The sequence below is a fragment of the Acartia tonsa genome, chromosome 12 (assembly GCF_053477335.1).
Source record: "Acartia tonsa isolate MP-2025a chromosome 12, ASM5347733v1, whole genome shotgun sequence".
In the NCBI taxonomy this organism is placed as follows: domain Eukaryota; kingdom Metazoa; phylum Arthropoda; class Copepoda; order Calanoida; family Acartiidae; genus Acartia; species Acartia tonsa.
This window is the reverse complement of record NC_137271.1, coordinates 6,471,430-6,615,608: the sequence shown is the minus strand read 5'-3', so window position 1 is coordinate 6,615,608 and position 144,179 is coordinate 6,471,430. Positions and strand designations below refer to the sequence as shown.

At 33.7% G+C, this 144,179-nt stretch overlaps 8 protein-coding genes across 43 annotated transcripts; 3 read left to right on the top strand and 5 right to left on the bottom strand.

The window, feature by feature from the left end:
• Window positions 1-19,840: 19,840 nt before the first annotated feature.
• LOC145334008 (uncharacterized) lies at window positions 19,841-21,867 on the bottom strand. Its single transcript, XM_080179284.1, has 3 exons — window positions 21,735-21,867; window positions 20,758-20,978; window positions 19,841-20,551 (listed from the first exon to the last, which is right to left on the bottom strand). The coding sequence occupies exons 1-3, from the start codon at window positions 21,741-21,743 to the stop codon at window positions 20,038-20,040; spliced, it is 744 nt and encodes a 247-aa protein (XP_080035410.1). The 5' UTR covers window positions 21,744-21,867; the 3' UTR covers window positions 19,841-20,037.
• A 5,598-nt stretch (window positions 21,868-27,465) lies between these two features.
• LOC145334007 (uncharacterized) lies at window positions 27,466-29,534 on the top strand. The gene is made up of 3 exons (XM_080179283.1): window positions 27,466-27,598; window positions 28,482-28,678; window positions 28,978-29,534. The coding sequence occupies exons 1-3, from the start codon at window positions 27,590-27,592 to the stop codon at window positions 29,483-29,485; spliced, it is 714 nt and encodes a 237-aa protein (XP_080035409.1). The 5' UTR covers window positions 27,466-27,589; the 3' UTR covers window positions 29,486-29,534.
• A 4,854-nt stretch (window positions 29,535-34,388) lies between these two features.
• On the bottom strand, window positions 34,389-76,461 carry dos (daughter of sevenless). Its single transcript, XM_080178874.1, has 18 exons — window positions 76,321-76,461; window positions 56,984-57,109; window positions 54,434-54,538; window positions 53,656-53,702; window positions 52,846-52,920; window positions 50,511-50,620; window positions 44,407-44,443; window positions 43,267-43,364; window positions 42,844-42,887; window positions 41,552-41,629; window positions 40,087-40,154; window positions 39,458-39,630; window positions 38,081-38,174; window positions 37,776-37,832; window positions 36,767-36,830; window positions 36,399-36,476; window positions 35,043-35,125; window positions 34,389-34,568 (listed from the first exon to the last, which is right to left on the bottom strand). The coding sequence occupies exons 1-18, from the start codon at window positions 76,459-76,461 to the stop codon at window positions 34,454-34,456; spliced, it is 1,593 nt and encodes a 530-aa protein (XP_080035000.1). The 3' UTR covers window positions 34,389-34,453.
• Window positions 76,462-80,243: 3,782 nt separating this feature from the next.
• On the bottom strand, window positions 80,244-94,170 carry Samtor (S-adenosylmethionine sensor upstream of TORC1). Its single transcript, XM_080178875.1, has 13 exons — window positions 94,088-94,170; window positions 93,394-93,484; window positions 92,855-92,937; window positions 92,267-92,368; window positions 91,400-91,585; window positions 90,792-90,884; window positions 90,284-90,382; window positions 89,994-90,061; window positions 88,355-88,420; window positions 83,810-83,872; window positions 83,431-83,590; window positions 82,878-82,921; window positions 80,244-80,459 (listed from the first exon to the last, which is right to left on the bottom strand). The coding sequence occupies exons 1-13, from the start codon at window positions 94,168-94,170 to the stop codon at window positions 80,404-80,406; spliced, it is 1,194 nt and encodes a 397-aa protein (XP_080035001.1). The 3' UTR covers window positions 80,244-80,403.
• Window positions 94,140-99,446, bottom strand: Gas41 (YEATS domain-containing protein 4 Gas41). Its single transcript, XM_080178877.1, has 9 exons — window positions 99,327-99,446; window positions 98,725-98,846; window positions 98,177-98,228; window positions 97,837-97,881; window positions 97,387-97,507; window positions 95,987-96,060; window positions 95,664-95,794; window positions 95,436-95,491; window positions 94,140-94,668 (listed from the first exon to the last, which is right to left on the bottom strand). Exons 1-9 carry the CDS (start codon window positions 99,345-99,347, stop codon window positions 94,607-94,609), a joined length of 684 nt encoding a protein of 227 aa, XP_080035003.1. The 5' UTR covers window positions 99,348-99,446; the 3' UTR covers window positions 94,140-94,606.
• mRpS26 (mitochondrial ribosomal protein S26) lies at window positions 99,368-103,129 on the bottom strand. The gene is made up of 8 exons (XM_080178876.1): window positions 102,992-103,129; window positions 102,673-102,778; window positions 102,002-102,067; window positions 101,592-101,687; window positions 101,068-101,178; window positions 100,647-100,751; window positions 99,922-100,005; window positions 99,368-99,613 (listed from the first exon to the last, which is right to left on the bottom strand). The coding sequence occupies exons 1-8, from the start codon at window positions 103,054-103,056 to the stop codon at window positions 99,530-99,532; spliced, it is 717 nt and encodes a 238-aa protein (XP_080035002.1). The 5' UTR covers window positions 103,057-103,129; the 3' UTR covers window positions 99,368-99,529.
• Window positions 103,130-104,396: 1,267 nt separating this feature from the next.
• Window positions 104,397-118,234, top strand: LOC145333664 (MYG1 exonuclease). Its single transcript, XM_080178873.1, has 13 exons — window positions 104,397-104,544; window positions 105,336-105,405; window positions 105,786-105,852; window positions 106,143-106,186; window positions 106,387-106,478; window positions 114,136-114,206; window positions 114,452-114,521; window positions 114,797-114,879; window positions 115,084-115,138; window positions 115,620-115,704; window positions 115,938-116,034; window positions 117,375-117,466; window positions 118,008-118,234. Exons 1-13 carry the CDS (start codon window positions 104,407-104,409, stop codon window positions 118,085-118,087), a joined length of 1,044 nt encoding a protein of 347 aa, XP_080034999.1. The 5' UTR covers window positions 104,397-104,406; the 3' UTR covers window positions 118,088-118,234.
• Window positions 118,228-140,338, top strand: msk (importin-7 msk). Of its 36 annotated transcripts, none has more exons than XM_080178869.1 (36): window positions 118,228-118,335; window positions 118,727-118,831; window positions 119,422-119,555; window positions 120,451-120,560; window positions 120,912-121,042; window positions 121,753-121,856; window positions 122,313-122,385; window positions 122,974-123,056; window positions 123,391-123,528; window positions 124,038-124,131; window positions 124,413-124,511; window positions 125,121-125,228; window positions 125,565-125,722; window positions 126,031-126,154; window positions 127,163-127,275; window positions 127,715-127,835; window positions 128,775-128,957; window positions 129,382-129,471; window positions 129,710-129,838; window positions 130,603-130,689; window positions 131,092-131,175; window positions 131,368-131,505; window positions 132,163-132,290; window positions 132,798-132,921; window positions 133,269-133,376; window positions 134,022-134,102; window positions 134,441-134,513; window positions 135,647-135,724; window positions 136,110-136,196; window positions 136,461-136,546; window positions 136,917-138,042; window positions 138,313-138,442; window positions 138,712-138,836; window positions 139,241-139,550; window positions 139,776-140,068; window positions 140,268-140,338. In XM_080178869.1, the coding sequence occupies exons 1-29, from the start codon at window positions 118,252-118,254 to the stop codon at window positions 136,184-136,186; spliced, it is 3,159 nt and encodes a 1,052-aa protein (XP_080034995.1). In that variant the 5' UTR covers window positions 118,228-118,251; the 3' UTR covers window positions 136,187-136,196; window positions 136,461-136,546; window positions 136,917-138,042; window positions 138,313-138,442; window positions 138,712-138,836; window positions 139,241-139,550; window positions 139,776-140,068; window positions 140,268-140,338. The 36 variants fall into 36 exon arrangements, with proteins under 36 accessions (XP_080034995.1, XP_080034996.1, XP_080034994.1 ...); XM_080178870.1 differs by having other exon boundaries at window positions 139,217-139,550; window positions 140,236-140,338; XM_080178868.1 differs by adding an exon at window positions 126,816-126,861 and having other exon boundaries at window positions 126,031-126,108; window positions 138,712-139,550; window positions 139,776-140,338.
• The last annotated feature ends 3,841 nt before the right edge of the window (window positions 140,339-144,179 follow it).

The following is a 144,179-nucleotide window of genomic DNA, read 5'->3' as shown; positions in this document are numbered from 1 at the left end:
TTCCTTACCGTACCCGAACCGCCTAAGGCAGGTATTTTTACCAAAATCGAATAATTGTAGTTATGGCAAAATCGGATTTACCAAAACCTGTGAAACTATTTGAGAGCAAGGTTAGGACTATGAGGCGTTTGAAGAGATAGGGACTGAAAGGCACAACACAAATGCAATTGAGAGCCTCGTGTACGAGCAGTTGCACTAGCTGACACTCTAGAGGCCCTAGAGAATGCTAGCATATTTGTGGCCATTGGTCGCCGCCCTATAAGGACACTCGCACTGGTTGACACTCTAGAGGCCCTAGAGAATACCAGCACACCGGCACCTCCATGTCCGCCTCTCTTTAGTAAAACACTTGGGTTGGAATAATCTATGATTGAGCTATGTGCAAAATTTTGATTTTTTGGACTTAGTCAGAATTTTGAAATTTAGGAGTTGTGCTAGGTGGCGGAGTATATATAAATCTTCGGACTTAGTATGATTTTTACTTATTCGGAAATTCTCTAAGTGTTGAAATACTTGAATCTTTGATACTTAAACCAGAACTTATTAAGAATCAAGCATGGAGTAACTTTTCATTTATAAGCTATCAAAATACTATTTGTAAAGGACCATTTTGAACTGTCTTATTAAATGAAAACTTAGGAGCAAATCCTATAGAACACGGGAAACGCTGTTAGTTGGGATACATATTGTCTTTGGAGCCATGTTTCTGAAACAATATGCCGAAAGCAGTTAGTACTCTTGAGTCGTAGTAAAGGGCCAAAAGATTATTACAAACTTGTAGCATTTATACTCAAGTTAAACTGTACTAATACTTTGGTACCGTTAGAACCGATTTTCTGAGATTTGCACTTACTTATACATGCCTAGGACTTATATTCCTAATGTAATTCTGATTTATATGCGGATGTATCAAAATAACTATTGCCTCTAAAATTTTGAGTTAAACAAAATATTTCAAAGTCTCAAAGATATTCTCAACATCGATCGGTTGGAATGATATAAGTATAAACAAATTACTGTATGCAATCAGCAATAATTCCAGAGATTTCCTGATGCTCTGAGCAAAATACTCCACTTTTGGACTTAGCACCGTTCTATTTCTTTTGTTACAGAGAGAATTTTGAATCTCTGGACTTATAGTAATTTTTATGAAATTGGAAACTTGGTTGGAAATTTACCAAAATTCGGACTTGTAATAATTGCAATTTTTCCAACTAGATTAACAAATTTCATTTTCCACACTTAAGAGAAAATTTTGTTTTGGAGTGTTTCTGTCTTAGCCAAAATATTCCAATTATGGACTTAGAGAGATTCTATTTCTTTTGGTGAAGGATAATTCTAACACTCTAATACTTTATGACTTTAAATTCCTTAACTTAGCGAGATTTGCACTTAGTCAAAATACTCCAATAGTGGACTTAGAGTGATTCTATTTCTTTTGACTTAAGGGCAATCTCTAAAGTAGCTTTGTGAATGGACTGTTAGGAAATTTCATCTCGGACAAAATATTCCACGTCTGGACTTAGAGTGATTCTATTTCTTTTGTCTCAGGATAATTTCATTAATTTTGTACTTAGTATAATTTCATTGAAAGGAAATTTTTTTTTGGACTTAGTCAAAATTCACTAATTTTGTACTTAGCATAATTTCATTGAAAAGTAGTGGACTTAGTCAAAATTCAATAATTTTGTACTTAGTATAATTTCATTGAAAGGAAATTTTTTTTGGACTTAGTCAAAATTCACTAACTTTGTACTTAGGATAATTTCAATAAGAAATTTTTTTTGACTTAGTCGAAATTTATTAATTTGGCACTTAAGATATTTTCATAATTTTTTTTTCCTAAGCCAAAATTTATTGATTTTGTACTTAGAATAATTTCATTAGAAACTTTTTGGACTTAGTCAAAATTTTCCAACTTTGGACTTAGAGTGATTCTATTTTATTTTGACTTAGAAAGTTTTAATTCAATCTTAACTTAGAAAATTTTTTTTGTTTGTATGTTCCTTACAAACACATACATAAATACAATAAACAGTTCACTCAACAATAAGTAGGACATGAAAACTAAATTTTTACTTGCTTTGCTAATGCTAAAATTTCTATTTCATGTGCCGCCAGAATTCAACAGACAACTTGAGAAGAGTTATAAACCATCAATCATTAGTGATAGTGAATATTAGTGATTTAAAAGTATAGTCAACAACCTAAGCCCTATATGTAATTAAAAAGCACACTTATAAGAGACAAAGTTCTAGTAACCAAACGCAGCAAAAGGTTGCAGCAGCCTATATTGGGAATCTTGGGACGTCTCTAAAAGAAGTAGCAAGTAATATTGGAAGTACTCTACTGTCTTTATAAAAATCCGGATTAAAACAAAGAAAGAACATTTTCTTTTTATACCATTGAGAAAATTTAATTTTACTTAGGATTATTAGCATAAAGACTATAACCAAGTAAAATAAAGTGTGTACATATAGTTCATAATCTTTATAATCTAAAATTGTTACCATTTAGAAAAAAAAGTGCACTAATTCAGCTAATTTGATTTTCAATAATATTTGACCAAATAATAACACCAACCTTGTAGTCTACTTTAAAGAGTTTGATTGACAACTTCCAGCGTATAGATTGATCACCTTGCGTAGGATATCACACTTCAGTAAGACACATAGAATATTGTGTTCTCACTAATTAAGTAGAGCACATCCGGTCCATAATAACCTTGAAAACAAACTGATTATATTCATATATATAGGACAATCTAAATTGAGTCTCAATAATATAGTTATAAGGATTGAAATCACAAGTGAAGCCCCATAATAATTCGCGAATAATACTTAGTAGGATTGGTAGGCATACCCTAATACAACTATAAGTATTGGGTGCGAGATCTTTGATATTCAGGCAAAACTGTTGCAATACTATTAGAATATAGACGATCCTTTGAGAGTGAACCTTAGTAAGTTATATTCATAAAGCCTTACAGGAATAAGCAGATTGTAAGCTACATATCCTTAGAGTGGAGTAAGAATTCAACAAGGATTATAAATTGCTGTTTTTCTCAACAATAAACATTTGCTAGGAAAAGTCGACGCCTAAGCAAATAACAGTTAATTTGTGATAGTATATTAGCATACCCAAATTAACTTCGCTGCAAACCTTAACATTCTATTTAACTTTATAGCTAATTTGTACAGCTAAACAACCCACATTAGCTTTATAGGTAAATATAGAATAAATCTAAGTAGAAGTGTTTCTACAGTTGAGCTTAATTAAGGATAAGAGTGCATTAGCGCACACTCCAGAATAAGATTCAAAGCTCACACGCAAGCATTCACGACGTAGAAACAACTGTAGGTGAAGTAGACAATACCTACTCATCTATATTTAACAATTTTAAAAGAAAAATTTGTTATTGTAAACAATTTTTGATTATTTTAACTTTAGGCGCATTATTTAGTTTCTTCTTGTACCTTTGCTATTTAAATCCTAAAATAGTACAACATCTCATAAGCTTCTTTAAAGAACTCATAGAAAGTTTAAAAGCTTTAAGCTAGCTGTAATGCCATTATTTAATAAAAGTAAGAAAGATGACAACGCTGAAAAGGCGAACACTCCACGTCGAGGACGCTCGACGACGCCTGGAAGAAGAACTCCATCAGCTGATGCAGCTTCTGCAGGAGATGATACACGAAGGGAGGAACCGATGCCCAACCAGGAGGAACCAGAACAGAATGGTGAGAGAACCAAGACGCCAGAACCAGACACGGAATCTGTAAGATCCATACCTATGCGTGAAGACTCACCAGATGCATTGATCAGAGACCGATATGTTAGAGCAACGTTATCAGATCCTCTGGGAAATTTCCTGTTCCCACAATTCCTGGATACAATAAGACTCTGTAACCCCAACATACGTGTGGACTCAGAAATGATGAGGAACTTCTGTACCAACTACACACAGAGTATGAGGGAATACAAAGAGGAACAAAGACGTGAAGTTGAGTTAGAAGCCCAGCGTATTGTACACGAGGAGAATGACAAACGCACTCAACGACACTTCAGTAACTTCACCAACCAAACTGGAATTAAACCACCAAGCAGCTATGCAAGCAAGAGCACCCTATGCAACGATCAAAAGCTTAAGTTAGCCAATGGAACCTTCCCTCTCAAGCATTGCTTCAAAGGAGACGGCAAGCCACCTTACATTACTGATTATCTGTCAGAGATGAACACTGCTCAGGAATTATGTAATCTCTCAAGATCGGAATTCGAAACCTTTATGCTTAGAACCACAACTGGCGAAGCATATACTACTATCCAGCAGAGTTTCAACCTTGGACTATCTATTGAAAGTGTCTACAATAGCTTACTGCTACAGTACGATATACTCATCAGCCCACAGGAAGCTCAAGCTAAGCTGATAGCTTTTAAGGGAACCAAAGCCATGTCATTCCCTAAGCTTGTCAGTACCATTCAGAATCTTGCCAGCAGAGCCGCTGTTCATTATACAGACAAGAAGGAACGACAGAATGTATTCAACATAACTGCAGTGGAGGCACTCAAACGTAGCTTACCAACAAATAGCCGCAATATAGCATCTGAAAACCATCACAATCTCAGACATGATCTTGGAAGATCCCCCACATATCATGAGTTGACCGCTTCCATGTATCCTAGAACTGAAGACCTAGATCTGGACCTACAGCAGAATGGTGTATCAGCCAGTTACAATGGAGATTTGTCGCTTCATAAAAAGACAAACAACACCAACTACTCACATGACAGGGATACAAGAATGAATAGAGACAAACAGCCTGCTAAAGTTGCCGCTACGTCAAGCTATTATAAAAGGCCAACAGTTAGAGAAGTTACTGCTAAACCAGCCTATCCTAAAACCTACAACAGAGAAAACAGGGATAACAGAGATAGACAACCACAAAAGAACACCAAACAAGATTATCATATCTCCTATGGTACATCCAATAAGCGCTATTGCGGTGCATGTGGTCAAAATACCCACAAAATATCAGATGGATGCAGACTACTGTGCGATGACCAAGGACGACAATATCAAACAGCACTAACATCCGGATACTGCCCAAGCTGTCACAAGAAGTATGGCAAAGACCTATACCACGCTCAACACCTATGCCCTGGACGACCAGCGATGATGGAACTATACCATAGTGGTAAAGTAAGACCTGGTGGTGTGTTTAAACAGGCATATGAAGAATGGGTTGAGGCCAAAGCCAATGGACAATCCAAAGAGCGTGGCAGAACAAGTAGGGTTAACGCTATCACCGTTCGAATGGATCCTAATGACCCCAAGATTTTAGCGGTAGATAGTTCTGCAGCTATCATGGATGGAAACAGGAAAATGTACCTGAACTGCTCAGGATGTATGTCAAATGGAAACTACGATGTATACATGACAGCTTTGTTTGACTCAGCAGCAGACAGAAATATCATGTCAACCAGCTATTTTGGAATGTTATTTGGAGTACAACAAAATGAGGTTAAGAACCATCTGGAAAAGAGTGACATGGTTCTTGTCAGCTATTCGGGACACAAAATCCCAGTAGCTGGAGAAATAACTCTCATGATTCGCCTCACACAGTTCTCAGGCATCTATAGACCAGTACCATTTATGATTGTACCTGAGGAACACAAGAATGTCACACCTATGATCATCGGAATGAATGGCATTAGAGATCTCCAATTAGGGTTGACTTTCGTTGCGGACAACCACCCGCCAGCACCATATCTATACTCTATGTTCCATCCTGGGAGAGTACTAGATAGCCTGTTCTGTTCTGATTATGAGTTACAACTCTGCACAGGGACAATTGACAAAATTGACTCTAATGAAACTCAGACTATAGAAATGAACATCAACCATTTCTTCAACTTGGCTCCTGGAACAAAAGTCATTCTCAGCGATGACCACATTGCCAACGATAGAAATGGAGGAATTAAAATTCAGCCTGGACAAACGCAACTGACTGTCAACAACCGAGGACAACTCAGTGGAAGAGCAATGATAACAAATGTCACTGAACATGCAATCACTAACACTGTTATCACCGGATACTTGGAACCAAGCAACCAATTTGTAGTCAAGGAGATCACCACAGACTTTGATTTTACGCAATCATTCCTACACAATGTATCTGTGACAACTGAGCTAGACGAGATTGTACAAGCCCTGGAGCAACACGCAGAGAAAGCTAATACTCCAGCTGTCAATCAGATCTCACTAGACACCAGAAACAACTCAGTTCAACTCTTATAGCTACCAAAATACAGCGCCATCAATCTGGTAGAACGATCTTTTCCTTTAGCTGATGGATATATACCGAATCCTACAGCCATAAACAATGACACTCCAGTACCAGGAGTAGCCTTATCTGACTACCGTTCTAATATTGATGAAATTCTAACTACACCAGATCCTGAAAAGAATAAACTCTTTGAAAATAGTGATGACGTTATTGAACTTGGCTTAAAACATATAGCTGAATCTGATAACCTCATGGACTATGTAACAGAACCTACTGGCTATAGTGTGCCTAAGGACCAGTTTGTTAAACCAGAGGATCTTGTGGTGCTGTCAGACTATCCACCAGAGGTAAGACATTATATAGAAGACATATTCCTAAAATCTTACCCCGATATCATCTCTACACATTCTACTGATAGAGGTAACATGAGTAAATATCTGGGCAATTATACAATTAGACTAAAACCTGGTCAAACTTTACCCCAGCATAAGAAATTATATTATTTATCACCCGTAGAGAAAATGCAAATGCAATCTATCTTAGAGTTTTTGTTAAAGAACGGCACCATTGAAAGAGCTAATTTGGATGGGGATTCCTATAACAACTATGCAAGCCCAGCTTATCTGATTCCAAAGTCGGATCAGGGGAGCTGTCCTCGTTTAATTGTAAATTTTCAACAATTGAATCCTTGTCTGCAGTCTGAACCTGCACTGCTACCCACGGCAGAAAATTTGATTCAGTCACTAAGGGATAAATTTGTGCATAGTAGTAGTGACATGGCTAACGCTTTTCATAGTATAACGTTAGAACCTTCTTGCAGAGACCTAACATTGTTTGCAACCCCATTAGGAGCTTTTAGACACGCATCCTTACCAACTGGCATTAAGACTTCACCTGAAAGTCTATCACGTTTTATGGAAAAGATATTACACTGGGAATTGGTTTATGATGATAATGGTAATGTTGTAATGGACGGTGATTTAGCCAAAATGGTATACTCACCTATCCCAGAAGTCCAACACATTTATGATGATTTCATTGTCTCAACTGAACTAGCTAAAACTAGATCAGAATCATTGAATATACATTTTAAGATTTTGAAGAAAGTTATGGGGAGAATACACACGCATAAAGGAAAGATTAGTTTAAAGAAATCACAACTTTTTAAAAGTAGGGTAAATTTCTTTGGATTCTTCATTTCGCATAACTATTGCTGTGTAGATCAAAGGCGAGTACAAAAACTTCTAAATATTCCCATGCCTACTGATATTACTATAATGAGATCTTTTATGGGAGTACTACAAAGTATGCATAAACATTTAAGATTTGATATTATGGCTCCTACACATATTCTAACTTCACTTACATCTACTAGATTAGGTAAAACTTTTGTCCCAACTCCAGAACAAAGACAAGCATTCGAAGACATTAAGAAAGCTTTAGCTTCAGGACCAATTTTTAGCAAATTAGTTAACTTATCGGCACCTAAGATTATTTTGTCAGATGCAGCCGGCACCTCAACTGGCTCATATTCAGCAGTCTTAGCGCAAATAGTGACACCAGAATTACAGGCTAAAACCCTACCCCCTGGGCTAAACTTCGATGATCCTGTACACCATGTTATTTATGATAACAGATTACCAATTTTACCCCTACCTTTGCAGATTGAAGGTGAAAACATTAAGGATTATGCTAAGCGTATGTCTGAAGATGGACCGCCCGAATTTGAATATTTGGCTAGTAAAACTTTGGGCTATCCTGAAGACGCTGTACACAATAGTCTTGGGATATCTTTACAATTGCTTTTGGAACTAAATAAAGTTCAAACACCTTTGACCACCATCCTGCAAAGAGCATCAAAAATTATACGTTCTACGATGTTGAGACAAAAGTATATTCAATTTGTATTTAATAATGATAGGGATAAATTCTTAGAATTTATTCGCAAACTAGAGCATGGATATGTATATCTAGATCCGCAACAACTCATATTTGAAGCTCTTAGTGTAGCTATGTACCGTCCTGTGATAGTTATCACAAATATAGAGGGTACCAAACCTGTCACTCAACACTGTTCAGACAAAACAAAACCCCCTTTTGTATTTTTACTATATGGACACAAGGAGCAACACATAGTAAGACCCGCAATGGTTTCATCAACCAATAGCTTTAATTTAAAATCTTTAGCGTCTATGTTTGAAATTATCGCATACACCTCAAAGAAAATTACCGTTGCTGAGTCAAGATTACATATCATAGACATTGAAATCCTAGGAATTATTTATGCAGCAAACTCGTTTAGAACTCTAATAGGTCCAAGCTGTGAATGTACTTTGTTAACAGACGCAAAGTGTGCTTATTATCTCTTCAATCCTAAAGCATTAACAGCCGTTAATAAATTGAAGAGGTGGAATACCACTCTGTTAACTCTAATACCGAAGCTAACAATGTCTTTCTTAAGAGGAGAAGACAATTTGGCAGATTTCTTAACAAGGGCATATAAAGCTACTTTACCAAGCATCAAAAAGGTAGCCCTACCTAAATTTGTTAAATCTGGGTTCGAAGATAACTTGCCACAATATAAAGTTTGGACTATTGAAGAATGGACACAGTTCATTATGTCTATTTGGGTTATGATGAACAACCCCCACAACCAAAGCAACAAAAACCCAAAATCACCATAAATTCACTTGCCGCAGAACATAGAGTTATAGGCAAAGTACTAAGACCTTTGGAAATCCTAAAAGAAAGAATTAGCATAGAAAATATAATTGCAAACCAAAAAGAGGAATACTCTGATATTTACACACGTTGTCTAACCTCTAAATCAAACACCTACACTTATAAAAGACAGAACTACGAACTTAAAGACACGATTCTGTTTACAAAAATAAAAGGAGATTTAAAGGTTTATCTCCCAACCAAACTATTACCAGTATTAGTATGCTATACTCATCTTTTGTTAGTACATAGTGGAGAAATTAAAATGCTTTTGAATATGCAAAATTTCTTCCACCCTAACCTTAAGAAATATGTTAGAAATTACACTAGATCTTGTTTAAATTGTCAACTTCAAAATTCATCTACAAAACTAGAACAAGTAGGAACTTATAGTACAATTTCAAGACCTTTTGAATGTGTAAGTATTGACTATATACAATCCTTACCCCCCTATCGTAGTTATAATCATATCCTCACTATAGTCTGCCAACTAACAGGAATGATTCTTGCATATCCCATGAAATCACTCACATCCCGTGAATTTATAGACAAATTCATGTTTTATTTCTATCCTAATTTCTCCCCCAGACAAATATTGTGTGACAATGCAAAATCATTTTTAGAAAAGCAAAATTTGATATTCTTTGCTTCTATTGGCATCTGAGTTTTGTATTCTACTGCGTACTTTTCACCCTCTAAAGGATTGGTGGAAGCTAGCAACAAAGTAATAAAATGGCCAATCATTAAAATTTTAGCGCAAGACTCAACAACCTCATGGTTATATCTACTACCGTTAATAGTCCGACAATATAATTGCACTAAAATACCAAAAACTGGATTTTCACCCATGGAATTATTATTCGGGACACGTAGCTCCCTGTCTAAATTGTTCTTTGGAGCAATAAAACCGGATGAATATCACCCTGAAATAGCACGCACAGAAGCTTATGTGCAAGACCTCTCAGACGGTATACAAGAAAACTTGGACATTTCAGCAAAAGCTATTGAAAAGGGAAGGGAGGCAAGACTAAAGTATATTAACAAAACCCGCATACACAAACAATTTGATATAGGAGATCTTGTCTTGGTTAGAAATAACACTATTACACCTGGTGTTAACCCAAATCTTACTCCTATCTATCATATTTCACCCTATAGAGTTTTGGATGTAAGCCCTAACAGTTGCAAGCTTGAAAGAATTTCTGACAAGAGAACTGAAATATTTAAATACTCTTTCAACGAAATCAAAAAGTTCAAGCCAATTGACGAACATTTTGACACCCTCCCAGAGGAAATAAAGGGAATTATTACAAAGCCTTATAATAAACTCACAAATCAAGAGATAGCCACATTAGTTAAAAATGACACACTTCCGCTTATATTCCCGGTTAATTCAAAGGAACCGCAACCAGGAATACGCGCACACTCACCCTTGGAAACACGAAAACAAGCGTCACAAAATAAGAAACCATTAGACTCTGATTCGGACATAGAGGACTCAAGTGCCGATGAGGACATGACACTAGATTCCGTATTTATTACCGGAGGTCGACGACTTAGGAAAATAAATGATAGACATGTCAGATTTCGGAATGGCACAAGTTCACAACCATAATTTACATTTCCATTTACCCTGTAAACTTGTGAACAATATGATAATATGTTATTCTAATCTGATAACTAAGTTATCATATTCATGTAAATTTTCCCACTCAAGGTCATATATCCAGTGGTAAAATATACATCTTTTCTCTTCAGCAGGGGAGACCAACTATATGCAATATACGTCGACTAAAAAGTCGATCCCTTCAAAAACACTTACATAAAAATTGCATATAGAAAGTTTTGATTCTGTATAGGCAAACAGAGTCAAACGATTGATACAGATTGTACAAATATACGAATGTTACGAATGTTAAATACGCACCCTGATATATACACAAAAACTATTTAAAAACATTTAATACAAATTGTATAAAGTATACAAACATAGCAGTACTATTAGGCAACCTATATATATACGCCTTGAATTGTGATGAGTTGATTAGTTATTAGAAACTATAACCACTCTACATACAAAAAAAATATGTCAAAAACTTTAATTATAACTTCGGACAGGAAACGCCCACTCAGAATTTTAGTAGTAGTGAACAATAACGATAACTTAAATTTTATCCTGAAATTGAGTCAGTTTACTATAACATATCCACAAGTGAGGAAATCACCAACCTTGTGAAGTACTACAGTTATCACATAACACGTAAGTCTTAACAGAATATTTTACAAAAGCTATAAAATGCAAACTAGATTCCGAAAGCCTATGCCTAGATCACAACGAATTCTACATGAGACCTTCGTGAACCTAGTAGAATATTGTTATAACTTGCTTACGATGATTAAAGAAATGTTATCGTTTAAAATTAGTTGTGGAATCAGCCAACCTAGTCGTATTGTACGATACTTGCATTGTCGTATACTTAGAAACACTTATAGAGACGCATACAACCGTTTGGTTATACGGTATAGACAGCAAGAGTATAGAAGCCGACAGACTATAACAGACGAATTACGGGCAGTAGCACGCCAAATAGAGAATCTGAGAGACACAGTCCTCCTCATTTCTGGACATTGTACTCTCCCCACTATCCACGAAGAGTAAACTAGATTAAAACTGATTCTTATAATCTGATTTCTAACAATGACGTACGGACGTATCCTAACGATATAAAAGTTTTGCATATGATAAAACCTCTTGTACATATGTGTATTGATGTAAAATACTTATATTCTCATATATCTCTATGTAATTATTGAAAACGATAGGAAATTAATCGCATAAATCATAGTTGAGATATCAAAAAGAACATAGCAAGAAACTTTGTTAATTATAAAAGTTATCATAAACCAAGTGAATGTAAGCTAGTCTAAGCACCTTGTAAAAAAATAAACTTTAATCATGTATCTAACTAAATTAAGGAACAGACAGTAATACTTATAGAGTAGCTACGTAAACGGGAGTTGTACACAACAAATACTAAATCAGTAAATAACAGTGTATATGCTACTTAAAATCTCTATATTTATTTTAACAAAAGTAAATAATCTTTAGAAAAGGTATAAAATTTTTGACAAATATTTTTCTTTGGTGAAAATATAAAATTAAATCAATTTTGAAAACAGAACATAAATTTTTATTTTTACAGTATTTGAAAAACATTATGATAGTAAGAAGTTTTCTGACAATTTAACATCTTAGTTAATATAATTTGGACATAAGCTGTATATTGGCACATAATAAAACTTCGAGATTGCTAATACTATTAATTGAACGCTAAATGTTGAATTTGTACATATATAAAAGGCACATAGCCTAACAACAAGCCAACGTGAGCCAAAAATTTAACTCTACTTGTTGGAAATAAGACTTAGGTTTAAATTTAAAGGGACATAAGAACATTTTACCTTGAAACTTTAAGCTTTATGACTATTGTATTGAAATTTAAAAGGGAAACGCTATTTATTCTAAGCCTTACTAATTAAATAAAGCTTCCTTAATGAGATCATCCAATCAATGATATTACTTTAATTACTTGAATCACAAACAGTCTTTACATGAGTTTTCTTAAAAATACTTGAATAAGCGTATGTAAATAACTTTGTCTAACGTCAGTCTTTCAGTCTACTTAGATATTGGTCACAACAAAAAAAATATATATGCTATTTACAAGTCCTCTCTATATCACAGCACAATTAAAATTCACGATTAATGCACAGGGATGGATATAAATGAAATTTAGAGAAAAGTTACTGAAGTGCGAGTTCGATTAAATATCTATATATACATAACCCTTAAAAGCTAACAAGAATGAATAAACTGTGACATAAGGCTGTAATTACAGTTGTTAATATACTATTGAGAAAAGAAAAAGATTAGTTCGCTTACGAAGAAAGTAATTAAGATTGAATGAAGTTTTAAATTATGGGCATAAAGAAAATACAACCTTATAATCATTTCCTTACATACTAAATATCCTTACAGACTAAACATGTATATACATAACATAATGGCAGAAGTGTAAATTAATATTTGGTTTTGTACAGTATAAAAAGTCATAATGTCTAATAACAAAAGTCTTTACTTCATAGTGATTACTATTTTGACTAGTTACATAAGAATTAGAAAATCTGTAAATTTAGTCACATGTTGTCTAAAACTGGTCATTGTCTTAAAATTTGTATGTCATATTCAACCAAGCTAACAGCGCCACTTTACGGCGTACGTTTAGGGAACGTGGGACCCCGACGTCGAGGGACTCCCTCAACGCCGGAATCCTCTGTCCTGTTATTATCTGAGGAATGTGTAGCCGAATTGAAGCTACTCTCCGCTGATGTTATCTCTTCCAAAATGGCAGGAGTTGGAGTACGCATGGAGCGGCGCAGACGTTCCAAACTGAGAACTCTCAGTGGAGTGGGGTACTCGATCTCATCACTCACCGCATTAAATCTAATGGGCGGGAGATCGGCGTCCTCGATATCGTCAACCAGTGGGACTAAACTGGCCGCATCCTAAAATTAAGAAAAGGGACATTATTAGACAATCATTTTAATAAATGTTCACAAGAAAATGTATCAACGCTTATCCATACATGTTTGCGAGTCAATTTTTTTATATACATCACTAATACTTTATCCAGAATCTTAATATTAACTATTAGGAAGGAACTACACCATAGTTAAAGTAAAATTATTGTCCAAAAGCATAGCTATCTGAGCTAAACAGCCTAGTCTAAGTTACGTAATTTTTGCAACAAAGAAATATTATAAGAGCTTATCAAACTTACCTCAGACAAATCAGCTGCAGATGGAGACTCAATGCGACTAAGGCACATAATAGAGCTCAAGGAAGAGCTGTCGCTGGATCCCTCAGCTGTCCTCTCAGAACTGACCCGATTACACCTCCCCATAGTGGTGTAGAACTGCGTCAGGGGGATTGAGTTGGTCGCCTAAAATATAATAGATTTTATTAGTTTAATCGCAACGCCAACAAAGAATCTAGGAATATCAGGAAATCAGAATGCCTAAAATCCTGCAAAGTTATATGATTAGGTAGCGAGTCGACCCACTTTATAATAGAGTTCAAATCTTAAAACGGTTCAAAAATAAAAAAAAAAAAAAGGCCTATGCAACCATATATTTTAAGATTAATATTCTACCAATAAAAGAATTTTAGTTGCAAATACCTCTAGATACATGTACAAATATACAGCCTCTTTCTGAAAATTAATATAGAAAAATTAAAGCATGGATACTTACATGAAGACGCTCTGTTTGATCAAAGATCAACGGACGGAAGCCAGGACTTCCCGACGGGGTGTCCAATCCCGCAGGCACATTACTTCCAGTAACTCGATCCTCAGTGGCAGACAGGCGGTGTACAGCAAACAGCCCAACTCTGGATCTCACTTCGGCTGGAGTCGATGGACTAGCAGAGGGAGCCTAAAACAAAAAGAAAACATTAAAGTCTTGATCTAACATTTAAAAGCCCAATGAGAAACGTGCGGCACGAGCAAACTCTCAACCTTCCCAGAGGGAAATAATATTAGGTTGCTAATTAAGATTTTAGTAAATGTTAACTGGTATCTCAATTTAATTGCGGTAACCGAGCGGATTTCTCTGGCGACATAAAACGACGACAAACGGTGAGCGATATATATGGAAGAGCCGAAAGTCAATGTTGAGGAAGTGAGAATAGGACAGAACAACCCTGCAACATCATGATGCTTTATTAGACAAAACGGGTGGCTAGAAAAAAAATATACAAAACAGAAAAGAAATATACAACAGAAGAAAACTCACCTGTGTATCTGACAGAATATCATCCATCACAGAGGACGCGGCTTCATACATGCCTGTATCCGACGGCTCCACAGTTGGCGACGTAACTCCAGATCTAGTCCTGTTGGTCCTGTTACCGCAGTGAAGAAGCTCAATGGTCCTGACGCCTATATTACGGAGGCGCGTACATACATCTCTTATCCAGCGAGCCAGCGACCTGTCTGAGGTGTTGTCTAAACGTGTTAGAGTCTCAAGCCCTACAGCACCGAAGAAGACCACTATGAGAGCACAAGAAAACAAGCCTAAACCCAACAACATGTTAATTAAGCCATCCATGTTGAGTGCGTCCAGACTCGTCTTCTGGTCTCTCCTCGACTCGGCAGACCCAGAATCGCCTCCGGCAACATCGTCACCAATGTCACCGCAGGAGTTCTGCATCACCGAATTGAGGAGAGACCAGATGATTTGTATCGTTCTACTAAGCATCAGTGAGAGATGCTCGTTGCCAAACATCTCCCCTTGATCCCTTTCGGACTCTACAGTATCAAAAGTACTTGTACTCCCATAGTCATCAACGTCAGCAAGGCTTGGCATCCCAGACGCGTCGCTGTACACTGAACTCGAGTCGTCTAAGGAGGTTTCGAGAAGCGAGGAATTGGCAAGAGTGGCCGCAGCCGCTCTCATCGATTCCTCGAATCTTTCCTTAATATTCTGATGCGCGTCCAGGCTGTCAGGAATATACATTATAAGCGGATGTAAATTTAAAATAGAGGACTAGTGATTCTGAAAGGCAATATAGTAAAGTTAATTTTATGAAAAAGACTGTACACACGAATATTTCTTTTAGTATTTTAAGCAACTATGGTTGAGCTTCCTAACCATTAAAACTTTGATTTATCATTTAAAAATAAAATACTTTAAGTTAAAGAATATGTAATTAATCTTACATGATTCAACGCTAAAAAAATAGCTATCGTTAAGCTATTCAAACATTAAAACTTTGATTTATTCATTTATAAGTAAAATTTATTCTAGTTAAAGAACATGTAATTAACCTTACATGATTCAACACTTAAAAATAGCTATCGCTAAGCTATCCAAACATTAAAACTTTGTTTTATCAGATTCAATTAAGTTAAAGAATATGTAATTAATTTTACATGATTCAACGCTTAAAAATAGCTATCGCTGAGCTATCAAAAACATCTTCATTATGATGTATCAAGCAATTAAAACTTATGTACTAGCTAAATCTGAATATTTTCAATGACGTTTTAAAAGCACTTTCGATAAAGCTAGCTAAATATAATTTTTGTAAGCGACCATTTTAAAATAAATATGGTTGAGTTACTCGTAACGTAAATAACCTATCAATTAGCGTCATTATAATTGAATTAAGTAAAAAGAAAATCTTATTTTAAAACCTATAGTAAAATTGTTTTAGAAGATTTGAGTCGGGACTCAATAAATTTTGATTATAAAAAGGGACGCTGTAATCAAAAGTTAAAACGAATAAAATGATGGAACATATCTGTATCAATATAAGTTTTGCTTACGATGAACGAATTTAACTTTTGCAGACGGAAAACGTAAACAAAACAAGGTACGTCAATTTACCTGATGATTCAGATATGTCCTATCAAAACTACAAATATTATATAAAACAAAATTGTCATAGATTGAAGATATACCCATATTACTTCTAACCCACTTTCGATCAAAAATATAGTGATAAATGCCTTATCGACGAAGAAAATAAGATTCTTGAGTCTTAAATAGAGGCTAACGAATGCAATAATGGGCATATCAACAATCTATAACATAAAAACATTCATATAAAACAAACGGGTTACTATATTTTATCACTTTTATATAAATTCTCTTGGAATTTAGCGGTAAAATTAAACACTCGAACGCAAGCTCCGCTCGCAAAGACAATTATTAATAAAATGAGCATAATTACTGGGCCGCCAGCTTTTTATAACCTCGCTCAAATCCAACCCCTATCACTTTTGACCGCCCAAACATAAACAAAGGGTTGACAACTTATTGTTACGTAAAAGTTAATTACGGACGTCGAACGATATATTTTGTAGATATTAAGTCTAAAAGGTATACTTGACAAGCGATGTAATGTAAGACATTGGTCTTTAAAATGATTAAAATTTATTCGTGTAAAAAAATAAAATAAATACAGCTAATGCCAACAATGGTATAAACCATATGTACATATACAAAATATACAAACAAGGGTTACCAACTATTGTTAGTAAAATCTTATATTTATACATATATACGAGTAATGTAACCAAAGAAATTAATACGATATGCAAATACTAATTGTACTTATAAATTTTTATATAAAATATTGTTTAAATTCAGGAAACAGTTATATTTAACAGAAATAGAGATAACTAATCAATCCATTATAGGTCTATCTGTAACGAAAAGAATTTCTAGAATATCCCAGGGATAAAATGATTAATAAAAGATTATTAAAACTTCTTTTGTTTAGATTACCATAGCCAGGATACCCCAAGGAACCGGTTGGAGCACGCGCACTAACTCTTTTTAGGATCTACCATGGACCAGCCTGGAGATAACCTAGATGATCATGGAGTATTAGAGCCCTACCACCACCCTACCTTGGACGGATTGCGGTTGTGTTCCTGTCAACACCTCGACACTATAGACGAGAACAACAACATTATCACCACACCAGAGTACGATGGATTCTCAGAGAACCTGTCCATCACCATCAGGAATTTCTTGTTAAATACAGCCCTGAATACCAGAGAAGATAGTAGAGTGGAGACCGATAGTGACACTAGCTCCAGCAGCACACTATCCCTCTCTACCAATGACCTCAACCAACTCTACTATGACCTGGAAAATCACTCAATCACCTTGGACGAGAATGGCAACGAGGTAGCACAAGTGGAGGCCCTTGGCTACATATCTACCTCACCCCCAACCTCAACCTACACTTTGAAAGAGAGCATTTCACCACCTAGTTCATCATCAGAAGAAGCTGAACTATCCAGAACAACCAACGCAAAAACATTTATTGATGTGACAATGTTAGATAAAACTAAACCCCTCAAGAAAAGAATGTATTCTATTTGGGAGGTTTATCATCTTGTATACCCAGCTATGAAAATACGCAAAGCTTACTTTCTTAATGGAAAGCGTATTTAGCTTAGCTTGGAATACATTTATAGTTTATTATATATGCCTATATACTGGGACTACTAAACTTTTTCTTTTTCTCTTTTTTCTTTTTTAACAACTTACCCCCATTGGAGATGCGATCCTCAATTTTCAAATTCTTTGAACGTACATATGAGACTTTTACAGAAATGCTTCGCATCCACAACTATCTATCTATGCTTGATATAAAGTCAACACTTTATGGAGCATATTATGAATATTTGATTGACGCGTGCCCCGCAATTATCTAGTAGCACTCAGGGGCAAGACACAATTACTTTAGCTAGGCCCAAGGCATTATTTGTATCAATTTATGCATTCATAGGCCTATCTTTACCTATATGACACCATATATGGGTAACGCTAGCCTATTCATGGTAATCTGTATGTGATTTGCTAATAGTATATGTTTATTAAAGATATTATGTTTATAGTTAATGTAATCATATAAACAACCAGTACACATATGTATGCCTACAACCATGCCTGATTTACGTCACATATTAACACACAGATATTTAATTGCACAGACAAACACTAAAATCCTGGTCCAGAGCTAATGTTATAGCATGTACCTCTTGAATTTATTCAGTTATTTATTAACTCTCCTACCATCAACTTCTCTTTCTGGCTTTAAAAGGTAATGACTTAGTTGTTTGGCATGCATTGTAGTTTAAATTTAGGCCCCTTAGTACTTAGCATGAATTGAGCTCAGGCCTTATGTTAGAATCCTAACACTTAGCACAATTCACTGCTTGGGACTTAGGGCACATTTCTGTCCTACTCTACTTATAATTTTAACACTTATCCTGTAAATATTTTCATACTTAACTTATGCACTTGTAATATAAATACACTTTATAAAAACATTTTCCTTCCTTAATATTTAATACGCTTATATAATTCTGATCGAATATCAAAACCAACCATTTATTCTTAGGTTAAAGCAACATAATACCTCGCGTGGGTCTTTTGTTGAGCTTCCACCAGCTCAACCAAATTCGTATTATACTTGTGGGAATAGAGGGTTAAGCATTCTAAACAAACGAACCGACGATGAGAATGTCTATGTGTATTGCATTAAAATTAGGTTTTAGTAGTACTCATAGAAGAGCGGTCTCCATACCTAAATATGGACAAACGCCCCATTCGCACACACAATACCCAGATTTTTAGCACTGATAATTAGCAAACTCGTAGATAAAGGGTCTGGTTACTAATTATAGTAGTAGCGCAGCTACTTTCTATTGTGGTATGTCTGTACGTTATCTATAATTCAAAGTAGAAAAATGTTCGCATAAGCTCTTTTAACTTATTTTTCTTATGTGTCAGAAATTTAGATGTGCTTCTTACCACGCAAAAAACTGTTAAGAAACTGGTTAAAAGTCAACATAATTGCTCGTATTAAATGCCATAAAATAGGTTTTACAGTACATAACAGGATTCTTAAGGGATAAGACAATAGAACATCAATTGATGTAAATCCCGAATGATTGTTAACTCAATTTTGTGTATCAAAAATATTTTTTTTTTAAGTTTATTCACAGCTTGTTTGAAACAACCAATGAAAATTAAGTAGAAGGGGGGGGGGGTAATTTTTTCTCTGGTCGATTTCTCTTGGAACGGGGATGGTACCCTTCCCTTCCCAAAAAAAAGTTATAACCCTTCCCGGAACCTATGAAAAGCTACCATGTCAAGGAGAATCCGATCGGTTCAGCGGTTAGCGAGATACTTTATTACAAACAGACAAACAAAGATCATTGAGCGCTACAATTAAAAATCACAAATCTTTAGTAAGAATTTATTTTTTTATTTACATAAAATTTCTCATTGGTACAAAAATAAAACATATAGCTATTAAATCAGAATTAAAACAAATGATTTTGTATTAATTTTGATTGTGTAGATCTATCTATCTATTTATACAGGTACATCAACAATTATACAGGAATCATTATTTTGTTGACAGGGTAGGTTTTGTTGATTAGCATGGGACCTGTTCTCCACGGAAGTTGGTGCAGAAACCAACATTGGCGGAGTGGGTCATGGAGCCGTAGGTGTTGAAGGCAACGCTGTGGTCATAACCTCTGGCAATGGTAGGGTAGCTGGGGTAGTTCATGGGTAAGTTGGTGGAGTAGGTAGTCATGGGGTAGGTGGGGTATGTGGAGGGGAAACGGCTGGAGTATGAAGTCATGGGGTAGGCGGCGGTGGGGTTGTAGAAAGAATTATGGTTGGCAACTGTGTTGTAGAAGAAAGCATCGCTGTCAGCCTCGGCCTCGCGCTTGGCAACCACGTGCTCAACGTTGTAGTTCTTGGCAATATACTTGGGGGGCACCACGCCGTTGGACACAGCAGTGTACTGCAGGGGGCTGTTGTAGCTGGTGATGGTGTGGGTGGCGGACATGGGGTGCTCAACAGTGGTCATGGTGTTGTACTGGTGGTGCTGGTTGTGGTTGTTGTTGTACACCATGGAGGGAGTGGGATAGGCCATGTTGTTCCTTAATATCAATTATAAATGGGCTAAATCCTTTAACATTTTTGTATTGCAAGAGCAGAGAGGGGATAGAAAAATAGCTTAAAACCATTCCAAGATTTGAATCTTAAAAAATTAATAGCCTAATACCATTCTGGGACTTATTATAATTAATTATAATTTCTACATTTAATCAATTTTTATGACATATTGTCACTTTGAATTTTTTACCTGTTGTACATGTTGACGTTGTTGTACATGTTGTTGTTGTTGAACATCCTGTACATGGAGTGAGACCTCTGGATACCTGTCCAGGGATAGCCAGCAGTATAGCTAGTAGGATAGCCAGCAGGATAGCTAGTAGGATAGCCAGTAGGGTATCCAGAGTAGAAGAGGGAAGCATCGGCTTCAGGCTCGGCTGCCACGAGGGCACTCAGAGCGAGAACTACGAACTAAAATATGGGGGGAGGATTAATTTATCGCTCATTTTTCAATCTCTTAATATTGATAAATAGATAGATAATATACATATGATGAAAAGGAGATGATACTTTGCTATAGTTAAGACACATACAATATAGATAAACTAGGTGACTGTGCACCTAGCACCTAGGGTTAGGAAACGGTGGTAAAGTAGCCTTAAACCATCCAAGGACTTTCTTAGTAAAAGACAATTTAAGAAATAGATAAATCGATACATATATTTTAAAAGTTCATCAAACAGATAGATGGATATATTATCAGACAAATAGATGGATAGATCGAAAGCTCAAAATAAACAAGGTTAACAATGTCCATAAGAGGCGAAGCACAAAAATCTTGGATAGATTTGCGGACAAATGATTTAAAGAACAATTGTTCAGTAGTCATAAATCAATTAAGCTATGTATCTTGAATAGCCTAACCCGATAGTGTTATCGACGGACAGACAAAGAGAATTAAAGAGTAGCTTCGCTACTAAAGAAAAAATGCTTTTTTTTTGCTTCAAAACTGATTAATATCCGCTGGATTACAACCTGACCATACTGAAAAATCATGTATAGCACAGCATCACAGATAATTTTTCACAAATATTTTTTTAAAAATCATAAAATTAATGCCTGCTTTGTTAGCTCTTGGGGCTAACAAAACTAGTTTGTATTTCATAATCTTTTATCTTAATATCCGCGGAAAGCTGTCTATAAAACGATACTATAAATAACTATTACCATCTTCATGCTGGTGATATTTATTGGTTGCTTGTCCAAAGAGGAATATGAAAATAATCCAACCAACCATCCTTTTTATACAGACAAGCCGGCTAGGTAAATAGTTTATAGTTATGTAACATTATAAAAATCTGCTAAATGGATAGAAAAAGGAAGAGGGGTGAATTGATGAAGAATTAGACTTGTAGGAAAGATAAAAGAATAGTTAAATGACTAGAATAATACTTATAGGTCGCACCGTGTGCCTTAATGCTTTTATCATTTTTCATAACTCTAAAACTTTCAACCAATTTAGGTAGAAAAAATCTTTTGACAAATTTTGAAAATTTTTTTTTTTTATAAATTTATATTAATATGTTTATATTACAAATGGGTATATTAATGATGTCCTAGCTTTTTTAAGAGTGGGTTTAGACTTCCAGTTGATTTTTTAAATTGTAAATGGTTGTTGTCCTTGAGTCTTACAGGCGGATGACGCGCGGTTGCCGAGCCCTGCTAATTACAAGGAGAAAAAGTTAAATATTAATTCTATGCTTTGATTTAACAAATTTCTAGATTTAATGAAGACAAAAACAAGGATTACGACATCCATACTAAGCGAAGCACAACAAAATTATAAATGGACAAAGTAAGTTAAATAGCTGAAGTTAAGTAAGATACAGAATATGCTATCAATCATATAAAATTAATTATTTTGAAGCGTGACAACGGACTAAGTCATTATGTACTGGATGCTCAATAGTACAGGAAATCATCGCCCAAATTCCAGTCGTCAATCTTGTATAGCAGCCGAGAAAATCACATTTACAGTCGAAAGGATGGTCATACAAAGGGAAATATAGAGTGGCTTTGCTACAAAAAAAAACAAGCAAATAAAAAAGTCGAACAAGCATTATTTATTAAAAATATGGAACATATTGGGACGTAGTAATTGTTATATTTATGCTATACTTTTTACATTATTCTTTATCGTCAAATGAATCACCAGTGGTTTGGTTATCAGCAGTTTAAAGATATAAATCCTCGAAAATTTACCAATCGCTAAAACCATAATTAAGTTCTATATAACCTTTAAAATCCATTAGAAAAAATTTTAGGGCATTTTTGTTAAAGTTCACATACTTTAAAAAGTAAATTAACAAGGATATCGACATAAATAAAGTTTATCTCAACTAATCCTATTCCTATTTTTAATTTTAATTTCTTTTCCGCGGAAAAATATTTATGGTATGATGAAATAATTATTATTTCTCGCATTATATCATATTTAGATTAAATTGAAAAATAAAAGATTGAATCAGTTTTGTTAGCCTCGTGTGCCCGATTGCCCTGGCTATCAAAAGTGGTATTGGTTTTATGATTTTTATAGTCGTGGAAAATTTCTGTAATACGATGATAAACATGATTTATGGCTGAGAAACTTTTCTAAACCAGTGGATATTAATCGGTTTGGAGCCCATACTAAATATTATCTTCATTCATAAGCATATTAAACTTGTTAAACTCCAAACTTGAAATTTAATTATCCTTGTGAAATGGCATGACACATGGAACAACTAGGAATGCCAAACAACTTGTAGACCAAAAAAAGTACAAAGGCAAATAGCCACTAAAATATTGCTTCTAAAAGTTTGCTAAACTAGGAGCTGCTCCCCTAACATCTAGAAGCTCTGTATTTAAATTGTATTAAAGGAAAAAATAAACATCAAACCACATAAAAATAGAATTTTAATAGCCAATAATCATCCTGGGACATTTGTAAAGCTTTCATAAAATAAAGATCTCAATCGGTTCAGTAGTCCCCTAAATCTTAAGATACAAATAAAATAAAAATAAAAACTACTACTTTATTATTTACTAGCGGCAGTGCCCATAGCATCTAGGAGCTCTGTATTCATAGGGACAGAAAGGATTTAGAAAAATATCTTATAAACATCAAAAGACTTATAATCTGAAAATAAATTAACTTAAAACCATCACTGGAAATGTGTGAATCTTGCCTTAAAATAAGAACCCAATCGAATATTTATTTTGAGAATTATTGTTTTATACATTTTAGTAAATTAATTTTTGTAAGAATATTTTAAAAACTTTAGAAATCCTAATTTGTACAAAATATACTGTACAAAAACCGACGTTGAATTCACCTAACATCGGAACAAAATTTGTTGTATTATCAAAGCAGCAAATTAACCTTTTAATAGTAGCACAGCTCGTCTATAAATAGGGTATGTAATATGTATCAAGATCTCTTCCTTTACAATCGTCGATGAAATATTTCTACTCAGTCTAGACTCGACAGTTGCCTAACTTCACTCTTTCTCTATCTAATTTTCTTTCTTTCGCTTTCTTTCTTTCTCTCACTCTTTTATCCTTTTCTTCATATTTCTTTCTCTTCCTCTCTTTCTTTTTCAGAACTTTAAAATTAACCCGGTCAATATAATAGTAATTTTCTATACAGAAATAAATTTTATTCTTGAGTATAATTGCAATAACTTTCCACCCCCTAAATGAATGATTTCTTGAGACAGCATTTAAAAAGTCTATGTGCTTCGCTCCCCCTCTCCATCTCTTTTTAAGGTTAGATTATTTCGTATTTGGAGACCCCCCCCCCCCCCAAAGAAAAAAGTAAAGGATTATTTTTGTTATTTTGGCATATTTTCAAAAGCAGCCATTTTGTAAGCACTAAAAAATTTGCAGGACGGGTGGCACAACAAACATTTTTGGGGGATGGTTGGATTAGAATATATGGGTATAGTCCTTTTCACGACATCCCTCCATAAGGAGCGATTCTTCGTATTTTTAAAATGGCTTTTTATAGGTTATTTTAGGTTAGGTTAGGTTATATTGTGTTAGGTGATTGCCCCACAGGGTTAGGTAATTGGCCCCGCAGGGTTAGAGCCCCCCACAGGGGCTAGAAATAGGAGAAAAGCTACTGTGAAAAATACGAAGAATCGCTCCTTATGGAGGGATGTCGTGAAAAGGACTATACCCGAATATATTTATGTAAGTGTACAGGGATCTACAGAGATAAGACAATGGCCGATAAATTCATGTACATTCCCAATGGTGATACACAAAATTACCCCTTCTGTAGATTACAATTAATGATTAAAACGTTTGGACACTCAACTAATGAAAAACCAACTAATAAAAATTCAAGAAAAGTCTCCAAAGACTTTGAGCCTAGTGTAATATACAGCCCAATGTCCCCTCCCTCCCTGGTAAGTCTAGCTGTGTAAAGGTGAAATGAAAAATTTGCCCTGGGGAAAATTTTGACCTTTCTTGTAATCCTCATCTTATATAGACCTTTAACAGTACTTCCCTGTTTAGAGACGTTCAAACAATATCGCTAATTATTAATAATGTTTTGTAAACAAAATAACAAGGTTGTAAAAATTTTTTTTTTTTGGGGGGGGGGATTATGCACAAAAATTTAAATTTTAGGTGTGAAAAGTCCCAGCTGTATTATTTTTGTAAAACACAAGCGAATTTTTTTAAAGGGTTTTCAAGGGGTTTAGGGGTTGTTTTTTTTTAGGCCCTGTGATGGTTTAGGTTTATCTAAAATCAGATTTTATTTTTTGGACCTTTTGCCCCTTCGAATAGTCGCTATTAAATTAAATCATGTTGTTTTGATTAAACACTGTACTGACACACAGTTAGACTACTTTTTCTTGCAGCTTCTTCCAATAAATGTCATGCTTGTTCAAAGCGAAGCTGTTCATTTTTTTGACGTCTGTAAGTCAGTCTGGTCGTTCGTTTCACACAGCATAATGCATGTGTTATATTATAATTTGATTTATAGAAGAATCGTTCAACCATCTAAAACCTTCTATCAAAATTCCTACAATGATAAGGTCTTTCCTAAAGCTTAAGATTTCAAAACCTACTGAACTGATTGAGTTCTCTTATCAATAAAATCTTCACATAGGTCCCGGGATGATTTTAGGCTATTTTTATGCCCCCTTCTAATGTCTTTGAATACAGAGCCACATTCACTGTTATGAATGTTGCCATCCTTGCTAAAATGTTTGTATTGATCCCTAAAAAAGAAGGTTTCTCCTATACTACCTCCTAGATTGAGAAATAAACCAGGGATCTTGTAAGGGATAAGACAATGAATGATAAATTCATATACATCCCCAATGATGATTAATAAAATTATCTCTTTTGTAGATTAAAATTTTGGTTAAAAGGTTTGGACACTACTATTTTTTAACCAACCAATGAAAATTCATTTGAAGTACCCAAAGTTATCAATTTAACAATATCAACATGGTTATAAAACTTTGAGTACCAGTATAATTTAAAGTTCAATATCCACTCCCTCCCTGAAAAAAACCCAGAGAATGTCTTTCTTAAAGGTCAATTCTAAGTCCATATCTTAGTTTTTAGTAGCGATGCTACTTTGCAAGTATACATGTCTGTCTGTCTGTCCATAAGTAAATATCAATCTTTGCACGCAGTATACTTGCTGCTAGAGGGGGGGGGGGGGAGGAGTTGGTAGAGAATCTCACCTTCATTATTTTAGCATCGTATAATATTCAGTTTTCTACGAATATAAAAATTAACTATTCTAGTGTAGATTTTTTGGAGGATGGTGGTACTCTTAGTTATAATACTTTCGAGAAGCAACATTGTAAAGGAAAACCATATTGGTCCAGCGGTTAGCGAGACACATGCATACTTAAATATCTACTGAGCATATACAATAAAACTCATTTAGCCCGTTCAATAAAATGAAATAGCTTCGCAACCTTTGTATGACTATGACTGGTTACGTTTACTAAATATTCATTCCCATATAAACAACCCCTTAAATAGTGGATGTAAATATTCATTTATTTCCCGGGTATGATCATTTATATCCCGGGTATCATTTTTAGAAGATTTTAAATTTTTTTGGAAGATTTTAGAATTTTTATTAATTACTAAAAGAAAGAAAAATTATACCAGGGAAATATATGAAATTTAAAAACAAAAATTAAACCACATTTTACTAGCATAAAAATGAGTTTTTGTTTAAATGAGAATGATATTCCTGTCCAGTTTTTTGTTTTGGAATGAATATTCATTCCTAAACAAAAAACTGGACAGGAATACCCCATTGCTTGGTTCTAACTAGTGTCTAAACTTTAAAAATATTTCTAAAATACAAAAGGGGTAATTATGTTTATCCACATTAGGGATGCACAACAATGTATTATTGTCTTATCTCTTAAGATCTCTGGTATGTACTGTAAAACCTATCATATGGCATTTAATAAGAGCAATTATGTTGACTTTTAACCATACTGGCGTGTGCACAGCTTTTTGCGTGGTGTAAGAAGCGCATACCAATTTCTGACATAAAATAAAGAAAAAAAGAAAAATATATTTTTATGGGATTTTGTTGTGCTACGCTTCTTATGGATGTTGTAATCCTTGTTTTTGTTTTCTTTCAAAGTAGATATGTGTAAAATTAAAGCAAATAATTAATATTTAAGTTCTTTTCCTTATAAACAAACAATGCTCCTAAACAATGCTCCTTTAATATAACACAAAAATATAAATATGTTAGTACCATAAAATTTAAGAATGCATAAATCAGCATAAAAAGATGTCTTATTGATTACATTTAGGCATAGTATAGCCTATAAGTATAATTCTAGTCATTTAACTATTCCTATATCCCTCCTATGTGTCTAATTCTTCATCAAATCACCCCTCTTCCTTTTTCTATCCATTTGCCAGATTTTTATCATCTTACATAACTATAAGCTATGTACCTAGCCGGCTTGTCTGTATAAAAAGGATGGTTGGTTGGATTATTTTCATATTCCTCTTTGGACAAGCAACCAATATACATCAACAGCATGAAGATGGTAATAGTTATTTATAGTATCGTATTATAGACAGCTTTCCGCGGATATTAAAATAAAAAATTATGAAATTCAATTCAAACCAGTTTTGTTAGACCTAAGATTCTTAATGTCCAGGCTAACAAAACAATCATTAATTTTATGATTTTATTTTAATATTTGCAAAAAATTGTCTGTGATACGTTGCTATACATGATATTTCAGTATGGCTGAGAACCGATTGTAATCCAGCGGATAATAATCAGTTTCGAAGCCAAACTGGAAAAATATTAATTCTTTTTTTTTAGTAGCGAAGCTACTCTATAATACATGTTGCCTGTCAGCAACGCTTTTTCGGCTGCTTTTCAAGATTTACGGCTAAATATAACTAATTCATATGAACTTATTCCCTTTGATTTATGACTACTGAACAGTTGCCCTTTAAATAAATCCAGACCAATCCTAAAAATCGGCTCTTATGGAAGTTGTCACCATTGTTTATTTCGATTTTATTTCTAGCTTTCAATTTCTGATAATCTATCAATATATCTGTCTGAAATCAATCTATCTTTCTGTCTATTAATCTATTCATCTAACTGTCTATCTATCTACTTATGTTTTTATTACATATATTTCTATCTCTTTTTTCCAACTTTCTATTTTGGAAAAGGACCATGAACAAAATATCAATCTTCCGCACCACACTTTCTGTGTAAATAATTCTGCCTATGATAATAATTGGAGGGAAGAAAGTATTGTAGATTAACTTAATTAACATTGCCCTCTGTATTTTTCTACTTATCTATTAATATATGTATACATTTATCTATTCTCTTACCAACTTGATATCCATTTCTATTTATCTAAATATAATGAGCGATAAATTAATCCTCCCCCCATATTTTAGTTCGTAGTTCTCGCTCTGAGTGCCCTCGTGGCAGCCGAGCCTGAAGCCGATGCTTCCCTCTTCTACTCTGGATACCCTACTGGCTATCCTACTAGCTATACTGCTGGCTATCCCTGGACAGGTATCCAGAGGTCTCACTCCGTGTACAGGATGTACAACAACAACAACATGTACAACAACGTCAACATGTACAACAGGTAGAACATTAATTTCTTGCAACATCCATGAAACTGAATGAAAAAACTTCATTCAAGGCTTATCAAATCCTAACAAAGTAAGAATTCTGAGAAAAAAATAATGACAATCCGTCGTTAAATGTTAATGATTTAGCCCAGCTTATACCAATAACGAAATTAATTCGGAAAAATTCACGAAACCTATACGTGTTTTTCAGCTGTCGTTGGGGGGCAACACATCGTAAAATTGACGACCTTATTTTGCTTGATGGTTATACCTTATTCCTGAATTTAGCCCATTTTTAATTGGTATTATTAAGGAACAACATGGCCTACCCCACTCCCTCCATGGTGTACAACAACAACCAGCACCACCAGTACAACACCATGACCACTGTTGAGCACCCCCTGTCCGCCACCCACACCATCACCAGCTACAACAGCCCCCTGCAGTACACCGCTGTGTCCAACGGCGTGGTGCCCCCCAAGTACATTGCCAAGAACTACAATGTAGAGCACGTGGTTGCCAAGCGCGAGGCCGAGGCTGACAGCGATGCTTTCTTCTACAACACAGTTGCCAACCATAATTCTTTCTACAACCCCACCGCCGCCTACCCCATGACCTCATACTCCAGCCGTTTCCCCTCCACTTACCCCACCTACCCTATGACTTCCTACTCCACCAACTACCCCATGAACTACCCCAGCTACCCTACCATTGCCAGAGGTTATGACCACAGTATTGCCTTTAACACCTACGGCGCCATGACCCACTCCGCCAATGTTGGTTTCTGCACCAACTTCCGTGGAGAACAGATCCCATGCTAATCAACAAAACCTACCCTGTCAACAAAATAAATATTATATAGTCAATCAAATTAAATAATTCTTACTGAACATTTGTGATTTTTAATTGTAGCGCTCAAATCAGACGATAGGACAAACGAACAATACTACTTCGATTTATAGTTGAAAATTGTATTTAAAGGGGTAGTTTCACAAAATGCATTTGAACTTAATTAAGTGAACCGCATATTTTTTGCTAGTTAATGGGTTAAACTATATTTATATGGCATATATTTGAAAGAATTTTAATTTTCCACCAAATATCAAGACTTGAAAATCGTCTTTTTGTGATAAATGCAATTTAAAAAGACGATTTTTAAGTCTTGATATTTTAAAAACTACGTGGTAGAAAATTGAAATTCTTTCAAATATATGCCATATAAATGTAGTTTACCCAATTAACCAGGAAAAAATATGCAGTTCACTAAATTAAGTTCAAATGCATTTCGTGAAACTACCCCTTTGCTTGTATACAGGATATTAAATAAGGGCATACTTAAAATTTTTAGAACTTGATTATAGACATGCTTCGCTTATTATACGTTATCTTGTTGTCCTAGGAATCGAATGATTATGCAAAAAATCAGATACATGAATTGTATTATAATTAAGAAAGTCGAAAAGTGAAATCAACTTGTTTTAGGACTTTCTGGTAACAAATATATAGTTGATATACGCCTTCTAAATCATAATTACGACTTGCATAAATCACCATCCAAAGTTTCAAATGGATATTACTATTTTAACATACCTACCAAAATTAACGATAAAAGCTATCTGTTACGTGTGGATGGACATACAGACCCCAAAAAAAATCAAGCCTCGCTTCAAAAAAACTATTTAAATTACATCACTTGAATTTAAATTTATTATTTTTTAAAAAATGTAACACAAATGTCATTTTATGTACAATAGAGAGCTCTAGTATGATATATCAAAATACATTTTTTAAAGGTTTTTTAACATGTTTAAAGCGATTTTAATTGATCTGAATCTTAACTGTTTATTATGCTTTATTGGTTTGACTCAAATTTAAAAAAAAATTGTCATAGCACAAACCTGAACAATACCAAAAGTCAAAAGAATATTTTATTAAGAAATTAAACATAAAAGACATCCATCTCTGGAAAATGAAACTACTCTAAAAATGTTTTTGTCCGTCATTCAATCTGTCTGTCGGTAAGGGTTGCCGATCTTAGTTTTTTAAAAGATTACCCTTTCCTTCCTTATGGACATATTTTTAAAAGGGAAATTTGATGCATTTAATTTTTGACTCAAATTTTCAGTCTTTATTTGATAAATACTTTATACAGTTAGAAATGCTGTTATGTCAGTAATGTGACAAAAAAATGGGGAACTGTCGTTTTGTGCTAATACCAAAATTATTTTAAAAAATAGATATACAAAATTTGAAAAAATGCCATTTGGGTATTTGCAAAGTTTTTAAAAAAAATGTTTGAGATATAAAAAATGAATGTTTTTGGTTAATACATAAAAAATATAATATTGAAATTTTGGTTAGAAAAAAATTCTTAAGATATTTTTAACATATATAAGATATTTGGTTTATGAAAATACATTTTAATACTTTAAACTATAATAAAAAATATTTGACATAAGTTTATAACACAGATTCTGGTTAAAATTATACAGAAACAAGGATAACAGTGGTAATATGTAGCGTAGCAGTCATATATTTAGACTAATGCAGGGGTGTATATTCTGCAAATAGAAATATAAGAATAGAAGCATATTCTGCACCCTTTTTTCGTCAAATCTAAGAAGGAACATTTCTAGCAGACAAAAGTATTGTTTACTTTCGACTGAAGCTGATGTGGATTCTTAAAAAATGATAGACTCGTTACTCGATAGTAAGGCAAAATTATTTTTGGGAAAAATCATCCAAAAGCACATTAAAAATCTACAAAAATTAAACAAAATCATATGTTAATAACCCTTTTAAGAAATTATTTAATTTTTGTAAATTTACTTTTGCGATTTTGGAGGATTTTTCACAAAAATAATTTTGCCTCACCAGTGAGTAGCCAGTCTAACTTTTTAAAAAAGAATCCACCTCTTTCTCACTCAGACGAAATTTTTGAGCAAGTTTGATTCAGTAAAGCTTTGTACTAAAAAATGATATTGTTTACAGCTGACTTTTATCTATGTATGAAATGAAAAAAAACATGCGTTCGTAATGAAATGTTTACATAATTTCAACCAATGAAATTTGATGTAGGTTCCGATGCGATCATCCTATTGGCTCAATCAGACATTCCCTCTCTTTCTTAGTACCTTTATTATTCTGCACGGGATATACACCCCTGGACTAATGTTATACAAAATGTGAAAATAACTTTAATGTTTGTTTAGAAAATGTTGAAGTACATATTCTTAGTACCTTAAATAGGTTTAGACTTCGAATTTATGAAATTTCATGGACTTACAAAAAGAATCAAATTACATATAGAACAGCTACGCTATATAAAAATAATATTAGTTCAGATTAGAGTTTTTAATTACATCAAAAATGCAAAATACAAAAGTAACAAAATATACAATTAAAGATCTTTCAAATATTCGGGTAAAATAACTTATTTCGCCTTTTTATTTCACTTATTTTAAAAAAGACCCATTACTTTTTTTCTTAACAAAATTGGGGGGGGGGGGGGGGGGGGAAAGCATAAATCTTATTAAGATTAACACTTTTGTGGGTTAAAATTATTGGTTGAAAATTTTGGACACCAATAAATACCTAGTCTGTAACCAACCAATCAAAAATCAATAGAAATGTCAAAAGTTTTGAAACCAACAAATAAGATACCTAATATAATTATAAATCTTTGGGTACCAGTGTAATTTGTAATACAATGTCCCCTCTCCCCTTCTGAGTATTATCAAATTATTACAAAATTGGATTTCGCTATTTTTAAATACCTATAAAATATTTTTTCACAGTTTGGTATGTTATTTGTTAAATTTCAAATATTTAAAAAAAAAAATCTTTCAATTCTTTTATTGTAAAATCCGTTAATTAACTTTTCAAATACTATCGCGTATTAAAGATACTTCTGCAATGAAAATATAATAATAATACGAAAGCATTTGAAAGCAAAATTGGCCGTTTCCCTCAATGAACCTAGCGCCCGCTAAAACCTTTTCAATAAATTGAAAGTAAGGGGAATCCTGAGCGTAAATGCACATTTTAAATTATTGTTTTTTAAGGTATAATTATATTAAATGTAGGTAATTCATTCGTAATTCTGAAGAAATCTTGTATAATTTACAAAGAGAAAAAATAACATGTTTAAATACGACACTAATCTGTTATTAATCACATTATATTCGATTTACTCCTAGATTTTCTTTTGATTAGGACTAATTAACTTACACCAGGGATCGTAAGGGATGGGACATTGGACGATATACATTATACATTCCCAATGAAGATAAACAAATTACCCCACTTGTAGATTAAAATTATTTGATGAAAAATTGGACAGTAATAGTGTGGAATCAACCAGCCAAAATTCTACAGAATAACCCAAAATTTATGAATTAATGAATATGATTACGTGGTTAAAAACTTTAGGTACCAGTGTAATATACAGTCCAATGTCACCTCCCTTCCTTCCTGACTAACATTAACTCAATTTTCTAAAAACGAGCTCAAAATATTAAGAAAATATGTTTATCTAAACGAAACCATTAAAGAAACCTCATAAGTAAAGTAGAATAACAAACAAATTAGGAAAATAAAAAATAAGTTAATGATTTTTTATTATCTTAATAGGTGTTTTGAAAATTTTCTTTATAAATTCAAAAAGGTAAATGAGTTATTTAAGCAAACAAAATTTAGCATAAATGGATATTTAAATCCCAAGGTATTAAATGATCGAGCGTTAGCTCATCATTTAATACCGAGGGATTTAAATATCCATTTATGCTAAATTTTGTTTGCTTAAATAACATTCTATTGCAACAAAAAGGTGATGTTAGCAAATAATTTCTTGAATAAAATCATAAAACGTTTTTTCATTTAATTTTCATTTTTTTCACTGTTGTGTTTTTATTTGACATTAAAAATAAAAATCATAAAAAATCTTCCAAATCAAAGAGAAAAAATCTTTGAATTATTGGTCAATTTAAGTTCAAAGATTTTTTTACTGTAAAAAGTTAATTTTTTAAAAATATTTTAGAAAAAAAATCTTCTAACAAAAAAAAATTATCAAAATCCAAGATGGCGTCAATGCATGTAAAATAATATTTTCAAAACAAAAAATTTAAACTTGAATATCTTTTTTCACAGATTGAATTTCAAAAATCGGTCTGACAGTTTTTCCAAAGTCAGTATGATCTATCGAATGAAAAAGGTTTGAAACTGATAGAACATTTCTTTATACTAAAACATATTTTTTATCCCATTTTTTCCCACACTTCCAAAAAATGAAATTCAATGAAAATTAAATGGTTCCCACACTAAAAAAAAGTTCCCACGGGTCCTAAAAATGAAATTAAATGAAAAACATATGTATCATTTAAATGAAAATTAAATGGTTCCCACGCTCAAAAAATTTTCACACACATGAAATTCTTGAAAAAACCTAATTAATTGAATATTTAAACAAACTGAATATCGCGTTTTTTGCAATGGAATGGTAATTTCATGAAGGGCTTTTTTCTAGTAATACTACTTTTAATTATACTAGCGGCTGCGCCCCGAGAGGTCTCTAGGGGCACTTGAGGAGAGTAAAGTCGAATTATATAACCCAATTTGCGCGGCTTGTGTTAATAGTAAGAAAATGTTATGCATACCGTTAAAACCGCTATAAGCCGTATTATCATTATTTTTATACAACGCTCTTCATGAAACTACTCCTATTCGGATTATTATTAGTTTTAAATAAATACATGAAGAAAAAGCAGCTCTAATTGGTATGGATGTTGACTCTAATTGGCATGGATGTTGTACTTTTGATCTTGATTCTTCTTAGTCTTGTTGAAGGCTTCAGTTTTGACAAAATCCACAGTTTTATAAACTGTGTTCGGACTCTCCACTTCTTTCCTAAATAGAAATTATGATGAAAATTTTAAAAAGGGGCTTGATGTTTACCCTAAAAGTGTTTAGGCCGTGCAATAAAAGGGTTGGTTGTCTGCAACAGTCGGATGTTAGTGCCTCGGGACCTACTATAAAGGTCTGGCCTTACGTTGTTATCAACCGTCCCAAGAGGCATCAATTTAATAGTGTAGAGAAATAAAAAAATGTTATTTTTTTATTGCATCTTATTTTAGTCAGATTTTCCCGTTTAGTAAAATTAGGACTTATTCAAAGATTGTTAGCCCCAAGAGGCCGAAGGTCGACTAATTATTTTAAAAGCGAAGCCTTTGTATAATTAGGGTCACACACGGATAGCTTTTTTCGTTAATTTTTATTTTATCATTCGTAGAAAACTGTCTATACTACGATACAGTAGATAAAAACCGGTTGTAATCCAGCAGATATTAACCGGTTTCAAAGTTATACTGGAAAGAAACTTACTTTGTTTCCTTAGGCTCCGGTGACTTAGAATCAGCACTGGGAAGATCTAAATCTAAATATTCTATACTCTGCCCAATCATGTCCTACAAATAAAAAAAATAGGTTGGTATTGTCATAAAACCGTATTAAAGGAAGCCTGCAAGAAATACCACGCTTTAACTGCTAAAAGACTGCCACAAGTAGACCCAATACCCCAAATTTGAAGCCTTCAGCTTCTATAACAAAAAAGTTCTAGGCATTTTAAAATGACCTTTTATGTACAATGAAAATTTTGAAAGAATTGCAGTGCTAATGTTAGAAATTTTGAAATTAAACTACGTGGCCTAGAAACAAAATTATAAGCTTATTTTTGTCATAAATTTAGGCAACCAGTAACTAATTATATTTTTACAATAAAAATACCCATTTTTATAGTCAAAATCATTTTAAAAAATTAAGTTTAACTTGCGTTGTACCGATTGTACTGTAGCCAATCAGAAGGCTGAATCAGCTAAGCAACCAATCACAGCTGCGCTTGTCTTAGTTTCCCCCTTTGTTACCGTTTGATTTTCGTTTAAAAATGTAGTTTAAATCGAATTTTTTTCATGGATTTTGACTATGAGATGTGGTGTTTTTATTGTAAAAATGTAATCAGTTACCGGCAATATAAGTTTCTGACAAAGATAAAGTCATAATTTTGTGTCTAGGCGACGTAATTTAATATTGATTTTTCTTTTATAAGCATTGGAAATCTTTCAAAAGTTTCATTGTACATAAAATGCTATTTTGAAATGCCTAGAACTTTTTTGTTATTGAAGCTGAAGGCTTTAAATTTTGGGTATTGGGTCTACTTGTGGCAGTCTTTCAGCAGTTAAAGCGTGGTATTTCTTGCAGGCGTCCTTTAATCAATTTATATCTTAAATATGTACTATATTTTCATTAATCATTCTGAACAAATATATTGCTTTGCTTGTGGCAGGCAGAAACGTTTGAGGCAAAATTTCTATTTAAATACCTACCAAGATATTTTAATATTTTATTCAAAAGTTAAGCGTTTCTATTGAATGATAGGTATTTTTCACAATTCAATGTGGGGAAATGAATTCAAGATAGGCCAGGAGGGAATCAATAGAAAAGGAAAACGTCATATAAAAAATTTTATCATTAAAAGCTGGAGCTTCCCTAAAAAGCATAACTTTATAATTCAGTCATTTGTGATATCTTTAGCTTGCGATATGATCTCACATTCTAATTTAGGCCAAAGTAACCTGATACTTCATAACTTGGAGAAAATAAAAGGTTGGTAAAAGAAAAAGATAAAAATTCAACTTTGTTGGAAAGTATACAACACCCCTGTTAAGCTGGAATACTGTTTACCTGTGCCGGGATCATAATAGGATCCCATTTGCCAGAACCTTGGCCACTGGGCTGCAGAGACGGCATGTAGTAATATATCTAAACATAAAAATGGTTTAAATTAATGAAATGTAAATTGACAAGTAATGAGCAAACTTATATAAATCTTCACAAAATGATGAAAAGCCTCTTTGTACGTTTAACAAATCAGATAAATTTTGGACATTTTAAATTCAATTATGGCTTTTTTATCCTTACCCCCCCCCCAAAAAAAAAAAAAACCATGGACGACATTGGACTGTAAATTATAATGCTACTTAAACATCATGTTATCTGATTTTTTTTTAATGAACACTTAAGCAATTTTCAACACTAAATAAAAGACTAACCGTTTCCTCAGCTGAGTTTCTTCTGGAATCTACGGACTCGAGGCTGGAAGTCAAACCATGTTGTCTACAAAAATCAAAAATATATTAGAGAAGTTAAAGGCGGTTTCCCTGTAGTTCCAAGCAAGCACAGAACCCCCTTTTAAAAAGTTTAAAATAAGGAGGGGGGGGGGGGGGGGGGTTGTAGTTTTTCGTGTTTTACTTTAGTGTTAGGTTGGGTTTGGTTATTTATGGCAAAAAGAAAAATATTTAACCCCACCTCTTTAACTTTAAACTATCAAATTTATTTGAAAAATATTTCACCTTCAATTGGAATTTTAGAAATACCACAAGGAGGTACAAATAGAGGTCCCGTAAAACAAATAGTATTGTACAATCCGAAATTCCAACTGATCCTCATATTGCCTGTTTATAGCTTTAAATGAATTTCTTAACTTTCTAGTATGTTTCTAAATGTACTAAACACCTTGTTTTACGAAAGTAGATCTCCCTCTCTTTCAACCTACTATGTTTGAAAACAATATGATGATTGTCGTGGAATTTGCAATTTTATAGACAAACATGATGAAATCTAACTTATATAAACAAATAAGATTAAACCTTTCGTCTAAAATTATCTAAAAGTTTTAATATTAAAATTTTCAACAAGTGTAAAAAAATATTAATAAATATATTGTTGACATAAGTGAATTATTGCACTTGACACTAACTAGTGTAAACAGATTTATTAGTAATAGTAATTTATAATAAATAGTTAATCGTTTTATAGACAGCTTTCCGAGGATAGTAAAATGAAAAATTATAAAAATAAAACTACTTTTGTTAGGCCCGAGGGTCCTAAGACCCAAGCTGACGACAAAACTGGCATTAATTTTATGATTTTTATTTCATTATTCGTAGAAAATTGTCTGTAAAACGATGCTCTACATGATTTTTCAGTATGGCTGAGAACCGGTTCTAATCCAGCGGATATCAATCGGTTTCGAAGCTATACTGGAAAATTCTGTTATACCTGGCAACTGAGTCCAAAGTTCCAAACTGGTTGTTATTGGCGGATGTATGGGCAGATCTAAAAAATATAATATACCCAAAAAGAAAAACCAATCCTAGAAAAAATCAGCCCCAAAATTTTTATAAAATTTTTTTTCTTAAAACTAAAATATAAAATGAAGGGTCAACTACCCTCCCCCCCCCCCCAAAAAAAAAAAATTAGTCTTTCCACATCAAAAAGGAAATAGGAAAAAAATGAAGTGTCCAGAATACAAGAGCGTAAATGACCAGCGTGGGTGTAGATTCTTTAAATACGACATATCCCACCTGTATGTATCAAACTGGTTTGTTATTGTGCTGGTCGTCGATCTCAGTGTGTCCGTCGACAATTTTCTTTCTCCGTGTCCATTTGTTGGATATCCTGTTAAATAGGAATAGATAAGGTTATACTTGTACCCCAAATTTTCCAAGTTCTTTCATTTGTTTGCCAAAAAAAGCTAATTTTAATCAACAGAAGGAGTAATTTTGTTAATGATCATTGTTAATGTACATCAATATACAGGGTGGGGCAAATAAGACCCGACAAATTCTAACTTCTAAACAAATGAACATAAAATCGTCAATTTTAAAGATTTTATTGAATTTTAAAAACTGGCAAGCAAAATAGGTATATGACTATTAGATTATTCAATAAAATCGCCGCCAGCCTTAATCACCGCCTCTACCCGCCTCCTCAACCACCTGCAGGTCCAGGTCAAAATGTACCTGTCCAAGCTGGCGTAATTCTCCTTTATCGTGGCTATGAGGGAGGTCTTTATGGAATGAGCACGTCTATTGGTGCATGCTTTAAAGTAGCCCCAGGCCCAAAAGTCCATTGAATTAAGATCGGGCTGCTGGACGGCCACATTTCCTTAGGAACGTGAGTAACCGCAGGATCCAAATTCGCCCAACTTTCAAGCTACCAATATACACGGAGGCTCTTATTTTGACCACAGTTGAGCTAGAACGACGTTCTTTACCTTTTTAGAAATGGCATGAAGTTTTAGCTAGGGTTGTCAGCGCAACCCATAGTCTAAAATGAGTTTTAAAGTTCAATATGGGTCCCTGGAGTCGAGAACCGAGAAATTTTCACGAATTTTCACGATTTTTGACTTTTTTTTACATCTAAAAATCTGCCCCGTTTCACTTTGCTGGAGTACTACAGCCAAGCCATTTTAGATAGAGAGCTCTAGTCTTTTCTATTATCTTACTTATGTATCTAACAGTATACCCAGCAAGTTGCATAACTCTACCTCACCTACAGATATGCTGAGGTCAGATTTAGTGGGCCCTAGTCGAGAATCCAGATTAAATCACCGGCGCATTTTGAATCTGCCTTGTTGAACATATGCGCGGCCAGCTCGTTGTACACGTCCATCTTCGTCCAAAGATTTTTTTTGTGCTAAAAGGTCATTACCTAAACTTTTTATAGTGTGGTCAAACGTCCTGATTGGTCAAGTAGTTTTGGCGCTATGGCCGTTTAAAGTTGTCCGGTCTTATTTGCCCCACCCTGTATATACCATTGTCTGATCCCTTAATATTAATGGACAAAAGAATTGATAATAGATATGTGCGATAAGTTTAAAAATAATTTGAATTAATTAAGTTAAAAAGCTGAAACCTACCAAACTTTTCAAACATTAACTTCATCAAAGTAAATTGTACCTGAAGTATCACGGCCTGGCTTCAGCCGACGGTCAATCTGTGGTGGGGGAAACGCGCCTCCCCCACCCAGGCTATCAGGGGCAGGTGGGGGAGGGTGTGTAGGGGGCGGGGGACCAGTGTCGTCGTAAATTTGTGGCGTTGATACACTACTACTCAGGGGGGACTGGACAGTTCTTAAACAAAGAAAAAAATTAGTCTAAAAGATTTTAACAGGTATCTAAAAGTATTGGTCCAAGAGTTTGTAACGGGGTTACTGCCATTTACACAACCAGCAAATTTACAGTGGGTGTGTTTTCGCCAGTGCAATGGATGTATTTATGCCAAACTGAATTTTTACTGAATAAATGACAGTAAAAATATGAGAGAATCATAATTGCAATCAAAACATATGAAAAAAATATAATTTAAAAAATGAATATCAAACTTTGCATGATGATTACTATAACAGATAGGTACGACTTTCAAAATTGAAAAAATCTTAATAGGATAATACCATATACTCTTATGCATTAATATTCTGTTTATTCAGTTCTGACACTCTACAAGTGTTAATGTTCGTTTGTCCTTACATTTTAGAGCTTCGCTTTCATGGATATTATTATCCCCATTTTTACCAAATAATGTGTTACCTTTGGTTAGTTCTATTTGACTGGATGGATTGTGTTGTATGCACGTTTTCATAATTCTCTCCAACACTCTAAATATAAAATATCATAACATAACAAAGACAAATATGATCATAAGATTAAATAATAACCTAACATGTTTGTAAAAAAAATAATCTCTATCTAAAAGTTACAGGATGTCTATCTTTCTAAATGAGTGTGTGTGTTGCGAAGGATCCATATAGGTCCATGTAAGGTTAAAAAAAAAATAGGAAAATGTGCATCTACTCTGCCAAGAGAAATATCTGAAAAAATAACCCTTACATTTTTAAATTTTTTTCTTTAACCCCCGCCCCCACTTGCCTCATACCCTTTCCTCAAATGCCCCTGGATTCCTCAAGCATAAGTACAAATTGATAGATCTCATGGCATAATCAAAATAAGCTTCATATAAATTTACTAAACTCCTAATTTCAGAGAAAAATTAATAACATCATTTAACAGAATTTTATTCATAACGATTTCATCAGAAAAATCGATACTTTTTAATTAAAATATAAATTTCAAACAATAGTTCAGTCTTGCACGAAGCAAAAGCATAGCATAGGAATTTGGAACTTTTTTTTAGAGGCTTTATATGTTTTTATCATCCTCCAAAGGATTGATAACCCTTCTTGCGATGCATTCCCAATGATAAAAATTATTGGTTCAAATGTTTGGCCACTACTAGTTTGAAATGAACCAATATAAAGGGGGGAGGCGAAAGTGACACTTTTTGAAACCAAAACTAAAAGTCAACAAAGGAACTCAACTAAAAAAAGAGTTATAGGTCTGAGATTTTGCATGGCAGTTGCTTTATAGGGGTAAAATATGGAACTGTGAAGAAACGGCAGCGCAACAGCCAAAAACCGCCGTTTCCCGCCGAATTTTTTTTTGCTTTTTCTCGGCGGTTTTCAGCGGTTGCGACGCCGTTTCTTGACAGTTCCATATTGTACCCCTAAAAAGCAACTGCCATGCAAAATGTCAGACCTGTAACTCTTTTTTTAGTTGAGTTCCTTTGACTTTTAGTTTTGGTTTCAAAAAGTGTCATTTTCGCCCCCTCCCTTTTGAACAAGAACCCCTTCTTAACTAAAGAATAAGATAAAGTGGTAAAAAAACTTTAGGTACCAGTGTAGTTTACAGTCCTATATCCCCTCTGTCACTGTACTAACCACTATAATAATTTAATTGGGTATAGTCCCTTTCGTGGCAACGCCTTTTAAGGGGCGATTAATCGTTTTTAACAGTAGTTTTTTTGTATTTCTAACTCCTGTGGGTGGCTCTAACCCTGTGGGAAAATCCCTAACCTAACATAACCTAAAATAACCTCTTAAAAGCTACTGTGAAAATACGACGCATCGCCCCTTTAGAGGCGTTGCCACGAAAGGGACTATACCCATTTAATTAAACCTCTGTCTCTCTATTCCAGTAAGGAGTTACTAACACTGACCTTGCTTTGGTGTCCCGTTGAGTTGGTTCGAAGCCCGGCAGGTTTGGGCGGTCGACTAGGCGGAGTTGGATGAACACCCTGAACAAAAATTACTATGTCAGGTACGTGATATTTGTCCTAACAGGATCTGTGTGTGTACCGAAGATCTCGCTAACCACTGAACCGACATAATTCTTCTTTACAATCTAGCATCATATAGGTCCTGGGAAAGTTTATATTTATTTCATTTTTTTCTTAAAATTAATTGGTGGTCGAGTAACCATAACCCCCAACTCCGTAAGTAGTAATGTAACTGCCTAGATTTGGGTGGGTGGTAAGGAAATCGGATACGACCACATCGAAAAATACTGAGAAATGTCTTAGCAAGTAAACAGGCAGTTTTCATTACCAATCACATATAGGACTTCCAAATTAAGTTCGTGCAAACTAAGAGTTGCTTGTCTGGTAATGTAATGGAAAATACGAAAACCTGTTTCATATTGCTGTATTATAAATTTCTTTGAAGTGAGAGCATACCTATTTCAATCTTATAACCAAGATTCCTAAGGAATAAGTCTTTGAAATATAACTTAATATACATCCCCAATGATGACAAACAAAATCACATCCAGTGTAGATTGAAATTATTGGTTTAAAAATTTATTCGCCGCTTAAGTGAAACCAACTAATTAAAATTCAATAAATTACTCCAAGATTTGGTTATAAAACTTTGGGTACTAAAAAATTTATTCTCATGTACCCTTCCTTCCTGACTATAACCGTATGTTCTATATTTTATATACCCTTATATTTTCTTTACGTCTAGTTTTATGTGTATACTCTAGATACAGAGATAGGAAAATGGACACTAGATTAAGCTTTTCAAATATTTTTTTGGGTTAATTACTGGTTAAAGATTATTTTAACCAACAGGCTTTTGAATAGAATACCTAGAATAATATTTTTTTATCTTTATGGCTCAATACAAAGTGCGGGGCCTAACCTTGTAGAGGCTACCCATACACTACATAACCTAACCTAACCTCGTCCTCAAGTAAAACACAAACACTCGAAAAACTCTCCCCCCTCTTCACTTATTTCCAATTCAATTCAAAATAATGGGAAGGGGTTTCTCTACTCGACTAAAACCTTTCAGGGAACCCACCTATCCATCTCTTTCTTTAATACCTATCTATTTATAAATATAAAATATTAACGAATTTACAATCTATCTAACTTTGTAGTTATATTTGTCTTTCAATCTATCTATCTGTAATCTGTATGTATCTTGATGTCTATATCTATCTACCTACCTGTATAGCAGAATCTTCAAAGGACTGGTTTCTTGGAAGATTTCCTGTCATATAAAGAAAACAAAATTACAATCTACAAATAGTTCTGCACAAATGTAAAATTCTGATAAACCATTTAAAACCATGAAAAAACGAATTCTATGGAAAATCTAACCATGGTGCAGTAAATCTAATACAGATATTAACTTATCCTATAAAGAAGTAAGGTTTTTTTTTGACCGTAGCTTAAGATTTCAACTACTGAACTGACGGAATTATTTATTTCAAGAAATCTGTCCCACGATGGTTTTAGGCTATTTTTGTCCCCTTTCTTATCCCTAAGCTTTGAACATAAAGCCCCTGGATGCTAGAAAACTAAGAATAACGTGTTCTAATAAGAATCACAAATTGGTCTGTCTGTCTGTTTTTGATGGTTATACGTACCTGATGGAGAATTAGGTAGAAAGACACTGTCCTCGCCACATGTAAGAGATATATCAGCAGAGCTTATACCAGAAGAGAAAGGGGTTTTGTGAGAACTTCTAAAAAAATAAACTTTTATTAAAACGAGGGGGAATGTTTTTTTAGGGGCTCTCCCTCAAAGTACCTGGCGTGAACAAAACCCTTAATATGTATTTAAAATAAATTGAAAATATATAGGGGTGGGGTATCATTTTTTATGCTTAACCCCAGCTGGGAGCCTTAAAACTACTGGGTCTAACTTAACAGGTTCATTGCTCGATAGGCACTCCGAGGAGGAGGACCGTCAGCTTTCTTTAAATATTCAAAAATATTGTATGGTAAATAACATATATTTCTTACTAGCGGCTTCGCCCCTAGCCTCTAGGGGCTTTGCCCCATGAGGTAAATTAAAGAAAAAATAAAAATTAAAAAAAAAAATTTAAAAATTAAAAAAATTAAAATTCTGGTGCTACGCCCATAATTTATGGGCAGCACCAGAATTGTTTTTTTCGGGGGGGGGGGAAATTTAAATTTTTTGGGGGGTTGGGGGTGTCCCACCCTCTAAGAAAATAGCTTAAAACCACCACAGGACGAATAGGTATATACCATAAAGAGTAGAATCCGATCGGTTCAGTGGTTACCGAGATCTTAAGGGACAGACGGACGGACGGACAGACAGACAGACATCGTTCTACTTTGTATTATAGATTATAATTTATTTTTTTCAAAGGAAGAAACTTATATAACCAAGTTCAAGAAAAAAAGTACGTACTCAAGTTTATATGCGGGTTCACAACAAATATCTTCAGGGATAAGACAATGGACATTAAATTGGTGTACATCCTCAATCATGATTACAACGAGGTTATAGAACTATGGGTACTAGTCTAATTCACAGCCCAATGTCCTTTCCCTCCCAGGAAGTAGACACACTTTGCAATGAGATCAAATTCAATGGATGATAACTATACTGTAATTTACCATTCGCTTGAAACTTAATACAATTTAGTCTTATTTAGCTTAAAAATATCTAAATATTCTGATAAATCCATACTTTACGCCTATAAGACCTTAACAAAAAAAACTAATATCCTAATCTAAAAAAAGAATGCAACTATTTACCTGAGCGTAGATGGGGGTCCTCCACCAGTGAAACAATCTGAAAAAATGAAAATATTATATTTTAACTTATCTATTTAACAATATTATTACTTTGACCTTCTGTAAGGAAAAGAGATTATTCGCGTAAACAGACATACAAACTCCTGAAAAAAAAATTAAAATCCGATGAAAAATAGCCAAGATTCGCAAAAATTTATTTAGACATACACATACCTCCTACTACATAAATTTATTTACATTCCCAATGATGATATACAAAATTACCCCTTATGTAGATTAAAATAAGTAGTTGAAAGTTGGAACTTTTGAACACTTAACTTAATGAACAAACCAATCAAAATTCACTTAAGTTCCTAAAGTTGTTAAGTCAACGAATAAGAAAACGTTATTATAAAACTTTGGGTACTAGTGTAATAAACAGCCCATAGTCTCCTCTATCTCAAGGTAATATTTAATATTCGCTGTATATAAACGGTAAGTGGGGATGTGGGGGGGGGATTAATTGGAATCAACTATCAAAAATGGTAAATCGCCGACCAATCCATTCATTAAATTGGACCTATTGAATTAGCATATTAATAAACGAACTTTTGCCCATTCATAATATCGGAGTTCAATAGTTTGCTTTATTTCTAGTTAAATGCCAAGTGACGTATCCATTAGTTTAATTTTCTTATTCATTTATAACATGTCTATATTAGCTGCTAAGTCATTAAATGCCTCTAGGGGCACTTGAGGTAGGGGTGGAGGGGGGGTGTTGAATTCTACCCCTACTTTCTCTAAGGGCGATTTATCTTGGGAGGGTAGTGGTAGCCTACCCCAAAATAGTTATAAACTTTCCAAGGACCATGAGAAGCTAGCCTGTAAAGGAGAACCATGTCGTTTAAGCAGTTAGCGAGATCCTTCGGTACAAAGATTTCATAGTATTATATAGCTGTCTTATAGGGTTGACTTTTATATCAAACAAGGATGACAATTTCCATAAAAGCGAAGCTCTGAAACGGTAGGACAAACGAACATTAACACTTGTAGAGTGTAAGAACTGAATAAGCAGAATATAAAAAAAACCTGCTTAAATACATGACACTGTTATAGGACATACTTAAATTTTCGGACTTGATTATAAAGATGCTTCGCTTAAAAAATTGTACTTTGTTGTAACATAGAGAAATATAAAAACAAGGGCGACAAGATCCATAAAAGCGAAGCACTGAAACGGTAGGACAAACGGACATTAACACTTGTATAGTGTCAGAACTGAATAATCATAATATAAATGTATAAGAGTCAAAGTAAAATTGTAAGTAAATTTGTTGAAAAACTGCTTGATTCAGAATAATGTTTATGGACATACTTAATTTTAAGGACTTTATTATAGAGTTGCTTCGTTTATTACATTGTACTTTGTTGTCCCAGGAATCAATATACCAAAAATCAGATCAATCGGATGATTAGATCACATAAAAATTTGTTGTTAAAAAAGTAAAAAAATCAACATGTTTAAGATGGACGTACGGACATTTTGGTGATGATTAAAGAGTTGCTACGCTTTCTAAATCGTACCTAACTATTAAAGGAATCACCATGCAAAATTTGAAATCGATAGGACAATTCTAACATGCCTAAATTAACGAATAAAAGCTATCTATCTCGAACGGACGTACGGACGGACCGACCCTAATTATAGAAAAGCTTCGCTTTTAAAAAGCATAAATAATCCCTACAGGAAAATTAACTAAAAAATTTCATAAATTTTGATTAAAATGAGTCTAAAATAACAATCTATAATACAAAGTAGAACGATGTCTGTCCGTCTGAAGCTTAAGATCTCAGTAACCGCTGAACCGATTGGGCTCTACTTTTCAAGGATTGTACCTACTGTACCTACTGGTCCTGTGATGGTTTTAAGCTATTTTCTTGGAGGATGGGACACCCCAAACCCTCCCAAAATAAAAAACCCCCCCCCCCATTTTTTTTTATTTTATTGCAGAAGATTTCCTTGGTCCTTTTATTTTTTTGCAGAAAATTTCCTTGGTCCTTTTACGAATTTCACCTAAATTTTTTTTGATCACTTCTTGGGGCAAAGTCCCTAGAGGCTAGGGGCGAAGCCGCTAGTTCTATATGAATAAAGAACAACAAATCAGAGAGAAGGGGAACAATGAACTGTTTATAATACTAGTCCCCATAGTTTTATAATAACGTTTTCTTATTCGTTGGCTTAACAACTTTGGGGACCTGATAGAATTTGAATTGGTTAGTTCATTAAGTTAAGCGTTCAACAAACGTTTCAAATTCTTATTTTAATCTACAGAAGGGGTAATTCGTGCATCATCATTTGGGAATGTATATTAATTTATTGTACATTGTCTTATTCCTTTAGATCCCTGGCAACAAATACATAAGGAAGAAAAATAATTTAATAAGTGCTCCCGTGTAATATTACTCCCAAGAGTTTTCATTCATTACAAAACAAATCATAACAAGAATTGTTTTTATGAAAATTAATGCCTTTTTGAACTGAAATAATAAATTTTTGCCTTTTTAAGCATGGTCAAGATACAGACGGATAATAAGAATCTTAACTAAAATTTGCAGATGTCTATATAAAATAGCAGCCGAAAAAATCACTAAATGTAGAAAAGCTTCGCTTTCAAAATACTAAATATATTTTTTGCTGTTTTTATTTACTTTATTGTATTAACGGTTACTATTTTCTATTTATAGAAAAGCAATATCATAGTGATACACATAGCTAAAAATAAAATATAAGCCAACATTATAAACATGAATCATATGAATTATTCTATACAGATAATTCTTGGGAAATTTTGACTCCTGAGAAGATTAGACATAATTTTCTAAGCAAAGCATCTCTATAATACAGTCTTACAATGTAAATGTCCAGATAAAGCATTCTGTATTTAAGTAATTTGGGATAGAGATGTATTGTAAACCAGGAAGGAAAATTTGGCTGTGTATTAAACTAATTCCAAAAGTTTTATAATAACGTTTTCTTATTCGTTGGCTTTCCAACTTTAGGAACTTTTATTAATTTTGATTGGTTGGTTTATTAATTGTAATCTACAGAAGGGGTAATCTTGTGTATGTAAATCAATTTATCAGCCATTGTCTTTTCCCTTAAGATCCCGAATTGTAAACGGATTTTTCGATCAAACATTTAAATAATGCGTTGTTTTTTTATATTTCAAACAAAATCAGAACTGGCCATTATTTTATGTTTTTATTGAACAAAAAATAAAATTCCTATATACTCCGTGTATTTTTACTTGTCTTTGTCCAAATATGCAATATAAGAATCTTTCAGCTGCGCCCCTAGCATTTAGGGGCTCTGTAATGTATTGGAAGTTGCAGGGAAGATAATAAATCTAGCCTAAAACAACCCTAAGACTTAAAATCTAAAATTAAACACAACTGAAAACCATCCTGGGAGATAGGAGAAACTTCTCTGAAATTGAGAACTCGATCGATTTAGTGGTTTTCAAAATCTTAATCTACATCAAAAAAACCTTACTACTTTATATTAGGGTTGGGCCGGATATCCGGTGTGGCCGGATATCCGGCCGGATAGTTTCAATATCCGGTATCCGGATATCCGGTGTGGCCGGACATCCGGCCGGATAGTTTCAATATCCGGTATCCTGCCGGATATCCGGCCCAACCCTACTTTATATTATAGGATTGTAAACTGCAACGTCATGATATTAATACTATTGCAAAAGAATAATGTTTATTTATAAACATGTGTAAGTAGAAGTGTTCAAACAGAGCTACAATTTCTGTAAGTACAGCATATTTATTACAACACAAAGAGAGAGAGAGGACAACTGACTGTTTATTACACTAGTCCCTAAAAGTTTTATAATAACGTTTTCTTATTAGCTGTCTTACAACGTTGGGGACTTTTAGGTGTATTTTTATTGGTTTGTTTATTTAGTTTAGTGTTCAAACATTGCAATCACAAATATTAATCTACAGTAGGGATAATTTTGTGCATCATTATTAGGGATGTGCATAGATTTTTTAGCCATTGTCTCTTATCCATTAGATCCCTGTAGAGAACTCCATTGATTTTAGCATTTTCAATTTGTTTGTAGGGCGTATCAGACAGACGAGGATAAAGATGTAGACACACTAACAAACCATCTCTATAATGAGGCTACGCTGGGAAGGTAGGGTATAAAGATGTAGACACACTAACCAACCATCTCTATAATGAGGCTACGCTGGGAAGGTAGGGTATAAATATGTAGACACACTAACAAACCATCTCTATAATGAGGCTACGCTGGGAAGGTAGGGTATAAAGATGTAGACACACTATCAAACCAACTCTATAATGAGGCTACGCTGGGAAGGTAGGGTATAAAGATGTAGACACACTATCAAACCAACTCTATAATGAGGCTACGCTGGGAAGGTAAGGTGCAGTTAATTGCCAATAGTATTCCTTTAAATAGGGCTAACATTTTTGTAATGGCGGATTTGAACCTTTTACCAACGAAACAGTAAGCAAGTACTTTAATCAATCTAATCACCAAAAGATAAGTAGTTTGTGCTTGTATTGCGTAAAACCCGTGAGTTAGCTTCAGTCGAAAGCGATTATTAAGTCTAAGTGTTATTAAATATGCGTATAATTATACTGTGCGTTTAGTCAATATTAAGAACACTTAAGACTTAATCGCTTTCGACAAAAGCTAACTCACGGATTTTATGCAATACAAGCAAAAATCTTAATTTTTAAAAGCCTAGCTTTTCTATAATTAGGGTCGGTCCGTACGTCCGTCCGTCCGTCACAAACGGATAGCTTTTTAAGTTAATTTAGGCATGTTAGAATTGTCGACTTTGCATGGTGATTCCTTTAGTAGTTAGGTACGATTTAGAAAGCGTAGCAACTCTATAATCATTACAAGAATGTCCGTACGTCCATTTTAAACATGTTGATTTTTTTACTTTTTTAACAACAATTTTTTTGTTACCTAATCATCCGATTGATCTGATTTTTGGTATGTTTATTCCTGGGACAACAAAGTATAATGTTTCAAGCAAAGCAACTCTATAATCAAGTCCTAAAAATGTAAGTATGTCCATAAACATTATCCTGTATCAAGCTGTTTTTCAACAAATTTACACTTACAATTATGCTTCAACTCTTATACATTTATATTCTGATTATTCAGTTCTGACACTATATAAGTGTTAATGTCAGTTTGTCCTACAGTTTCAGTGCTTCGCTTTTATGGATGTTATCATCCTTGTTTTCATGTGTTTTTGCGATGATATAAACTTTGCGAGAAGATAAGAACACCATAATAAACAGAGTTATCATGATAATTGGATATGTTTAGTAAAAATAGATATAAATAAACCGGAGGTGCGATCACATAAAGTGCTGGTTAAGCACTAATCCCCTCCCCCCCCCCCCCCCTTATTTTAAAAATAAATTGAAAATTAAGGTGGGGGTATGTTTTCCTATGACTAACTCCTGCGTGGCTACCCAGTGCCCAATATAACCTAACCTATCCTGACCTAAATTTACAAACTAACAAAAATTTACTCCCCCCCCCCCCCCTTTAGTTTCAGTGCCAATTAACCCGACAAGGCACATTCATTAATTGTGGACAGTCTTAAAATAATATTATTATTAAAATAGAGTTAAAACAAAATATTTAAAGAAAAATTGATAGAAAAATAAAATAAATAGGTATATTACAATCTGGTGCCAAAAAACCTGTGTTGGCCGTACTATTTCACAAGGAAAAATAAAATTATAATGCGTCACTGAATAATTATAATCTAATAAATACACATGTAGGTAGATGTTTACTAAATTTGTTTTTAGTAGCAAGGCTACTCAATATTTGAAATGTATGTCTGTATGTCCACTACACACAAAAAACTGTGCACATGCTATTTATGTGTCTGCTAATCAGGACCTTCGTCTAGAAGTCCTAACTGTTCATGCCAATAAGTTGTGGCTGATTTGGGCCAACCATTTTATATTGTCTTTATTCATTTATCAGGCCGACTTTCAAACTTTCTATACCCGACAACGAGCGGGTGTGCTATAGTCGTTGTTCACATACCTGCTAGATGCATATAGGGACCAGAAATGACTGTATGGTTGGGTCCCCCGCGGGGGGTGCTGGCTAGGCTACTACCCCCTCCATCCTCCTCACTGAAACTGGGCTGCTTCCTGAAAAAAATCGCCGAATTAAACAGGGACACGAAACAGGAGGATAAAATAATAATTTTTTAGGGTGCACTTAATTTCTTACATCTAGTAGCGTGCGGCGGGGGAGAATAGACTTAGATGGCTCCCACTTAAATTTGAAATCCGGAGAGCCTGTCTGAGTCTCCCCCGTTTTTCACTCCCTAACTGTTTCAAACTCCCCTGGTGCATTCTGTGCCCGCCATTGCTTACATTTTTCTTTTTAATTGTTCAGAACATGAATTTGTTTTTTCTATCTTTCAGTGTATTTTTTGTAAATATCTTTTATTAAGACCAAAAAATATTATTTTTTCTATAAAAATAATATCCATTCTGTGAAACATTCTTATTGGTAAAATATAATATTTTCCTACCATTTATACAATATACAACCATTAACCTCCAACATTTATATTTAAAAACTTTTATTTAATTCTATTCTAAACTTTATATAAAAATAGTTTTTCTCTATAATAAGCCTATAAAATAGGGTTGGGCCGGATATCCGGTCGGATATCCGGCCATTTTCAATATCCGGCCGGATACCGGATATTAGAACTATCCGGTTACAGGATATCCGGCTGATTTTTGATGCCGGATATCCGGTTATCCGGCCGGATATCCGGTAATTTACCGGATTTCGAACTTTGGCCAGATATCCGGCAGGAACCGGATATCCGGCATTATAAATCAGCCGGATACCGGTATCCGGCCAAAAAAGTATCCGGCCCAACCCTACTATTATATAAAAGCATAGGTAAGAACAATACTAAGATCAATAATTCTCATCCAAATGCATTACGTGGAGCTTCCTCTTGAGATAAAACAAGAATAGAGGGGGCATGAGCTATTTGTAATTCTACCCACAGGGTGGTGGATGACCCTGTCCCGATTTAGCATTGAGTCTTTGAAATCAGCTAATTGCGTAGGAAATATAAAAACAGCCAAGTCGATAAAGGAGAATAGAAAGTAATTTTCTGGCAGACGAAAAGGGTCTTCACTATAACTACATGGGCCAGGTAGTTGTCTAGATTATACATCTATACATTTATTTTGTGTGGTATGATCAACTTGCACAGTAAAGGATTCAACCTTCTTATTTGTCCCACAGAAAATAACAGGTTAAAAGATTCTTCCATAATGCATCTTATTACAACCATAAAAGCTAAGATTGTTATAAAAATAGTTTTAACTTTTCTACCTTTCTAACTCTAAACGGGGTGGGAGTTTAAGTAGAACCTCCATTTGCCGTTTTAGTCTTGAAAACAAGTAGTATTTTTTTTCGTTGCGGAGGGTGGTTATATCCTTCCCTAAAATAGTTCTAAATCTTCCCTGAACCTTAATAAAGACGATTCAAAAGCAGCGGTTAGTGAGATCTTATTCTTAAGAAACATACCCTGATACCCTCGTTCGTGGCAGTATCTCAGCCTTATACATAAATTCTATAGAATACTAACTGCACCCTACCTTCCCAGCGTAGCCTCATTATAGACATGGTTTGTTAGTGTGTCTACATATTTAACCCTACCTTCCCAGCGTAGCCTCATTATAGAGATGGTTGGTTAGTGTGTCTACATCTTTATACCCTACCTTCCTAGCGTAGCCTCATTATAGAGATGGTTGGTTAGTGTGTCTACATATTTATACCCTACCTTCCCAGCGTAGCCTCATTATAGAGATGGTAGGTTAGTGTGTCTACATCTTTATACCCTACCTTCCCAGCGTAGCCTCATTATAGAGATGGTTGATTAGTGTGTCTACATATTTATACCCTACCTTCCCAGCGTAGCCTCATTATAGAGATGGTTTGTTAGTGTGTCTACATCTTTAAACCCTACCTTCCCAGCGTAGCCTCATTATAGAGATGGTTTGTTAGTGTGTCTACATCTTTAAACCCTACCTTCCCAGCGTAGCCTCATTATAGAGATGGTTTGTTAGTGTGTCTACATCTTTAAACCCTACCTTCCCAGCGTAGCCTCATTATAGAGATGGTTTGTTAGTGTGTCTACATCTTTAAACCCTACCTTCCCAGCGTAGCCTCATTATAGAGATGGTTTGTTAGTGTGTCTACATCTTAATACCCTACCTTCCCAGCGTAGCCTCATTATAGAGATGGTTTGTTAGTGTGTCTACATCTTTATACCCTACCTTCCCAGCGTAGCCTCATTATAGAGATGGTTTGTTAGTGTGTCTACATCTTTATACCCTACCTTCCCAGCGTAGCCTCATTATAGAGATGGTTTGTTAGTGTGTCTACATCTTTATCCTCGTCTGTCTGATAGGCCCTACAAACAAATTGAAAATGTAAAAATCAATGCAATTCTTCTACAGGGATCAAGGGATAAGACAATGGCTGGTAAATTGATGCACACCTCCAATGATGATACACAAGATTACAATAAGTGGCTGAAACGTTTGGACTGGACACTCAACTAATGAATCAACCAATCAAAATTCTATAAAAGTACCCAAAGTTTATAAGCCAATGAATAAGAAAACTTTATCACACAACTTTGGGGACTAGTATAATAAACATCTTAATGTCGCTTCCCTCCCTGAGTTCTCTATATCTTATTATGAAACAATTAAAAGGAACTTTTAAAGCGGTTTTCCAAATAGCTACCCTACATGGATGTTTCATTAAACGACGGAAAATTTAATTTAGATCCTATTATATCCATAACTAAAAAAATTTGAAAATCGAACCATAAACATAAAAGTTATGGTGAAAAATGTGAAAAATACAAAAAACTGAAACCTGAAACCTGCTAAAAAGCAATCCGACCGCCATGGACGTGCTAAAGTTAATTATGCTCCTTAGTGATGGGAATGTTGTCAAAAAGTTTCAGTCTTCTTCCTGTCATAGGAGCCGAGAAAATCACGTTTCCACCACTCAGACGGACGTACATTTCGAATTATAGAGTAGCTTCGCTACTAAAAAAGGGGAGACGGAGTTATTGTGCACGACTAGTCACTTAGAGGGAAACCGCCAGTATGTCTAATTAATTGTAATATTTTACCTAAGACCACAGGCTTGACATAAGGACTGGACCCATCCATTCATTTCCTGAAATAATATTTCATTGTCATAAGTTTATCTACACCTGAGTTCCCCCCCCCCCCGGGAGATAGATACACCTCTATGTATCATTTTATCTATTTATCTATCTACCTGTCCATAAATTTTCCATAAATTTTCTGAAATAACTTTTCATTATCGTAAGTTTATCTACACCAGAGTGCAAACCCACACTGAATTTTGCCAAAGCTATCTAGGAGGTGGATACACTCTCTATGAGTCTATATCTATTTATCTATTCATCAGTGCCATTCCATTAATTTTTTGAAATAACATTTCATTGTCATAGTTTCATCTACACCACCCCCATAAATTTTGCCAGGGAGTTGGATATATCCCTCTTTTTCAATTCTATCTCTCATTCTATGTATCTGTCTATCTGTCTGTCTGTCTGTCTGTCTATATATCTGGATATATCCCTCTTTATCAATTCTATCTATCATTCTATCTATCTGTCTGTCTGTCTGTCTGTCTGTCTGTCTGTCTGTCTGTCTATCTGTCTGTCTGTCTGTCTGTCTGTCTGTCTGTCTGTCTGTCTGTCTGTCTGTCTGTCTGTCTGTCTGTCTGTCTGTCTGTCTGTCTATCTACCTATCTATCTATACCTCAACAGTATCTGCAGAAAGATAGTAGATACGCTTCTGAGTACTGATATTGAACAGGTTTGTTAGGCTGTCTGTCTGTCTATCTATCTGTCTGTCTATCTACCTATCTATCTATACCTCAACAGTATCTGCAGAAAGATAGTAGATACGCTTCTGAGTACTGATATTGAACAGGTTTGTTAGGCTGGACTTTCCAGAGTTGTATGTAAGACCAGAATCAACCTAAAACAGTAAAAATGAGATGATAGGTATATCTTTTATTAAAACTCATACATAAGTCTTTATATTTGAAAAGCTAAAATATAGCTTTCCCTTATTTAGAAGTATCAGAATGTCTGTCTGTCAGTGGTGAAGGATCTCTCTAACCGCTGAACCAATATGGATATTATTTAAAGTAAAGCTTTTAATAGGTCTAGGGAAAGGTGATATCTATATCAGGGGAAATCACCCCTAGTAAAAAATAACCCTCCCGTTTTCTTTTAACATTTTCTTTTTCAAACTAAATTTTAAAAGGATGTTATGTAAAGACAATGCTTAAATATTTAAAAAAAAACTTGAAAAGTAGGTAATGGTATATAATAAAAGTCTCAGCCACAAAAACATTGGTTAGAAGTATCCGATTATAATAAACCTGATAAAAATAGACATTTTTTTCTCTCCAAGGCTCACTTAATGTCACGTAAAGGCAGATTTAACCATCTTTCCAATGCCAATACCGCGTAGAACACAAGCAAGATATTAGAAGGAGGGATTGGACTACAGTTTTACAGAATTCAAAAAGCAATATTATAACAATTTATGTTAGAGTTTTCCCAAAATTGATTCAATAATTTATTTGTTCAAAGATTCTGAGTAATTGAAACGGATACGGGAACAAAACAATAGAGGGGGAAAGGGGTTGAATAATTGTATATCCCCACCCCTGTACCATATACATTTTTCTCGGGACAGTTTTAGAGGTTTCAAAGAGCAATAAAGAAACAATAGGTACACATTTGATGTAAAAATTTTCCTAAAATTAATTCAATAATTTCATTGTTCCATAAATTAAATTTCTAGATAATTGAACAGGATATGGCAACAACTATGTACTATAATTATATCATTAGAGTAAAACAATAGGAGGGGTGAATAACTGTATATACCCACCCCGTGGACCCTGTGCCGATTTTCAATTGGGTCTTTGAATAGCAGCCAATGCAATCGTAAAACACAGACAAGTCATTACAAAAGAGCAGAAAACAGTTCCCTCTCAGACGAAAAAGGTTTCTAAGACAGGGGCCAGATAGTTGTCTTGGTTATAATTCTATACTTATTGCATTTCTTAGTTATCTATTATTTGAGTTTCTGAAATCAACAGTTTAAAAGTCAACTGTAATAATCAAAGAAGTTAAAAAGTCAACTTTACTATAGCCGGAAAAGTAATTAGTCTAATAAAATATTTAAATAATCTATGGGTTAGGCATACGAAAATAATTTTATCGAATGGCAAAAAATAGCCTAGAACTTGCAATGATAACTAACTTTTATAGTAGCCAAGAAAATCATATATCTCACATAAAATTTTTGTAAGCAAATCTTTGTAATAGATACTCAAATGTAAAATATAAGCAACAAATGGGTAATTGAAATCTCCATCCAAAATATCAGGCATATACTTTTATTGCCAGCCAAGAAAATCACGGTCTCCCTAAGAAGGTTAAAAGGGAGATTAAACATTCATTTATTTTTAGCTGCTTTACTCCTTTGCTGAAACTCTTTGTATATAGTTTACAAAGATCAAACTCTCTTTGGAGTTGTAAATTAAATTCACTTTCATTGCCAGAAACAATATTATTAATAAGAATAATATAACTTGACCGGAATATAAAACTTAACAGTCCAATGTCCCCTCCTATTACCATTACAAAGAGGGGGGGGGGGGGGAGCCTCTGTACAGGTAAAAATGAAAAAAAAAATTTTTTTTTAAGAGTTAGAGATCAACTTATAAAACAAAATATGCATCTTTTTGAATGTTATTGACATATTTGAAGAAAAAACATGCATATTTTGTTTCATAAGCTGACCTCTAACTCTTAAAAAAAAAAAATTTCACTTTTACCTGTACAGAGACCACCTGGAGGCCTATTCAAAAAATCTTACAACTTGGGAAAATTGTGTAGGAACAATCAGACCATATTATTGGTTAAAAAGTGTACAACAACCAGAAATGTACCTGCTAATATTGATCTAGATCAATAGATCTTTTAATTTCTTAGTTGTACTGTCTGAATAATATGCTAGGATATATTGACCAATAGGTACACAGTGTAGGGACAATCAGACCATATTATTGGTTAAAAAGTGTACACAACAACCAGAAATGTACCTGGTAGCATTGATCTAGATCAATAGATCCTTTTGATTTCTTAGTAGTACTGTCTGTATGATAAGCTAGGATATATTGACCAATAGCAGACCATAATATTGGTTTAAAAGTGCCAACACAACAAGATATGTACCTGCTAAAAATATATTAATCTGAATCAATAGATCCTTTTAATTTCTTAGTAGTACTCTCTGTATAGTAAGCTAGAATATTTATATTGACCTATAGGAGCACAGTGAAGGAACAATCAAACCATATTATTGGTTAAAAAGTGTAAACACAACAAGAAATGTATATACCTGGTAGCATTGATCCAGATCAATAGATCCTTTTAATTTCTTAGTAGTACTGTCTGTATAATAAGCTAGGATATATTGACCAGGTACTCCACCTTCCCGCAGCACAAACCATCGTCTTCGCCATTTCTAAACAAAAAAAAGATTATTTATGTTGTCCCATGAGTGTAAAACACTAGAGGGGGAAGGGGTTGAATAACTGTATTTCCCTGTCCGAATGACCTTGTGCCGACTCTCAATTGGGTCTTTGAAAATCAACCCATGGTGTCAAATCAACTAAATAACAAATACATATACCCAATCTTATTTTACCTTTTTTCAAAAAGAAGGAGGTTGGATTTTGTGCTCGATAGGCACTTTATGGGAAATCAACTCATGATAATAATCGCAAGTACAGTTGGCTAATATTATACCTAACTGCGTCAAGATTACCTAAAAACATATAAAAGCGCCAGGTATTATTGTTAGGATCATATTGAATGCCTAGGCCTCAGAAGGGCACACTGCACTAAGAAACATAGCAAGATTTTAATTATATGAAATAAAGTTAACAAATCTTAAAATCCTTATAATAAAGTAACAGGATGTTTGTTTGTCTGTGTGTCTGTACTGAAGGATCTCGCTAACCGCTAAACCGATATGGTTCTCCTTTACAGGGTAGCTTCTCATAGGTCCTGGGAAGGTTATTAACTAGGTATTTTCCTAGAGAAATCGTCAAAAATAAAAAACGCCGCCTTCAGGCATTTTTGAATTTTGCTAAAAACTAACACCATCTAGCGGCAAAAATAATATTTTTGGTAAATCGCTGATTTTAAAATAGATTGAAAAAAAAAAAACAATTTTACGTGTCCCTAGAGGCCTCTAGGGGAGTAGCCGCTAGCAATAGATAAAAATATAGAGAGCATATATGTTTTCTAATTTATCCTTTGAAAAATATCAATTAGTAGGATAATATATTTGGTCTTATTGTCTAGGGATTAAATATCAAATTTTTGATTTAAAATTTAAACTTAAAAAATTAGTCTGTTTTAAATTGCATTTTTTATACTTTTAGAAATGGTTATAAAATCGTATTAAAATATATTTCAACAATGATGGAAAAAATGCTTCACTAGTAAAATGTACTTGAAAAATCAATAACAAAATTGTGAAAACTATCAAATCGTAGTTCTAAATAAACACTTAACAAAACTAGTTAGTGATTAGTAAATGGAAGATATTTTAATGTTCCAATCAAACTATCCTCAGAAAGAGGGGAGAATGGATATACAAGTAAGAGTTTGTATGGAATAGCTGTACTCCTAAAAAAATATCACTAAATCTAAATTATAGGAGACTATTGCTCAGTTCACAAACAACTTTTAGTGGTCGACCGATTTATTCTATAGGTCAACCTAAAATTTCCAGAGGTCGACCTGTGTCTTTTGTGAACTAGGCTTATTTCTTACCTTAAAAACTATCTGTCAATCGAATATTTTAATCACTTTATTACATTGTTTCACTTTATTTATCTGAGGTATAAAGATGTTCAGTGGTCTTTAAAATTAAAAAGAGATACCTAATATCACGAAACCTTACTTAAATATTAAAATATGTGTCTTTTTTTGGCATAACTGACAGACTGGTGGACCAAGTAGATTGTTTAATTGATGTTCTGGTAAGGTTTAACATTCCCCAAACAGTCTATCTTAAATGGCGGCCGAGAAAATCACATAGCGTCAAGGAGACAAAGTGAATTTTAGCAGGGATCTAAAGGGATAAGACATTGGCTGATATATTGATGTACTTCCCTAATGATGATATACAAAATTGCCCCTTCTATACATTAAAATTAGTGGTTGAAACGTTTGGACATTCAACTCAATAACACAACCAATAAAAATTGTAATTAAGTCCTCAAAGTTGTTAAGCAACGAATAAAAAAGATGATTAGAAAACTTTGGGGACTAGTGAAATAAACAGTGCAATGTTCCCTCCCACCCTGGATTCAATTATTGCATCATATTGTTATTTCCCTCCATATTTTAAGAAGGGGAATTAAATAAATTAATTTTTGGATAATATTTTTTAAAAACAAGGATGACAACATCCATAAAAGCGAAGCACTGAAACGGTAGGACAAACGGACATTAACACTTGTATGGTATCTGAACTGAATAATCAGAATTTAAAAGTATTAGAGTCGAAGCAAAATTGTAAGTAAATTTGTTGAAAAAACTGCTTGAAGCAGGATAATGTTTATGGACATACTTACATTTTTGGACTTGATTATAGAGTTGCTTCGCTTATAATATTGTTCGTTGTTGTCTCAGGAATCAATATACCAAAAATCAGATCAAACGGATAATTAGAACACTTGAAAAGGGGGGAGGCGGATGTGCCACTTTTTGAAACCAAAAGTAAAACGTGCATTATCTCAGTCCATAAAATAGTTACAGCTCTAAAATTCGGCACAGCAATTGCTTTTGTGGAGAACATTATGGAACTGTGAAGAAACGGCGGCGGAACCACCCCCCCGCCGAATTTTTTTTTGCTTTTTTTTCATCAAATTAGACAGTTCTCAATCATCTGAGATAAACTTTTTTTCTCATAAAAATTTCCGTTATATTTTCACTGACACTTATCATATCAATATTTTTAAAAAAAATGCAAGTGTAAAATCTTACAAGTGTAAAAAAAAAGTTTATCTCAGATGATTGAAAATTATCTATTATGGCAAGAAAAGGCAAAAAAAATTTGGCGAGAAACGGCGGTTATCGGCGGGAGTGGCGGTTCCGCCGCCTTTTCTTCACAGTTCCATATTGTTCTCCACAAAAGCAACTGTTGTGCCAAATTTTAGAGCTGTAACTCTTTTATGGGCTTAGATCATGCACGTTTTACTTTTGGTTCAAAAAGTGGCACATCCGCCTCCCCCCTTTGTTGTTAAAAAAGTAGAAAAATCAACATTTTTAAAATGGACGTACGGACATTCTGGTAATGATTATAGAGTTGCTACGCTTTCTAAATCGTGCCCAACTACTACAGGAATCATCATGCAAAGTTTGAAATCGATAGGACAATTCTAACATGCCTAAATTAACGAATAAAAGCTATCTATCTCGGACGGACGGACGGACGTACGGACGGACGTACGGACCGACCCTAATTATAGAAAAGCTTCGCTTTTAATAATATTTTAAATTGGAATAAAAAGAATTAGTTTTTCATGATCCAAATTTTATTCTTTGAATTTTACAGATTAAAAAATTATTAAATTAGATTATCCAAAAATTTTACATTAATCGTTACTTAAGTCACTTAGTAACATGATGTTTGTCTGTATTTCTGTGTAAACTGAAAGATCTCGCTAACCTTTTAAACAATATGGTTATCGTTTACAGTGTAGGTCCTGGGAAGCATTAATTTATCGGACATTGCCTTATCCCTTTAGATACCTGTTTTAATGTACTCGAATATATTGAAAACTGCACATACATAATATTTATAAAATTTCCATCCTTGAATGTAATTTATTCAAATTTGTAAATAGTCTTTGCTACAATTTTCAAAATATGTTATAAAATATTTGAAGGCAAGATTCTCTATAGAAAACTTTATTTCTTTAGTAGTTTTGCATAAAGATTATACTGGTACCAAAAGTGTTGGTTCAAACTAGCAGTGCCCAAACTTATTAACCAATAATGTTAATCTTATTCTACAAAGATAATTTTTTTGATTATTTTCAATGAGGAAGAATTATTTCTTCGTCTATTGTCTTCTTCCTTAAGAATCCTGGAACAATACAACTCCCCCCTTTTTTAAGTTTGGGGAGGGGCGAAGGTTTTCGTTTATTTGTTTAATACTTTAGGTCAGGTCAGGTAAGGTTAAATTGGGTACTGGCCAGCCCTGCAGGGTTTAGGCACCGCAACTGACCCCCAGAAACCCCTAAATTGATAGGCCATAACAAAAATGATTACTTTTTGTCCAGGAAAGGTTTCATTTTTATTTAAGCAACCAAAAAATAGAATTAAGAATAAGCCTGCTTTTCCATTTCAACCCCTTCCAAACATGGTCATCCTTGTTCTTATAAATAATATTTTCTTTGTAAAAATTCAATTAATTCTACATATACCTATGTTTAATATTATAATGTTCTTTTTATTGTAATTTGGTTTTCACTTTAACATATTTTTTAAAAATGTTGATAACAATGTTCACTACAGAATCACATCTACGACAGCGTATAGCGCTGAAAGGACTGTTCATCAAAATATTATTTTCAGAGAGAGAAAGAGGGGGAGATATAGAGAATGAGAGAGCGGGAGAGAGGGTTTATGAGTAAATGAAAGAGCTCTCTCTCTCTATCTCTCTATTTTCCAAGTGGTATGCCATAAATTCCGCAGTAGTAGCAGCGCCAATTAATCAATATTGGAACCAAAAAAAGCTTTAATAAACACCTCCAAGTGTAGGGGTAAAAGGGTGGTTAGACCCCCTAAAACTTAAAAACTTCTTATGTTAACCCATGAAAAATTTTAAAAACAAATCAAATTACCCCCCCCCCCCCTTTCTCAAAATTTTTAAACCCCATAATTTAGATTCAGGCGTATCTAATTATCTGGTTTTATTGCGTAAACGATGATACACCCTTTCAAGTGTGTATCTAAGCCACTATTTACCGGGGGGGGGGGGGGGGAGAAGGAAGGAGTAATAACGAGGAAAAGGCTCATTTCAAGAGGGATGTGGGAGGATACCGGGGGAGCTGTGACACTTTCGCGGATTTTTAATTTAAGGCAAATAAAACAAACAATTATGTATAAAAAAGTAACAAGAAGTCTTACTAAACTGATATGGTTCTCCTTTATAGTGGGAATTGTTATAGGCCAAAAGAAGGTTTATACTATTTTGACGATAGAACCTTCATCCTCTGAAGAGAAATCTTCCCTGGAAATAAAATAATCCCCAAAAAAATGTTCCTAGCCCTTCTTTAGGTAATATTTTAGTCTAGCTGTATTAAAAAGTCTAAAATATCGATGTATTTTCTACAGTGTACAACATTGAGAGAGGCTAAATAGAAATATATATAGAAAGAGTGGTTACTTCTAAATTGAAAATTTAAGGATATTAGAATGTTAATATGCATCTGTCAGCTATAAATTAATACATTAGTCATAGTTTCATAATGTTAAGTCACTTTTTAAAGAATTTTGATTTTTTTTAGAAGAAATTAATAAACAAGCATTGGTTACTGGGATTTAAGGTAAAAGTTTTTTTTATGAAAAAGAGAAACAATTTTTAAGTAAGGCTTCGAAACCTTTTGATATCCTAAATTACGATGTGATATTATCCATATGTAGTGTAGCAATAATGAGAATGTCTTGGCAATTAAACGGGTGCAAACATGCTGTTGGCTTTAAAGTTATCTTTTACTCCTTTTATATTTCTTGGTATAGAAGAAAATATTTTTACCAAAACGCACACAAACACACAGACAAACAGACAAAAGCGTACAAATGCACGCACAGACACACAGACAAACGTACAAACATCCAGGCACTTGCATGAATGAGTGAGAGTGGTTTCAACAAAAGTGTTCCATCGAAACCACAAGAAAAAATAAATTCAATAATTGCGTGTTAAAATTTTCTTAATCTTCATGCATCTTATGGGGGAGGGAAATTATATATGAAAATAGCATAAAACCATCCCTAGACTTTGATTTTGAAAGAAACTAGCCTGGAATAATCATTGGATCTATTTAAAGATTCCCTAAATTAGATAATCAAGTCAGTTGTTATAAAGATCTGAAGGGACACAAACACACAAAAATATTACTGCTTAATAAAATAGGATTTATTAAAGTGTTTAATAAAATAGGATTTATTAAAGTGTTTAATAAAATAGGATTTATTAAAGTGTTTAATAAAATAGGATTTATTAAAGTGTTTAATAAAATAGGATTTATTAAAGTGTGTCAGACTTTTGCTTTTTAATTTTTTTGTATGTTTTGCATGAACATTTTTTCAAGAAAAATTTCATTCAAAACCATCAGGGGGTAGGATGTAATAACGGGGTGGGGTCACCTTGTTACAGGGGGTATGATCATTGATCAGATATGTGAGGGGGGGGGGGGAAACAGGAATCTAGAGGTATTAGACAATGGCCAATAAATTGATGTACATCCCCAGTAAAGAAACATAAAATTACCCCTTCTGTAGATTACAATTAGTGATTGAAATGTTTGGACACTAAACTTAATGAACCAAATCAAAATTCAATAAAAGTACTCAAAGTTGTTAAGCCTACGAATAAGAGAAAGATAGTATAAAACTTAAAAGACTAGTGTAATAAACAGCCCAATGTCCCCTTCCTCCCTGGGGGGGGGGGATGTAAAGGGGATGGGGATAGTTAAGAAAAGGAGCTATTCATACAATAATACAAAAAACTTCCTTAGTTTCATACAGTTTAAAATAAAAAGAATAAGTACATCCAAAGTAGCGCAGCAATAACATCATTTATCACGAAAACACAACAGTAAACTGCAATACCTCAATAGGTATTTACTAAATAATTTTAATTATAACTGATGATTAAGTCAAGTTTATAGAACAAATAATTTGTAAGTAGTGCATAATCTATAATACAAAGTAGCTTGCTGTCTGTCCGTCCGTCCGTCCGTCTGAAGCTTAAGATCTCAGTAACCACAGAACCGATTGGATTCTACTCCTGTGGTGGTTTTAAGCTATTTTCTTAGTGGGGGGGGGGGGGGACACACACAACCCCCCAAAAACAAAAATTCCCCTCATTTTTTAGGCAGTTAATTTAAAATGTTTTATATAAAATAAAATAAAAGTAATGGATCACTACAAAAAAAAATTAACTCGTACAAAACCCTTTTTAAAACATATTCTCTTTAAAATACCCTTGTTTTAAAAAATCTAAGTTTTACATATGTTATTTAGATTGTTGGGACATAAGAAATGATTAGGTTTGTAGAAAATCAGAGATATGGGGATAGGACAATGGAATATAAATTAAGCTATCCCTCAAATAAAGTAACAGCATATTCTCAGCATACAATGAAAATGAGAAAGTTTGGAGGCAAGATAAAGGGGGAGGTAGGTTGTGCTAAAATTCCGTAAATGTTAGTTTTAAGAATTTAAAATAGAAGTAGAACTCTAAAATTTTGCATGGCAGTTGCTTTAAATAACGTGGATATGTACTATATTAGAGCAACTGCCATACAAAATTTTAGAGTTATACTCCTATTTTAAAGTCTTAAAACTCACACTTTTACGCAATTTTAGCACAACCTACCTCCCCCTTTTTCATTCATCGACTTATCTCTATATCCCTGTTGGACTGGAGAGGAAGTGTTGAGGTTATGATCCAAGATACACAAACTAGGAGTTCATGCAGAATTGTCGACAAAATATGGGCTACGAGAAACATATATCTACAAAATAGTATCAATATCACACAAAATTCCTTATTAAACACTGACCCTCCTTCCTCCTCTTTAATTTTGAATTAAATTAAAAATAAAAAGAGGATAGATTTTTGAACAATAACTTTAGAATAGGTTAGGTTATGCTTGGTAATGGGTAACCCCGCAGGGTTAAGCCCCCATTAGGTGTTAGGTATATGAAAAAAAAACTTTTTTCAATTTCATTACTTTAAAAGATATAAGAGGGGGAAGGGAGAATACTGATAGTGCTCAAAAGGCATTTTGTGTATAAGATCTAGAGGGATTAGACAAAATTAATATACATCCCTAATGAAAACAAAATTACCCTTCTGCAGATTTAATTTATTTGTTGAAAAATTTGGACAATGCTAGTTAGAACAAACTAATAAAAGTATCTAAAGTTTAAAGCAAGCCATGGAGAGAGTTTTAATTATAAAACTTAGGGTACCAAAATATTATACATTTAAATGTCTCCTCCCTTTCTGATATTTAAAATATGGTTATAATTTTTTGTGGCATTGCTGATTTTAAACATTCCTCTTTTTGGCTGAAATGCAAGATTACCCCTAGAAGTTCTAAGTATAGGCATTATCTACACATATAATGTACAAGGAGAGTAAAAACTGCCATAAAATAACCATTCCAAAGCATCAGTAGGCTTCTTTTGTGTTTGGGATGGAAAAAAATATTGTGACTGCTTTAGCAAAGACCCAAAATCTATTTAGGTGTATAAAAATACATTCCATATAAAACAAGGATGACAACATCCATAAAAGTGAAGCTCTAAAACGGTATGATAAAAGAACAGTAACACTTGCCAGAACTTAATATGCAATATAAATCTAATCAAATTTAGGTTTTTATGAAGACTAATGCATTTTTTTAAATAGATTACTTATAGAAAAGTTTCGCTTCTAAAAATTTGTTTTGGTTTGCATCCGTTACCGCAAATATATCGAATTATAAAATTAAAACTGCAAATAATCTGTGCATATTAGTATAAAAGTCTAGATTCAAGTTTTGTTATTTTGAAAACTTTATGGTAGAATTTTTTTTTCTTCTTTCAATTAGGTAAATGCTTATCATATCATATCATAGAGTAGCCATAAATACTTTGTTCATTAGTTTATTTTCAAATGAATTTCATGCTGATATGGTTTTATTCATTCTTGCTTTTGTATTTTTTCCTATCAATGATTGAAGTCTTTTTCTAATTATTAATCCAATAATCCTAACATCTTGTTTGTTATCTCTTTCTAAATATCAATGTTATGTGTCATTTTCATACGAGGATTTTAATTTCATAATTTCAATGAATATACAAGGAGGTAGGGGACCATTGAGCTGTAAATTATACTGTTCTTTAACTCTTATGCTAAAAGACATCAGGTACTTTTTATAAAATGATGATTGGTTGGTGTCCAAACCTTTACACTTATAATTCTGATCTCCAGAAAGGGTAATTTTGTTTATCATAATTGTCTTATCCCTTAAGATCCATGTAAGTAACTGTGTTCTTTATATTTCTATTCATGTAAATTCTTTTGTAATTTTGTTTATCATAATTGTCTTATCCCTTAAGATCCATGTAAATAACTGTGTTCTTTATATTTCTATTCATGTAAATTCTTTTGTTTTAATTTTAGAAAGAAATGAAACTTTAATTAAATGGAATACATATGAAACAAAATAGATTAATTACCCTAGATGGTAAATCTAACACAATAATCCGCCAACTTAAAAATAAACTCTAGCAGATTTTTATAATCCTTTAATAAAATAAAAAAAATATTTGAACAGTAATCTCTCAAGCAAAGCTTTATCCTAATAAAGTAAACTGTTCTTTTATGCAAAAATGTGCTCTGATTGTTTCTATACTATGTTCCTATTGGTCCAATTAAGAGAGAGATTATCTAGGCTTTCTACATTTTATGCAATTATTATGCCTTTTGGTAAAAAAATACTTGTGTCAGAATTTTAACTATTTTGGACAAGTATTATGCCTAGTAATTTCACTTTGAAAATTTGATGTTCCCCTTATGGGGGTCAAAAAATCATTGCATCAGAATTATGGCTTCATGGTGCTCCCTGAATAGGTCTTGAGGAGTAGAATCAGGAAATTTTCTAAATATCTCGTTCCTAACCTGAGAAAAGTTCAAAAAACCTCTAAAAATTGGCCAATTTTCAAAAATGGCGTTTTTAGGGGTTTTTTGAACTTTTCTCAGGCAAGGAACGAGATATTTGAAAATTTCAAAAATTCCTGATTCTACTCCTCAAGACGCATCTAAAAAATCAAACAGTTTAAAAAGTTTAAATGGAAAATCTAGACATTTGTATATTTTAATCTTATTAGAATATTAAATCTAAGTCTAAATAAAGCTTTTAAGCCGGATCTTGGACAAAGTAGCTTCGGACAAAGTAGCTTCGGACAAAGTAGCTTCCGGACAAAGTAGCTTCCGGACAAAGTAGCTTCCGGACAAAGTAGCTTCAGGACAAAGTAGCTTCAGGACAAAGTAGCTTCCGGACAAAGTAGCCTCCTAATAAAGGATCCTCCACTGTTAATAAAGGTCATGGCCGCAGCGCTCGGCCCCCTGGCCTGCCTAGCCGCGGGCGCTCGGCCCCCTAGCCTATAACCTAACCTAACCTAACAAAAAAAAATTTAAAAACATGTTTAAAAATTATAAAACAATATTAAAATTGTAAAAATCTATCAAACACTTTTTGCAAAATCCATGAAATTCTAAACCACCTATGTATTATCACTTTATGATATTTTCCTTAATTAAATGTTCTGAGGCTAACATAGGTTAGGTAATAGGCTAGGGGGCCGAGCGCCCGCAGCTAGGCAGGCCAGAGGGCCGAGCGATGCGGACATGACCTTTATTACTATTGGAGACTATTTTTCTTAGGAAGCTACTTTTCTTAAGTAAATGTCCTGAAGCTACTTTGTCCAAGATCCCTTAAAGACTTAGCGGAGAGAATAAAGTTGAATACCAAGAAAATATAATCAAAACTTTGTGAATTAATTAAGACTTCTAAGTGTTAGGCTCAAACTATTTAATGAATGCATTTCATACAAATTAACAAAAAAAAAATTTTTTTAATTAAATTAATCCAATTTTTCTAATTCTTGTGTCACATTTATGTTTTACCCAGTGAGGGAAGACACAATGGTCTGAAAATCATATTAGTTCCCAAAGTTCTCTAACTTTGGGAACTATTATTAAGTTTTGATTGTGTGGTACAAACCAGCAGCAACAGTGTCTAAACTTTCCCACCAATTTTTTTAATATACAGAAGGGGTAGACGTATTTTTTTCCATTTTTAATTTCAATTGACGCTATTTTCAAAACAAGAATTTTAAGCTGTTTTAAATGAATTTTTGAATATCATAGTTTTTGATTCTCTAATTCTAAACAATATAAATAATATAATAACAATTCTGATTTAAAGAGAAAACAATGGCTACCTAGTATTTAACAACGAAAATAAACTCAATAGAAAATTACATTATCCAACAGTTCTTATACCCAGGGATCTAAAGGGATAAGACAATGGTCGATAAATTGATGTACATCCCCATTAATGATACACAAAATTTTCCTTTCTGTTGATTAAAATTAGTGATTGAAACGCTTGAACACTCAACTTAATGTCCCCTATCTCTCTGTCTTATACCTCGCTGTATAGTTAATACGCTACTAAAATGAATGAATATAAATTAAGATAAAAACTGTCAATAGAATTAGACATAGACATTGTGACTAAATATTATATTAGAGGCTACGCCCTTAGAGGCCTCTAGGGGTGCTTGAGGTATGGAGGGGGGGGGGGGGAGGGGATAAGTTGACCCTTTTTTAGGCATTTATTTCTATCGGCTATTTATCTTGGAAGGTTGGTGGTACCCTCCCAAAATAATAATAAACTTTCCATGGACCTATGAGAAGCTTTATTGTAATAAAACCATTTCAGTACAGCGCGTGGTTAGATAGATCCGTTTGTACACACATACATCCTGTTATTTTTATATAAAGATGGTGCTTAAAAAATAAAGTTTTAATTAAAGTAGATATATGAAGATTAAAGTGTAAAGTAAGACAAACAAGAATTAAAGTTAAAGAGTAGATACGCTATTAAAAGAAACAGAGAAACCTAGGGATAAGACAATGGCCAATAAATGTATGTACATCTCCAACTGAAGATAACAGTTAGTGTATGAAACGTTAGGACACTCAACTTCCGATTAAAATTCAAATCAAGTGTCCAAATTAGTTGAGTCAACAAATTAATATGAAACATTTATTATAAAACTTTGAGGACAAGTGTTTTAATATCCCCACCATTCCTGGAGAAACCATTGAGAAAGGGCGGAGAATCATAATTATGAATTTTTATTATGCCAATTCCATTTTAGTTGAATATTAATGCCTTCCTTTCTTGTAATTTGCGCAGTTCAATTCATGTAGTTTTAGCCAGGAATCTTAAAGGATAAGACAATGAATGATTAATTTATTTACATCTACAATGAAAATTCACAAAGACACAATAAAAACTGTCCCGAATTTGTATTAATTTTGAGGAACACGACTCCAGTGACGTCATATTTTTCTTTCCCGAAAAAGGGAAGGGGGGAAGAAAATCTCTTCAAAAGAGATGGGGAAAACCCATTTTTCTCCCATCTCTTTTTCCTTCCCCCCTTCCCTTTTTCGGGAAAGAAAAATATGACGTAACTGGAGTCGTGTTCCTCAAAATTAATACAAATTCGGGACAGTTTTTATTGTGTCTTCACAAAGCTACCCCTTCTGTAGAAATAATAAGTGGTTTAAACGTTTGGACACTCAACTTAATGAACCAACCAATCAAATTTGATTAAAGGTTCCCAAAGTTATTAAGCCAACAAATAAGAAATATTATAAAAACTTTGGGGACTAGTGTAATAAACAGCTCAATATCCCCTCCCTCCCTGATTTTTTAGCAGCAAAGCTTCTCTATACCTTCTTGTCTGTCTATCCTAAGCAGGGAGGGGAGGAATAGGATATTAGTGTATAAATTATATTGGTACCTAAAGTTTTATAACCGCGTAATCTTATTTGTTGACATAATAACTTTGGGTAGCTTTATAGGATATTGATTGATTGGTTACAAATCCGAGATGATCACACTTTTCTACCATTAATTTTAATGTGCAGAAGGGGTAATTTTGTTCATCATCAATGATATAATTTTTTTTTTAAATTTTGGGTATATTTTAAAGGAGGACTTTTTTCCGTACAATTTTTCTTGGGAGTGTGAAGGTACGTTATCGTCCCCAAGAAAAATTAAAACTACTATGTAAATCTAAAATGGGAAACTCGAATCGGTTCAGTGGTCCGCTAGATCAGAACCTTACCAAAAAAACTTAATGCTATATATATCACAAGTATAAGTATGTAAGTATAGTGACAAATGTAATCTTGATTATATGTTCAGTGCATGGCCGTAATAAATGATGTAAAAAAGGCCGCAGAAGCCACAGATCTAAAGGGATAAGACAAAGGCCGATAAATTGATGTACATACATCCTCAATGTCAATGATGATGCACAAAATTCCCTTTTCTGTACAAAATCAATCAAAATTTATTAAGTCCCTAAAGTAGTTTTGGACAGTTCTTTCAATAAAATTCTTGTTGTACAGTGTGTTTTTTTTTATGAGAACTTTTTTGAAAGCAATTTTACCCCACTTATAGTTATCAGAATTTATTGATTAATAGCTTATTTTCTTTGTTTTTTAATGCAATTCATAGAACATTAAAAAAATATTTCAGTTTTTTAATTAAAAAGTACAGTAAAATCTAAAATTCAAAACTTAGGTGACAACATCAAAATGGTTTTAGCGCATTTTTCTTATGCTCAAATCTTCTACCCTTTGCAAGAAAAAAATTGGATTTTCAGTAGTCGCCTTTGGGGGACCAGTACTCCCTCCCCGATTGAGATAAGACCTGCAAACTTTAAAATATTCTAGTACATGTCCCCAATAGTATCTGTATCAATTTTTAGCTATAGATCTCAACTTTGAAGCGTTTTGCAGCTATTCTTGCAAAAGGTAGAAGTTTTGAACAGAAGAAAAATGCGCTAAAACCATTTTTAGATGTTGACACCTAAGTTTTGAATTTTACATTTTACTGTACTTTTTAAACAAAAACTGTAAAAAAAAATTAATGTTCTATTAATTGCATTAAAAAACGAAGGAAATAAGCCATTAATCATTAAATTCAAGTGGGGTAAAATTGCTTTCAAAAAAGTTCTCATAAAAAAAACACACTGTATTTCTTTATATACGCCTTTTTTTGCAGGGAGGGAGGGAGATTTTATTGTAAATTATACTTGTACCCAAAGTTTTATAACAAAGTTATCAAATTCTTTACCTCAAAAACTTTGGGTACTTTAATGTTATCATTGTTTTGGAAAATAAGTCCAACATGTTCATCTTTCAAAAGCAGAGCCCAATAGGTTTAGCATTACAAGCCAAACTTTAAAAAAGTAAGATGAAATCTTACAAGATCTTATGATCATATTAGGAGTATCATTTCCCTTTTGCTTTTAAAGAATTTACGTTCCTTATTTATAAAGGTAAATTAATATAGCTGCTTGTGGACATTATTTTCCTTGTTTAAATAATATTAGTAGTGATGAATAAAGTTTATTTGAATAAGTATAAGATTAAGATCAGGGATCTAAAGGGATAAGACAATGACCGATAAATTAATGTACAATCCAATGAGTATGACGATACACAAGTTCACTCCTTATGTGGATTACAATTAGTGGCTGAAACATTTGGACACTCAACTAAATGAACCAACCAATCAAAATTCAACACCCAAGCCGTTGAGCCAACAAATGAGAAACGTTATTTTAAGACTCTGGGAACTAGCGAATAAACACCCAATGCCCCCTCCCTCCCTGGATCAAGATACGCCCACACATAACTGTAGCCAAGTTAGACTTATTATAAATTCGTCGTCAACTCTTAGTGAGTGATATTAATATTTTCATTATTAAGTTATTAAATCAATATTATCCTATTATATAAAGTAGTAGCTTTTTTGTCTGTAGCGAAGGATCTCGCAAACCACTGAACCGATATGTTTTTTTTTATAGTGAAGCTTTTTATATGTACAGGAAAGGTTTTTAACTATCTTTAGGAAGGGTATTTCCACCCTCCCATTAAAAAATGCCCCCCCCCCCCAAAAAAAAAAAAAACATCTTTTTTTCAAACTCAAATTTAAAATGGAAAGCGTCGAATTATTCCAATCCCACCCTCTTATTAAGTGCCCTTAGAGGCCACTAGGGGAGTAGCCTCTAGTTATTATATAAAGGGTATTTTGTTTTTCCATTAAGATCTCGCTAACCACTGAATCGATTGAGTTTTAAATTTTTAGAAGCCTTCATATGCCTCCTTAGATGGTTTTAGGCTATATTATTACTAAATTAAAGTATTGAAGTGGTTTTAAACTATTTTATTTTTTATTTTTCATATTTTCTCCTATCCCTTCTAATATTGAGCCCCTATATTTAAGGTTAGGGGCGCAGCCTCTAGTGTAAATATGGATGGAAAACTATCCAAATTTCTCTCCCACAGGGAGATGTCGCCAATAATATCTCACATTAACTATTCATGGACCTTTCATACCCACATCAACTTATTTCATTCTATTTATATCAGGGAGGGGCAGGATAATGGCAGTTTAATTAATATACAATAATTTTGTCCCCAAACTGTAGCAACTATTCTTTAAGTGCAGAATTTTAATAATAATAAACGGTTTAAGTATAATTTATTCTCCATTGTCCTATCCCTATCTCCCTGACGTGAATAAATCTAAATCCCAATCTTTCACACTCTTCTGACCATTTGATTCAGTCAATTTATTCAGGGACCTACAGGGATAAGACAATGGCCGATAAATTAATGTACATCCCCATATAATAATACAAAAAATTACCACTTCTTTAGATTGCAATCAGTGGTTAAAACGTTTAGACACACATTGAATCAACTATTTAAAATTAAATAAAAGTCCCCAGAGTTGTAGAGCCAACGAACAAGAAAACTTATTATGAAACTTTGGGGACTAATGTAATAAACATATAATAAACACAAAATGACCACTTCTTTAGATTACAATCAGTGGTTAAAACGTTTAGACACTCAACTCAATGAAACAACAAATCAAATTTGATAAAAGTCCCCAGAGTTGTAAAGCCAACGAATAAGAAAACTTTATTATGAAACTTTTGGGACTAGTGTAATAAAAAGCCAAATGTCCCCCTCCCTCCCTGGAATTTAGATAATCAGGGATAGGACAACAGATTATAAATAAATCTCACCCTTAATATATACATGTAAATTTATGCCTTAGGAAATTGATGTAATTAAGGGTTGTAGATTAGTTTTACAATATTTGTCCTCTTATTCTCTATTACTAAATAGGTATATTTTTTCTTCTGAAAATTTGCAAACGTCTTATTTAGAACCGTTTGTTATATTTTTAGTTTACATTGGTTTCTTATTTTATATTTTACTAGCGGCTACGCCCCTAGATGACTCTAGGCGCATTTAAGGGAAGGGGGAAAGGAAAGTCAACCCTCAACTTTTTATTTTAGTTTTAGGGAGATTTCTATTGGTAGGATGGAGGTACCCGGGTATACCATTGCCCAAAAAGCTATAAACCTGTAAGAAACATAACTGCAAATGATCCATATAAGATCAATGATCCTATAGACAGAAATGATGTTACTTTTATATAAGGATTTACATCATAATCAAATTCTATATCAAAATTCAAAAGAGATACTTCCTAAAATACAGGTTAAAACTAAATAAGATTGTGTAAGATTTAATAATAATTAAAAGATTATTGTATTTATGTAAAATCTAAATAAGAAGTAATTCTTAGAAACTTCTATTTTGATAACAATCCATGAATATGGAAACCTTATAATAGTATTTTCTGAATAATTTTATCATTTAGACATATCTTAAAGATGTGAATGATGATTTTATCTTCTATCAAAAATCTAAATCTCATTTCCTGAAATGGATAGAAGAAAACTATTTTGACCCAACTTTTCTGCATGTCAAAATCAACTCTTTTTGGCATTGAAGTTTCTTTAGGTGCCTTAACCCTGTCCACTATATACTACTAGCGGCTGAACCCCTAACATCTAGAGGCTCTAAATGCAAAGAAAAAAGTAGCCTTAAACTATCCAGCTATCTTCATTTAAAGAGGGGGGGGGGGGGGTTAATGCAACCATCTCGTAATCAATGATTAAATGGCACTTAGAATTCGAATTTCGATCTAAAATTTTTCATAAGTAATTCTTTTTGTTAGATTTAGGGAAAATAGACCTACCAAGGATTACTCATGCAAAATTTCAGATCGAAATTCGAATTCTAAGTGCCATTTAATCATTGATTACGAGATGGTTGCATTACCCCCCCCCCCTTATTTACTCATTTGGTACAGTGGCTTCTTAATGTACAAACAAAAACCCTACTACTTTATATAATTGGATGAATTGATATGATGACTGGAAGTACGAATACGCAGGGATCTAAAGGGATAAGACAATGGCCGATAAATTGATGTAAATTCTCCAGGGTTTCGGATCCGCATTGATTTTTTGCGGATCCGGATCCGGATCCTTGACAATAAAAATAAAATCACCAAATTTTTCAAAAATATTTATTCTTTAATTCGAAGTCAAAATTACTTTTAATTTTCAAGTCTGACCCTAAACCTTAAAGATTGGCTCTCATCAAGAGAATGTCTGAGATTTTATATAAATTTAGGTAGATTTTTCCATTTTTTCCGCATTTTTTTGAGTCCAAGGATCCGGATCCGCATTTTTTTGCGGATCCGGATCCTTGGACCCAAAAATATGCGGATCCTTGCGGATCCAGATCCGGATCCAAAACCCTGAAATTCTCAATAAAGATAAACAAAATTGTCTCTTCTGCAGATTAAAATCTGTGGTTAAATCGTTTGAACATACAACTTAAAGAATCAACCAATCAAAATTCGCTAAAGTCCCCAAAGTTGTTAAGTCAACTAATAAGAGTCATTATTATAAAATTTGGGGACTAGAGTAATAAACAGCCCATTGTCCCCTCTCTCCCTGTCAAATACATCCTAATTACAGAGTAGCTTAGCTACTTCAGAGCAAGATTTTTTCTTATCACAAAATTGCATTAATAATTACAATATTTGTGTGTGTGTGTGTGTGTGTTTGTACTATATTATCTAAGGAATGTCAAAAACACTGATAATTAATATCAACTAAACAACTTTTATCTAATTTCCATTAAGGAATACTTTCACAACTAGATGTGGAAGCATTAACAAGCTTGACAACATCCATAAGTACTTAGCTAAGCACTGAAAAAATAAAAAATCCTTAATAAAAGGATGTCTGTGTTGTACTAAAGGAACTCACAAACCGCTCTGTACCGATTTGGTTCTCCTTTACAGTGAAGCTTCTTAAGGTCTAGAGAAGGGTGAGAGTACCACAACACTCCCCCGATAAATCCCCCCCCCCAAAGCTTAACATACTGGGGATGGTTTTATCCTATTTAATTTTTCTATCCGCTTTTGCAACTCAAATTCAATGGCCCTAGATTCTAGAGTTGCAACAACTTGCTATTTTCAAAAAGTGTTATCTTCCTAAATACCTTAATTTAATTTTGAATATATTTTGATATTTTATTTTTGTACAATTTGCAAGTTAAGTTAACAAATGAATTTAATAAGCTAAATTAACACTTAAAATATTAGTAGGTTGTGAAGTAATACAAAACTGAGGTGGATTCTTTAAAAACTTTTTGGTTCACTGGATAACTAAAATCAATGAGGCTCGCTAAAAATTTTTGTGAAAAATCCTCCATATCGCATAAAAAATCATAAAAGGGTTACCTATTAACATAAGATTTTGTTGAATTTTTGTAGATTTTTTAATGCGATTTAGGAGGATTTTTCACAAAAATTTTTAATGAGCCAGAAAGCCAAAAAGGTTTTAAAGAATCCACCTCGGTTTGCTTAACACACTATGTCCTCTTAATGTATACAGAATACACGTGAATATATTGACAGGGGAAAATTTGTCGTCAATTTAGGTTACTAACATGAACCTCATTTATTGGTCAGTTAGTTCATCTAGTAGAAGGGGAGGGAATGTGGTGGAGGGTGAGTTGTCGTTATTTCAGCCAGCTAGAAATCTGGTGCAACATCCAACTATTAATATATCGATTGTCCTCATGTGGCTCCTTATCAATTAATAAAAAGTTGTCACGCCCTAGGTATATTTGCACAAAGACTCCCAAAGAAAATACACCAAAAATAAAAGACATTGTACTTGTGCAGGACTAAAATTAGAAAATTATCACACTCTAGAAAACAAGGATGATAATATAAGTAATTAAGCCTAGAAATATAAAAAAAATCTTCAAAAAAAACCAAGAAAATCTGACAGACAAAATATATTACAAGCTTATCAAACAGATGAATTATTATAAGCAATATCATAAGCAAATTTGAGAGACTATCTGAAATAGATATGTTTCTCATATAGAAAAAAATCTTTCGAAAAGATGAAAACATTCATAAGTAGCGAAAAACAAAAACAAAGTCAGTTATAGAACACAAGTTCAGTACCTATATATTCATAGAAATTAATCATCCACGAAACCTTTCTATATAAAATCTGTATTGGTATTTTGTTCCAAAGCGACGAACCGACTAGGCCTTCTTTCTTAAACAGCATAAAAAAATTTCAAGAATTGCGCATTCATTTTCTTAAAGACGGACATTTCGAGTTTAGTGTAGCTTCGCTAGGTAATATAAATTGTAGACTTACTGGGTTAAAAATAGGTTTCTTGGTATCCAACGTGGGGGGTGATTTAACCAGCCATCCTGACATTAGCTCTCCAGGTTCCCCGCTGCTGGAATCTGACCGTCCGCCACCCCGCCGTAGCCCATGGGAGGGTACATCCGCCATTCTACAATAATTGAATATGAAAAATGAGGGTCATAGAATTGTACCAATAAAATTAATCAAGATTGTTTAGACATTTAACGGGTATTAATGTGGAGAAAGTTCTGTTTAATTAGTCCCTTGGGCCTTTAGGGTTCAGCAGTTCATAAAAGGTAACTTTTTTTAGCCTAAAAAGAGATGTGAGTAAGGTTACCTATCTAAAGAAAAACTCTTCCTCAAAGTTCTTCGCTACTCAAGTCAATCAGTAAAAAAGAAATGTTTTAATCTTCTGCAGCACAATTAAACTATGATAAAAATAATTTTTAAGCAAACTAATACTTCGATTAGAGGAAAAGTTAGGGGCATATTAGTTCTTCAAGTTCATCTACATATACTATCAAGATATATAAGTAAATCTTACCTTAAATATTTTTATTATTGCAGTTTCGTTCAAAGGTTCAAATTCATTATTAGTTTAAGGCACTCGGTATCACAACATTTGTCCTGAAAAAAAAAACACATTAGGTAATTTTTGTTGTCCTGGTAGTGATAATATTAGGTGCTTTCCCTTTAAGTGCCTAGCAAGCACAGAGCTTCCACTCCCTTATATTTAAGTAAATTGAAAAATAGGAGGGGTGGGGGGGGGGGGGAGTTAGTAGTCTTGATTTTGTATGCATAATAATTGTAAGATTACAATGCGCCAATGTAATATAACACAAGAACTACAAAAAAAAGGGGGGGGGGTGTTCTGTCCTCGACTAGACACTTGCAGGGAAACCGAATATAACTACGGTCTGGGGTTAAGAGAGTGGAAAAGGGGAGTGGGGATCGTTATTTTAGCCCGCTTAAAGTTTCATTTTATTAGAGCACATGATGATAATATGGTGTAAAATCCAAGTAATAAGGGGGGGAGGGGTTCTGGCACATTTGTGTAAACCTGGTGCATAGATTTTATCTTTGGACTGAAAGGATAGGTTATTAAAGATAAAATCATTCTTATATGGTGAATTTTCCCAAGTTTTAAGATTTTTTGGATAGGCCTCCAGGTGGTCTCTGTACAGGTAAAAATGAAAAAAAAAATTTTAAGTTACAGGTCAACTTATAAAACAAAATATGCATCTTTTTTACCTAATATTATTCACATATTTGAAGGGAAAAAATGCATATTTTGTTTTATAAGTAGATTTGTAACTTTAAAAAAAAATTTACGCAAATGTGTCAGAACCCCTCCCCCCTTAATACTTTTTAGTAACAATATTAAATCATAGAAACGCTTCAATAAAATATAGAAAAGTAAAAAAGTCCACTTTGATGTGTCTAATATTGAGAAAACAAAAGTCATCAAAGAAGACAAAACAGTTTTTAATTAAAAATCCTCTGAAGAAAGACATGAAGAGGCTCAGAGGCGTTATTTGATCTTTGTTGATATAAACAATCACAATTGTATTAATAATTAGCGCAGCAACAACAATTTTAAAATGATAATAATAGTTATTTCTCGCATAGTATTATAAACAGCTCTCCGCGGATAAAAAATGTACAATTATAGGATTAAAACCAGTTTTTTAGCCCCGAGGTGCCGAAGGCACGGTCTAATAAAACTGGTTTTAATCTTAGGATTGTACATTTTTATATTCTTAGAAAGCTGGATATAATACGATGCTAGACATAGTTTTTTCGTATGGATGACAACCGGTTCTTATACACCGGATTCGAATGAATACGAGAAATGAATTATAGTGATTTTAAAAATAAATAAGATCAATAAAAAGGCAAATAAGAGGTTCTTAAACGAAGTGACGGACGCAGTAACAAAACCAAAACGTGTGTATTGTCCTTATATAATCCTAATAATAAAAAGTAGTAAGGTTTTTTTGCCTGTAGCTTAGGATATCGATAGCTATTGAACCGTTTGAATTCTCTATTTAAGTAAGTTTTTTGTCTGTAATTTAAGATTTCGATAACTGATGAACCGTATAGGTTCTCCATTTCAGGGAAGCTTCACATAGGTCTTATGGTGGTTTTAGGCTATTTTATTCTTTAGGTTAAAGTGGACAGTGGTAGGGTGAATTTTAGGCCTTTTTTTCTCCTTTCTCTGCCCTTTCGAATACAAAGCTCTTAGATGTTGGTGGCTAGATACACATACAAATACCTTGACTTAGACTAACAAGAACGATTTCATACAGTATTTGCTGAAAATAATATATGAAATAATCTGAGTTTTTCACACTAAGGTAACAATAGGAAAATAGGAAAGGAAATACAATAATAATTAAAATAATGAGCAGCTTCGCCACAGTAAAATTATTTAGATGTGATCTTTTTCAACGCTTCATTTAAAGGATAAAATACTATAGGAAGTATGAAAATTAAATAAGTTAATTTATTTTTCCTCAGAATAACTAGCAACAATCACCCACCCACCCATAAATAAGTTTACTAAGTTTAGTTGTAGTTGTACTTTCCAGTGGTTTCCCTCAAACGAACACAACCCCCCTCCCCCCTCCCCCCCCCCATTATTATGAAATAAATTGAAGTTAGGGGTTAGGAATGGAGGAAGTTTTTCGTGTTCTACCACAGGTTAGGTTATATTATTACTAAAGATGAAATAACCCAAAACCATTACACGAGCTATATGAAGCTTTTATGAATAGGAGAAATCAATCAGCTTAGTAGTTGAAATTTAAAGCTTCAAACAGCAAAAACCATACTAGATTATAAACCTAATCGATTTTCAATTTATTAATATGGGGGAGGTGGTTCTTTGCTCGCTAGGTACCTTGAGGGAAAGCACCTTCATTTCCAAACAAGAAAACAGTATAGATAATAAGTTTTACACAAACTTGAAAGTTTTCCTAACAAAATTGTTACCTAATTTGGACAACAGAAAAAAGTTTTTTTTTTGCAGTGTAACAATTTGGATAACCTTTTTTTATCATTGCCAAATTGTTAATCTTCCCATCTTAGTTATGTTTAAAGTATCAATATACAATTTCATATGAAAAAAAATAATAGGCAATGACTAACGGTGCAAGTGAGACAATAATATTCTATTTAAGAGTAGCTGCGCTACTAAAAAATATGGATCATGGAAAGAAAACGAAGTAGCGGGTTTCGTCTTATTTTTCACAGTAGCTTTTCTCCTATTTCTAGTCCTGCGGGGGGCTCTAACCCTGCGGGGCCTATTTCCTAACCATACGAGGCAATCTATAATACAAAGTAGAACGATGTCTGTCTGTCTGTCTGTTTGTGTGTTTGTCTGTTTGTTTGTAGCGAAGGATCTCGCTAACCACTGAACCGATCGGGTTCTCCTTTACAGGGTAGCTTCTCATAGTTCCCGGGAAGGTTTTTAACTATTTTCTTGGGGGGTGGGACACCCCTAACCCCCCCAAAATGAAAAATACCCCCCCCCAAAATGAAAAATACCCCCCCCCAAAAAAAAAAAAAAAAAATTTTTTCTTTTTAAAACTAAAATTAAAATAGTGGGGTCGACTACCCCCCCACCCCCCCCCCCAAAAAAAAAAAAAACCCCAAAAAAAATTTTTTTTTCTTTTTTATTTTAAATCTAAAATACATAAAATTGGTTTGATCAAACCTCTTGGGGCAAAGCCCCTAGAGGCTAGGGGCGAAGCCGCTAGTCATTAATATTTAGCTAACCTAACCTAATCTAAACTAACCTATCAAAAGCCACTGTGAAAATACGACGAAACCTGCCACTTCGTTTTATTTCCATGATCCAAAATATTTCTACTTACCTGAAGGAAAGTCAAAGTTTTATTTCCACATAAGGTAGAATATTCTTTTCATTTTATATCTGGAAAAAAATAAATAACAATTCAAATAAGTTTCACAGCCTTTTAGCATTTTAGATATTTGTAAATTAGAAAAATTAACTTCTATTTTACGTCAAAGTCATTGCATCATTATTATTATATTCTTTGTCTTCTAGAAAAATCTTCCAAAATCTCATAAATCCGGCAGCTGATCAAAACCCAGTTCAGTTTCAGTACCATTTTTCTCCTCTAATAATATTTAAATAGTTCAAATATTTTGCTTTATGAAATAAAATGTGCATCCCTTAGATATAGAAAATCTTTTATGAAACGAAGCAGAGAAAAAATAATTTTCAAAATATCTAAGGTAAATACACAATAGCTGCTTTAAGGAAACTTATATCAAAGTAACAAGATGTCTGTCTGTACAAAAGGAAATCGCTAACGGCTGAACCGATATGGTTCTCCCTTACAATGTAGCTTCTCATAAATCCAGATAAGATTTATAACTATTTTGGAGGAGCAAACCACTACCCTCATGTATTCATTCGTTAGCATTATCTTATTGTTATCAATGCAGAAAATAAAACCAAATCTACAGCTGGACTGAAAGTACTGCCGTGGATTCTTAAAAAAAATTTGCCCCACTAATCGCTTAGTGGGGCAAAATTGTTTTCGTGAAAAATCCTACAAATTCACATAAAAAATCTACAAAAATTAAATAAAATCTTAAGTTAATAACCCTTCTATGATTTTGTTTAATTTTTCTAGATTTTTAATGTGATTTTGGTGGATTTTTCACGAAAACAATTTTACCCCACTAAGCGATTAGTTGAGCAAATTATTTTTAAGAATCAACCTCTGATGTAGGCATAATATTATTTTTTAAAATTAATAGGGTAAGGGGGGGGAAGTTTCGGTAAGGGGCTATTCTCGGTAATTTCGACCTACCTTCATTAAATGACCTTTTTCTCCATGTTCCTTTCAAATGACAGAAAAAAACATAAAAGCAAATTTGTTCCTTATTAAATTGCCTACAAAAAAGTATAAAATGAATTTTTTGTGAGATGAATATTAAGGGTACTTATTGGGTCTCAAAGTCGGACGAAAATTTTTTTTTTTCCAAAAATTTTTTAGTAGGTGTGTAAAGATCGACCTACACAAAAATTGGTAAGACCTAGAGCTGATCTGAAAAACTTTTTGAACTAGAAATTGCCCGCTTTTTCCAAATCCGTTGAGAGCTTTAAAATTGGGTTAATATTTTTTTCAAAAATGACCAAAGTTGGCGCCGGGGGAAAAATCGGTAATTTCAAAAGAAATTAAAATTCAACTTTTAAGGTCATGTTTTCATGTTTTCTTTTGTCAAATCTATTATTCCATATGGACTTTTTAAGAATTAGGCCTAAAAATGAATAGAACAGATAAAAAACAAAAAAAAAATTAATTTTATTTTTTGAATCAAAATTTTGCGAGGAAAAAATCAAAATTTCTGGTCCTTTGAAAAAAAAATATTTTTGACATAGGAGGAATAGTCCGATCTTTATGAATTTTTTTGTGGTTAATCCCAATCACCTATACTAATTATGATTTATTACGCTTGTTTGGTCGTTTGGCCTTTTTTCATCGATTTTTTTAAGGTTTAAATGTAGTCAAGATTTTTTGCAAAGATGACACTTTTGCTTCAAATTCAATTTTTGAGGTCAATTTTTAATCAATTTTCATGTTTTTAGGGCTAAATCTATAGTTCAATGTGAGCTTTTTTAGGATCAGGCCTAAAAAGTAATAAAATACGTTTTTTTCTTATATTAATTTTAAGTTTTTAAAAAAAAAAATTTCGAAAAAAAAAATCGAAAATTCGCGTCTTTCAAAAAAATTCATTTTTAACATAGAAGGAATAGTCCGATCATTATGAAACTTTTTGTGGATAATCCCTATAACCTATACTAATTATGATTATTTATGTTCGACTGGCCGTTTGGCCGTTTTTCATCGATTTTTTTTAGGTTGAAAAAAATTACCGATATTTCCCCCGTTGGTGGGGAAATATCGGTAACTTTTTTGCGGTCAATTTCGGCCAACTTCTAAAAATCCTAGGATAATGTCCTTTTAGGACCTGATAGTCCTTTCCGTAAGCTTTCTACTGGTCTTGGTTTCATTTGAAAATATTAATATTTACCCCATTTTTTTTCAAAAAAACCGAAAAAAACCCGAAATTTCCCCCCCCTTACCCTACAACTTGGTACTTGGTAAAGATTTTAAAGTGAAACCTTTTCAACTTCTAGAAATAGAGAGACGTCAATACCAGGGATCTAAAGGGATAAGACAGTGGACGATAAATTGATGTACATCCCCAATGATGATTACGAAATTACTCCTTCTGTAGGACAAAACTATTGACTGAGCACTTTTATTAATGAGGCAATCATAGTACCCAAAGATTTGAAGCCAAAAAAATCAGAATGTAATTTTAAAACCTCGGGTACAAGTGAAATAAAATAAACAGTCCAATGTCCCTTCCCTCCAAGCATAAATACCCAAATTCTATTTTAGAATTCAAAACAGGTTTCGTTTTTACGTAGGAGTCGAATCATTAAAGAAGAATTAAAAGTGTGATATTTAATTTTTTACATCAAGAAGTCTTATAAAGATATATTTGACTATTTATACCTAGTTTTGGGGCTTCCGACCTTTTCTTCAATAAATTAGGTTCACTGAAAAATAAAATATTTTATCTTTGACGTCCGGTATCTTAAAGACGTTATTTTGAGTTAAATTGATACCTTATAAATTTATAAATTTTGTGTTCCAGATTAGAAAGAAGGATGACAATTTTTTGGTAATATCTTCTTAGAATTTTTTTTTAATTTTGAAAATTTATTAACTCAATTACCCATTTGAATAAAAAAAAACCTAAATGCCGGGGCACAGTTGATAGTACTAGATATAATAGGATTGAATATTATTTTCTAAGAAGCGACAGACAGACAGGCAGTTACACCAGGGTGGGCATACAAAAAACCCACCCAAAAAAACCCACCCAGGGTTTTTTTAAAAAAAAACAATAAAACCCCCATAAAAACCCTTAAAACCCTGGGTTTTAAAGGGTTTTTGGGTTGGGTTGGGCTTGGCTTTTTAAAAAAAAACCTGGGTTTTTCCCCACCCTGAGTTACACACACAAACATTCATTCTGATACTTTTATGCAAGAATTAACCAATTTACCATGAATTAAAGTCTTGAGGAATAACAAACTTAGCAGCTACTTCCTCAACGGTAACTATATCATCAGCAATATCATCATCAGATGTAGCACTGTTAGACTCTTCTTTGGCTATTCCAGGAAGATTAGCTTCTTCTAAAGCTAGGCGATGTTGAAAAGCACCTGAAACAGATAATGATGAAGGAGGGAGAATCTACATTTTCTGTAGGAATTGTAAAAAATTAACATGATTTGAAAAAACGAGAAGAGATTGGGACATAGCGCCATTTTTTGTGGGTGGGTGGGGGGGGTAAGTCTCTGGTGTAAACAGATAGAAAAAAACTTTAGATTAATTATTAAATAGCGAATTTTAAAGGCATGTTAATTTAAATTAATTCTTACCTAACTTTCTGAAGACAAGTCCATGGAAATGTTGTTTTTTCTCATAGTATACTCGTTGAAAACCTAAAACAAAACACTAAATAAGGTGTCCCATGGCCCCGAGGTTAAAAAATTTCTAGTTCAACTCTCCCCTAGGGGCTACGGGGGAAGGAATTAGTAAGAACATACAGTAGTTAACAAGAAAATATTGACTAATATAAATAAGGCAATGATGAATTTTGAAAGGACAAAGTGCATTTTTATCTTTTAGGAATTCAAAGTATTTGCTAGGTAAATAAATAGTAATTTGAACATGTGCATTACAATGTTACATAATTCTGAAAGTGTAAGAGAATGGGCTGTGTATTACAATAGTTCCAAAAGTTTTACAATAACGTTTTCTTACTTGTTTGTATAACAACTTTGGGGACTTTAGAGCATTTTAATTAATTAGCTCATTAAGTTGAGTGTTTAAACGTTTCATCCACTGATTTTAATGTAAAGAAGGAATAATTTAGCCTATAATTATTAGGGATCTACACCAATTTATTTGCCATTGTCTTATCCCTTAAAATCCCTTGTAACCAAAGCTACTCAGTCAGATAAGTGATAGCAATAATAAATGCGAAAAAATCCTTCCTTATAGGTTAATGATATAAAAAAAGTCTTGCAATCAAAAGTTTCGATGTAATTGTCTTCTATATGCTTCTAAGGAAAAGTGAGAGGAATTTTGATTGTTAGTACCTAATAAAATTAATTCATTTACGAAAATTGATAAAATAGTTATCTTCAGATATAATATCCATCCCTTTTGTCAATTCAATTTTGTCTGTAAAAATATCCAATAATCACATCTTTATGTTTTCTTATAACAATATATAAGTAAAAGAACATTAACACAAAAAATAAAATAAAAATATGTTTCCAATAAAATGAAGAAATAACAAGAGGGAATCGTTTTTTATTTGGCGAAGGAAAATTTTTCTTATAAAGAACATGTCATTTCTTTATTTGCCACTAACGGCTAGGCCCCTAATAACTGACTGACCAGTGACATCCCCATTATAAATTTTATTTAAAAAAAAAAACAAGGATGACAACATCCATAAAAGCGAAGCACTGAAACGGTAGGACAAACGGACATCAACACTTATATAGTGTCATAACTGAAAAATCAGAATATAAATGTATAAGAGTCGAAGCAAACTTGTAAGTAAATTTGTTGAAAAACTGCTTTATACAGGATAACGTTTATGGACATACTTACATATTTAGGACTTGGTTATAGAGTTGCTTCGCTTATAACATTATACTTTGTTGTCCCAGGAATCAATATACCAAAAATCAGATCAATCGGATGATTTGATCAAATAAAAATTTGTTGTTAAAAAAGTTAAAAAATCAACATGTTTAAAATGGACGTACTGACATTTTGGTAATGATTATAGAGTTGCTACGCTTTCTAAATCGTACCTAACTACTAAAGGAATCACCATGCAAAATTTGAAATCGATAGGACGGACGGACCGACCCTAATTATAGAAAATATACGGAGAACAAAATCGGTTTAGCGGTTAGTGAGCGAGATCCTTCGGTCAGTTTTTTAGTCCGGATGGTTCTAAGCTATTTTAGTTTTAATTTAATTCTTGGGATGGTTTTAAACTAAGGGGGGGTTTTTATTGCAACCATCTCGTAATCAGTGAGCAAATGGCACTTAGAATTCGAATTTTGATCTGGAATTTTGCATGAGTAATCCTTGGTAGGTCTATTTTCCCTAAATTGAACGAAAAGTTGGAAAAGTAACGGCTAACAGCTGAGCAGTTTAGCCATTTTTAAAACTATTTTCAAGGGAAATCATCACGAAACCTACCTCCACATAATACTCTATGCTGCTTCAAAACGTTTTCAAACGGTTCTAGCCGCTAGTTGCTGGTACTAGAAATCTAAAAATGTTTTTTTTGTATCATTTCACATAATTTAAAGCAAAAATATGTTTCAAAAAGTTGATTCCTACATAATTTATGGCAGATTTGCCCTAAAAATAGCCAAAAAACGGCTAAACGGCTGAGCCGTTAGCCGTTACTTTTTCAACTTTTTGTTCAATTTAGGGAAAATAGACCTACCAAGGATTACTCATGCAAAATTTCAGATCGAAATTCGAATTGTAAGTGCCATTTGCTCACTGATTACGAGATGGTTGCATTAAAACCGCCCCTTTTCTTCCACCTGTCTACTCATTTAAACAAAAAGATTCTTGGGTGCTACTGCTAAGTACTATATATTCCCTATACATTAAAAAGTCAATAAAACTTTTTTTTATGAATAATAATTCCTTGTTGAAAAGTGTCATCTTATTATCTTTTCTCTTTATAAAAATATTATCTTGCCATTCCTCTTATCAAATATCTAAAAGAAGAAAATTTACATATTATTATTTCTATATTTGACTTGTTTTTTTTAAACTGGCTACTATACTGAGAGGTTATGTTTTTTATGACGTCCAAACCCACGTCGTACTAAGAGCAGGAAAGGATGCCCTGGAAAACAAGCACATCAATCATGAATATCAAACTTTCAGACAAATTTGACAATAAAAGGATCATTTGTCTAGTGATGCCTGTAATTATATACAAAAGGCATAAATATTTTAAAATTGGTGGCTAATATGTTACTGGTTGGGTAATGGGTTCAAATCTCGGCCTAACACTGCGTCATACTCAAAGACCTTAGTCAGATGGACGATATGGATATTTAAAGTAGAAGGATGTATTGGTCCAAAACAGGCACAACTCAAAGTTAGTATTTCCAGACAAAGTTCGTGCAACCAGCGGGTGGGTTGTCTGTGAGACGTTTAATGCTGTAATTATGCACTTTCCTGGCAAAAATTGGTTTTAAGATACATTAATATTAAAAACCACTCACAAATTAAAAAAATAATTAAAACACATTGTTACTTTAACTTTCTATTTTCTATTAGGGGATTGTAGCCATACCCCTTTTCTTTCCCAAAAATGTACCTTCTCGGGAAAATATATTTATTTCAGGAAAAACCTTTAAACCCGTGTGAAAATATTTGGGATGATTTCTCTGTATTGGACTTTGAATAAATAAAATTTTGTGTGGATCAAAGTCCAATTATTTTCCCGGATCTTTGTGTCTATACAAATTAGAGATAATCTAGAGTGCTGCTTTGAGTACACAACTTTTTCTGGAAGTTCTAACAACTATAATATTAAGTAGAATATGACAGGGAGGGAGGGAACATTGGACTGTTTGTTACAATAGTCCCCAAAGTTTAAAATTAACGTTTTCTTATTCGTTTAATCAACAACTTTGAGAACTATGATTGAATTTTGATTTGTTGGTTCATTAAGTTGAGTGTCCAAACCTTTCTGCTACTAATTGTAATATTAAAATAGGGTAATTTTGTGTATAGTCATTGGGGATGTACAATGTACATCAATTTATCGACTATTGTCTTAACCATTTATATCACTGAGAATAATAATATTTTCAATGCCTTTTAAAGTTAACTATCTAGTATTCTAAAATATCTCTTGTCTGTAGAATGTTGTTTGTTTAATATGAGTAACTGGCGTCATTAAAGTATTATTTACTAATTAAATAGATAGATAAACCCTTTTTTTCTGAAAGTGACGCATCCCGACTCCCACTACATTATACCTTTATCTTATTGAACAAGACAAATTTCTATTGATTTATGGTGATAAGTCTTAGATAGGGGCGGAAGTGACACTTTTTGAAAACAAAACTAAAAGTCAAAGGAAATCGACTAAATAAATAGTTACAGCTCAGATATTTGGCATGGTAGTTGTTTTAAAGAGGTACAATATGGAAGTCACTTCCGCCCCTCACTTATACTTATACCAAAGGTTTTATAAACATGTTATGTCATACGTTAGCATGATATTTTTGTGTACTTTTATAAAATCTTATTTGGTTAGTTTAAACAGGCAATGTTATTAAACTGGATTATAATCGACTAAAAACTCCAGGTTATTAATCTAGCAAGTGCAGTTTTTTTTTAACTAGCCAAATACAAGATTCTACCAATTAAATTAACTCTTAGTGACACTTCAAAAAAAGTAGGTATTTTGTTTACAAATAAAAAGGAGAGTAAATTTTTAATGTTTCCTGTTATTTTCAATTATCCTATGCGTCATTTCCTTGTTTTTTTTATTATCATGAGTTAATAAGAAATCAGTTTCATGCAGGATTATAAAGATAGGTCAACGGAATGGATATATTATTACTTCGATATTACGTCAGATTTTCATATTCTCAAATAGAGTGAACCACGGATCGGGCAAAATAATGATTTCTCCCTTCGATACCATTTACCCCATCCCGTCTGTTCCTACTGGATTAACGAACTGACCAATAAATGACAGGGGAAATAGCAAGCTAAAATGACGACAATTTTTCTCTTGTCATAATATCCACGTATATTCTACAATCTATATCGATTGTCAACAGAGAAAACCTACTTTACCATAAATTTTAAAAATTACTTGAACTTTGCATAATATATCTATTCTAACTTACCTATTTGTAATAAAGCCTCTTTCCATCCACGTATAATAGAATTGTTTCTCTGTTGGTGACAGGAATCTAAATATTAAATAACTAAAGTAACAGGATGTCTGTTTGTTTGTAGCGAAAGATCTCGCTAACCGCTGAACCGAATAAGGTTCTCCTTTACAATTAAGCTTCCTTTAAGTCCAGGGAAGGTTTTCAAGTATTTTTGGGGAGGGTATCTTCACCCTCCCAGTATTTTTTCTTTTCAAAAACTCAAATTGAAAGGGGGGGCGGTCGACTTTTCCCTATCTCACCTTACATGCCCCTAGAGGTTGTAGGGGCATTTCTGCTAGTATTTTAAAAAAGTAGGTAAATAAAAATAGAAAGTTATTCTAAATTCTTTTACTTGCGGTTACGCCCCTGGAGACCTCTAGGGGCACTTTTGAGATATGTTTGCGTCCACCACAATTCACTTTACATTAAAGTTTAAATAAGAATTTTTTTTTAATTAGATTTTTTGACAGGGGCGATTCCTCTTTAAGGAGTGTAGTACCCTCACACCACACAATAGATTTTAACCTTCTCTGGACCTAAGAGAAGCTTCACTGAAAAGAACGTATATTAGATCCATTTAATATCGTACTGTCCTATATGACATCAATCTTTTTATTATCAAGATATATTTTTATCATTATATTTTCTTTATTAAAGTTGAGTATTTTAAGAAGCATCATACAAAAATATACCTAATAACAACTTAATCTATTTAGTAATTATCATCACAAAATAGATTAATTTTTCGGTAGCGAAGATACTCTATAGTAACATTGTCTGCCTGTCCGTCTATCCGTAATTAGATTTTTTCAGCTGCAATTCATGCTAAACTACAGATTTTTGATGACGATACCCTAGTAGAAGCATTTAGTTTATAAGTTTTATTTATTTTGTCCGTTAGTCTGTCAGTCAAACTACACAAAAATAAATATTAAAACACATAAAAACATAGGTTTCGTGATTTTTTCTCTCGATGATTGTAATCTTCTATTGTGACCACTAAACTTGTGAATGTCACTTTGTCCGTATTTCCATCCATAACTTTTAGTGCCTCGCTACTTATGGATATTGCCATCCTTGTTTTTTTTTTACAGTAAAGCTACTCAGGCCTGGCTATTCTAACAATCAATTCTACACAAAAAACCACGAAACCTTTGGAAGTAAGGTTGGGGTATATCTTGTTTTTTTCATGTAAGAGCGGTGGGTAAGATGGGAAGGAAAGGGGTTGTAGGGAAATTTTCCTTTAGAATTGCTTGTCAGAATCACATTCTCTTTTCCCTGAAAGCTACTAAACTATACTAGTAATGGATATAGAATATACGGGGATATATTGACAGGGGAAAATTTGTCGTCAATTTAGCTTGCTAAAATGAACCTCATTTATTGGTCTATTCGTTTATCCAATAGGAGGTGAGGGTATGGGGTAAAGGGGATGGACGTGGGGTATCGTAATTTTAGCCAGCAACGATAGAGTTTCTCTTTATTAGAGTACATGATAATCTGGTATATAATATAATACAGGTCTCGTCTACTATAAATCTCTTTTTAAGTTTGACGGATTATGTTGCCAAATTAACCATCTAGATCTTATATATCTATAGGGTTCATTTACCTGGCGTTAAGATGACCAGAATTCCATTTTCCTTTAGAAGTTGTTTGGCTCTAGCACAACACTCATATCTAAAGAGGAAATAAGCTCAACAGCAAGATTCGTTTCAACGAAAACTTTAGCATTTTTGAATCCAGAAAAAGAAAACTGTCTTCGTTTTTAGCCAATCAAACCCCATAGAACGCCGCGCCTGGAAAGTATTAAAAATACTATTGGCAAAAGACTTCAAATTACAGCAGAACACGACTAAAAAAAAGGAATTATCGCTGTTTTAGTAATGAATACTAACGTACCTAGGTCTATTGGTTGGCAGATATTCCAAAAGAAAACAGAAAACAACAATGTCAAAACTGCATGATTCCAAGCTTATAACTTCTCTCTCAGTAAATTCACTGAAAACATCATTAAGAATAAAATTTTAGAAGATTTTTAAGTTGAAATTCAAAGATTTTTGTATAGAATTTTTAAAAGCAAAGCTTTCATACATTAGAGATGGGTCGGTCCATCCATCTGAATGAATAACTCGATCATTAATTTAATATGTTATAATTGTCTTATCACTTATCGAACTTTGCATAATGATTCCTGAAAAATAATCTATAGTGTCCATTTAAACATGTTGTTTTAGGTCCATTTAGCTGTCCTATTTTAATGATTTTTTAAATATTTATTCCTGTGACAAATTAAATAGGCATTAAGTAATAACCGAGGAATCTCTATAATCATGTCTAAAAAATATCATTCATGTGCATTTTGTCTATGTTTTCTTTATAAGAAAACAATTAAATAAATCTTTTATACCTTTTATCAGTAATGTTTAGATTGAGAAAGTCCGCTTTATACACCTGATTTTCATACACAGGGGCTATATCTAACGCAGTAACATCAAATTCTCTAAAGTAAATTGATATATTAGCATTGATGAATTGAAAGGGGGAGGTGGAAGGAAAACTTTTTGTAAGCAAACCTAAAACCCAAAGGATTTTGTATGGCAGTCTCAAATGATTCAAAATTTTCCAATTTGACGAGAAAATGTAAAATAAATTTCGGCGGTTCCACTGCCATATTTTTCACAGTAGCATATTGTACCCCACTAAAGCAAATGCCATACAAAATCACAGTGGTGTAAAATTTTAATTTTGGTTGATTTCCTTTGTATTTTTAGTTTGGTTGTAAATAGAGTATTCGCCTACCCCACTAAAAAAAATAATACCAAACTTAGCAATTTCCCTCAAATTACCTTGCTGAACACCCCCCCCCCCCCCCATTAGTTTTGAAATTATTTAAAAACAAGAGGGAGATTACATTGGGTGGGTACCTACCTGGGCATATGCTGACCCCCCCCCCCCCCTTTATTTTTAAAGATTAAGATTGGAAGGCTTTAGTTATCAAAAGCACCCAAAACTTACTTGAATTTTGAAAAGGGATTATAACAAGACCCAACGTCTAGTAGCTTCAATTGTTCATTGATTGTTTTATTTTCTAAAGATTTATCTATTTCAATTATATTTTCTTGCTTTGTTTCTTCTTTTCCTTGTTGAACTTTGGTTACTTGTTCGTTCTTTTCTTGGTGTCGTTTTAATCGGTTGTTATCCCTTCCATAATAAAGAGATTGAAATAAAACTTGTTTTATTTTTATTTTTGTAGAGCAGCTACAATATAACTCACTTTGTCCGTCCAAAATGCTGTGATTTTGTAAGCTGTTATCCTATTATATAAAGTAGTAAGCGTTTTTGGTTTGTCCCGAAGGATCTCGCTAACTGTTGAACCGATATTGTTCTCCTGTTCTCCTTTACAGTGAAGCTTCTTATAGGTCCAGGGAAGGTTTTAAACTATTTTTGGGAAGGGTGTCTTCACCCCCTCCCCCCAAAAAATATTTACTCTTTTTAAACTCAAATTTAAAATGGGATGAGGTCCACTTTTCCCCCTCCTACCTTAAGTGCCCCTAGAGCTCTAGGGGCCTAGCCGCTAGTTAAAGATAAAGCAGAAATTTTTGACGTAGATTCCATGCGCCAAAGATTATGTAGTATAGGTATAATTTACTTGGTCTGTCGGTTAAAAAATACTTATTTTCTTCAAGATTACATGGTTTTTTAAGATTTATCGCATATTCTCTCTTTTTTATGATTACTAAACATCTTTTCTATATCCCACTTTATTCGTTTCTCCATCTAAGATATTTTTGTGTTCGCAACTTCTGTGATGCTTTCAAAAAATAAAACTAATTCTTCGAATCTACATAGAGATGTTTAGAGGTATTTCAATCTTTTTATTGCCTTATAAGCTGATTATTAATTCCTCCGTTGTGATAATATTCTAATATTTTCTTCTTTGTCCAAATGATTCTACTTGTATCTTCACTTTCAATTTCTAACTTTAATAATAGCACTAATTTTAAATATTCAATACCTTCAAATTAAAAAACAAAGAATATATTCGTTTTCATTTATAAAATATTTGAAATGTCGGTGGATACTGTTCTTTCCCCACAAAATGTATGTCTGTCTACTGATCTAAAACTGCCGCCACACGATTTTTTTAATAAAAGAGATAAACAGAAAATAAGGGACAAGTAGTTTTCTCCCTAACCTACAGTGGTCCAAAACCCTGCAGCAGGGCCAATGCCTACGGTGCCTTAAGTCTACAGCTCTACCCAGTACCCAATGCAACCTAACCTAACATGACCTAAAGTAATAAACAAAAAAATACTACTCCCCCCCCCCTCCATCTCTATTAACAATTTTGTTTCAGAATAAGGGAACCTACAAAACTTTCTTTAAATTCTGCAATCTAATATTCAGTATTACAAACGACTAACAGAGTAGCTTTGTTTCTAAAAAAATAAATGCTGTCAAAGTTCCTTTGTCCAATGTTGATTTGCTAGAGCGTTCATGGCATTGCTGTAGCTCTCCAGAACTTGGTCATCCAGCAAATGTTCACTCCATACCTGAAAATATGATTTTTATGGACTGAGATATTGCATCAAAGAAAAATATTTTGCCCGCTGATTGCTCAGAGTATTAAACAAACCGTTTGTTTTTACAGCTTAATTTACATGGATATCAGTATAAAAAGTAACAGGATGTCTGTCTGTAGCAAAGGATCTAGCAAACCACTAAATCAATATGGTTGACCTCTTAAGAGAAATCGCCCATAGAAAAAATTATCCACCATCTAAAAAGCAAACAGTCAATCTATTATCTTCATTGATAGTAAGTCAAAAAGTACAAAATCGGTTCAGCAGTTAGATAGATCCTTGAGAACACACAGACATACACACACACCTAAAAAAAATGCCGCATCGTCCAAATAAAACTAAACAAGTAAATAACAAATAACATAATAGGATCAGAATTAAAAACCGTTCAGCAGCTATGAAAATAAAAATTCTAAAAGCAAAAACCTGACTAAACTGTTCTCCATCTCTTAATCTTTGTCTCAGGTTGGCATGGACACTTTTGATTGAATCCGCAAGTTTTATATGTTCGTCTGAATCAAGATATCTTTAAACATTGCTAGGTAATCATTTAAGACTTAAAATAGTAGCTAGAGATCTTAGGGGATAGGGAAGAGTAAGACAATGGACGATAAATTAGTTTAATGGCGATAAACAAAATACCATAAAATTTTGAATCAATCAAAATTCTATAAATGTACCCAAAGTTTTTAAAGATAAATAAGATTAAGTCGTTTTAATACTTAATTTGGATACCATTTTAATCTACAGTCCAATGTCCTTTCCCTCTTTAAATAAGGACAGTAGGGCACGTAAGTATACTGAGTATGTCAAAAATGTTTCTTTTTGTTGGCGTGGCATTAACTATAATTAAATATAATCATGCGTGAACAGGTTTTTACAGGAGGGGTTTATTTCATGACGGGGGTAAAAAAAAGGTAGGTAAGAAAGGCCGAATCAATTTACTTTTAAAGAGGGGCTATTGACATCCCCCTTCTGCACGTAACATTTGAAGTTGCAACTTTTTTAAAATCATAGGTAAATAAAGAATAGAATACCTAAGCAGGCAAGCTACACTAATGATCTTAATTTAACCTAAGGCAAACAAATAAAAAAAATACCAATGTTTATCATTCCTGAAGCTGACGATTTTTGTGTCATTTTTATTTCTCCATCATTTTTATTTTCCCTCATTTTTATTCTGCAACATATAAAACATATCATGTAAATATATACTTTTACTCTTAAGTAATGAATTCATGAACTTCTAGTTATTTTATTTGCTATGGAAACAATGTGTAAAGTAAATAATGCCTATAAGTTTAAATGCTACAAAAGTCAACTCAACAAATTGTAATCTTAATATTTTAGCTTCATACTTGATTTTAGGCTAACCAAAGAATTATTTTCATAATCAAATCTGGAAGAAAAAAACTATTTTTCTCCTTCTCATTTTTGGCTCCCAGAAAGTTTATTGTATTTTTAGAGAAAAGTTGCAATTATTTATTTAAAATATTTCTGTATGTAAGTTTCGATAAAAAAAAACACATTCGGTATAAAATTGAGATGGGTAATACTGTGAGATTATGATACACTATTAACAAAAACTCATATTGGCAGTTAGGGTTTCATTGGCTTCATTTTTTTATTTTGACTTTTGTCAGCTCACTTCCAATCCTTTCTCTTTTTGTGCCTTCTGTACCTCTGTCTTGAACTTACTGAACCAATTTTAATATTTTTGTTGGTTTAATAATCACGTATGACAACATCCATATGTAGCAAAGAACTAAAATAAATATTTATGTACAAACCAACAAAGTGAGTTATACATATAGAGCTAACATTCATGGTTATATTGGAAAAAGGGAAGACCTAACAGGGTTAGAACACCGCCGCAGGTAAAGATCCTGCAGGTTTAAGCATAGAAGAAAAAAACTACCCCAACTTGTTAATGGGCTCAGGGTTATCAATGCTTGATAGGGACTAAAAGAGAAAGCACCAATATATTTTTAATTCTGCACAAGATTCACTTTTTTCCCCAGATGAAAAATATTTCATTTATAAATCATATTTCTTCCTAGTTTTTACCCCCATGAGGCAGAAAATTTGTTTAAAAAATAGGTAGGTACCTTTAGTGCTTTTTATTTTATCATTTTAAACATCTCACATATTTTTCGAGATTTTTCCCCAGGAGGGGAAAAATAGAAAAATGTTTTCAGAACACTTTATTTGTTCATTTCTTTTCCCCTTCCCAAATACTTTTTATACCCCCCTTTAGCCGGGGATCCTATGTATAATATAAACCCCTGCCCTTTACGCTAGAACAATAACATTTATCATGCCTAAGCTTATCTTTATATACCTGCTTAAAAATAACTCTACTTCTATAAACTGAAACTTTGTTCAGATTGTATTTTATTGACAGACACTATATATTTTAATTGACATATTGCTTCTATTTTCAGATAATACAAAAATATTTTTCCTGATGGTTGATTTTGCGAGTTCTAGTTTGGACTTCATGTCACTAATTTCTCCTTTGATTCTAAAACAAAACAAAACTAAAGTAAACTTAAAAATGAATAAGTTAGCTACAAATGTAAAAATTCGTAGAAAATTGTTTGTAAGACTATATGATTTTTCAGTATGGCAGACAACTGGTTCTAATCCACCGGATATTAATCGGTTTCGAAGCCAAACTGGAAAAGTAAATTTACCTGGCCCTGCCAGATTTAATGGTGGCCAGCGTCGTCTTTTTCTTCTCCTCAAAGTCAGTTTCATGCTTGTATGCGCCCAGTGATATCTGGCGGGTGGAGGTCAACAGCGGGTGGATAAATTGGGTTGGATCCTACAAAAAAAAACAAGGATGACAACATCCATAAAAGCCAAACTCTGAAATCAAACGGTAGAACAAACAAACATTAACAAATGTAGAGTGTCAAAAATTATCAATTTGAAGATCGATGTAAATAAAATTGTAAAATTCTTGAAATCAAAAACAGTCAATTTATTTATATTTGTATCTAACTATCTTTAGTACCTGAAATATTATTTCATCATAGAACTCAGACACAACCACTTTGTTTCCCTGTTTCTGAAGAACTGATGGGGAATCTACACAAAAAAAGCTCTTCTTAAATTGGTGAATTTGTGTTATTTTGAATTTTAGCTAGGGTTGGGCCGGATATCCGCCGGATACCGGATATTGAAACTATCCGGCCGGATATCCGGCTATAACTTTTTTTTATATTTTACACCAAAAATCTCTGCTTTTTAAAATTTTAAATGGCTATAATTTTCTTATTATTGAAGATAGAAGAACATTTTTTGAATATGTTTATCTTTATGCAAATTTTATTATATGAAATCTCAAAAGTTTATTAATAAATATTTTTTGCTACTTTAATATCTGGTATTTAGCCGGTTATCCGGCCGGATATCCGGTAATTTGGCCGGATAACCGGATATTTGCCGGATATCCGGCGTTGACCGGATATCCGGCCGGATACCGGATATCCGGCATTTGAAATCAGCCGGATATCCGGTATCCGGTATCCGGCCAAAAAAGTATCCGGCCCAACCCTAATTTTAGCAAATATTAGTTTTAGACAAAGATGTTTTTTTTAAGGGGAATTCAAACAATCAGAGACTATGGACAAGAATTATAGCAAAAAAATGGAGAAAAAAAACTTTCTCATATTCCACTTTTATTAGGTATGTTTTGCCTAGGGTTGGCAATCCGTATCCAAATCCGGGATCCACCCAATTTTTGTCAATTTTGGAATCCGTATCCGGAATCCGTTCTTTAATAGCGGATTCGGATTCTTAATTGGTAGGCTAAAATTAGCGTCTTGAGTTTTTTCAACTTCTCCTTTTTGAAGGCAAAGATTATCATCATTATATATAAAATCTGGTTCGATTCTTGGAAGTGACTTATAGAGGAACACCAAGAAAATTGATTTTTAGGACATATGTAGCACTAAAATTTAAAAAAAAAGCCTTTTAAAATATTACTAGAATCCGGAATCCGCGGGAATCCGCCATTTTTTGTAAGGATTCTTACAACAATCCGAATCCGGTCCAAAAATTTGACGGATTGCCATCCCTAGTTTTGCCAAAAGTAAACCTCAGTGAGTTAATCGATAACAAGTTGAATTTTATAATATTAAAAAAATAAATGTTTTAATAAAAAAATGTCTGGTTCTATCCATGTTATGCCGAAAATATGGTTCATCGTATTATAGACAAAGACAGATAACCACGGATAGTAATATTTAAAAAAAAAATAAGATTAATTACAGTTTAGTTGGCCCCGAGGGACAGATACATAAGTTTTTATTATGACTCTTTACAGGTTCTAATCCAGTGGATATCGATCGGTTTCGTAGCTGAACTGTTAAATATATTTCGTCAAAGTGAAATATTCCTAATGATCAAAACCTGCGTTTTGTCCATGCTGGAAAAGTTTGAGCAGATGAGAGATAGTTGCAGGACGCTCCACAGTGTCATTGAAGAATATCTTCATAACTATTTCAAACTCTCCCCATCCTGTTTCCGTAACCTAGAGAAAAGTAAAAGTTTAATATTATTCGGCTTTTCCTCCGAGCAAATAGCCCCATTATCTTTTAAGTGAATTGAAACTAAAGGCAGGGGGGAGGTTCGTTCATGCCTAACCCCTAGATGGGGCTCTAACCCGGGGGATCTGTGCTCGACAAGCACTTTGAGGGAAATAGCCAAAATAGTTGAGTTTTCTGTCGCGATAGAGTGGAAAGAAAATAGAGGGTTAAACGATGTAGTGGAAAAAGATAAAAATAAGAGTAGGCACAAAAGGAAAGTGTTCAAATAGGAAAAAACAACCAGGGGACTTAAATAGTATCTAAATAATCTTACCTCATACGGGGGCTTTGTAACAACTCTGTTTGGATTGGCATAACTAGACAGAAAAAATGTGTTCTCTTCAATAGGCAGTGGGCACTTAACTTGATATGTATGTATGTTGCCCGAAGTTTGGATTCAGATGCACATGGAGATTTGAGATTAATTTAATATTTTAAAGTTAGTATTTAATACCTATCAATGTTTGACTCACAAAAAAAACGTGCATAGAAAAGTAAGTTAGGAACTATATCAAATTCATATGTAAGGGAGTTTGTATTGGTTTGGTAAAATAACCACCAGGTCAAATAGAACATGACAAAAAAATTATCATTTATTTCACATTTATTTTCCTGTCATGAAGTTTGAAATGAACCTTCTTCACGTAGCTAGACATATCTTCATTCCTTAAATAATCAAATTTATTTTTTTCTTCAAACATTGCCTTAAGAAAACGAAACACTAAGAAAATCTATTCTGCATATTTCCAGCATTTGAAAAAAATATGATAAAACGTAGAAAAATAATGTCCATTTTAACCAACAGAAAAGTTCCGAGGCGAATAGTTTTGTTTCACATGAAATAAAATCTCAAAAATTCACCAAAGAGGGGGGGGAGTTATAAAAATCTAAAACCTTTTTTTTGAGGTAGTAATCCCCACTCATTTGGATATTGCAATGCCTTCGTGCTGCGAATTTTTACGTTTCACTTAAATATGTTCTTTTATCCAGGGAGAGAGGGGACATTGGGCGGTTTGGTTGGTTCATTGAGTGTTTCATTGAGTGTCCAAATTTTCAACCCCTAAATTGTAATCTACAGAAGGTATAATTTTGTGCATCATCATTGGGAGTGTACATCAATTTATTGGCCATTGTCTTATCCCTTTAGATTACTGACTTTTACCTGTAAGGTTTAACATAGACAGTCCACTGATGTGTGTGTCCATCCTCCTCTCTCTTCTTTCCAAAAGATTTGGAAATATTTCCATACACTATTGGCTTCACTATATGAATACCCTTTTGTCTGGTGAAATTAAGTTATTAATAATCTTAAAGTTAAACAATACCAGAGTGATTGAATATATGTAAGTGTGAATGGTAAGGTCTCGTTAATGGATGAAATAAATGGTTCATAAAGCATGTTATAATTCCTGGTATAAGGCTATTTGGCGAAGTTGCGTGTTAACCTCCCTATTGGGTGGGAGAGATTACGAATTAAGCAACCATAAAGAAATCATTGTCTCCGACTAAAAGCAACCCTTTCTAAACTAAAATAGAAGTTTATGATAGACTCGTCTCCACTCTGGTGTTCTTATTAAATCATAAGCAAGTTCTTGTACACCTTTACAGCGGGTTTAAAACTGCACCATAGATCAAAAAATATTCTGAATTGACCCATCTATTTTGATTTTAAATTTTGGTGTGATGATGTACTTATACCTATTCACGTATTCAAATGTTTTTTGACATGTCAACTGGAATATTTGTTAAAATAAAAACTTTCCTAGTAGTTTCTTCTCCAGCCATTTTAAATGTTTATCATTTGATCTGAAATTTTAAAATATTCATTAGGTACAACTGTAAATCTTTATTTTACAGAAACTGGATTACATACCTAGTGTAAATATTTTTCAATATAAAAGCAGAATGAATTACTAACGCAATTTAAAACAAGAAAATAACGTAAAAAATAACTATTATTATTTAGTTTAATTTGTTGATTGTAACGAAATATTTTGTTGTTCATTCTCCACTCCACGAGGTGTCAATTTCTCTCTCTGATCAACTGGAATCTGAAATTTAAATTAGTCATCATGTTGTTTAATATCAATTAAACAGATTCAGGCGTGTGTCTTTCTGTCCATAAAAGAAACAGGATGTGTGTGTGTCTATCTGTGTGCAGACTAAGATCTCAACGATATATCTCCATATTTATTTTATTCTAAAATGATTTAACTGTTGAGTTTTTGATGATACTTTTCTTTTGAAGGGGCCATTTTTGAGAGAACCTTTTTTCATCTCGGCTATTTACAGACAACCATCCATTTTATTGTACAACCTTAGCCTGGAAGACTTAACTATGCAGCAAAGAAATACTAACCTTCATGGATTTTGTAGCTCTGCCTCTATAAATATGCCCGTCCCTGTCCAGTGCAAATTCGGGATCTATAGGATTTTCTAAAGCCTAAAAAAATATCAAATTAGGTACCTAGGCATCTCCTTTTTTAATTTAATAAAATTTATTACGTTGATATGTTACAGACATCACTCTAGAATATTTCTTTCTCGCATCGTACATATAAGTATTATAAACAGCTTTCTGCGGATATAGAATGTACATTTTTATATTCGTAGAAAGCTGGATATAATACGATGCTAGACATAGTTTTTTCGTATGGATGAGAACCGGTTCCTCTCCACCGGATTCGAATGAATACTAGAATAAGTTTTATGTAATTATTAGGAAAAGTTAATTTTATAATATTAATTTTCAACTTACTATAAAAACACTGGTGCTTTCCCTTCAAGTGCCTTTCGATCACTGAACTCCCTTCCCCCAATTTATGAAATAAGGGGAGAGGGTGGTGTTTATTTCTTCCTATGACTAACCCCCTGCGGTAAGCTCTAACTTTGTGGTTTCCTAGCCCTGCAGGGGTATCCACAGTACCCAATATAATCTAACCTAACCTGACATAAAGTAATATAATTACGAAAATTACCCCCCCCCCCCCTCTTTTTTTCTATTTATTTTAAAATAGGGAGGGAGGGTGTACTGTGTTTGACAAGACACTTTGAGGGAAACCTCCATTACTTTCTATTACTTACATTAATAATAGCTGCTTCCAAATCTTGAGGTTCGATTCTCTGATTAATAAAAACAGCTTCTTTTCTAACATACTCGTCAGCGCGAGCAATTCTTTCTTGCTCCGACTAAATAGAAAAATGTTGTTATAGTTTAGACTACTAGGTAGTGGACTAGTGGCTGCACCTTTGGCATCTGGGGGATATATACAAAAGGAGGAGGGGGGGGGGGGGGTTTAATTTTTTAGTTCAATGTGTAAATATATACAGAAATCGCAGAAAAAATATCATCGAATGTCATAAAAGAATAAAGTACATAAATCATCGTAATTAGCTATAGTGCGTTTAATTATCTTTACAACTAGGTTAGTCCTTACACTTTACGCTAGATATGTCTAAAATCTTTCTCTTGTCGTTTAAGTGTGTTAAAAAACGTAAAACTGACCTCTTCTTTTTCTCTTAATTGTAGCTGAATATTAGATTTAACTTCTTCCATCTCTTTCTTAAGACGTTCATTTCTTCTCTCTTGAATTTGTTTATTATATGCTTCATTTTCCTAAATGAAATAAGTTTCGAACACAAAATGCATAATGTATTAGAAATCTAAGTAGGTATAGTGAAACAATAAACACCCACAATGTTATATTCAATTTTAAGAAATAAAATCATAGTTATTTTCAGGTAGGTAGTATTTTCTCTTTAATTTGAGGATTCCCAAAAAAATAATAAAGGAAGGTCAGTTTTTTTTGTGAGTTTATGTTTTACTTAAGAATAGGCTGGCTTATGTTATGTTAAGTACAAGGTAGTCCCACAAGGTTAGAAATAAAGAAAAAAAACTACCTATCCTAACTTATTTTTAAATCATTTTAAAAATATAAGGATGGAATTTCTGTGCTCCTGAGGCGCTTTTAGAAAGCACCTATATATCAAATATTAATGCTTTTGATAAACTTCAGGTGTCCCTCTTACCTGAAGTAAAAGAGCATGCTGTCTTTCCTCCTCCAAAGCTTCCAGACGACCGGCCTCACCAGTGTCAGAGAACTTGGCCTCGTCCTCATACAGGTACTAGAATGATATACAGATTTAATTAAAGAGATTAGTTTTTTAAAGATTGTTTAGCTAAAGGCTGATCACATAGTTACATTGTGTGTGCTTCAGACATGTATTGTACCTCGTAATATTTTACTCGATCTATAGTTTTACAAAAAAATATATTAAAGAATAATCTGTCTGGGGAAGAGGTAGAAAAATGTTTTTCTTTGTAATTTTGAAAGCTTTGGGCCCCCTACCACCTTCCAACTTTGCCTAAGAGTTCCACCAATTTATGTGTCATTCGACATTAGGTAGAATGGATGGCTTCTGTTCAGAAACTAACAAACCTGTGTTAAAGCTCTCATTCTTCGATTATATTTTTCATGCAGACCTTTCTCGTGATCTAACTCAGCCTAAAAAATATAGTAATTCTTAAATATAAACCTTACATATAAATGAGCTTGAAGTTAGGGGTAATTTACATCTAAGAAAAATGCACATTCACGTACCTCATCTTCAAATAGATTTTTTAAGTATTTCACAAAGGTGGTATGATATGCAAAGGAAATAGCGGAAAAGATAGACAAATAGATTTTCTGTCAGGGTGTCGGAGCCGTATGATTTTGATGCGGCTCCGGCTCGTACCTTAAAATTAATATATCAAGTTTTTTTCATTATTGGATTTGATAAAATAAGATAAATAATAAAAAATATTTTGCTTTTATTTGATTAAAGCTATATAAAAGTAGAAGGATATGTGTCTATTTGTTAAGTAACAATAGTTTTTCAGTTTATTATATGGAAATAGACCGTTGCCAAATTATAATATTACTTTAAAAAATCATTATTAGCTAGTCCGGAGCCGGAGCCGTTTTTAACGAAAAATACGGCTCCGGATCCGGCTCCACCAAAAATGTTGCTGCTCCCGGCTCCGGAACCCTGTTTTCTGTACATAAAATTTCACTCAATATCCCCTGTCGACACTTTGAATGGCGACGATAGAGACGCTGTCACTTGCCTGTGGTATTGTGCAAGTAGGTGGTTCTACAAACATCTTAGATCTTGCCATAGGTATCCATCTTGGCTTTCTGTGAGGGATTTTAGCAGGACCAAACTTTTTATGCCTTAAAAAATGAATACATAAAATAATGTTGAACACAATATAACAAATATAAAGCCATAATTTAAAAAGCTGACGATTGACATAGCATCTACAGAGAACAGAACAGTATTATGTTTAGAATGTTTAATTAACAATCTTTCATCAGTTGGACAAACAGACTTACTTTTCAGTTATAGACTATATAATATTTCAAAAATAGAAAATTTTAACCTACCTTACAGAAATCTTAATAACATTGTCCAATGGCCTCTGGATAGAGGCTAGTCTAAAATTGAACATTTTTAATGCTGAAAAAAAAACTTTACTTGTCAAACTATATTATATAGCACAAAATAGCATGACCCATGCCAAATTAACATCATTAATTAAACCATTAAATGGCCTAAATGAAGTTTTCGAAAATAGAGAACTCAAACTGAATAAGTACTAAGATTTTATGTATGTACGTAAAGATCTCGCAAACTACTTAAAATTTGTTGAATTATTATCAATTTTTAAGCAATTTAAGTGAAGCTTAACACAGGTCGTTGAATGATTTAAAGCAAATTGTTCTTAAATTCAAGTCTAAGAGTGTGTTTAGGCTACTTTTTATCCCTTAGAGACCCTAAATGCTAAGGGCGCATATGATGAGTGGTTATTAGGTTAATGGAAAAAGGATCAAAAACATAGAAAACAATCATGATGCGCGTTATACATATAATGCCGCAACTATTTTTAGTAATGGAAGACGACATTTAAAATAACTTTTATTTGGACGGACAAATTCTTCTTTACTAAAATGTCACCTGATTAATGGCAATGCTACTCAATAATTCAATAATTGTATGTCCATCCTTCGATCCACAAAATCAGATTGGACGACAAATCCTGATTACTTTAGATAATAGGATATCAAAGTATAAAGGCTATATAAGATGTCGGATATCTTTCTTGATCAATTTACATTAATTTTATTAAAAAAATGGCTAATAACTGGATGTCGGAGGGACGAGTGGACATTTGCGAGCAGCTCTACAATTGTAAATTATTTAATTAAAATATTAGTTATATGGAATCTTTTTAATATCTAATAATTACAGGGAAAATATTGTTAGAGAAAAATGTTAATTTGTAATACACAAGCAGACACACACACATTCAGACAAAACATTGCCTCGTGCGTGCGCGGTCTTTCAAAATTCATGCAAGTGTCCGTAGGCAGCTTCGTACCAGCCTTCTAAAGTACAATATAGGCCTATTTAAGGCCCTAATTGTCATATGTTAGGCCCTAAAAGTTTTGTCCGTTATTTTGGGTTAATAGCGGTAATGATTGGCATTTAGTATCTACTGCCATGTGTTATATATTAACTTATTAAACTGAAAAGCATGGATGGACAAATGAACAAAGTGAGTTACAAAGCATATATTCAGTGATCTCAATAAGAAATAGAAATATGTATAAATTCGCGAAAACTCAAATAAGTGACTGAATGATGGACAATGACATATATACCAAGTAGGTAATTATTACGCTGGATACATGCTTCTTTATGTCATTGAATCTTCACTTAACGTTTTAGTTGTCTATCTTGTATAACAGCTTTTTAGGGACGGGCAGACAATGCAAATTATAGATAAGTTTCGTTACTAATGTTATTAAATGACCAAGAAAATTATGATGCTCATTTTCAGATGATGAAAATGTTGCGAATTGGAACCCATAATGGAACCTTTCATGCTGATGAAGTATTGGCTTGTGCCCTCCTTAAAATACTTCCAAAATACAAGGTATGTAAGGATATACTCAAACGCCTTAAAAAATAAAAAGTGAAATAACAAACAATCAAGTGTTTGATAAACGTCCAAATTGTCTTAAAAATTCTAACTGTCTTGCTCACTATCAATGTCACGCGCTAGACTTAACGGCAGGTATTTACAATTTTAATGTCTCTAATCATATGTCCACGCGTGTGGCTTAGAGTCGAACCTGACACCTCCCCGGCAGTAAGCAGGCACCCTGCCATTTTAGCTAATTTTTAGGGGGATTTGAAGGAAAGGAAGGTATTAGACTAGCTAAATATATCCAAATAGAATTTACATATTTTGTTTTTTTTATTTAAGTAGAAACTTCCACTTTATTACCTCGGTTAACTGATTGGTGGATAAGTTGTAGGCTAAATAATTACCCTTAATTAGGTACTGCAAAATAAATTGAAGGGATAGTTTCACGAAATGCATTTGAACTTAATTTAGTAAACCGCATTTTTTTGGCTAGTTAATGGGTTTAACTATATTTATATGGCATATATTTGAAAGAATTTCAATTTTCTACCACGTAGTTTTGAAAATATCAAGACTTGAAAATCGTCTTTTTGTGATATATGCAATTTAAAAAGACGATTTTCAAGTCTTGATATTTTAAAAACTACGTGGTAGAAAATTTAAATTCTTTCAAATATATGCCATATAAATGTAGTTTAACCAATTAACCAGGAAAAAACATGCGGTTCACTAAGTTAAGTTCAAATGCCTTTCGTGAAACTACCCCTTTAGTTATTTCTAAAAGTATATCATTACAGGAAAGTGAAATAGTTCGAACCCGTGACCCAGCTGTTTTAGATACCTGTGATATTGTTGTAGACGTTGGAGGCAGGAAAAAGTAAAGTCTTCAAGAAAGTATCTATTTTTAGTTATGAAGATACTAGTTAGTTTTCATTTCATGCAATGGCGATGACAATTTGAAATATTATTTGGTACCTAATTAAGATGTTATTGAAGTGTCTAATTGTAATTGTATTTTAAAATACTGGTAATGAGTTGCACTTTTTGATGGCAAAACGATTCCCCCTACTCTCGCTGTTTGTGTAACGAACCAGGCAAAGCAGCAGTAGATACCATTTTTAACGTCTTTAGTATGACGCTGTATGGACCTGACTCGAATCCGAAGCAAGCAGGCACGCTATCATTTACGCTAATGCCGCGGGTTGTAGTATGAATGAAGACTTTCCTTATATGTTAACATAAATCAGGGGAGTTTAATGCAGAGAAGAACAGATTTGATCACCATCAGAAATCATTTACACACACCATGAACAGGAATAACATTCAGTTAATTAAAAAATCTCCCAAAAAAGTCTTAGGAATTTTGTTTAGAAAAAAATATTGATTGAAAATTTAAGTTGTCACTATATTTATATATGATATTGTCGTCCTTGTCAATGAGTGTTAATAGTTAGGACCTTAACATTCTTTTTTTTCTCGTTTTTTAATCAAGGGTTAGGGCTTAGTTCTCTTTAACCTACATTTTACATCCTAGGGATTTGGCTTCAAGAAAATCCATTCAAAGGGCATATTTAAAGATACTGAAAACTGAATTTTAATCATAGTTTAGATCCAAAGTACAAATATCAAATCAAACTATCAAGTGCAGGTAAGACAGACATTTTTTTAATGGATTCCAATAATATTTTTACATATGAAACATTGATTTTAAAGGTTTGATTAGAAATTGGGAAATATCCACTCTAAAACTAGCTTATTTCAAATTCATTTTATAAATAGGAGGGGGCTGGAGGTTCCGTAATAGACGTGTACTTTGAGAAAAAACAACGATTTTTTTTCTTTTTTTAGGATTGGTGTATTTTCACTTTGGAAAGGAGATTTTATCTGTACTAGAAGATAAACAAGTCACAGACCCCTTAGTGGAAACTCTCTATGAAAAGGTACTAAGTTTTTTTTTCAGTATGGCATTGAAACCGATTAACATACACTGGACGAGAACCGGATCTCAGCTATTATGATTAAATCATGACTCGCAACGAGTTGTATACAATTTTCCACGAATAATAAATAAAAATACTACTACTTTTGTTTGCCCGGCCCTCGGATATCGCCTAAAAAGATATTTAAATGTAAAGTATACCTACCTATATTTTTGTAAACAGTTCGTTTTGTTAAAGAAAACATAAAAACAATATATTTTCTGTAATTTGTCTCAAATTATCATTTAAAATCAACATGCAATATATTTTTTGTGTTAGAGATAAAATCAACCTTATTCGACGTTCACTCAAAGCCCCAAAAATAATGGACTTAAAAGTGTATTAAACTGTATATAAGACATTTGCGAATATATTGATACCATTAATTTGCCTCTTAAATCAAAAAAAGTATGTTTTTTTAATATTTTTCTCTTGCTACAAATCAAATTTCAAATTTGAGTCACCAAAAATCCTAAACTAATTTTTGCTCTAGAAGAATCAATTTTTGGAGTTAGAAAGTGCTTAATACCTCATTTTAATCGCCTGGCATTGCTTTATAATATATAGGAAATAACTTGGTTGTTTTTAGAACAGCTGACTAAAAAATCGAGGTTTTGTGATAAACCCACTTTAGTTGTTGCTCCATAAATGATATTTTTTCCCCCAATTTTTTTGGCTGTAAAGAAGCTTTATATATTTATATAACATCCACCTAAATTTGACTTTTGGTATTTTATTTATAACATCACCAGAGGGAATTGAATTTTGGAAAAAAATATCAATTTATATTTTACACTGCTATGCATTGTTCTTGTTCTTGTTTCTAAAAAAATATTTATATTATTAAAAAGAGAATTATTTAAGGCTTCTATAGGTATGTTTATCATTTTTCTAGGCTAAATATAACTATAATTACACCATTTTAAAGTTAGACATCATAACATATTAACACAATTATTGAATCAGTCTGTATTATTAAGCTGGCAACCCTTAAAACAGCTGCATTTCATTATCCTATTATATAAAGTAGTAAGCTTTCTTGTCTTCAGCTTAAGATTTCGACAATTACAGTACCTATTGAGTTCTCTGTTTTATGGAAGCTTCTTATAGGTCCCTGGATAGTTTTGGAATTTTGAAAAAAAATATCAATTTATATTTTACACTGCTATGCATTGTTCTCGTTCTTGTTTCTAAAAAATATTTTATAATTAAAAAGAGAATTATTTAACCCTTACAGATTGGGGGGGGGGGGGCTCCAAGAGCCCCCCCCTCTAGTTTTTTTGATCTCATTTTTTTTGTAGGTAAGATGGAGTGCTGTGACTTTATGACTTTTTAAGTTTAGTAATTATACGTTAGCAAGAGTTGATTTTATTAGGATATCTGGTCTGTGTCGGTCGTGGTGTCCGGTCAAAGTCGGTTGGGTAGCACCAAAATTAGAAACAAATTTTAAAAAAATCTTAATTTCTACATTATGACTTTTGTGTATAAGGAGAAACCTAAAAATTTTTTTGGTGAATACTTAGATATCAATGACCTTCTGAGAAAAAATGTGTTATGACCGTTTGACCGCTCCCTGACCGACTTTATGACCGATTTTTGTCCGGCTTTTACTACAGACATATATCATGAATATTGTGGCTTCTATTACAGCTCGAGTCCTATAATTTTTTTTGGTAAATTCTTGAGCAACATCAAACAGATAAAAATATTAATCGGCGCCGTCAACCGCCGTAACCGCGGAAATTGGCGGTTTCCGTTATTTGCCGTTTTTTGGCGATGATCAGAAAAAGTAATTTTTTTGATATGAAAAATAAAAGTTCGTCCTAAAATTTGGTCATCCTAGCTGCAAAATTGGCCACTCTTCAGCTGTTTTAAAATTTAGCAGCTGGCCGCTAAAAAGCGGCTAAGGAGCGGCCTGGCTGCTATGACTAGAAAAAGTAATTTTCTCTAAAAATACACATAAACCACCAGAAAATTTTTTTACGTCTTTATCTGTAACAGGAGCCGAGATAGAGAGGGGGCTCTTGGAGCCCCCCCCCCAATCTATTAAGGTGGGAATTGGGGCCCGAGCTGTAAGGGTTAATGCTTCTATAGGTATGTTTATCATTTTTCTAGTCTAAATATAACTATAATTTCAGTATTTTTTAAACATCATTATATTCAAGTTATTGTAATTTTAAATAAAATATCAATATCAAGAACTATTGGAACAATTTTTACCTTGCAAAACAAGGTGTTATAAAGTGTAAGATCCCTCACAATACCTATCTGTCTGTCTATAATGCATTACACATGTAATGCTAATAAAGAGGATGCTATAAGAGTGCTATTATAATGTGAACTTCTCATAATTGAATGGGCTTCCTGAAACCAGAGACCATGAAGTTGGCCTAGTCACTACAAGGGGGAGTGCAGGAATATCCAGGGGGAGGTGCTTGCAAAAGGGTAATTTTTTTAGGGATGGGGGTAATAACCCCCTATAATATATTATGGGGGGTATTCTTGATATTGATATTTTATTTAAAATTACAATAACTTGAATATAATGATGTTTAAAAAATACTGAAATTATAGTTATATTTAGACTAGAAAAATGATAAACATACCTATAGAAGCATTAAATAATTCTCTTTTTAAGGGGTGGGTTTTTAATGCAACCATCTCGTAATCAGTGAGCAAATGGCACTTAGAATTCGAATTTCCATCTATAATTTTGCATGAGTAATCCTTGGTAGGTCTATTTTCCCTAAATCGAACAAAAAGTTGGAAAAGTAACGGCTAACGGCTGGCGGCTCAGCTATTTTGTCATTTTTTTGATATTTATACTGCAAATTAGTCACGAAACCTCTCTCAACATAATACTCTTTTCTACTCCAAAACGCTATCAAACGGTTCTAGACGGTAGCTGTTGGTACTAGAAGTTTTAAAATTGGTTATTGCTATAATTTAACATGAATTAAACCAAAAATATGTTTTAAAAAGTCGATTCCTACGTAATTGATGATGGATTTACCCTGAAAATAGGCAAAAAATGGCTGAACGGCTGAGCCGCTAGCCGTTACTTTTCCAACTTTTTGTTCGATTTAGGGAAAATAGACCTACCAAGGATTACTCATGCAAAAGTTCAGATCGAAATTCGAATTTTAAGTGTCATTTGCTCACTGATTACGAGATGGTTGCATTAAAAACCCCCCCCTTATAAAATATTTTTTAGAAACAAGAACGAGAACAATGCATAGCAGTGTAAAATATAAATTGATATTTTTCTTTTTTAAATTCCAAAACTATCCAGGGACCTATAAGAAGCTTCCATAAAACAGAGAACTCAATAGGTACTGTAAGGTGGGGGTTTTTAATGCAACCATCTCGTAATCAGTGAGCAAATGGCACTTAGAATTCGAATTTTGATCTGAAATTTTGAATGAGTAATCCTTGATAGGTCTATTTTCCCTAAATCGAACAAAAAGTTGGAAAAGTAACAGCTGGCGGCTGGCAGCTCAGCCGTTTAGCCGTTTTTTGCCTATTTTTAGGGCAAATTCATCATTAATTACGTAGGAATCAACTTTTTAAAACATATTTTTGGTTTAATTCATATTAAATGATAACAATAACCATTTTTAAAATTTTTAGTACCAGCTGCTAAACGGCTAGAACAGGCTGAAAACGGCTGGGAGCCGCCAAGAGTATAAAAGGTAGATAGGGCTTGTGACATGTCTAGGGGTAGGTTTCTATGGGTGCTGAGCTCAAAAATGCTACTAAAAATAGTGACGGCCAATCCATATGGCAGCTGGGTAACAGCTGCAGCTCAGCTGCGAGCGGCCAAGAGTAGAATGAGTAGATAGGGCTTGTGACGTGTCTAGGGGTAGGTTTTTATGGGTGCTGAACTCAAAAATGCTACCAAAAATAGTGGAGGCCCATCCACATGGCAGCTGGGTAATGGACGCAGCTCAACTGGGTAACGGCCGCAGCTCAGACGAGATAGGCCAAGAGTAGAATGAGTACATGAGGCATGTGATGTGTCCAGGATTAGGTTTTTATGGGTGCTGAACTCAAAAATGCTTCTAAAAATAGTTTCGGCCAATCCATATGGCAGTTAAGTAATAGCTGCTGCTCAGCTGCGAGCGGCTAAAAGTAGAATGATTAGATAGGGCTTGTGACGTGTCTAGGGGTAGGTTTTTATGGGTGCTGAGCTCAAAAATGGTACCAAAAATAGTGGCAGCCCATCCATATGGCAGCTGGGTAACGGCCGAAGCTCAGCTGGTAGAGGCCAAGAGTAGAATGAGTACATAGGGCATGTGACATGTCTAGGGGTAGGTTATCATGGGTGCTTAGCTCAAAAATGCTACTAAAAAAAGTGGCGACCCATCCATATGGCAGCTGTGTAACAGCTGCAGCTCAGCTGCAAGTGGCCAAGAGTAGAATGAGTAGATAAGGCTTGTGATGTGTCTAGGGGTAGGTTTTCATGGGTGCTGAGCTCAAAAATGGTACCAAAAATAGTAGCGACCCATCCATATTGCAGCTGGGTAACAGCTGCAGCTCAGCTGCGCGCCACCAAGAGTATAATGAGTAGATAGAGCTTGTGACGTGTCTTGGAGTAGGTTTTTATGGGTGTTGAGCTCAAATATGCTACTAAAAATAGTGGTGACCAATCCATATATGGCAGCTGAGTAACAGCTACAGCTCAGCTAGGAGCGGCCAAGAGTAGAATGAGTAGATAGGGCTTGTGACGTGTCTTAGGGTAGGTTTTTATGAGTGCTGAGCTCAAAAATGCTACCAAAAATAGTGGTGACCCATCTATGTGGCAGCTGTGTAAGGGCGGCAGCTCAGCTGGGAGCGGCCGAAAGTAGAATGAGTACATAGGGCTTGTGACGTGTCCAGGGGTGGGTATTTATGAGTGCTGAGCTCAAAAATACTACCAATAATAGTGGCGGCTCATCCATATGGCAGCTGGGTAACAGCTACAGCCCACAAGCCCTATCTACTCATTCTACTTATAGCCTCTCCCAGCTGAGCTGCAGCCGTTACCCAGCTGCCATATGGATGGGTCGCCACTATTTTTGGGAGCATTTTTGAGCGCAGTACCCATAAAAACTTACCCCAAGACACGTCACAAGCCCTAAGTACTCATTTTACTCTTGGCCGCTCCCATCTGAGCTGCAGCTGTTGTTCAGATGCCATATAGATTGGCTGCCACTATTTTTGGTACTATTTTTGAGCTCAGCACCCATTAAAACCTACCCCTAGACACGTCATAAGCCCTATCTACTCATTCTACTCTTGGCCTCTCACAGCTGAGCTGCGGCCGTTACCCAGCTGCCATATGGATGGGCCGCAACTATTTTTGGTAGCATTTTTGAGCTTAGCACCCATAAAAACCTACCCCTAGACACGTCACAAGCCCTATCTACTCATTCTACTCTTGGCCGCTCGCAGCTGAGCAGCAGCTATTACTCAACTGCCACATGGATTAACCATCACTATTTTTAGTAGTAGTATTTTTGAGCTCAGCACCCATAAAAACCTAACCCTGGACATGTCACATGCCCTATGTACTCATTCTACTTTCGGCCTCTCCCAGCTGAGCTGCCGCCGTTACCCAGCTGCCACATGAATGGGCCGCCACTATTTTTGGTAGCATTTTTGAGCTCAGCACCCATAAAAACCTACTCCTAGACACATCACAAGCCCTATCTACTCATTCTACTCTTGGCCGCTCGCAGCTGAGCTGCAGCTGTTACCCAGCTGCCATATGGATTGGTCGTCACTATTTTTAGTAGTATTTTTGAGCTTAGCACCCATAAAAACATACCCCTAGACATGTCACAAGCCCTATCTACTCTTCATACTCTTTGCCGCTCCCAGCCGTTTTCAGCCGGTTCTAGCCGTTTAGCAGCTGGAACTAGAAATTTAAAAAATGGTTATTGCTATCATTTAATATGAATTAAACCAAAACTATGTTTTAAAAAGTTGATTCCTACGTAATTAATGATGAATTTGCCCTAAAAATAGGCCAAAAACGGCTAAACGGCTGAGCTGCCAGCCGCCAGCCGTTACTTTTCCAACTTTTTGTTCAATTTAGGGAAAATAGACCTACCAAGGATTACCCATGCAAAATTTCAGCTCGAAATTCGAATTCTAAGTGCCATTTGCTCACTGATTACGAGATGGTTGCATTAAAAACCCCCCCTTGTCGAAATCTTAAGCTGAAGACAAGAAAGCTTACTACTTTATATAATAGGATAATGAAATGCAGCTGTTTTAAGGGTTGCCAGCTTAATAATACAGACCGATTCAATAATTGTGTTAATATGTTATGATGTCTAACTTTAAAATGGTGTAATTATAGTTATATTTAGCCTAGAAAAATGATAAACATACCTATAGAAGCGTTAAATAATTCTCTTTTTAATAATATAAATATTTTTTAGAAACAAGAACAAGAACAATGCATAGCAGTGTAAAATATAAATTGATATTTTTTTCCAGAATTCAATTCCCTCTGGTGATGTTATAAATAAAATACCAAAAGTCAAATTTAGGTGGATGTTATATGAATATATAAAGCTTCTTTACAGCCAAAAAAATTGGGAAAAAAAATATCATTTATGGAGCAACAATTAAAGTGGGTTTATCACAAAACCTCGATTTTTTAGTCAGCTGTTCTAAAAACAACCAAGTTATTTCTTATATATTATAAAGCAATGCCAGGCGATTAAAATGAGGTATTAAGCACTTTCTAACTCCAAAAATTGATTCTTCTAGAGCAAAAATTAGTTTAGGATTTTTGGTGACTCAAATTTGAAAGGGGGGAGGCGGATGTGCCACTTTTTGAAACCAAGAGTAAAACGTGCATGATCTCAGCCCATAAAAGAGTTACAGCTCTAAAATTCGGCATATCAGTTGCTTTGGTGGAGATTAATATGGAACTGTGAAGAAACGGCGGCGGAACCGAAGCTTCTGCCGTAAACCGCCGTTTCCCGCCGAATTTTTTTTCCCTTTTTTCTCGCTATAATAGACAATTTTCAATCATCTGAGATAAACTTTTTTTTTAATAAAAATTTCGCTTATATATTCACTTGACACTTGTAAGATTTTACACTTGGAATTTTTTTTATAATATTGACAAGTTTGAAATAATAAAAGTGTCACGTGAAAATATAAGGGAAATTTTTATGAGAAAATAAGTTTATCTCAGATGATTGAGAACTGTCTAATTTGGCGAAAAAAGGCAAAAAAAAATTCGAAGGGAAACAGCGGTTTTCGGCGGGAGCAACGGTTCCGCCGCCGTTTCTTCACAGTTCCATATTGTTCTCCACAAAAGCAACTGATGTGCCGACTTTTAGAGCGGTAACTCTTTTATGGGCTGAGATCATGCACGTTTTACTTTTGGTTTCAAAAAGTGGCACATCCGCCTCCCCCCTTTGATTTGTAGCAAGAGAAAAATATTAAAAAAACATACTTTTTTTTGATTTAAGAGGCAAATTAATGGTATCAATATATTCGCAAATGTCTTATATACAGTTTAATACACTTTTAAGTCCATTATTTTTGGGGCTTTGAGTGAACGTTGAATAAGGTTGATTTTATCTCGTTAATTTCAAATATATTTATGTGCTAGGTATATGAGAAGTTCATTCAAGAGATTGACGGAATCGACAATGGAGTTGAAACTCACGACACTGAGGGCAGGTAAACAAAAAAACATTTTAGTTTTAAATATCATTATATACAATACAAGGACTTAGACTTTGAAGTGTTTTTAAGAAAAAACTTAAGTATAGAAATAAACAAACAAAAATAAAGTATCAAATGCTGCTAAAGACAGTTTTCTACGGTGTGGAATCGAATTCAGAGCTATCTTGGCAATATTATTAGAGTTCCGAAATAAGTATACCTATGATTTACGAACATTTTAATCTCTAAATTATGTTTAGGTACACAATCAATACAAACTTCAGTTCAAGAATTGGAAACTTCAACCCTGCATGGAATGAAGAGTCTGACGTAAGTATTTTTTAACCAATATTATTTTTTATTGCACCATCATTTATGATCTATGTTAGGAAAAAATGTTTTTTTTACCCTAAATTATCAGTCAATAGCTTGCGCTCATATTGATATAGATAGATAATAGATAATTTTAGATAAAGGTTAGTTTCTATATATTTATAAGTTTTCATTGTTATATCTACACAGTCTAGGCTTTAAAAGTAAAAATTGAATTTGGTACCTAGGTATTAATGAATAATATTTTTGACTAAAAAATATGTTATTTTTAGGATGCTGATCAAATGAAGAGATTTGAGAAGGCCATGGTTCAAGCAGATTCAGAATTCAGAGACAAAGTTCATTTTTATGCTAAGTAAAAATTTCAACATTTCTTAATATCATTTTTTTATTGTCTAAAGACTAAAACTAGTTTGTAAAAAATAAGAGCAAACAACAATCCCTTCACGAAATTCTCGAAAGTTTAAGAAATCTGCTATTCCTTTATTTTATTTTATAGATATTTTATATATACTGTAGATTTCGTGATGAGAACGAAAACTAATTTTTTTTTGTTTAGGAGTTGGTGGCCCGCTAGAAAGATTGTAGCTGACGCCCTGGAGAAAAGATTCCAGGTAGATTGATACAGCTCTAGAATAGTGCACGTCCGTTTGGCCGTCCAATAAATGAAGTATATATGGGAGTTGTTAAGAAAGAGGTCAAAGAATAGCTACAAACCATCTAAGAATGAAATAGTATAAAACAATCTCGAGGCCTTTATGAAGATTCCGTTTAAATGAGATGTCATTCAGTTCAGCGTTAACGAAATCTTAAGAACAGAGCAAAAAACTTATCTTTATATATAAGAATAGTTATTTCGCGTATCATATTATAAACAGCTTTCCGCGGATATAGAATGTACAAATATAAAATTAAAACCAGTTTTTTTTAGCTCCGAGATGCCGAAGGCACGGGGTAAAAAAACTGGTTTTAATTTTATGATTGTAAAATTCTATTTTCGTAGAAAACTGGATATAATACGATATTAGACATAGTTTTTTCGTATGTTCAATCAAAGGGTTTCGAACGATTACAAGAAAAAATATGTTTTTTAAGGTGCACCCAAGTGGACAAGTATTAGAGTTTACCCAGGGAGGTGTGCCTTGGAAGGAGCATTTATTAACACTGGAAAAAGAACAAGGTATAAAATTAAATAGTCCTTACGTTAGAAATATAGAAATATTAAAGAATTAAAGAGAAAAATTGACTTTATTTTCTCTTATCTCTGAAAAATGAAGTATCTATATTATATAATATATCACTCAAAGAGTCAAAATTAATTAAATATTTTTTTTGACTGGTTTAAAGTAAGTAAATAGTCTATTTTAGTCAATTAACAGTAATAAAATCTTTCATAATAATGTATCTTTTTAGATATTGAGGGTCAGTTGTATTACGTGATCTATGCGGATCAATCTGGAAAATGGAGAGTTCAGTGTGTACCTATATCAACATCCACATTTCAAAACAGGTTTCATTCTTAGATTATCTACAGGGTGCGGCACATAAATCCGGACGTTTTTTAAACGGCCATAGTGTCAAAACTACTTGACCAATCAGGACGTTTGACCCCACTATAAAAAGCTTAGGTAATGACCTTTTAGCACAAAAAAATCTTTGGACGAAGATGAACGTGTTCAACGAGCTGGCCCCGCATATGTACAACAAGGCAGATTCCAAATGCGCCGGTGGTTTAATCTGGATTCTCGACTAGGGCCCACTAAATCTGACCTCAGCCTATCTGTAGGTGAGGTAGAGGTATGCAACTTGCTGGGGATACTGTTAGATACATAAGTAAGACACTAGAAAAGACTAGAGCACTCTATCTGAAATGGCTTGGCCATAGTACTCCAGCAAAATGAAACGGGGCAGATTTTTAGATGTAAAAAAGGGCAAAAACCGTGAAAATTCGTGAAAATTTCTCGGTTCTTGACTTCAGGGACCCATATTGAACTTTAAAACTCATTTTAGACCATGGGTTGCGCCGACAACCCTAGCTGAAACTTCATGTCATTTTTAAAAAGGTAAAGAACGTCGTTCTAGCTCAAATGTGGTCCAAATAAGAGCCTCCGTGTCTAAGGGTAGCTTGAAAGTTGGGCGAATTTGGATCCTGCAGTTACTCACGTTTCTAAGGAAATGTGGCCTCCCAGCAGCCCGATCTTAATTCAATGGACTTTTGGGCCTGGGGCTACTTTAAAGCATGCACCAATAGACGTGCCCATACCACAAAGACCTCCCTCATTGCCACTATCAAGGAGAACTACGCAAGCTTGGACAGGTACATTTTGACCTGGACCTGCCGGCGGTTGAGGAGGTGGGTAGAGGCGGTGATTGAGGTTGGCGGCCATTTTTTTGAATAATCTAATAGTCATATACCTTTTCTGCCTCTCAGTTTTTAAAATTTAATAAAATCTTTAAAGTTGACGATTTTATGTTCATTTGTTTAAAAATTAGATTTTGTCCGGATTTATGTGCCGCACCCTGTATCTATCAGTATTCATAAAATGGATACAGAATACGTGGATTATATGTATTAACGGGGTAAAATTTATAATTAATTTATGTTGCTATTATGGACCTCATTTATTGGTCCGGATTAGATAAAGGGGGTGGAATTGGGATCATGGTTATTTTGCCAGTTGCGAGAATCACTGACTAGTAGCGGTATTAATAAGGTATGATTATATATATAAGCATATAAAATGTGTTCAAACAATATAACGTGATATACTCCTCTTTAAACCCCTGTAAATAAAGGTAACCCATTGAAGGAACTAGACTGAAACTCTCTTGATTTAACTATCCCTTTAGGTTGAGCCTACCAGAAGCCTGGAGAGGTGTGAGGGATGAGGAGCTATCAAAATTATCTGAAATTCCTGGCTGTATCTTCGTCCACGCAAGCGGTAAGCTTACATACTGTAGCACAGCTAACTTAAAGGTTTTTGCATATAAAACTGTTTTTTAGTTGATATAACTATATTTAACAGAAACTTAGTATATTAACCAAAAAATACTCAAATTCACTGCTGGAAGGTGCTTAAAATCACTTGCTTTCGTTCTGGAATAGTCCCCTTTAAATACACGAACATTAAAAAATCTGTCAATATATCAATATTCATATTGATAATGGCTTTGTCCCTTGTCTCATGAGGCCTTTTCCGTAAACAATTTGCATCATAAATATCACTTATTGTATATTGATCAAAACATTAAAAAATAACATTTTTAACATGAAATAGAAATATATAATTGCTGCATTTTTTAAATTGTAGGTTATACGAATCATAAGGCCAAGTTTAAAATCGACAGGACTATTCTGACAACCTAATTTGAAAGCTATCTGTTACAGACAGGCCTTTCCCTAATATAGAAAAGCTTCTCTATATAATGCAATGGAAAATAAGTTGAATAGTAGCGCTTCAAAATTGATAGGCTTTTTTCTAGGATTCATCGGAGGAAACCAAACTAGAGAAGGTGTTCTTCAAATGGTTGACGTGGCCCTAAAACAGCAAAAGAAAGAATAAACAAATAAAATAATTTGATATAAGAAACTTAGCAATCTGGTGATTTTTATGCTTGATTTTTATTTTTACATTGCAATAGGTATTTTATTATTTATTTGTCTTGATTAACTTATTTATTTTTGCTTTAACTTAACTTTTGTCCTATAGTTTCAGACTCTTATAAAATGGACATAAAGTCGATAGCAGAGCTGTTGAAGGGCACCATCGACCCAAACCTCAGGAATGAGGCGGAAAAGAAGCTGACAGAGGTTAGACACTTGTTTTTTAGTTGCTACGCTGCTCTATAATTAATTTTGTCTCCGTCCGGGAATTTCTCAGCTGCTTTTTGAGATAGATAGCTGAAATATATGGTAAAGATTCCATGTACCAGTGAGCATCCAGAATTTGTGATTTTCTTTGAATTTATGAATATTTCCTTCTCCTCTTTGTTGACGAATGAACATTTGCTCTATAATTCCCTTCGTCCTTCTGTCCACCCTTAATTTAAACACTGATATTTTGAACCAACTGAAGATGAAATATCCCCATTTTTTAGTGTTGTATGAGAGAACTGGATTATCAAACTTTTACAGTCCAATGTTTTTAATATTTATCCATATTTTATTTGAATCTATGAATTCATCTATCTATGTATTTCAGCTTCACAAAATAATTGGGTTCACGCCTGTAGTGATGCAGATCGTCATGTCTCAAGAGGTTGAACAGCCCGTCAGACAGGCGGCTGTTATCTACCTCAAAAATATGGTAAGTTTTTTTTATCTTACCTTCGCTGAAATTTTGACTATTAAATGTCATGCATGTAAAACAAACTCTTAAACAACTAATGTTTAACCTTATATTAGGTAACTTATAAAAATGATCCCTTCTTTTAAACTTGGAATTTCTTGGGATTTAACACAGGGGTGTATATTCTGCACAAAAAATTTTTTTCCCCTGCTACAAAATTTTTAATTTTTCTTCCAAGGAGGGGGGGGGGGGGAATGGAAAAAATGTTTTCAGTTTTCTTAATTTTTACATTTTTTTTCCCCTCCAACCACTTATTTTTTATTTATTCCCCTCCCCCCTGAGCAGGGGATCCCATGTAGAATATACACCCCTGATTTAACACCTAACAAAAATTCTATTAACTTTTCTGCTAGTCAGACTAGCAGTTTTCCTTGAATAACTATCTCAGCATCCTAATAAATTACATAAATGATGCAACCTAAAGTTCTTATTATATTATTCTAAGTTTTAAAAAGCTTTTCTCCATGTGTGCTATCTATGACTATACAGTTACACCACATCCCTCGCGTCGTGTCTCTACCCCTCTATTTTAAAATATTTTTGTTTAGGTTAGTCAAAGCTGGAAGGACCGTGAGCCCGAGGGACCTGGAGTCCCGGTACCATTTGCCATCCACGAGCAGGACAGAGCCCTGATCAGGGACAACATCATTGATGCTGTCGTTCATGCGCCTGACATAATCAGGTAGGAAGGAGGATTGACCCAGGGATCTAAAGGGATAAGACAAAGACGGATAACTTGATGTACATTGTTAATAAACAAAATTACCCCTTATTAGATTGTAATTAGTGGTTGAAATGTTGGGATATTTAACTGTTTAAACTAATCGAATCAAAACCCATTAAATGTCCCCAAAGTTGTTTAGCCAATGAATAAGAAAATGTCATTGTAAAACTTTTGGGACTAGTGTAATAAACAGCTCATTACCTCCTCTCACTCTCCTTGGGATTGACCAGAAAGTTTGTCGTAAGGTCGGATATCACTCCAAACCGGATCATTACAAAAGACTATAGAGATTACAGACTGTATGACCTTATTAGACTGAGTAAGTGGAAAGCGTTGGCTTAAAATAGGTGTAACTCATTTAAATTATTACCACACAGCTTGGACTTCAGAAAAAGTTCGACATGTAGCTGACTTTTTTTTAAAAATAGAAAACCAGGGGTGTATATTCTGCATGGGATCCCCGGCTCAGGGGGGGGGAAAAAAAATAAAAAATAAGTGGTTGGAGGGAAAAAAAATGTAAAAATTAAGAAAACTGAAAACATTTTTTCCATTTCGCCCCCCTCCTTGGTTAAAAAAAACTAAAAAATGTGTGGTAGGAAGGATAAAATAAATAATATATAGAATTCTTTAAATATTTTTCTATTTCCCCCCCTACTTTTTAAGAAAAATCTAGGGGGGAAAAAAAATAAAAAAATTTTGTAGCAGGGGAAAAAAAATAAATCTTGTGCAGAATATACACCCCTGTAGAAAACAGAATTTGTTCAGTGGTTAGTGAGGTCTTAAAGGACTATCAAACAGAAACTTGTTAATTAGATTTATATAAAAAGAATTTTACGTATCCAATGTAATACAGGATCCAGCTTTGCGTGTGTGTAAGTCAGATTGTGAAGCATGACTTCCCTGGCCGTTGGCCTCAGATTGTTGAGAAAATATCCATCTATCTTCAAAATCCTGACCCTAAGGGTAAGAATGCTTTTGTTATTTAAATATAATATTTTTATTTTTGTCTGTTTTGATTCAATATTGTTGAAAGGGGAGAGTGGGCGGTTATACAAAACCTAAAAAAAAATTAACTTAACCAAAAAAAGGCTTACAGAACTGAAATTTGCTTTAATTAGGTACAGAAAAACATATTTGTCTCAAATGATTCATAATTGTTAAATTGACAAGAAATAGCAACATAAAAAATTGGCGGATAAATTGATTTTCGGCGGCAGCGGTAGTTCTACCGCTCTTTCTTCACATTTTGAAATTGTGGCTCATAAGACATTTTATGTTTTAACGAGTTTTCTTAATTAAGTTTTTGTGTTTTAGGCTGGTTGGGTTCTCTGCTCTGCTTGTATCAACTTACAAAGAACTTTGAATATAAGAAAGCTGAGGAAAGAAAGCCTTTGACTGAAGCTATGAACATGCTTCTACCTCAGATTTATAACCTAATCTGTCAGGTATCTATTTATCTATAATTCTTAAAATCTATTTATCTATTTGTCTATCTACCTATTTCTAAAACCTTCAACTGAAGCGGAAGCTGGAAAGTAATCATTATTTTTATGTTCATAAAGGAATAAGCTAAGGGGGGGGGGTTTAATGCAACCATCTCGTAATCAGTGAGCAAATGGCACTTAGAATTCGAATTTCCATCTATAATTTTGCATGAGTAATCCTTGGTAGATCTATTTTCCCTAAATCGAACAAAAAGTTGGAAAAGTAACGGCTGGCGGCTCATCTGTTTTGCCATTTGTTTGATATCTATATTAGTCACGAAACCTCTCTCAACATAATACTCTTTTCTACTCCAAAACGCTATCAAACGGTTCTAGGCGGTAGCTGTTGGTACTAGAAGTTTTAAAATTGGTTATTGCTATCATTTAACATGAATTAAACCAAAAATATGTTTTAAAAAGTTGATTCCTACGTAATTGATGATGGATTTACCCTGAAAATAGGCAAAAAACGGCTGAACGGCTGAGCCACTAGCCGTTACTTTTCCAACTTTTTGTTCGATTTAGGGAAAATAGACCTACCAAGGATTACTCATGCAAAAGTTCGGATCGAAATCCGAATTCTAAGTGTCATTTTCTCACTGATTACGAGATGGTTGCATTAACCCCCCCCCCCCCCCCCCCCTTATGCAAACTAATGTTGTAATATTTAGTTGCTACCAGACGACAGTCAAGATTCTGTGACTATTCAGAAACAAATCCTTAAGATCTACTTTGCCCTCACCCAATACTCTTTACCCTTGGATCTTATCTCAAAGTAAGTTGTTCATTTTATCTGTTTTACAGATTAATGTCCGTTTTTAGTCAGTCTGTTTACTAGGTATTGGTAATGCTACAAAAGACATTTTGGTTATAGTCTCTTTTTTGACATCACCTATTAAAGGGCGTTTCGTCGTATTTTCACAGTAGCTTTTGATAGGTTATTTTAGGCTAGGTTAGCTAATTGCCCCGTAGGTAGGGTTAAAGGCCCCTGTCGGGGCTAGAAATAAGAGTAAAGCTACTTTGAAAATACGACGAACCCCATTTAGAGGCGATGTCACGAAAGTGACCATACCAGACATTTTTATAATTATTAATGATCATATGTTCTCTTTAGTTTTTATAATCACTGAACATCTGCTCTACAACTGACTTTGTCCGTTTGTCCATCCATTTTTTTATGCTTTGCTACATTATTATGTCATCCTATAGTTTCAACTTTAATTTTGTATAGGGATGTTTTCGGTCAATGGATGGAGGTCATGAGGCAGATTACTGAACAGGACGTTCCAGCTCATACCCTCCAGGTAAATTATTTGGAATCCGCTTGATGTCTGAGAGAATGGTTTTGAGTTCTGGCATATTAGACAATAGATACGACTATTAGTATTATGTATGCAGTAAGTCATGAACAAAAATATTACAAAAATTTTCTTTTCCTTTAATATACGTTACCCTGCACTGTTCGAAAGATTATTGTCCGTATGGTTTCTCGATAGACTTAGATTATACTTGCAATTTAGATTTACTAATGCCTTTGCCCTTTGAGTTTATATATTAAATCGTTCCGAAAGCTATAGAGATATCAAAAAATCCTGTTATAAGAGTTACTTTCTGGTACAATTATCCCAGGTTGAATAAACGTCTAGACTTCAGTGATTATTACTAAAAAGTAACAAAAAAAAGGGGGGGGGGGATAATTTTTATCAGTTATCAGGGGGCTTCGCCCCAAGGTGTGGAAGGGGTTTCTGCACCCCCTATTTTGTGTTTGTTTATAACAACAAAAATTTATGAGGGAAGGGTTCTTTCTCCCCGAGGAAATAGCAGTATTATTGTGTCTGAATAACCATCTAGGGTAATAAATCTATTTTAAATTCAATATTTATTTGTTATAGATTGATATTGAAGACAGACCAGAGTTGATCTGGTGGAAAAAGAAGAAATGGGCCCTGCATACTCTTACCAGACTTTTTGAGAGGTTTGTTTATTTATTTTAGAAATATGAGGTTTTTTCGGAATTCATATTCAGATTATGACTTTTGGAGAGAGAGAGAGAGGGGGGGGGGAACATTGGACCTTAACTTACACTGGTGCCCAAAGTTTTATAACCATGTTTTCTAATTCGTTGGCCCAAAAACTTTCATTTGTTTTATTTAATCTAAAAAAGGGGTTTCAAGTTGCTTGAACGTATGTTATGTTTCACATTAGTTGACTCTCTTGTTTTTATCTTAATTTACTATCTATCTTTCAATATTAATTTGCTAACTTTCTATCCTGATGATATATTTTCTATCTTTTGCTATCCTTGCCAGGTACGGATCTCCTGGCAGTGTAACCAAGGAGTACAAGGAATTTTCAGAATGGTACCTCAAGACCTTCTCCCACGGGATACTTATGGCCATTCTCAAGGTTTTAGATCAGTACAGACAAAATATCTACACCTCTTCAAGGTAGAAAAAATTTTTGGTGTGGGGAGGGTGGGCAGACAATTCAAGATTAAAGAGATATCTTGATGGTATTAATCTCCTAATCGCTAGATTAAAGATTTTAGAAAAGAAGTATGTAGGGAAGGGGGGAGGAGGGCGGGGTGAAATATCTTAAACAGCCAAGATTCTTTTTATACTACACTATACCCCTGATAAAAAGGCCTAATTTTTAATTGGTTGCAAAAATGTATTTTTGCCCTGTCTATTGAGCCGTTTTAGAGATCATATTAAAACTATTGGTATAGGTATTTTTAAAGATATACCTATTCGTTGCGTATTTTAAGAGATTTTCGCAAAATCCATTTATGACTTTACCCCATCCCATCCCCTGACCATGGAGGAACGCATTGACCAATATCTTGAGAACTATATTAGCAACCTAAATAAACGACAAAAATCCTCTATCACAATAAATACGCATTCTATACCAATTCATATGATACAAGACTATTAACAAGAATGCTTATTTCCAGAGTTATCCAGCAAGCATTGAACTATATCAACACTGCTGTCAGTCATGCCCACTCTTGGAAGCTTATCAAGCCTCACATGCTTCAAATTATTCAGGTGCTTCATTTTTCTATAAGAATTTATTTGTCCTTTTATTTTTGTTTCATTCATTACTTACACTTTAGAGAAAAAAAAGTTTTTTTATTTTTTCGTTAATATCAATCCTATGATATAGAGTTTAATGATTTTTGCTTAAGGGTAATGGTATCGGAAATAACTTTTATTTTTAGAAAAGCTTTTTAAATGTTTTGGGTGGATTTGGGCTATTTTCCTTACCTTCTGTCTTACAGTGCAGCAAGTAGGGTGCTAAATTCTCTATATTTCTATCTCTATTTTAGGATATTGTGTTCCCCTTGATGTCTTACAGCGAACAGGATGCTGAGCTATGGGACACTGATCCTTATGAATACATAAGAATCAAGTTTGATATCTTTGAGGTTAGTACAGTTCGTGTAGTTGTTTTATTTTTTAAAATAAGTCACAGTATGTGGTTCAGGGATCTAAAAGGATACGAAAATGACTGATAAATTGATGTACATCCCAAATGATGATAAACAAAATTACCCCTCTGCAGATTACAATTAGTAGTAGAAACGTTAGATCACTCAACTTAATGAACCAACCAATCAAAATCCAATATAGGTCCTCAAAGTTGTAAATCCAACAAATAAGAAACGTTATAAAAAAAAACTATGGAGACTAGTGTAATAACAGCCGTGGTATTTATTTTTAATTGAATTCTCAAAACAATGGGGCTAAAATTAAGATTAAATAATATTTTCTGGACATACAAGAGGGTTTGTATGTCTGCATGAATGGTCAAATACTTCTTTCGTTTATCTGGATAAAACATGGTTTATATTTTCCATAATTCCACAATAAATTGGCAAAAGAAATAGGTAAGGGAAAGGATAGGAAATTCAACTAGGTTGGAAAATATTCACCCCTGGATAAAAATGTATTAAAAGTCGAATCATATTGATTGAGATATTAAGCTTTATTTTGTAACATCCTTCGGACAAAAACAACCTAGTTTTCCATTTCAGGACTTTGTATCCCCTGTAACAGCGGCTCAGTCCCTGCTCCACTCTGCCTGCAAGAAAAGGAAGGAAATGCTCCAGAAAACTATGGGTCTCCTACTTCAAATTATTCAGGTATTATTTTGGAGTCATTACAAAGATTATTTTATTGTGTTTTTTTATCTAAGAAACTAATCCAACACAGAATAATACTGACTATACCTTTTTTTTTGGGAAGGGGGGGGAGGTAAAGCTAGCCAATTTACCCTCCCCCAAAGTTATTTACCCAATTGAGATTGTTTACCCCACTGAAATGTAAATCTTTTAAAAAAAGGATTAATTTCCTTGTATACAAGCATTAATGTACTACAATCATAATGTTTTTTTTTATTATTGAAAAAGATTGGTCCAATACACAGGATAGTTAATATTTTTTTATGCATAGTGTAAGATCACATTTTTTCTTCTCAGACGCCAGGAACGAATCCTAGCCAGAAGGACGGAGCTCTACACATGATTGGTACTATGGCGGACATCCTGCTGAAGAAACCTGTCTACAAAGAACAGATGGAGAAATTCTTGGTGGAGATTGTTTTCAGGGAGTTCCAGGCCCCGCAGGGACATCTCAGGTTAGATAATTTGATTGATAGATAGATTATACAGAGGGTCCGTGAACGTACTTACCTTTAAATACTTGAAATAGAGAAGCTTTGTCAAAGAAATTTGAAATATTATATCGAATCTATGGATTACTTTGTAAAATAATTTCGAAATACCTTATCAGTACAGAAATCTTCATACAAGGTTTAAAATCGATAGGACGTTAATATATTCCAACATCCTAATGTTAAGGTAAAGTCTATCTATTACCAATGGACAGAAAGACACTTCTTTCATTTTTAATAGAAGGCCAATCCTTAAACAATGTTCATTTTAGGGCCCGAGCTTGTTGGGTGCTTCACTACTTCTCCGATGTGAAATATAAGAACGAGGAAGTTCTCAGGGAAGCATTCAGGCTGACTGTTAATAGTCTTCTTCATGATAAGGAACCCCCCGTAAAGGTATGTTAGATAGATAGATTGATTGGCAAATATATAGATACTTGACAAGCTTAGTATAAGAACGAGGAAGTTCTTAGGGAAGCATTCAGGCTGACTGTTAATAGCCTTCTTCATGACAAGGAACCTCCTGTAAAGGTATATTAGATAGATAGATTGATTGATTGATTGGCAAATAGATAGATACTTGACAAGCAAACTATAAGAATAAGGAAGTTCTTAATGAAGCATTCAGGCTGACTGTTAATAGCCTTCTTCATGATAAGGAACCTCCTGTAAAGGTATGTTAGATAGATAGATTGATTGACAAATAGATAGATACTTGACAAGCAAAGTATAAGAAAAAGGAAGTTCTTAGGGAAGCATTCAGGCTGACTGTTAATAGCCTTCTTCATGATAAAGAACCTCCTGTAAAGGTATGTTAGATAGATAGATTGATTGGCAAATAGATAGATAATTTGACAAGTAAAGTGTAAAGTATAAGAATAAGGAAGTTCTTAGGGAAGCATTCAGGCTGACAGGGAAGCATTCAGGCTGACTGTTAATAGTCTTCTTCATGATAAGGAACCCCCCGTAAAGGTATGTTAGATAGATTGATTGGCAAATAGATAGATACTTGACAAGCAAAGTATAAGTATAAGGAAGTTCTCATGGAAGCATTCAGGCTGACTGTTACCAGCCTTCTTCATGATAAGGAACCCCCCGTAAAGGTATGTTAGATAGATAGGTAACCGTTATTGTTGTCCTTTACAATATAGCTTCTCATAAGATTGGAAAGGTTTATAACTATTTTGAGGGAGGGTAAACCAAAATCTAAAGAGAAATCGCCCCTGGAAAAAAATTATTACCATGAAAAATAATTCTTGCTAAATAATGAATTGGGAGGTCTAATTCTACCCCCCCCCCCCCCCTCTCCCCCCCATCACCTCAAGTGCTTAAAGGCCTCTTGGGGCACTAGGCTCACTCCCCATGGCAAAACCCTTTCCACGCCGTGACCATGTTTCTATCTAGGTTGAAGCGGCCATTGCTGTGCAGATGATGTTATCCAGCAAGGGAGAACAAGCTAGACCTTACCTGGAACCACAGATTAGAGAAATTACCCTTGAGCTTCTTAAGATTATCAGGTATAAAGACGGTCACACCCCAAATATAGAAATCCTGTAGGTATGTGAGTTGTATTCCAAGAACAGTACTATACTAGACTGATCAACTAGTGCTATGGGAATGGATATATCATTACTTGAATGTTACACCAGATTTTCATGTTCTTTAATAAAGTGAAACTCAAAGGGTCCTTAATAACGATACCCCACATTCACCCCCTTTTTACACACACACACACCCTTTATACCAAAATACCCCTTCTGTAGATTAAAATTAGTGGTTGAAACGTTTGAACACTTAGCTCAATAAACCAACCAATCAAAATTCAATAAAAGTCCCCAGAGTTGTTAGGCCAACGAATAAGAAAACATTATTATTAAACATTAGGGAATAGTGTAATAAACATCACATTGTCCCCTCTCTCTTTGTATCCCTATATGATATAACAAAAATATTTAGAGAAACAGAAAACGAGGATCTGACAAGTGTGATGCAGAAGATAGTGTGTACCTACACAGAACAGCTGGTGCCCGTGGCTGTCGATATTTGTCAACATCTTGTTGGAACCTTTGCCCAGGTGGTGAATATAACTTTCAAACAAACTTTTGTCTTCCTTTCATTTCCTGTAAAATCTCCAATTTCGTAAATGGTAAATGGGCCACTCCTATGCAATCCATCCAAATAACTGTTATCGAAACGTATTATAGACAACTTTTCGCGGATATGAACTGAAAAATTATAGGATTATTTGTAGTTTTGTTGGCCCTGTAGGGCCAAATTCCCGGACCAACTAAACCGGTATTGATTTATGATTTTTATTTTATTATTCGTGATAAATTGTCCAAAATTCGAAACGATACACTATTTTTCAGTATTGCCATAAACCGGCTCTAATCCAGAGGATAAATTAGATTTAGAAGCCGTAGTCAAAAGCCAGAATGAGTGAAACACTTGCGAAATAAGAGATTTCTATCTTCTATTTCTTCTCTATCGCAGATTGTAAAACATTTAAATGAAAAGGTCCTTAACTATATATCTTATTCTCATTTTTATTCTCAATAGTATTTTCTGTAACATTCTTCATTTTAACTATAATATTCTTTTCTTCCTTCCTCTATCTTACCCATCTTCAAATTGTAAAGCTACTATATAAAAATAACATGTAAGTTTCTTCTTTGGAGGGGGGGGGCATTAGTTTTACAGCGCAATTTCCCAGGAAGGAAGGGGACAGTGGGCATTTGATTACACTAGTCCCAAAAGTTATAGATAATGTTTTCTCATTCGTTTCCTTAAAAATTTTGGAAACAATTTTTAAAAATTGATTGGTTGATTCAGTAAGTTGAGTTTCTAAACGTTTCAGCCACAAATTGTAATTTAAGGAAGAGATAATTTTGTATATCATCATTGGAGATGTATTAGTCATTGTCTGATCCCTTTAGATCCCTGGCAACTTCCCCGCCACCCCGGGCCCCCACCCACAAAAAACTGTAGAGGAAAGTATAACCTGGCGGTTTTTAAGGTGCTAGCGACCGCAGACAGCGGCGACGAGAAGGCCATCACGGCCATGGGTCTCCTCAACACCCTGCAGACCATCCTAAACGTGATGGAGGACAAGCCCGAGGTGCACACGGCGCTTGAGCCCATCGTCTTGCAGGCCATCCACCATATCTATGAAAACAGCATCATGGAGTTCTATGAAGAGGTATTGTAGAAAGGGATGGCACCTCAAAAAATCTCCGTATGAATCTGAAAAAAAGATACATGATTTTGTGGATTTCAGATTTTGAAAGACATCCCGGAGATATGGATTATCAAAATCTTTTTTACTTAAGGTCGGTTACGGACCCATTTTCAGCTTTAAAGTTGCATATTGTTTAAAATAATGCGGCAGTGGGTAGATTATCAAGTTTTTGGCAGCCCAATATTGTTTTAGTTGGCTTCGGTGTGATTCTAAATTTAGGGGAGGATAGGTGGGGCTTAAAACAAATATAGACTTCTATATTAAAACCTAAAATAAAGACTACCACAAAGTTTTGAACCTTCATTCTTGACACACGTCTACAAATGAATAAATAACAGCTTGGAGGTCATTGGTACTTAAATCTTAACCCCTTAAAAATTCTCAGGCCATGTCCCTGACTTGTGACCTGACCACTGCCCAAGTGAGCGAGAACATGTGGAAAATTCTGGAGGTCATGTACACAGTTTTCAACAGGAATGTTTATAATAAAATCTGCAGGCAGATAAAAAAGGCTAAAACATATAAATAGCATTATATGGGAATGTATGTACTTACGTATTTTATAAAGTTTATGCTTTTTTTTCTTTTTGCCCTTATTAACTGATGATTTTTGCTTATGCATTTAAAACAGTTTTATAGGTCAAGATGAGATGTTTATGATCTTTAGACTTAAAGAAAGCATTTGATGGTTGTATAAACATTAATGTGACAGGGATGGATTTGATTATTTCACTGATATGATGCCTGCCCTTCACAACTATGTGACCATTGACACTAAAGCTTTCCTCTCCACCCCCAACTACATGCTGGCCATGTATAACATGTGCAAAACTATTCTAGAGGTAAGATTTCATCAGGGAGTAAGGGAGGGGACAATGGGCAATTAATTCAATATAAGAGTTATCAAAGAAAGGGCATGAAATCCAGTTTAATCCAATAAATTTGTAGGAAATTATAAAGGGATTGTTAATTGAATAATAGATTTCCATAGCGTCATGTAAAGGGAAATCACAACTTGTTTTTGATGAAATATATTGAGTTTTTTTGGTGTGATTTTTATATTAAAAGATTATTGGACCCGGCCAGCTGCTAGCAAGAATATGACTGCCCCTTTTTTTCTGTTTATTTCCCTTGCCCCTTGGCCCCACCTCCCTTCTCCCTTCTCCCCGTCTGCTACATTCCAAACTAACACAACGAGTGTTTATTTCCCTTCCCCCCACTTCCCTTATCCCTTCTCCCCGTCTGCAATATTCAAAACATACATAACGAGTAGCGGCATTCTATGCGCAAGTCCCCAAACTCAGTCAGAAACTGCTAAATTCTTGCACATTCCCTTTAAGCCAGTCCCCAAAGTCTGAGACTCCTAAAAATTGAATATTTGATCCATTGTCCCCTCCCTTACTCCCTGGATTTCATTCTTGTTGATTAAAAAAAAATTTGGATTTGAAAGAAATTAAAGATTTAAATCACTATTTACTATGTATGTATAATAAGGAATGTTTAAAGGAAATTGCTTAAAGTTAAAAAAAAAATTTCAAGTTGTTTGATTAGTTGGTTCCAAATTATAAGTGTCTAAACTTTTCAACCAATAATTTTAATCTTGTAGGGAGACCCAGGAGAGGATCCTGAGTGCCATGCTGCTAAACTTCTGGAGGTTATCCTGCTCCAGTGCAAGGGAATGAACATTGATGAGGTAGGGGTGTGTGTGTATGTGTGCGGGCGTGTGTGCCCAGGAGATGACTCAGGTCCTATTTGAAGCTTTCTTAAAACTAGAGAACTCAATCTTATCAGTAGTTAAGCTACAGGCAAAGAAAACTACATTATTTAGTGGCTTTTTATTGAATGGGTAGAGAAAAAATAGCTTAAAACCATTCGAAACTTCAATCTGTAAATAAAAGAGGATAAATCCATTAAAGGACCTTAGAAAAGAACCCAATCGGTTTAGTAGTTTTGGAAATCTTAAGCTACAGACAACCTTAAATATCATTAAGAACTTAAGGATCACAATTATGGCTACAATAGTACAAGACCTTTTTTTAACAAATTAAAATGTAGGTACTAATTTCTTTTGACATTAATGATTTGTTTTGTTAAGGTTGTCCCAATCTTTGTTGAGCTGGTGTTACAGCGTCTGACCAGAGAAGTGAAAACATCAGAGCTCAGAACTATGTGTCTGCAGGTTAGTCATACATTAGGATAAAAGATTAAAGGGAACACGAGCTATATGCACCTCTGCCCGCAGGGCGCGGACCCGTTCCGATTTTGCAACATAAACACAGCTGAGTTCCTACTAAAGAACAGAACGAAATTTGATAGCAGACGAAAAGGGTTAGGGCAGAAGTAAATTGTTAAAATTTTTGTTGTTGTTAAGGTGATCATTGCAGCAATGTACTACAACCCTGCACTGTTGGTGGACACGCTTAACAAGATGGGAGACAGTGTGTTTGCCCACTTTGTCCAACAATGGATACATGATACTGACTGCTTTATTGGTCTTCATGATAGAAAGGTGAAGAAAATATATGATTTTTAATTGGATAAGATAGGATATCTGTCTTTGGCACCTGGATAAGACAATGGACTATAGATTTCCCGTTTCATAGCTGTAAATATTGGATGAAAAGTTTGGAAACCAACCTTCAAAATTGATAAATAGCACCCTAAGTATATAAACCAGCACCTAAGATATCGTTCTAAAAAAACTTAAGTTGTCAGTGTAATTACCTGTCCTTTATCCCCTCCTTCCTGGTTTCCCATGATAGAGAAGCTTTTTATGGGTAAATAAAAGATTTCATCTTTTATTTTGGAACAATTTTCCCGATTTATTCATTTTGTATTTATTTCATCCGTATAATAGTAAACTATCAACAGTTGTAGCTTTGGTTGTAGAGATAATTTTGAAAAAAATATCTTTTTACTTTGGCGGATTTTTGTGTGTCTGATTTGCCATGTAGTCTAAAAAGTCTACTATTAGATTTGTGTGCTGGGTCTGTGCCACTTGTTGCAGATGCCTGACAATCCAGCTGTTTCTGCGCATGCCCAACAGCTTATGCCATCTCTTATTATTTAGATACGTGTGCTGGGTCTGTGCCACCTGTTGCAGTTGCCTGACAACCCAGCTGTTACTGCGCATGCCCAACAGCTTATGCCATCTCTTATTATTTAGATTTGTGTGCTGGGTCTGTGCCACCTGTTGCAGATGCCCGACAACCCAGCTGTTACTGCGCATGCCCAACAGCTCATGCCATCGCTTATCATGCTGTTTGAGGGACTCAAGAGGGCCTATGCTGCCAAGTAAGTTTTTTGAAGTATTTTTTTAGTTTAGCTTCGAAACCGATCAACTTCCGCTGGATTAGAACCGATTCTAAACCTGTTTTTTTTTCTTCATTTTTTCATGATTTAGTTTTCAGTATTACCATGATTTTTCAAATTGTGATTCCTTAACGATAAGGCTTTAATATTGTTAGGCTGAAACCTTATAGGTAGTGATATGAGTTTTTTCATCTTTGACCAAGAAGAAGTAAGATTTTTAAAGAAAACTAAAAGGTTTACACATCCTATTATATAAAACAATAGTCTTTTTTGTCTGTAGCTTAATATTTTAGTAACCACTGAACCGATTGAGTTCTCCATTTCAGGGTAGCTTCACATTATACATATGTCCCAGGGTGGTTTTCAGCAATTAATTTTATATTTATATTTTATTTTCTTACCTACCCATTCCAAATAATACAATAAAGCAGGCCCTAGATGCTAGGGGCACATCTGCTAGTTGAAATATAATTCACCTTATCTATCCAGGTCTGATCTACTATCCGACTACAACAGTTCTTCTGAGGAGGAGGATGGTGTTGACAATGAGCTTCTTGACTCGGATGAAGATGAAATTGATGACGAAGGACAGGCTTACCTGGAAAGCCTCCAGGTATGATAATTTGATCGGTTGAATGATTGATTGCTATACGATGAATAGTCAATTATAAAATTATTGCTGAGATGATTTGTGTTACGATTTTGGAGGGTATTTTTTTCATGGAAGGATGTAGTTACTCGCTCAAAATAGTCATAAACCTTCCCTGGTCCCATAAAAAGCCTTACTATAATGGATAATTATAAAGGACCAGCAGATAAAGCGATCTTGAGCTACAAACAGAAAGACATCTTGTTATTCTTATATAAAGATAAACTATCGCTATCTTTTAATCAATCTGCTTACTAGCTAAATCTTAATCCGTTGAAATATTTCAAATTATAATCACGCAACCTTTGTAGGAGAAGGTTGCTAAGGCTGGCAACCAGCAGGGATTCCAGGTGAAGGCCACCATCCAGAATGAGGAGGAGGAGGATTCTGACAGTGATGATGATTATGATGGTCTTGAGGTAAGCTAGTCATATACTCAGGAGAGTATATTTTGCATTTCATGGGATCTCGGCTAATTGGGGAGGGAGGGAGGGGGGGGGGGAGAAAATGACAAATATGTAGGGGAGGGGAAATATGAAAATATAGTGTACTGAAAAAAAATATCAGTTGGTACCAAGAAAAAATCAAATATTAAAAAAATCAGCCAACAGTTACCTACTTGACCTGTCATCTACGAACACAAAATGATGTGATATTTAATTTTAACTAGGGGTGGTACTAGGGGCAAGGTTAACGTCCATGACACTGTAATGTCGGTCATATCTGAAAACCAAGGGAAGCAATGTCTCATTTTCTTTCCCAACATTTAGGTTAAAATTTAAGACAACCAACCCCATAATAGCACGACTTTTGTTTAGAAATTTTAATTGTACTGAGCTGCATATGTCATTAGGTACAAGGCAATCCTCTTAACTCTAAATGCCACACGCATAGCATAGCAGCAATAGCGTTTTATCAAGCTGACACTTTACCAAATATCTTATGTACAGAACACAGACAGACAGACAGACTAACCATGTAAGCATTAAAATCTTTCTAATCAAGTCTAAATATTGAAACAACAGAAAAGGAATGCGCGAATAAAAATTTTTATTTTTGTTTAGGAGACAAGTTTGGAGGCCTACACCACCCCACTAGATGAAGAGGAAGGCGAGCAAATTGATGAATATATGATTTTCAGAGATGTAAGTATTACACCTTATTAGATGGATAGATAAGTAGACAGACAGACACTTGACTAGATGAGGTGGGGCAATGGATATAGAATATACGCGGATATTAAGACACAGTTGAAAAATTGTCGTCAATTTAGGTTGTAAACATGGACATCACTTAATGGTCACTTTGTTCATCCAGTAGGAGGGGATGGGTAAAGGGGTTTGACGGGGGGGATTGTTAAGTTATCCAGTTGCTATAAGTTTCACTTTATTAGAATACATGAGAATCTGGTGTAAGATCCAAGTAATGATAAATCCATTAACGGTACAGTCACATATTTTATTAATACTATTTTAAATTTCAGATTTTGAGTGGTATCCAAGGAACAAACCCACAGTGGTATCAGGCTATCACTGGTCACCTCTCAGAGGTTCAAGGTATGATGGATTCTAGATAGTTAGATTGATCAATAGATAGAGCGATAGATTAACAGATTGACAGATCGTTTTATAGATTGATAAATTGATTTATAGATAGACAAATTAATGGTTAGATTGATAGATTTGTATATTAGGGTGGGTCGATTTTGGACATTTTTTTTCTGAGGCCAAAGCGGGGATCTGCACTCAATTTATATAGATATAATACACCTCTGGATGATTTAAAATTTATCCTAAGTCTTAAAACCGCTGACGACCAGACATTCAATTGTATAGCTATTTGTAAATGGGAGTCAAAAATTTATTGAATCAGAACTATGGCTTCATGGTGCTCCCTGGAAATGCCTTGAGGAGCTGAGTCAGGAACTTTTGTCCGTTTCAAAAAATCTCGTTCCTAGCCTGAGAAAATCTAAAAAACCTCTACAAATTGGACAATTCTCAATAAACCTTTTAAAAAATTGATTTTTTAGTGATTTCTAAAGCTACGAACGAGATATTTTGAAACGGACAAAAGTTCCTGATTCAGCTCCTCAAGGCCTTTCCAGGGAGCACCATGAAGCCATAGTTCTGATTCAAAAAAATTTTGAATGTCGTCTTTGCATACTAATAAGTAATGAATTATATTTTTAAGTGGTCGTGTTCTAAAACTCATTTTTTTAAAATTCTTTTTCGGTCAGAAATGTTTTTAAGGTTAATTTTATCTGTTGCATATCCCCGCTTTGTCTAATTCCGATATGAACCCACCCTATTGTATATTATAAATTAGGCGGTACAAAATGTCTGACGATTTCTGCTTATCTTTAATAGTTTCTAGGTTTGTCTAAAATGTAGATGAAAAAAGACTAAAAAGGATAAATGAATTGATTGATAGCTCGGATAGCTTTGTCTCAAAGTTCTATTCCCTTTTAACAATTAAGAAGTTCGACTTAATGAACAAGACCTTCCTTTTGGTAAGGTTTAACGCCTGGCATAGTAGCAGTAACTATCAATTTATTAGCTATAATCTTTCTTTTAACTCAATAATCATTAAAATTTGATTAAAATCTACCCTTTTTAGCCTATATGGTTATTAAAACTTTTTGATGATGAAACCTGAACACACGTACTTAATATATATTTTTTTTTTACAGGAAAAGCGCTGCAAGAAGTTATCACCCTTTCTAACCAGAGGCAGGCGGACAGAGAGAGCAAGAAAATTCAACAACAGGAACAAAATTATTCATTATTAGTCGCTCATGCTCTTTATGGTGAAAGTTACCCAGAATTCTGAGACAGTATGCAAGTTCAATTTGTAGAAAACAAATAAGTAACAAAATCAGGAAGGGAGGGGACATTGGGCTGTTTTTTTACACTAGTCCCCAAAGTTTTATGATCATGAAGGATCTCGCTAACCCCTAAACCGATATGGTACTCCTTTACAAGTCCCGGGATGGTTTTAGGCTTTTTTTATTTTTATACAAAAAAGTCGTATGGTTTAAAACTATTTTTACGCCCTTTTATATCCCTTCGAATATCCCTAAATACTAGGGACGCAGACGCTAGTATATTTGAACAATGAAAAAAAACATGAAATAATCTGTTGTGAACTGCAGGGAGGATATCAGTTTGCTCAGCAGAATGTACCCGGAGCCTTCAACTTTGCCAGCGGTAACAACCCTTTCCAGAAGTAAAATGGTTCAGGTACGTTGACGTAAATGGTTCGAATTTCTAGAATGGATACGTTGTTTTTTGGATCTTACACAAGATTTTTGTGTTCTCTCAATCGATTGACAGTAGCACCTATGACCTATGTGAAGCTGCTCTAAAATAGTGAGCTGCTCAGTCGTTTAAGTGTTTAGCTGTATCTTAACTGCCAAACAAACAAACTTATTTTTTCTGTATGAAAGAATATTTAAAATAGAATTTAAGCAGTATTGTAAACTATATAAGGTTTTTTATTTTCAGAGGTTAATGTGAACTTTTGAAGATCGAAAATCAACAAAAAAGCATACCAATATAACTAACTAATAATTATGTATGCAAACAAATATGTAACTTTTAAATATTACCATACTATCCTTATTTTCGATAAGCATGATTTTTTAAAATTCTAAAATTAAAATTTGTTTTAAACGACAAACTGTTGAGCATCGTATTATAGACAGCTTTATGAGGTAATTAAAAAAACAAAAGGCAGTTTTGTTAGACCCTAGGGGCCGAAGAACTGTTCATTGCTAAAATGGTATTAATTTAACGATTTTTATTTTAATATTCCTGGAAAATTGTCTGTAATACGATGCTGTACATGATTTTTTTCAGTATGGCTGAAAACAGATTGTAATCCAGCGGATATTAATCGATTTCAGAGCCACACTGGAAAATCTAATTATATAAATCTTAGTAATATGAATTAAATTTTAGTTACACTTGATTTTCAAATTTCAAAACATAAAATCCAATTATGTAAAGTGAAGCTGAATCTTTTGAAATATGAATTTTATTTTAGTTAAAATGTCTATTGAAAAGTCTAAAATCTATTATTAATTCTCTCTTCATTGTCTCGTTTCATTATTGTCTTTGCATTAATGGTAAAACAGGGGAACCTATTCTATTTGTTACGCTTTTGCGTGACAGTTAAACCTTTCACTGTTAATAATCATTTTATATATTCAATATCCTGTTCTCATCCTGGTTGGTTCATTAAGTTGATTATCCAAATGTTTTAAGCAATAATTTTAATCTATTAACAGGAGTAATTTTGTGTATGATCATTGTGGATATACATCATTTTGTTGTCAATTGTCTTATCCCTTTAGATTCCTGCAATTATCTACATTACATTTTCATAATAAGTCATCACTACTGAAGTATTGATTTTATTTCCCCAACCCACGCCTTACTGAAAGGTTCCATGTATCGTAATGGATTAAAGTGGGAGGAAACCTGCCCCCTACATAAAAACATTACTACTGAAGTAATGTTTTGATTAATGTAGGACAGCTGCCATAAAATTGTTTTTCATTTCGTCCCTATACCATATCGCAATAAAATTACAATACTAAGTTAATATATAACTTAATGCATGGGGAACTCAGGGAGGGAGAGGACATTGGGCTGTATATTACACTAGTCCCCAAAGTTTTATATCAGTATTTTCTTATTTGTTGGCTCTAAAACTTTGGGGACTAATTGAATTTTGATTGATTGGTCCATTAAGTTGAGTATCCAAACGTTTCAACCACTAATTGTAATCTACAGAAGAGGTAATTTTGCGTATAATTATTGGGGATATATATCAATTTATTGGTCATTGTCTTATCCCTTTAGATCCCTGTAATAAACAACATAATAAAATGGAACCAATGTTCTTTTTCTGTTTTACCATAATAATGCTTACTACCATCATTCATCCTGTCTTTTCACAATTGTATCTCTAGTTTTATAAATCTAATGTGCATATAATAATATATAAATATTATATTCTATAAACCTTATATCTTGTAACTCTGAGTCATTTATTTGTCCCAAGTCATTATTTTGTAACTAGGTAGGTAAAGGTTTTTATAAAAAATTACTTTCAATTTTTATTCATAAAATATATATAAAAAAATCAAGATTTTTTTGCAAAATTTCTGTATTTTTTTTGCAAAATCTGGAGGGATTTTTTAGAAGATCGCCTAAAAAATGTCATTTAATGAACTTTTCAGTATATTTCTTTTTGAATCAAAGAGGATATTGATAGTATTTTTAAATGCCTGTAATTTTTTAAGCTATTTTCTTTCTACTGAAGAATTTTCTACTTTTTAAACCAACTAAGAAAACCTTTACCTGTGTTATGTTATGAAACTATTGTCTGTAAAACTATTTTCTGTTGATATTAAACATTGTCTTGGTATTAATATGTCTATCTATGCGGGTCTTCTACACTGTTTTACCTTCAGATACAGGTCTTCCAGTGACATTTCCCTGTATCACTTTTTTTTATTGATTCTTATGAAGCGTGGGGGGGGGGGAGGGGTGTCATTTTTGTAAGCAAACCTAAAACCCAAAGAATTGCAACGAAAAAAAGAGTTAGGGCACTTTTTTGGTTAAGTTTGTTACAAAACGTGGCTCATCTCCACCCCCCAATTTGTCCTATTTATTTTTAACTTGTCTTTTTTTACACTAAGTTTATTTTTAATGTCTTAGACGTGTTTTTTCTGTCATTCATGCATAGATAGATATGTCTTGAAATTTTAGTTTTTCCTCTTTGTTATTCATTTACATTCTGTTACAGTTGGGCATTTTTGTTTATTATAAATGTGGCAAAATGTGCCCTTAGTCTTGTCTTTATGTAAATCTGTAAATAACAGACATTTTGAAAGTGGGGAGTGTATAAAAAAAAGCACAAAATGTCGCCAAAAGGGACTGTGCACGAACTAGAGCAATTAAATTTAAGTACCTTCCAGCATTGAACCTGAGTAATTTTTTGGTTAATATCCTAGGTTTATGCTTAACAAAGTTAAAGCAACTAAAAAGATTCAGTTTTAAGGTTTAATGCTGGAGTTAAAATCACTTGCTCTCTTTCTTGCACAGTCCCTTTTAGTCTGTGTTTAAAATTAACACAATTTTTATCATATGTGGTGGCGATTACGCTTTTTTGCCCCTCTTTTATGCATTTTGGCTTTCATTTTTAAACCCAAAACCTACCTTTTTTCTCTAAAATACAGTTTTTAATGTAGTTACAAATGTCTGTTATTCATCAGATGTAAAAAATGTCTTTTTTTTCATTCAATTCATTCATCTGTTATACTAAAAATGTCGTTGTGTTGTCTTAAACTTGTATGTCTATTACGGCTGTGCTCTTATCAAGTCAAACTTGGCTGCTACATTTTATATTTTATAAATAGTTTTATTTTTTAGTTTAAAACATTATTTTTATACATCACATTGTATGCTCAAGGAAAAAATAATCTACCTTAATTTTCTGAAAAAATTCATGGAAAAAATCATCAAAATTTTTTTTTAATTGTGTATTTTTGCTTTATTGTAGCCGCCTTTTTGGCTCTCTCTTCTGTAAGTGTTTTTATTTTGCAGCAAATTTCACTACTTAATAATAGCCAGAGTTTTATATCTACTTTAAAAAAGGAACATTCACTAAAACGTTTTAAGTATTTGGTCTTAGGTAAAAGGTTAAATAAATCATTCTTGATTCTTAAGAACGGAAAGTCCCCTTTTTTGAAAACTTAGACATTATTGCTGTTCTTTAAAAACACTTTTCATTGCTCTCTCAATCTTTAGGATTGTTCATCTTACCGCTGCTACTTTGTCAGGCAAATGAAATTAGCCTAAAACTTTCTTGAAAATTTATTAAATAGTTCTTTAAAATGAATTTGCCATGCCAAATTAGTTGCGGTTAAAATATGCTTCCAAGATTATTTTAATCTTGAAAGCATATTTTCTCTTGACTTGTGATTGCGCCAATTTATCCCCCTGGAGAGAAAAAAAAATCGGTCACCGGTCATTTGTCTGGGGGGTTAAATTCCCGCGGTCACTTGTGACCATTGTCATGTCTGTGATACAAATCAAACTAGGCAAAACAATATTTATACTAGTACTAGCCGTTTTTGAGATTTTAAAGAACAATTCAATATAAAAAAAATTAGCTAAAGAAATATTAATTTGACCGGCGCGTATTGTTGTTAAAAAGTATTTTTTTCTTCATATGCAGTAACCCTATAAAAAAATTATTTTTTTCTAGTACTAGTCTAAATTTGGCCTTTTGTCGCTCAGTTAAAAATCAGTTGTCTATCAAAACTACTGTCTTATTTTAGGAATATATTTTTTTATCCTAATATAAATAATGTTTATTTTTATTTTTACCATGCGCTTTGCTACTCTATAAGTCATATTCGGTTGATTTACTTTAAAACCGTCAATAGGAGGGAAAAACATCATTTTGACAGGCAGAATTTTTGAGGGGGATAAAAAAACCGGCTAAGGGGGTAGAAATTTCCCCTCAAAATGGTTAGGAATAGAATAAAAAAATTAGTTCCGATTTTGTGTTGGGAAATCAGCTATAGCATCGGAAATATGCCAAAGAACAGAAAGCAATTTGCTAGCAGACAAAAGGTTTCCAGCCACTTGGGCCAGTTAGCTTTATATTTTTTGGAAGAAATTCAGTTTTTTTTTGTTTACGTTCAAGTAGAATACAAACAGCCCATGCAGAACAAATGCCGAATGAAGAAAAGCTTCGCACCTAAAAGAATGCAAACACTCCGTACATTTAGCGATAAAAAGTGAATCTGCATAAGAAACGCAGCCGACAAAGAAGAAGCATCTTTGTGTAGTAAATTGTCCCGTCTTTAGGTTAAGTCCTTAAAATGTTAGTTTTCAACCTGAAACTAGTGCATTGCTAGTTTTCTTATTGCCCATTAAATTAAATCTCACTTATGATCCTTACGTTTATGAGCGACTTTTTTTTGTGCGATATAACTACCCCTAGGGAAGCTTTATCTAAAGAAGTTCAAAGTAGATTGTTTTTAATAAAATGAAGAAAAAAATAGCTGCCATTTGTAGAAAATATGAACAATTTCTACCCAATGACCTGGTTGGATTGTTCCTACGCTATAATTTCCTATTGGCTTAATTAGTTTTAATATTTATAACCGTATTACATTGAGCGAAAATGTACTAGATTCTGAACCGCTATGGGAATAAAATTAACGACATGACCTGTATATGGGACTAATTATTGTTTAGCTTACCAATAGATGTAGTAGATCTAGATGGCCAAACTGGCCCCATAATTCGTCAAACTAAAGGATATTTTTGCAGACAAATGTCTTAGTGTTTATTGTAATATATAATCCAATATAACAGTACGTGCGACAAAAGTTTACAAATTTTGAAATACTCATTGTGCGACTGAAACAAAACCTGTACAATTATTAACCAATAATATGGTCGGATTGATCCTCTATTGTTTTCCAATTGGCTTATTCAGAGAGTATGTATCTAGATTATATCTATTAGCATACCATAACTATGCAGCCAAGAGGCAATACTTGTCTTAATTAATCATACACATTTCAAAAGAGTTTGGATGGGGGCAAAGTAGGTGTTCGCGCAATTTTAAAATATTTCATGATAGCAATAGGACCAGGGAGGAAGGATCATTGGACTGGTTGTTTATTACATTAGTCCTCAAAATTTTAGATAAAGTTTTCTTATTCGTTGGCCTAGCAACTTTAAGGACTTTTAATGTAATTTGATTGGTTGATTCCTTAAGTTGAGTGTCAACCACTTATTGTAATCTACAGAAGGGTTAGTTTTGTGTATCAGCATTGGGGATGTTCATCAATTTATCGGCCATTGTCTTATCCTTTTAGATCACTGAATAGGACAAGCAGAGGCTTGCAGAAGGGAGGTGTATCACTATCCATCCTCTTTGTAAAATTAAGGGGGTGGATTGGATACACCCCACTATGTCTCCAACCCCTTAAACTATAAATACACCGTACTTGTTGTCTGTAGTACACCCCTCTCGATTTTATTTCATTAAGTGGGTGTCAAAATTTCAGAGAACGCTTCGCACACCCGCTGGTTAAACCCTGTGGACGCCACTAATCTAAAGTATTTCAGCAGCAAGTATCTAATGTTTATTTAGGTGAATTTAAACAATCCGCTAAGATGAAAATTTTATATTAAACAAATTTACGTTTATAAGATTTATTATCTTCAAAATTTAGAATTATTCAATAAGAAAGAAAGCAATCATTCATTCAGAAAAAAAGGTAATTATGTTATTCAGAGGTTATCAATGAACACCTCCCATCTAATTCCTCTATTTCTTTGCTAAATTAAGTAGCAGACAAGACACCCTTAAATGTTTCTGAGGAGTAATATTTAAGAACTGAAAACATATCCTATCCTATATTAATAAAGTAGTAAGGTTTTTTGTCTGAAACTTAAGATCTCAGTGAATACTGTACCGAATGGTTAATGCTTTTTAGGTAAGCTTAATACAAGTCTCAGGGTGGTTTTGGCTATTATCCAGACATCCTTAGAGGCTAGTGGCGAAGTAATTTGTCTATAATACAAAGTAAAATGATGTTTGTCTGTCCGTCTGAAGCTTAAGATCTCGGTAAACGCTAAACCATTTGGATTCTACTCTTCAGAGAATATACCTACTGGTTCTGTGGTGGTTTTAAGTTATTTTGATTTTTTAGGGTTTTTATATGTATTTTTATACTTACTTTCATTTTATATTTCTTTTAATTTAAAGATTTTTTTACTTTTTTGTGTCCATCCCCCCCTAAAATAGTTAAAAACATTCCCTGGGCAAATTACATATTACGAAGCTTGGAGACCTGGAGGATCATACCTGGAACCTGAAAGTGACTTGAACACCTGCATTTCATATAAGGATGTACTACTAGAGGACGTTTTAGTATTTTGGTATGATAAAATGTTTTGTTTAAGTAAAAAAATATTTTTGCTCTTTACCTGGATGACCCTGCCAGGTTTGCTGGGATCCTGTGCCCGCCAGGATGGAGATATTCAAAAAATTCCAACTCTCAGTTGCATAGTGCAGCTACGCTTTCAGTAGACAGCGGACGTACGGCAAACCTCTGTGTATAGCTGAGCTTCACTCATATAAAAAGTAACACACATATCTTGCCCCCACGATTGTTCGATTATTCAAGTGAGCGAGTATTTATCAATTTGACAGGATAAAGGGTGTGTTTATAACGCGCGTTTGCAATATAGTGCAAAAATTGGTCAAATTTTAGCAGAAAATCTCTGGAATGCAAAATTCCTATACGCTACTCTGTAATTCTATATGTCCGTCCGACTGTCTGTTTGTCTTCAGGAGAAACAGAATTTTCTCGGCTGCTATTTAAGTTTGAAAGCTGTTTTTTTTTGTGAAATTTCACTTTATCAATGCGTATCTAGTATTTGAATCAATTGGTCTGTTAGTTTAGAAAACATCAAAGTATATGAGTTTTTATTAATTTTCAGTTGTAATCTGTGTAATTTTAATTCAATTCATATAATTGCGACATTTTGTTGGGTGGGGGGGGGGGGGGGGTGTAGTTGTTCCATTCTCCAAGAAAATAGCTTAAAACCACCACATGACCAGTATCAATATTTCCCTAAAGAGTAGAGCCCAGTTGGTTCAGCAGCGGTGTCTGAGCTTTTGACAGACGCCATACTTCGTTCTACTTTGTATTATAGATTATTATTATATTTTTGAATACTTTGTTATTTAACAATATTCAGCAGTTTTGTGATACAACCATACATAAATCTTTAGGTCCAAACCCTTTTTTCAACATACAATTTAATTTTGATTATCATACCTAATAAATTCTTCTTTTAACGTGCATCTTTATTCTAAATAGCATTTAAAAAAATATCAATATGAATTCGAGAATGGGACAGGGACGTCCAAGATTTTAATTTAAGGGGGTAAACTAAGAGGTTTCATCGTTTGAAGGGGGTAAACACCCCTTTACCCAACTCTTCGATGACGGGTAATAAAAATCTGAAATAGAAATGACGCAAATGACGCAAATTCTGACGTTTATCTAAAAATGCAACATATAATAATAGCTATTAAAACAATTTTCAAGCATAACTTTTATCTTATTAGGATAACAATTAAATAAGAAAAATATTTTTACCATATGAAATTCGTGA

Coding starts and splice junctions, on each gene's coding strand:
- LOC145334008 (XM_080179284.1), bottom strand. Junction 20,552..20,757: donor AACGTCAACATGTACAACAG/GTAAAAAATTCA, acceptor ATTGATATTAAG/GAACAACATGGCCTATCCCA.
- LOC145334007 (XM_080179283.1), top strand. Junction 28,679..28,977: donor AACGTCAACATGTACAACAG/GTAGAACATTAA, acceptor GGTATTATTAAG/GAACAACATGGCCTACCCCA.
- dos (XM_080178874.1), bottom strand. CDS start 76,461: ATGGCGGATGTACCCTCCCATGGGCTACGGCGGGGTGGCGGACGGTCA. Junction 57,110..76,320: donor AGAAACCTATTTTTAACCCA/GTAAGTCTACAA, acceptor TTTTTTGTTTAG/AAATGGCGAAGACGATGGTT. Junction 44,444..50,510: donor TCCCTATATGCATCTAGCAG/GTATGTGAACAA, acceptor TCATTTTTTCAG/ATTGTTTCACTGGTGGAGGA.
- Samtor (XM_080178875.1), bottom strand. CDS start 94,170: ATGATATGTTTTATATGTTGCAGAATAAAAATGAGGGAAAATAAAAAT. Junction 93,485..94,087: donor ATGACACAAAAATCGTCAGC/TTCAGGAATGAT, acceptor AAGATATCTTGA/TTCAGACGAACATATAAAAC. Junction 83,591..83,809: donor ACTTGTCTTCAGAAAGTTAG/GTAAGAATTAAT, acceptor TATCTGTTTCAG/GTGCTTTTCAACATCGCCTA.
- Gas41 (XM_080178877.1), bottom strand. CDS start 99,347: ATGGCTGGAGAAGAAACTACT. Junction 98,229..98,724: donor GTCTATGTTAAACCTTACAG/GTAAAAGTCAGT, acceptor TGATTATTTAAG/GAATGAAGATATGTCTAGCT. Junction 94,669..95,435: donor AGAACTCGCAAAATCAACCA/TCAGGAAAAATA, acceptor ATTAAAATTGGT/TCAGTAAGTTCAAGACAGAG.
- mRpS26 (XM_080178876.1), bottom strand. CDS start 103,056: ATGTTCAATTTTAGACTAGCCTCTATCCAGAGGCCATTGGACAATGTT. Junction 102,068..102,672: donor CTACTTGCACAATACCACAG/GCAAGTGACAGC, acceptor TATATTTTTTAG/GCTGAGTTAGATCACGAGAA. Junction 100,752..101,067: donor AATTAAGAGAAAAAGAAGAG/GTCAGTTTTACG, acceptor TTTTCTATTTAG/TCGGAGCAAGAAAGAATTGC.
- LOC145333664 (XM_080178873.1), top strand. CDS start 104,407: ATGTTATTAAATGACCAAGAAAATTATGATGCTCATTTTCAGATGATG. Junction 106,479..114,135: donor TGGAAACTCTCTATGAAAAG/GTACTAAGTTTT, acceptor TTTATGTGCTAG/GTATATGAGAAGTTCATTCA. Junction 114,207..114,451: donor ACTCACGACACTGAGGGCAG/GTAAACAAAAAA, acceptor AATTATGTTTAG/GTACACAATCAATACAAACT.
- msk (XM_080178868.1), top strand. CDS start 118,252: ATGGACATAAAGTCGATAGCAGAGCTGTTGAAGGGCACCATCGACCCA. Junction 119,556..120,450: donor CATGCGCCTGACATAATCAG/GTAGGAAGGAGG, acceptor AATGTAATACAG/GATCCAGCTTTGCGTGTGTG. Junction 124,132..124,412: donor ACATGCTTCAAATTATTCAG/GTGCTTCATTTT, acceptor TCTCTATTTTAG/GATATTGTGTTCCCCTTGAT.